Source organism: Hippopotamus amphibius, chromosome 6 (genome assembly GCF_030028045.1).
Source record: "Hippopotamus amphibius kiboko isolate mHipAmp2 chromosome 6, mHipAmp2.hap2, whole genome shotgun sequence".
NCBI classification, from domain to species: Eukaryota; Metazoa; Chordata; class Mammalia; order Artiodactyla; family Hippopotamidae; genus Hippopotamus; species Hippopotamus amphibius.
The window spans coordinates 12,230,074-12,351,969 of record NC_080191.1 but is presented as its reverse complement, the minus strand read 5'-3'; the positions used below and the strand labels follow the sequence as shown (position 1 = coordinate 12,351,969).

At 34.7% G+C, this 121,896-nt stretch overlaps 1 protein-coding gene across 4 annotated transcripts; it reads left to right on the top strand.

The window, feature by feature from the left end:
• The first annotated feature begins 6,951 nt into the window (after positions 1-6,951).
• LIN28B (lin-28 homolog B) lies at positions 6,952-116,750 on the top strand. 4 transcript variants are annotated; one of them, XM_057739742.1, is made up of 5 exons: positions 14,276-14,325; positions 14,633-14,820; positions 73,355-73,539; positions 99,105-99,146; positions 116,214-116,750. In XM_057739742.1, the coding sequence occupies exons 1-5, from the start codon at positions 14,295-14,297 to the stop codon at positions 116,581-116,583; spliced, it is 816 nt and encodes a 271-aa protein (XP_057595725.1). In that variant the 5' UTR covers positions 14,276-14,294; the 3' UTR covers positions 116,584-116,750. The 4 variants fall into 4 exon arrangements, with proteins under 4 accessions (XP_057595726.1, XP_057595728.1, XP_057595725.1 ...); XM_057739743.1 differs by lacking the exons at positions 14,276-14,325; positions 99,105-99,146 and adding an exon at positions 6,952-6,985 and having other exon boundaries at positions 116,214-116,583; XM_057739745.1 differs by lacking the exons at positions 14,276-14,325; positions 99,105-99,146 and adding an exon at positions 13,793-13,802 and having other exon boundaries at positions 116,214-116,583.
• The last annotated feature ends 5,146 nt before the right edge of the window (positions 116,751-121,896 follow it).

Here is a 121,896-nt window from a genome sequence, read left to right as displayed (position 1 = left end):
GCTGGGAACCAAATGATTCAACAATCAAGCCTCATTAATCCTTGTCAGATTGTAGAGTGTCTTATTACATGTCTGTGCCAAATTTGTTTTTCAGAAGCATTGAAAAGTTTGTTGTGAAATTAATCAGGATTTAAATTAAAAATTTACTGTATAATGGGGAAAAAAGCAGTTAACTATACCTCTTTGTAAGTGAAGCAGATTAAGTTTTAATACGGTAGCACTCAAAGTTAATCTTCAGAATGACTTAAAGTGTGTTGTACGTGTAAATTAAAAAAAAACCACTAGAACTTTAATAAATATAGTGGATTTAAGGGTTTTTTTTTTCCCTGTTTACTGTGAACAAAAAGATTAAACAGATCTTACTTGTCTAATAGTTTGATAATGTTTGGTATCTGATCATGTACAATAACTTTTTTTTGTATTTGTAACACACGGCTATCATAATTTATAAACCATGATTAAGAGAAAAATAAGTTATTAAATAAAAGATATGCATGTTTTCAGTTAACGGTCTTCATAACAGTCTTCAGGTATAGAATTGATGTTTCTTTAAAATAACAGAAGTTCTCTTCAAAACTACCAAATTTGGGGACTGTATTAGAAAGCTCAGGTCAGGAAATGATCTCTTAACATTTTATCTTAATCCATAATGGAATTGATTGAAAAAAAAGAAAAATGGAGATTCAGAGATGAATCAGTTCAGAAGTAATTAAAGCTATTGATTATGAAAAGAACTATACAAAATTTTGGTCAACTAAAGAGTTTTCTTACTTGGTAATTTTTAGTAGAATGTTGCTTTCTCTTAAAATTCCATAGCCCATAAATACCCCTGAGTTTTTATGTTTAAATGTGTTAGAGCCTGTACTTGATTTTCTTGCCTTTTAAAGGGACTATATTTGCATTATAAATACAGACTGTTTTTGAAGAACCACATGGTAAAGAATTTCTAGTTTGCCAAGCACAACAATGAAATTCTTTACATTACAAAATTTAAGATTGAGTCATATGAACATATCTAGGAATATATGAAGTATGGAATCACATAGGTTTGAGAAACTTGCCCGGTATGTACATGTACAGTGTGTTGGAGTTCTCTGATACAATGACGCTCTATGAAGTCGCTGACCATAGTGCTGAACCAAGACAGCCATGTTGGCCACTGCTAAATCTGACTGAAAACTGTATACAGAAATTGTGTAGAGGTTCAAGTAGCATCATCACTGTAGGAAATATATACATATATTTCATATGTACTTTTTAATATATTATTTTTACACAGATGTGTTGAAATCAACCAAAAATTGTGATAGAGAAATTTTATCTCTGAAGTGTTTTAATATAACATTGATTTTGAGTAACATCAGTAAAATCAATGGGATCAGTGCTAGAGGTTTTCTCTTTCTTTGAAAGCTGCCACTTGCAGATGAAGACAAGATTTTAAAACCAATTTCAGTGACCAATGAGTTCTCTCAAAAACTGTACAATTTTAGGGGATACCACTGTAAGCTTGAGTATGAACTCGATATTTGCAATTTTTGATTCAGGTTTATATCACTGTCAAAGTGGCACTATCAAAACCAACATCAAAACATGTGGTTATTAAAAATAATAAAATTATATCACTCATGAAATAAGTTCTACTTAGAAACAATAATAATATAAGCATTTTTTTAAATAAAGAGAAAATATAAATTTTGAAATTATAGTAATCTTGACTTAGCACTTTGGGGAAATTTTCTATTGTTTGAAGCAGGATAAACACCAGGCTATCACTCCTAAGAATATGTTTGTGTTCTACACTGTGTGAAATGAACACTGGTATGAAACCATTGTAGAAATTACCTGAAAAGGAATGTTGTAATATGTTTAATATTTCAGTAAAAAGTACTATTTTAGGCATAGAACTTTGACATAATTTTCCTAAAAATAGAATGGGTTGACATGCAGGATCATCAAATTAAGGGTCAAAGGTGACAAACCAGGACAAAGGGGCGTGCAGCTCATTTTCAAGCAATCAGTTTCTAGTTTTTTCATGGCTGAACAAAAGCTTAATTATATAGGAGAAAGGACTTAGTATTGAATGACCAGTTCTATTGGTGGAAAAACATGTTTTAAATTTTTTAGATATTTTCAAATCAGTATTTCTTATGTGGAAGTGCAAGAGCCAAAATACTACTTTTATGTTTTTCAAACAATTCTTTTCTGTACCATTTCTTTCAGACACTACAAAAACATTTCAACTAAAATATTCTGTACTGTATAGTTTAAAAACAGACTTTACTTTTTTGTAGATTTGAAATTTTAGAAAATATGTGTAAATTATGTTTTGTCTCTTTTGCATTAGTTTCTTGGTATAATCTCCTTTGCTAGTTAAAATCCTGATTTTAAGAGAATATATTTATAACACCACTAGATCATTGGCAGTGATGTAAAAGTCAGCGGCCTCTAAAACATCTCTTGATCTTTATAAAATGTTTATTGAAGCTATTTCAAATGCACTAAAAATTCTCATTTAGTTGTTAATCTCTTGTGGTATGACTGTAACCATTAATGCTATATATCAAAACTTAAAATGTATATCAAATAAAATTTTCTTGTTTACATTGTACTTATATAGAACTGTTCAGGTTTACTTAGAATCATTTTTGTTTATCATATCAAGAAGCTACCTTAAAGTTTTTATCTTAAAGTTATGGTGGGCCTTCAAAATATATGTGATTAGCTTCTTTACAATAGGACTTTTGCCATTATCTTGACTCTTTAGTCTAAAACCACTATTTTTTTCTTCTATTCAGTATGACCTCAACAATGACTCAGCTATGAGCTTTATTATATAAAACTGTTGTTTGATATCATAGAAAATACAAACTATTTGTTTTAGCAAAACCAACTCTGCCATGGCTCAATTGTGTTACAACATTCACATTTAAACTAAAGAATTGTGTTTACCAATTAATATTTGTGCCATAGTCGGTACCTTTAAACAATTTTGACAGTATGCCAGTTGACTTAAATTATTACTCTGAAATTTTTTATTTTCTAGAATAAATTATCTTTTGCTACACTAGTTGAAGAGAATGCTAGGGCTGCCCATATCTTATGTGAAATCAATAAAATTTCAATTTGTAGAATGGTTGAGAAGGTTAAATTCATCTCTATGATTCAATAACAGTATGACAGATACTAACCTCTAAGACTAACTTTTTAAAATATGTTATGAATAACCATTTTTGCTTCATAAATATAAAAAAATGTAATTTTGAAATGTTTTTCCTACAGTAGGATAAATCTTTTCCATTCTCTAAAGATGATCAGAATAGTTCAGTAAATGCACGGTTTCCTGCTTTAGCACTCCTATCCATACCTGTGATTTTTCAGTTGCATAAAGTCACGTGTAAATATTTGTCTTAACTTTAGTTTTAAGTAGATTATTTTCTTTAAATTTTCTGTATCTGTATATAAATGAAGGTGCAGCATTTGCAGTTTTATCTAAAGCTACAGAAGGATGTTGAGGTAAATTACACAATAATTTGCCCTTTTTTTTGATTAGGCAGCATTTGAATTTAGTTTATTGACTAATTTGCAAAAAATAATTACAGTGAAACCTTTTACTACATCTTAAACATGGCTTTAGAGGACAGTGTAAGAAAACATTTTCATAAAGTACACACATTCGCTTCAGTGTTGAACTTCCACATCTAATGTTTTATTTCATATGTGTATGTGTTATATTTAAGTTATAGTAAAGGTAAATAAGTACTGTGCTTTATGTTTTACTCTGGTGTTTGTAGTATGTTTGTTGTATGATTTTAAGTAGTCATTTAAGAACTTTTCCCCCCCAACTATTCTTCTAAGAAAGGAAAGTCAAATTATTGCCTATTTTACTTTCCAAAGAATGTATTTAGTTTAATGATGGTTGAGACACATTGTAAATTGACTATCATTTTTGTTATAAACCATGAAGTGAATATTTAGTAAACTATAATGTGCTTTACTCTTACATTATTGTAGAAAATACTGATAGTAAGAAACAAAAATTTGTTGGCTTTTCTTTAAATGTTGAGAAATTGTAGTGATGAAAATAAATAATGGAATACTTTTATTATGGTGAATATTTTTGATTGCTAAATCATTTTTTGCCAACCTAAAGTAACTTTTGCATTTTATTAATACTAGAAGTAAAAGCTAACATGATGTCAATCGAATTTAAATAAACTTCTCAGTAATATGTAGCAGTATTTTATTTTATTTATTACTACTCAATTCTCTGGGCTTAACAGCTTGGCAATTTTTAAATAAATGATAGTGTATATTGCATAGTAGTAATCATTTTCCTTTACATTGAATAGTTACAGTGGTGGATTTACAACAATATGTACTTGAGAAGAATATTGTTACATATTTTACTAGGAGTGTTATGAAATCTTGGAGTGTTTGTAATGAATGGTGTTATGTTAGGCAGTTTTATAATAGTGCCTATAGTATATTTTAAACAAAATTATTGAAGTCACTCTGTACATATCTTATATTTGCAATACTCACATGATTAATTGCTGATAACATTCTGTTGGTGAAAAGATGAGTTTTAAGAAAAACTTGTTTATAAATCCATTTAATTCATAAAAGGCATCCTAGAGATAGTCAGCCCAGGTTCAGAAATTTGTTGTCATTGATTCATTAAAAAATATGTATTCAGCATTAAAGAATACTAAGGATTACATGATGAGCTAAACACACACTGTTCCTCCCACTACCGAGCGTCGAGTCACATTGGGAGAGAGAACATCACAGGCTATTACAGTCAATTACAGTACAGTGGCTGAATGGTAGAGGCATTGTACTCAGTATGCAACAATAAGAAAAAGAGGTCTAAGTGGAGATTTAAATGATGATTGGTGATTATTCTAGGGAAGGGGCAGATAAATGCATTATAGTATTAAAGATATCTGTGTATAAAATTTAAATAGCTGTTTTGGAGTGTTTCATGCATTTAAAGAATTATTTTCATTATTGTTATTATTTATTTTAAAAAAATAGTTTCCTTTCACCTATAGTAAGTTTAATAGTAATAGTAAGTAAGTAATAATAGTTCTTGTTATCTATAGTAAGAATATTAACATTTAATATTGTGAATATTTTATGTAACATTAACCTGTCTCATTCCTGGCATCCATAGTTGTTCATATGGATGGATATTTATATCCATATTTAAACTTAATTCTATTTTCCAACTCTTGTTTTTGAAAAATTTTGTCATTATATAACATCAGTGAACTATATTGATATCTGTGAAATAATTCCACCTTATTTTTCCTTTGAAAAGGATGATGATATTAAAAATATCAATAACCAAAACTATCATGTGTAAGTTTGGATAGTGAGAAGTCTGAATATCTTTGTCATTCAAATCGACTGGCTTTCTTTAAACCCAGAAAGCTCCTAGTTACAGCTCTTAAAATTAAATAGAGTTATTTAGCTAATTCTTGCACCATTTGACTTTCACTTTATTAGATCTATCATTTATAATAATTTATCATCTGACTTATTTGAGACAAAGCCAACACTTTGTGTTACTTTCACATCTTTAGAATATGTTATTTTGAACTCTTGTAAATATATAAGCAGAGAAGATCAAGGCTGGGCTGTGGGCTATTAGAAAAACATGAGCTAGATTTCACTGAAATTAATGTACAGTATTTAAATACACCCTCGCACAAACCAAATGTGCAAAATAAAATTTAACATAGGTTGAATGTAAAGGAAAACTATTTCAGTAAGTTTTAATAATGAATTTTGTTAACTTTAGGGTCATTATCTTTTTGTCTTTTGGTTGTAAACACAGGATAACTAAAGGATTTAATGTACAGAGGTTAATGTGCCTTTAGTTCGCATTCTTCCTCTATTCTTTTCAAATCTTACTCAGTGGGATTGTCATCCTTTGTAAGAAGAATCTTCGGTCAACATTCAGTAGAACTCTGCATTTGGAAAAGCCTCCATTTCGTTTTGAGAACAAAATTAGATCACAACTTAGAGAATTTACACATAATGATTTATTTTTTGTGAGTTGATATAGTAGATATAGAGTGTAAAACTTAGTTAAGGGAGGAGAGACAACCCTGGGTGGTAGCAGGTGAGTGGATGCATGTTCAAGCCAATCTATTTTCCAAGCCTTAATAACTTTGACCAGAGGATAAAAACAATAATTCAGTGGTCATCAAGAGTTTCTCTTCTAATTGCTATACTTCATTACTGGGTGACCTCTTTATTGCAGGTTTTATTGTGTTGTGACACCTGCCATTGGATATATTGGAAACATCAGTACTTACTCATATTTTTTTAAAGCAGAACTGTTTTTGCTTTATAAAATCTGGGTTAATGCATATTAGATACCTTTAATTAAATATACTCAATGATTAAATGTATTATTAATTTTTTTCTCAAAAAGTATTTGAATGTAATAGACCTAGTATCAGGAGTATAGTACCACAATTAGAGTGTCATGATTTATCTTCTAAAAGATATCTGAAGAGAATAGTAAAATAAGTTCAGCAAGCAACACAGTATTGTAGGTTAGGTTCATTTTTTTTTAACTGTGGTTAAAAAAAAAGAATGGGATTCTTGAGTTACAGTGTAAAATTAAATATTAAAAAATTTAAAAACTGCATTGTTCCTGAAATCTGGATCTTTGACTACACCTTAGTGGTCCTGTTTAGAATCTTTTTTAAACTACCACCTTTCAGTTGGAATGAAAGGCAAGTTTATGCCAATTGGTTATCTCATTTTGCTAGGTGAGTCTTAAATTGGAAAAAAAAGTTTACAGGTCACTTCACAGTCAAAACCTAAGCATTTTACTGCTTTCTAATGAGCCATTAAGCTGAAGAAGAGGCAATTAAATGAGCAATTAATGTAGTACTGACTTGAGCTCTCTGATTTTAGGTTCTTCAGAAGACAATGAGGTCATTCAACCAGGTTTCATCAGCCCCAGGTTAGTCTTTTTTTTTTTTTTTCAATTAAATTTTTACTTAACTAATACTTATTTAAAAAGATCATTGGAGACATATGAGAAAACGTGACAGCCCTCAGGAATTCTCCACTTTGGCAAGATGAGTACCATATCCTACTGTACTACAGATCACTTCATCTGTAAACTGATACTTCCAACCAGAACTGCATGGATGAAATCTAATTAACTCCTTTTCCTACTGATTTTGGCAATATGGGATTTTGTGATTCCCTTTTTCCATATCTCAGGCAAAACAGATAATGTTTAAGTGTTTATGGAGCTGAATGAAAATTATTTGTGGCTTTTTTATTTTTGTAAATCCTGTAGCAAAATAGGCACTCACAAGTATATGTTGAATTAATTTAAAAACTTGCTCCTGTTTTCAAATAATTTACCGTAACATAAATAGCACAATATATTAGCCATTTTTCAGGGAATTAGAGAACTTTCCTAATCTAGGAAAACTCCATTTTATTTTGCTTTTCATGAGCATGTATCAAATTTGTTCCTCATTATATTACAAAAATGAGTAATGCGAACTTGTTAGCATCTTAAACCTACACTTAAAGATACACATATATATTCTTTCATTTATTTAGGTGTACTGTGAACCTAGGCTTTTAATGTAGAAATATTCTCTTGTATTACTGAAACTAACTGAAAACTGACAACACTTTTTCAGTAACAATTTTATTTGGTAATAATGTATTATTCGGGCTTCTGCTGTCATGAATTTAATGTCTTGGCTCTACTCTTGACTGATACGACTTTAAAAGCTCTTAAGAGCTATAAGCATTTATAGAGTTTATGAGCATTTATAAGTACAAGTAAAAACATGTTGTTTTGTTCTATCATTAAGCTTATCAAATACAGGATTGTAGGTAGCAAGAGAAAGAGCAGTAGGTATCAAAAGGTTTAATGAGGAAACCACTGATAGGCATTGCCTTTTGACAAGCACTATACTTTTTTCTAGAGTGAATCCTTTGATGTAGAGATGATGCTTTAAAGAGTGCCATGGCAAAGAAGATGCTGAAAAGTTGCTACAATATTTTAATTTACCAACTAGTTTCCCCTTACTATGGATTGTGGTTTTCCTCCAGGGGCAAATTGGAGGCAGTCCAGAGGCCCTTTTCTCTTCTGTTGGGAAGTAATGTTAACACCAATGTGTTAAGTGACTGCAATAAAGTTTCATGTCTGTGTTTCCTTGTGATTAAACGGGGTTGGCTGGGAGAAGTTGCACTTTCACCAAAATAAATGTTATTGCCAGAGATTACATTTACACCAAAGAATTGAACATCAGCTGCTCCAGTGTCCTCACTTTGCAGGTGAGGAAACTGAGGCCCAAAGAAGCTTAATGATCCATGGTCACAAGGTCATTAAATGGGACCAGAACTATGGCCTCCAGTTTCTAGATGGATGTTTTTTCTCCACAGATTTGCCTCCCACACAGGCATCTTTCAAGCCTGAAGATTTCTTCTCATTTGCCTCATCTTTTACTCTTGTGCTATTTTTTCCCTTCCCATTTTCCATCAACCTTCCTCTTCTGCCAAATTAACCCAAAATGAAAATATTAAAAGAAATATCTAGGAAGTAGTCCATATTCTTATTCAAGTTCTTTGTTTTGGTGAGTTTAAGTTTTAAAGAATAAACTTTCACTCATTTAAACTTCCATTCATTGCTTTGCGAGAGAGGAAAAATTGTATGTTTACATTATTGTGTCATTTCTGCAGACTCAGAATATTTATTGCAAGAAGATCTTTAAATTATGAGGCATACCTGTTTCCCAGGTAGTACAGGTGAAAAATATGGACTCATTTTTTCAAATAAAACATGAAGAACCTTCATTTTGTGCTATTCTGGGCAAGGTAACAATGTTTATTACTAAATGATGTCTCTAAACTATTGCTTTCATAATTAAAATCATTTAGGAAAGTATTTGTTGAGCACAATTCAAAAAATACTTGGGAGGAGTAATAAAATTTTTATTTTTCATTTTAATTGAAGAAGTATATTAATAGAATATGATTTTTTGCTATTCCAGTTCTTTAAAAAAATTTTTCTACAAAATGATGCTGTTAAAATAATGCCCCTCTTCTGAATTAATTTTGTTGCTCTAAATACTTTGCTGAAACATAAGGGACCAAAAAGGAGACATTTGCAAATGCTTGTCTTTTGAAATATGAAGGCAATTTTATCTGGCACACTTAAAATTTATGCTAATTTTCCCCCTATTTCCATAATTTTATTTAGTTATACCTGGGGAAATATGTTAAGATACTTAAGGAAAAATTTTAAGAGATTTTTACAGCTGTGTAAAAATTACCAAATTGGAACAACTGTGTTAAGCTGGAGCATTTTGCTTTCAGATAAGGAAATTAAATGAGAACGGAATTTTGCTCTTTGGAAACAAAAACAAATAGCCCCCGTGTTGTAAAGTGCCTCTGCTCTAAGACCAACGCACCCAGCCGAGTACTTCTTTCAGTTGACTCCGTGTTGTAAGAATTTCAAGAAAGTCCTGTGCGGGTGAAGGAGTTTACTGAAACGCAGTGGGAGGGATCGGCAACAGTTTGCCCGACGTGCGGGTCCGCAGCCTTTGGGCGGGAAACCTCAAGCCGCCGCCCGAGAGCGGGTTCCCCCAAATCGCCCCCGGCCGCCCCCCACCCCCTTCCCAGCCGACGGCTCTTCCTGACCCTCCAAAGGCGCACGGCGACGTTTTCGTGGCTTCCCGAAAGGACGGCGCCAGGGGTCTGTCTGAAGACAGCTCCGTTTTAGGCATGGCCTGGTGGGGGAGTAAGGGGTGGGGTGGTCATTTTCTCGGAGTCTCCTGATAACCCCTCTCCCCCGTGACTTCACTTTTGTGTTTGCGGAGACTCTGACACCCCACAGATGAAGGGATCAGATCATAGATGATACATGTCTGGAAATGCAGTAAAGGTAGTAGATTGTGCCAAGCGTTGCCTTCGTCCTGGCGAAGGCAGAGGTTTCTTTTGTTTGGTGTTGAGTTTGTTGGGACGAAATGACCAATGTGAAAGTCCCCTAATTAGTGAGAAATCCTCAGCCTTCTTTGGAAGGGCTCGACTTGCAGAGAGGAGGTGGTGATGTGAATAAAGGGAAAGGTGACTGGAGAGAGAACGGGGAGAGGAAGTGGCAGGGGCGGGCGGTGGAGGGAAGGGGCAGATCCGCTGACCTGGGGGTCTCGGCGACCCCGGGGGCGCGAGCTGCTCGTGAAGTTCCGTGGCTGCGAGGGCAGCGCGGGGCTGCAGACCCCCGGCCTCATTTGCCGGGAGGAGAGCACGGGTGGAGCCGCGCGCCGCGGCGCTGCAGCCCCTCCTCCTAGTTTTAAGAAGAACCGAAGCATTGTTTCAGCTGTAATAGAAGTCACTCATTGCTTATAGTTGAAAACAACGACGGTGGGCTCTGGCACCTCTTTTGGCTCCTTGCATTGTACTGTTGGAATATATATATATATATATATATGAAAGAAAGAAAGAAAAAGAAAATGTGTACTTCGTTTTTTAAATGTAGAAATCTTAGATTGTGGTAACCAACGGGCGTATGATAGGTTATTTCCTTGATATTTTTACCCCTAGTGCGTTGGATTCTTTGTAGCTACTTGAACTCATTTTAAAGACATTTTGAAAGAAGTATGATAAATCAAGCTACTGAAACATTGGCTTCCACAAGTATAAAACATGCGTTTTGAGTCAAGCAGAGGTCTCTCTGGCACTAAAAACAAGTAGGAAATGAGAAAAAAATTAAAACCAGAAGACTTCAGGAAGGTGACAAATTGGAAAGCGTTCTAGGAGATTCATGGTACCATTTTAGGTGAAAGAAGAACTCTTATGAGCCTAAAAAGATTATGATTAGTTTTATAAAAGGATCTTAGGTTCAAAAGCTTGAGGGGGGAGCAGGAAAAGATGTCTATTTGAAAGACAGTGCCATATCCCTGAAATGGGGATTGATATTTTCTGTCACTGCCTCCTTCCTTCTCTTCCCTCCCTCCCAATTCCCCTGCCTCTACCCTCTCCTCTTCCCTTCTCTCCCCCATTCTTTTACCGTGCCCACTCGCCCCCTCCCCCAGGTATGTAAATGCATTTGCCTTAAATTCTTTGTGAATGAATGTTAGAGGATTTCTCAAAGTTCCCAGTTGGAAAAAGCTTTCTACACGACTTGAAAGGCCGATGTCCCTCTCAGGAAATGAATGAGTCGATAACCTCTGACACCAGTGACCAGTCCAGTGAACCCTACCTTAATTCCACTAATACTGGAGGCCCCCAATCAGGCAAAACTGAATCTCATAACCAAACCATCCAATGTGGTTCACTTACGGCATTTCACACTTTTCATTTATGTATTTGTAGGTTTGAATTTCATCAAATTTAACAAACAAGGATTCAGAACCCACCTACATATTTCTGATTTTATGATGATTAGACTATTTTCTAATTAAAAACAAGCTTACAGATAAAATATTGTTTATGATAAATGTGTGTCAGTGACAAAATGAAATTATACTGCCTGTGAATTATATGGTAATTTTACATAAGTAATGGCATTTCCTCAATTTGCATGTATACTTTTCATATTATTTCTGTTATCAAATGTTGATTTTTAAAAGTAATTTTCATTTAAAATATAAAAAACCGCACAACTTATTTAGTTTTTCTATTTCCTGTTATTCAAAATATTTAACCTGGAATACCATCGTTAAAGTTATTTCATTATAGGTCAGTGTAATCAGTTGATTTCTACTATTAATGCCTAGTAAATGTTTTGTTAGCAAAAAAATTTGAGAGCTTCAAGCTTTTGGGAGTCTTGCAAAATCATTTGCATTTTTACACTTTTTCTTTCTTCCCTACCAGCTGGCACATTGTAATCCCCCCCCCCAAAGTAAATAAAATGAGAAAGCTTTGCCCCTTTTCTTGAGAAACAACAAAAGAAATAAACTGACGAAAACTCTTTTCAAATTAATCAGTCTCGATTGAAACCTTTTACCACAAACAGCTGAAAATAACATTTATATACATCCATTTATTTCAGATCTGAACTAATTAGTATAAATATTTCATTGTTTAATATGGGGAGGAGGTGCAAATAGGTGCATTATGTGGGTTTTCAAAAGCTTTTAGATTCAGAATCCCTACGTTTTAGTTTGTGTGAAACTGTATTAGAGTTAGGAGTGTGTTTGGAGAGACGGGGAGGGGGATTGCGGGTATGGTGGGGGAGGGTAAACTCCGTAGCTTTGCCGAAGGGAAGTGGTATCTGTACAGTTTCTCGGTAAACTGCTTGTTTAAGAAAATGGGGGTGGGGTGGGGGAAAGAGTGGTGGTGCGTTTTAATGTTTCAAAGACGGGTGTTATTTTCTGTTGTAAAGGAAATCCAGCATTTCTAGTTGATCTATAATATTTACTGTAGCAGTCGATGAGGGAGGAAATATTGGTGTCAGCATCTAGTAATCAACAATCGTTTGAACCAATTTGAAAGGTAAAGGGTAAGCATTTTGAAACTGGGGGCTGGCCGGGGAGGGGACGGTAGGAGCCTAATCCGTTATTAAGTTTTCGTTTATGCAACTCTTCCATCCACTGGCAGTGGACTTTTCAAATGTCAGGGTCCAGTCAATAAGATATGAATTTACCTTTTTTCCCCCACTTGCCCCTCTTTTTCACCCCCTCCCCCCACCCGCGCCCGCGGTCCTCCCCCACCTCTTTCTCTGGCTCCGCAGCCGCCTGTGCTGGCGGCTCCTCTTCACCTCCCCTGCCTGGCGCTCCCCTCCCCCTCCCTGCCCTACGTCGCCTTGCTCTTGGGGAACAATCGCCACTGATTGAGGTTCACTCTATGTTAGGCTGGAAAACTGGGCTGTTATTTAGGAAGTCATTAATCACATCTCCTCCCCCGGAAAGAGATGGCGGAGAAACCTGTGAAGTACAATTCCTCACCAACCCCCTCCAAAATGTTCCGAAATGGTAAACCTAAACACAATTTGACTGCATGAAGGTGATAGCGATTTTTCCGGTAGGATTTTATTTTAAATTTGAAACAAATTTCAGGGCACAATTAGGTAATTGTGTGCATTTCTCTTATTGTAGGTGTAGGTTACCATTATCTAAAGTTTCATGGATGTGTAATTAGGTTCAATTAGATCTTTTGCAAATGACGTATATTTCTCTAAGAATTGAATTAAATATGAAATTTGCATCCCAAGCAGGTTTACTGTTACCGAGCAGCTTAATTCTTAGGGGGAAAAAGCGTAACATCGGTTGCTTTATGTAAATGGCTTTTTCCCCCTAAATGAGATTATTTAGACAGGCTTGTGTGTAAGGCACGCGTGTGCACATGTATGACTGTGCCGTTTTTCTAAATCGACGATTCACAAGGACCCTCCATTGTGTTTAGTAAAAGCACCAAATCGGCATTCTGATCTATCGTAAAGAAGCGTCCCAAATTGTCTTTAAGATAACATGTTTGAGTTTTTCGTGTTCATTCATAAATTATTTTGATGTCAGCATAGATGAAATGGCGATTGGTTATCTCTTCCTCTTGCCAGCCCCTTAAGGATCCGAGGTGAAATTAGTAGCAAGAAAGCATGTAATTGACAAAGTCACGTGTGCTCAGGGGGCCAGAAACTGGAGAGAGAAGAGAAAAAAATCAAAAGAGGGAAAGCACATTAGACCATGCGAGCTAAATTTGTGATCGCACAAAATCAAGATGTTAGATTGATGCAGAAGAGCACTCCGTTCCAAAGGGAAAGTTTTCATCTCACGAGTTTGGAGCAGAGGGCCCGTGGGGCAACATGGCCGAAGGTTAATTTTCTTTTCTATTGTTTTACTGTGATTTTCTCTCTTCCTTTCTCCCGCCCTCCCCCTCTCCCACCCTTCTTTGCCCGTCCCCCCTTCCCCTTTTACCCCAATACTGAGCAGTACCCCCACCCCCCATCGCGCTATGGGGCTTTCTGCAACCTATTGTTATAGATCTCCAAAAATGTTTTGTACCGCCCACACTGATTCACAACTTGAAAAGCTTTCAGGGGGCTATTGTTTGAATTGTTTGAGTGTGATTAAGCGCAGTTTCAGTTAGTGAGCCCAAGAAAACTTTTATACACCTGCCCCCTCCCCCATTCCACCCCAACTTTAATTGAGAGTTGTTGGGGGGGGGGAGGGGAATGCACATTGCAAATAACCCTGGATTCACTGCTGCCGCATGTGCATTAACTAGTTCTAACCATCTTCACGATTTCTCTTTCCTCCTCGGGCACGCCGGAGAGAATTAGTTTCGCTGAAAATTTCTCTATGTAAATGGGATCAGTGTTAAATCAGCAATGTGCAAGTAAAGTATCGCATGCTGTACTGTAATATGTGGCTGAAATACGAAGTTAAATGAAAAAGTACACGTATGTACAGAACCGTGGAAGTTGTGATCGATAGAGCAGTGTGGCTTCCTCCCTCCCCCGCTTTCCCTTTTAACCCTTTAATTTAAAATATTTTCTGCAGGAAAAAAGAAGGAATCAACCATTTAATAGCGTTTTTCCCCCCCCATTTCCTCTCCCCCACCCCCACTCCCAAGCAGTTTTTTTCTTTTCAATGAACTGTACGGGAATACTGACTAACTGACTTTTTTGTCCTGTTCTACTCAGGCGGGGCAAGCAAAGGTGGTGGAGAAGAGCCCGGGAAGTTGCCGGAGCAGGCAGAGGAGGAATCCCAGGTTTTGCACGGAACTGGCCACTGTAAGTGGTTCAACGTGCGAATGGGATTTGGATTCATCTCCATGATAAACCGAGAGGGAAGCCCCTTGGATATTCCAGTTGATGTATTTGTACACCAAGTAAGCCAAACTTTTTGTTTTGTTTTGTTGTTTTTTAAATTCTTCTCGTCTTCACCTTTTTCCACGTGGAGGAGGTGACCCGTAGCTTTGTCAATGGACTTACAATAATGTGCCCTTCGAAATCTTCCTTACCGTCACGAGTGAATACGATTTTTAGGGTATGTATGTGGACTCTTTCCTGGGTGTCTTTTCCTAAACAGAAAATGAAATCTTTGAAATTTCACTGCTGGGTGCTGGTAGTGTTGGTTAAGCAAGTTCCCCTCTTCTTTCGAGAGCGAAATTGCCGTGGTGTAGCTTCCGGTGTTATCGGTTGCAATACATTATGTGGCCTGTGCCTGGTGAATGAGTGGGAAATGAATGAGGAAACAGTGATCATATTAGTTGTTTTTGTTTTTGTTTTTCTTAAAGGCAGTTTGCTCTTATATGAAATCTATAGGTCCCCTTATTTTAGACACGTCTAATCATAGTAGCTTCCCCAGTTATTTTGTCTGCCTGTCTGGTAGTCATTTGTAGATTCAAATTAAAATAATTTGATTTCACAGTAAAATAAAGTAGAACATTGTTGGCCTAGTATGGATTTGAAGATATACAAGAGAGGATTCTTGGTAATCAAACATTTTAGAAATGTACTCCGTGTAGGGCACAGGTCCAAGGATACTGTCTCTTTAAGAGTCTGAACTCAAATAAACATGTGGCCAGAGGCGGCTCTAGTTTGTGTGTTTAAAATGTGCCAGTAGGCTACTTGGGGTAAATTTCCACCGTTGGTTATATTGTGTTGTAATTTTTTAAGATGCTTAAATACCAAATAGAATGCCATTTCTTCTCATTTTCGAAATTTTACCTAGAAACAAGGAAATTAATACCTCTCCCCCTTTCACTCCTCTCTTGTGCTTCATGTCTTCATAGTAAAAAAGGTATTTACAGTTTGCAAGCTTGGTTATTTCATCGAAAGAAGTTAGAGAAATATAAATTATCTGTAATGAATTCTTAGATAGGAGTAAAGGGGTGTAGGACTAAAGAGGTGTATTTTAGCTTACCATCTAAGTTAAAAAGAACTGAATGAATGGATATCAGTCCTTTAGGTTGACTGACGTAGATACATGCAAGAAATAAATACTTAGTATATTTGCATAAAATTTTTGTTTTGATAGTATGTAGTACATTGCATGTTCCCAGTAATAATTTACAACCTCCTTTTCCCCCTAAGGAATATCATCTTCAAATTAAGTATGTAAACAATAGAAACATATGAAACCATTCTGTTTTGATCTGTTGTCCTGTGTGCTTGGTAGCTTTCTGACCTTGCTGTGTGGTGTGTGTTTTCCTTTCCTAAAGGCCTGGCTGTCATTATTGGCTGTTTACATGTGAGAGGATCAGCATAATCTGTGAATTGAAACAGGCTTTATATACATAAATAGAAGTCCACAGAAGGCTACTGGATTTTATGCCTCTTACTTTATATGGCAAAATGAAGCCAGTTTCTGCTTTCCTCCTCCCTAGGCTGAATGACTGAAATCACTGACAAATCCATTTTCTCTCAGCCTCTGGCTTTCCCCGCTTTGAACCTTCTTTAGGTTGTTAAATTGCTCTTTACAATCTCATAAATTTGTTTTATAGATGAATGAAAAAAAATAGCCCCTTTCTTCTTTGTCTGATCACACCTTGTTGTAATTTGGTTTTTAATGTTTACCTTTTAATGTATTCAAATATTAGACATTTTATTAACTGATATTAATGTTTAGAACAATGAGACATCCAATTTTAAGCTATTTAATGGTTATATGTTGATAACCATATCCACTGAATTAAGAAATGCTATATTGCTGGGAAAGTTTATTTTATATAGATAGTGAACAGTTTCTAGAGTACAAACATTGATTATTCATGTTAGACTTACTTTAATCTTCTGTTAAACGTCATGTATTTACTAATAGAACAGTATTAAAATGATGTATGTGGTAAAAAATTCAAAAAATATATATTTGTATTTTTCATAAGAATATATCTGGATACATTCTTAGGAAGAAGTATGTAAAAAGTCAGTAGAACTCAAATATTAGTATTTTTGTGATGTAAAAAAACAGGGCAGTAATAATCTTTCAATTTAAAATTAGAAAGTGAGATTTTAGGGCATTTTTGATGGTTACAGTATTTATTTTTGGAAATATATCTCAGTTTTTTCCTAGGGAAAATTATTTAGAATCAGTTGCTTTGTTGTTGTTACTGTTTTTATTTGCTTCTTGATTTTGATGCCTAGGTAAAGGGGTTTCTCTCTTATATTGAAACTTACATAAGCTGCATATAAATCATATGAATAATTGTTGTGAAGAAGGTAGGATTCCACTGATTTTAGCCAGGCAACTACAAGTAACAATTTGATGGTCATAAATAATGTGTGCAGGTATCATGTGAGCATCACTTACACAATCAGGTTGCGATTCAGGGCCATTTTATAAAAGTTTTTAAGACATTAAAAAAAAAATTTTAACTGCCATTTTTACTGTATGAGCATTTTTGAAAGCATACTAGATTTTATGTATAATTATAAACTAGATTTTCCCCTATTATGTCTATAAGTTACTTTGTTATGAAAGACTAGGAATTTTAAATGTTCAACCAGAACAACATCTAATTATTATTTTAAATGTATGAAATAGTGCGTTTTTTTTTTTTTTTTTTGCGACTGTTTAGAAGTACATGTGTCATTGGGTTTTTAAAAAAGTATTCTGAAACGTGTTTTTGATAGTTTATGTTTGGGGGAAAAAAAGAAATGATTTTAGTTTATTTAAAATAATATTTAAAAATTCATGCCCACGCACCCAGGATATTTTTTCCTCCTTTAAAAATATTGAGTGCAAAGAACTGCACATCAAAAACAATCAGTTGCTGTGAAATGAAGAGAATATATGAGTGTGTTCTTAAAGTAGAGCTATACACTTATGATTACATAGTTCTATTTAAAATTTGTTGGCAACAATACAATCAAACTTTCTTTTAGTTTCTGTAATGTCACCAACTCCTCAAAAATAAACCCAAGACTTAGGTGCTGTCCTTTCTTTATCTTCAGACTTGTTGATAAATGTAGTAAGCCTCTGCTGTTTGAGGATGATGTGTTTAAAATGACTGTCTTCCTTGGACTTCCTAATGTTAACTGGTGATTTAAATGATCCTATTTTTATGGACTTGTAATGATTAGATGTATTCTGACACATGTTAATACAGACACATTGATAGCATTCAATATTTTTAAAAACAACAAAAATGTATAAATATTTGTGAATTTTGTCACAGCTCACAATTTTTGAGGTGTTCCTTAAAATTTTTAGTATTTAAAATTTTTGATGGTGATTTAGTTTGTAAATAGGATAAATTTGTGGGAATTTCTTAGTTAAGCATCCAATGCAAAACACAGTTTTGTCTCTCAATTAAAGTCAAAGTATAGATGATTAATACAGATTTATAAGTCTAGGTTCTTAGGTGATTTCATCAATTAGAATGCAAGTATTTTGTAAGCACTGATAGTTAATACTTTTATCACTTTATTGTTATTAGTAAGTTTTTTAAAATTTGCATCCATAGTTTGTGGGGTAACATGTTTAAATTGCCTGCAAAGGTCTCTGGCAGCTTTTTGAAATATAACCTTTAGTAGGACTCAAATATGTGATGATACTCTAAATGAATCACATGGTAAGTAAATACTAGATCTTTTATGAAGGGCAGTATTACTCTGTAACTACCTGTTGATGTTATTATGTAAGCTTTTCTTTATATAGATTTTGACATTTATTTTTAAAGTCATTATCTCAACTAATAAGATGAAAATGATTGTTTGAACTTTATTTTATCCAGAGGAGCAATGGAATCCATTCTCCTTATTACCCTCTCTACAGCTCATTTGCATAATAACATTTTCTTGTTGGGTTATATATTTCGGATTGTTTGCCATCAAATAGGATACAAAGAATTCTTAACATAAATGTATTTCATTTGTTTCACAATTTATGTAAGAATTTTTTTCCAAAGAGAGAGTAATTTAACAATGACTGCAATTTAGCTATTGTTACTCATTTGGCTTAAATATTTATTTTAATTTGGTTTTGAAGTCTTCATTTACCTTTCAAGTATTGATGTTTTCTTTTGCTCTTTATTTCTGATTTGCAGTTTGATCTTTACAAGAGTACAAATGCCTGTATTACAAAGATTTTGTATATTTTATGTTCCTTTTATTACTTTGCTCAGAAAACATTTCAAAGAATATGGAAATAGAAGAAATAAGGATGATTATTGTAAATGAGATGTTTAAAACATTTTTATTAACAGTATAGGCTATGAAAACATTTGGAGATGACTAATATTTAAATATATGAAAATTGAAGTGTTATACATAGTTCAATTAATGTAGCATGGAGTTCATTTCTCTGTTTTTAACATTAATTAGCTATACAATTATGAAAACTAATTTACTCCAATATGTTCATGTTTAAGGACTTTTCATAATATTTAATTACCAATTTATTAGCCATATTACTTTTGTCATAGTTTAGCATGAAAACATTTTTCACACTCAGAATAGACATGATTATATTTTTCTTGAGGCTGTTGAAAATGTCAGTATCAAAAAAAACCCCACATATATTTAGCTAGAGAAATCTTGGAAGTTTATAAATGTGATAATAAACAGTTCTAGCTCATTTGTTAGTGAGTTATGCATTTTAATATTTTGAAAATGATTCCTAAAGCTACCAAATTTTCAAGATGAATTGCCCAGTTAACCAGTTTGGAAGAATCCCAAATGAAATGCTTGGAAGCTATTCAATCATAAAATCACATTTAAAGGCATTTAAATAAAAATTTTATAAGACTTTAACTGTCTTAAAAGATATTGGATACCTTCCTTCTGGTTTTCAAATGCTGATCCATTTCAGGACCTTTTTGTATACTTCCAGAAAGATACCCTCCTTCAATTTAAACATGAAATGTGAATTGGGTACATAACTAAAACATTGTCTTCCCTCCTCATTTTAAAGAGTGTTGATGGAACTCTTAAATATTTTTCTCTTACTTATTTTTGATTCTCCTTTTTTTAAAAGACCATTCACAGCAAATGAAGGCAATAAATTCAAGAATTGTTTTTTAAACGAATATGTAACTGACAAGCTACTTAAAAGTATTTAGCATAACGTCTTTAACCTATCTTTAATTCATCTCAGAGTTCTCGGATTTCATAAGAAGTTAAAAACTTGTTTTGTTACCTGCACTCAACATGGTAGTCCTTCGCTGTAAATTTTGTTGCTTTTGGACAGCAAGGAACCCTAATAAGGGTTTGAATTTGGTTGAATTCATCTTCCTGTTCAGAAATTACATAATTATTGCAGATCTTTTGTGTATTATAACTGAGCAATTTTATTGGTATTGGGATGCAAAGATACTAGTTAAAAATATGGTGTACTGTATTTTTATTTCTAAACCAAGTATAACCTAAACAAGTAAGGATATTTCTGACTAATTAAAGTGGAAGTTTATTACTTTAAATATCACATTCTATAGACTTGATTTGGAACTAAATATTGAGATATTTTTCATTGAATTTCTCACTGGAACTTCAGCTTATTCAATATGTAGTTACTAAGGTTATGGTATTGTAACATATATAGTCCATAAGAAACTTAAATGATTTATATTCTTTTCTAAAATAATTTGATGACATTTTCTAATATCAATAAAATTGATAATAGTAATATGTTAAAAAATACATTACAGATCAGTGGGGTACATTTGGAAGTGATCTTTTAAAGAGTACTCTATCAAATGAGTAATAAAAGTGTGTATGTTGCATTTTGATACATCAAGATTAATTTTATCTTCTATCTGGCAACAAATTAGAAGATTATCTGATGATTGCCCCCCTTCCCACATCTAAATATTTGACAGTTTAGAAATGCTGTCTCAAATAAGATTTATAGATAATTGATAGCTTTAGTCTTATATTTCTTTCTGTAATCAGCTGCAAATTGAAATAATAATACCTAACTTGTTGGGTGTCGTGAAGACTAGAGATACTACTATATAAATTGCCTAGCAAGTATGTGTTGAGTAAATAAACTAAAATGTAAACTAGTCTTCGCCACAATAAAGTCATGGACAAGTTATTTTCAGTGGTATATATTCGTGGTTGAAAGTTAAATTGGTATCTTTTGTGTGCTCTCTTTAAAATTAGGCAAAATGTATAATATTAATCGCTTAACTTTACAGTGAACTGTAAGGCTTTTCATTATAATTTTATGCTATCGAGTATTCTTTAATATTGTGTAACACATCAGCATATACACTGAGACTTGGGCATAATTTTGTGATGCAAATCTTTTTGTTTTAATAGTTTGTTTTATTGTGAGATTTTACCTGTGTATTCAGGTATACGTTTTCAGTTTGTATATTCTTCAGTATAGGCTAAGGGAAAAATATCAAATATTGTCTTAAGTAGACCTGCTGTGATAATTTAATACCTATTGGTCTATTAATAATTATTTAATCCTTGTGAGATATGATACAGTGGTATAGAATCTGGTCAAGTAGATCAGTGTTCAAATCCCAGTTTATTATATGTCTGTAGGGGAAGTAAGTTACCTTGTTGGTGTTTCAGCATCTTACAAAGGAGGAGACAAAAAAGTACCCACTTTGTATGAGGTTATTATGAGGATTAAATGCTATTACACATGTAAAGCATTTAACACAGAGCTTGGCAGATAGTAAGGACTCAGCAATGTTTCGACATAGGTATTATTACAAAAGAGATGTCATGTGGTTAGAGTGAGGGAGAAAATAGCAGAAATGAAGGTTTGGGTTTGGCTGTGCCACTTGGTGGGTTTCTTACTTTTGGCTAGTTGCTTCCAGGGAGCTTCAGTATTCTCATGGTTAAAATGTGGCAATAATGTCTTCCACGCCTATTTTTGAGGGGTAGGGTAAGGGCCAATTGAGATATTATACATGAAAATAATCTAAGAATTCTAATGATCCAGGTTTAGTTTTAATCTTTACTTCAAGCACTATATTTTTATTAATCGTCAGATTTTTTAAAAGATAGTAAGCTCACGTCATTTATTTTTTTTGTCTTGTCAACTTAATTAGGTACAATTTATATAGAATACATTCCACCAAATTTAAGTATACAATGAGATGAGTTTTCACAGTTTGTGTAACCACCACCGCAATCATGGTACAGAACATTTCATCACCCCAAAAAAGTTCCCTTGTGCCCATTTGTAGTCACCCTTGAAGAGAGGCTCAGTTGTGCTATGTGATATTGATATGTCACATTAACTGGTTAACTGACCTGTTCTCTTTTAACTTTGTCTCTTTAGATATAAGCTACAATCCAGTATCCTTTATGAAATACAGTCCACACTTATTTTCATGTTTCTGGTTTGTTTCTCTTTAGTTATTTCTGCTTGGCAATGACCTTTTCACCAGTAGTTTCTGTGCTTGTGAAAGTGAGATTAATTAGCATACATTTCACTAATGTTCGATCATAATTTCACTTATCCTTATGGTACTTTTCCATGCAACATAAACTCACTGCTTACCTAAAGGGCATAATTAGGCTTACTGAGATTCATATTTCTGGTCAGAAATTTCTGTCTCAGCTGAGTTTTTGTATAAACATTCTCTGAGGTTTAAATCAGCAAGATGGCTTATTGCTGTATAAAAGTATCAACTTTTAAGAAAATAGTTACTGTAGAAAAACTTCTGTCTCAGTAATTTTTCTATTCAACTATTTTTTTAATTGATCACATACTCAGTATAAAGCATTGTTGGGTGATAGAGTTCTGCTCTCCAGATTGCTATATATTCTTTTCACTTCCTTTTAGCAAACTTTTTAGTAAGAATTTTCCAATTAATTCTCATTCTTTTCATACAAGGTATGAAACAAAGGCTCATTTTCCCCATGTACTAGTCACTTTCTTTTTACAAAGTTTAATTGTGCTCCTCTACCCATAATTTGGGGATAATTATGATGAAAAAATAAATGTTAGTTTTTAAACTTTTGAACTAAATACAATGATTTCTCATCAGTCCTATATAGATTTCATGCATAGAAACTAAACTATCTTTACCATTGCTGAGAATCATATTATTTTATTGTGCTATTAGTAGTATGCTTATTTTTTATCAGCTGCTCTTTTTGTTATGACACTTTAAAATCAAACCCCACTGAAGTTTATTACTTTTATTATTCTTAAAGTTAGCTTCTGTTTCAAAATCTTGTAAGTTTAATTTGCTAATAACTAAATTTTTTTCAGTTTTATTCTATATTAAATATTCTATGTAAATTTCAAATTAATTTTACTTTGTCCGTGATTTGTTCATTACCATTTGTTAGGCTTTGTGAGAAATTCCCTAGATCTTTACCAATAGTAGCCACAGTGTTCCTAGATGCTGTAATTCCTAAATTCTTTTATCTTAACATGTTTTCATTCAAATGAATTATCTTTATCCTTAGTTCGGTCCGTAACAGAAGTCTGACAACACAGGTTATGTCTATCACTTTTAATACTTAATAGATCATTGATGTGTTGTAAAGCTTGGAATGAATGAATTCTATCAGCTTTTTTCCCAAGCTAGGATTCTAATAATACATCATTTTGCTTGCAATATGGAAACACTGGGGCTTGGAAACTAATTCCACTTTTCAGCAGTTCCTTTAAATAGATGAAATGATAAGAGAGACGACGCACCTAACACAGTTCAGTGTAAGCCATACATTTAAAAGGATAAATGAATGAAGTTTTTTCAGTTTTAACAAGATAAAACAAAAAAGCTTCTCTTTTTAGGATTGGTTAAACTATGAGTCAGAAATTTATTCACAATCTTGACCTCATTTTTTTCTTTTTAGCTCTCTAATTAAAATTTTTAGTTGAATACTAAATCTGAGGGCAGTTGGATTTGCATGTTTGCCCCTTTCACTGTTTCCTCCCCCATGCCATTGAAGAATTTTGAATGGGGAGGAATTTGCGCCCTTTGGCTCAGGTTGCAGACCCACTTGATCAAGCCAGAGAAGCTGTGGTCAGAACTATTCATTGCTTATCTTTTCCTTGGGCCACTTGTAAATCCTGCCTTTCTGCTGTGCAAAAAAAAATCTCTTTATATTAGACTTATAATAAAGCATGGAGAATAAAAATGGGCATAATAGTTGATGCTTGATTGTGACTCCACATGGGTTAATTTCACTATTTTTGAAGTTTTTCATGCCATTGCAGCTTATTTGGTATATGTAATTTTGTTTAAATAATGATGTTTCATTAGATATTAGAAAAGCATCCTGTTGGTAGCGAAAGTATGGTGAGATGATATTCTGTCTCAGATTGAGATTTAACACCTTTGAAATGTAGTGATTTCTTTTAAGTAAATTGAATTAGTTAATTTGAATTAGATCTGTAAAAAGCCCCAAAGTATTTTGTTTTGATATGCTTAATTTCTAGCATTTATGCTGACACTTAAAAATTTCCCTGAATCAATTATAGCACAAGTTTATGAACTGTATCAATAATGGTGTAAAGACTTTAAATATAGACCCAGGTTTAAACAAACACAAAACACTTTGTTCTTATCTCAGCATCCCTTAAAATATACAGCTCTGGTTCAGGACCTCAGGACCACCCATCACCCTGGACATTGGATACTCCTATTTATTCAAGAAGCTTGTGAAGTATCTGTGTGCTAGTGGGGGGATGGTGTGTGTATCTGTGTAGGGAATCACATTTAGGTGATTTTACCCCAACAAAAGCAGCACCGTTGTTTATAAACTGAATTATGTCCCTGTAGAATTTTCTAGTTGTAAAACCTAATTTACATTAAATGTTTGTTATTTTATGCAAGCTCTGGTTGCAGTTTTCACATTTTTGATGCTTTCACAAGGTTAAAGTGGGTGTCCATTAAGATTAACCTCAATCCATTACAGCTTTTTGGCTTGCAGGCCCCACCCATTGGCCTTGGATAGCTAATACCGAGCTTTTGTTTCTTCCTGTAGAAAGGAAAGGAAAGAAAACTGTTCTTTCTTTCTCATTGTGTAAGTCATGTGACTTCCCTTTTAGTTAGTTACAGATAGGGTTGAAGTGAATCTCAAAATGCATAAGATATCAAATGCTGTGTTTATATGAAATATTTGTTGAAACGTGCCTCTTACTTAATGTGTTTTATGCATTAAAATAGTTGTTTTGAGCAACCATACCTTATTTTACATCCATGCAGTTTTTGAGTTACTAAATAGATTTAAAAAATAAAACTGATCTTTTTATCTATATCATGGTAGTTTCTTAGTGTACTTGTTTTTCTCTCAGTTATCTTGTAGCATCATTTGAGGTTTTTAAACTGTAGCTCATTTCTCAGAACTCACAGTGTAGAGAAAGGAGTGGTGTTTGGGATGATTTTAGCAAGGAAAATTTGCTGATAGGAAAAAAGAAATGTGTTACAGGACTGCATATACATATAAGAAGGAACTAATTGGATATATTTCTTTTTGCTCCTCTTCTCTCTCACCTCTCTATAACAGTAAGTGGTGTAGCTGGCTGTTCAGAGAAAATGCTATCTAGCTCTTAGAATATTTATGTTGAGGTTTAGTCCCAATTTGGTGATTTTGTCATGATGTTATAATTTGCTATTAAATATTTAATCTTTAAAATTATTTAAATTTGTTCTTAAGCTGTTTTCCCAAACCTTTAAATTGTTTTAGTAAATGGTATGGCTGTCCACAAATAATAAATAAAATATTTTAAAAAACAGTAGTTATTTCTAAAAGAAGTATCCTGTCAATGATTTTTAAAATACAGTGTTCTTTTGACACATGATATTTCCCTGCAAATAAGTACTTTTAAACGACTTCTAAGAAGAATCCTGCTGTGTTTTAAAATCCTGTATGCATTTTTATTTAAAATGTGTTTTAATAAAATAAATTCCTAATTTCTTAAATTTTCAGTCTTATACATCTTAAAAGTCAATAATATTTAATCCTATGATTTTGCTGTTATCCAAGATAACTTGGTTAGTTGTTTTTTAATATGAAAAATTTGTTGAGATATATAGAAAAGCTACTTAAGTTTAATATAGCACTGGGTTATCAGTTTTTCAACAACCAGGATCTCATTTGAAGTCTGTAATGTGCTCGTTCATGTTTTCATTGACATTAAAATTTATAGTAAGTGATTTTTTTTGCATGTGCTTTACAATTGAATATTTGAACTTCAGTTTATTTCATTAATTAACCTTTATATATCTATTGATATTTATTTAATGTTTAAACTGCCGCTAAAATTTTGCTTTGGGGAAAGGTTTAGGATACTAAATCTTTCAAATATGTGATGCTCCTTCATTTACCATTTGGATAGCAAGGTATTCATAAAACATAAACAATCTCTTATTAAGTATTTGAATTAGTACCGACATTTTCTGTTGAAATAAGCCATTTAGTATCTTAGTGTCACTCTGAGTTTAAAATAAAAAGATTAAGAAACAAAGTCTGATTTTAAAAAATTACTACCAGGTTTTTTGTGTACCGCATGCTTTTTTTTTCCGTAACAAAATTTGATATTAGAAAGTGAAAAGTTGAGTACTTTCCCTTTAGAACTCTGTTTCCTCCTGCAAAATTTTCTTTAACTTGCATGGAGAAGAGTAATTTTTAATGAATTTAAACGACTTTAAGTGTCTTCATGTTTAGTCAAAGTACAAGGTTCATTTTGGGGAGTAATACCAGTTGGGATATTGCCACTTGTTTTCATGAGGCTTATTGTAAATATATGACTGATGAATGATTTGATTTCTGGATTTTCTTTCCCCTAAAATAAACTTTATAATAAATGGGAAATAATTTTTAAAATTGTTGAAGTATCTGAAGGGCCAAGTAAATATGAACATTTGTTTCAGTATGTTCTTTAGTTTAGGGTTGGGTATTTTTTTTTAAGATATTCTAGTATAAAAAAGCTTAATAAGTAAATGTTTGGGAAGTTGTCTTGTTAGTTATTGACCACTTTTCCTTACTCTCTGCCTTTACTTTTAAAAGTATCTGGTCACTTTTAAATCATTAATACTCTTAAAGGTAAAATCCAGAATTTCTTACGAGGTTCAGTGTTCAACATATATTCAGTTATTCAGATTTACAAAATTCAAGTGATTTTTAGAAAATCTCAAAAGACATGGGATAATGTTTTCAGAGTAAGATTTTAACAGAATAGAATTTATTATATTTATATATACATATATATTCATTTTTAGCTGTAAATTGAAAAAAGAAATTATTCCAATTATTAAAGCATTATGTTGCCCCCAAATGATTCCCTGCTCTAACATTATCATTGGATCTGCCAACAGTAATTATTGCGGCCTTAAGTGGTCTCTCTCTTTAGTGTCCGCCGCCCCCTTTTCCCCTCCCCCTCTCCCCTTCGGGAAGGAAGCCTGGGGCCCTAGCTCTAGAGATACCAGGAAAAAGCAATCACTCAGCAGAAAGTGTCTGTCTTTAGCAGAAGTATCATCCCTTGGAGAAGAGTGAAGTTGAGAAGAGTTCAATAACATATTAGCGTTTATCAAGTTTACTTTACATTAATTTAGAATTCATTTTTGGTATAGCTGGATATTGTGGTGGTATGAAAAAGGAAGTCTACATTGTCTGTTTTAGGCATTAGCAAAGTCAAATCTAGTCCTTCACCACTTTTCTCTCTTTACTTAGCTTTGGTTAACTCTTTTATACATTTCTAAAGGCTGTTGCCAGTGATTTTCCTAACTTTGAACAGGAGAGTGAGTTCTGAAAAAAAAAAAGCCATGGATGGTTAGGTAAATTTAACATTTCTAAACACTTACTGGTTATTTGAAGTGTTTTCCTAAATTTCCAAAGAAAGTGTATATGAAAGATTTTACTTAGTATCATTTGTCATCTAAAGATAATATTTGTGTGGCTAGCATATTTTTGCCTAGAAGCCTTTTTAAACCACAAACTGACTCATAAAATAGGCTAACAATGAAAATAAATTGATATTGGTAGATCTAGAAATGTTTTAATTATTTACTTCCTTAGATTGTTCATAAATTCCTTTTTTTGTTTGTTTCAGGATGAGTAAGGAAATTGCAGATTCAGTGAGGTAAACACTGTAAACTGTAGTGTAAGATTGCAGAAGGGCCCGAGTGTCTTTGTGCTGTTGATATTTGCGCTAGCATTTCTTCATCTTAAAGGGCAATCCCTTTACTTAGCTCCTATGTGTTTAAGTCTCTCATACTTGTTGACCCTAGTTTGAAAAACTTAAGCAGAATGGTCATGGAATCTCACAATTAGCTTAAAGAGGATTTTAGAAGTTACAATTTATGTCTGAAAGATAATAAAAAGAATATTTTGTAGTACTTATGTTTGATGGAATAAACCAGAGATATTTCGAAATTTCCAAATGTTATTTACTAAAAGGACAAGAACAAAAATATAACATAATTGCAGGCATATTTAAAGTAATATAAAAATAAGTGTAAGCAATCTTTTGATAGAATAACTTGAAAAAGACACAGTGTAATCATATATTCCTTTCTATTCGCCTAACCCCTCTCCAAATCAACTAACATTTATATTTGTTTTGTTTCAGCCACTTGCTAATGCTAAGTTTCTGCTACTACCATTCCCTGGGGATAGACCCCAGTTTGCCATCCTAAATCCTACCACCCTATCATCCAAAGGCTCTGGTGTAACTCCCCTGTATCAAGGCCTCTGTTCTGCCAACACAAGAGAACCCTTCTGCTATAGCCAATCACTATTGTAGCAGTGATAGTGATCATGGCGTTATAACAGAATGATGATAATAGTATCATGTAAGTTTTATAGAGTGTTTGCATGTGCCAAGTACTCTGCTAAGCATTTTACATCCATTAAGTTTTCACAACTCTGAAAGATAGTTGCTATTATTGTCTCATTAAAAATATTTTTAGATTTTATTTATTTATTTATTATTTATTTTCTGGCTGCATTGGGTCTTCGTTGCTGCATGTGGGCTTTCTTTAGTTGTGGCGAGCGGGGCTACTCTTGGTTGTAGTGTGCAGGCTTCTCATTGCAGTGGCTTCTCTAGTTGTGGAGTATAGGTTCTAGGCACGTGGACTTCAGTAGTTGCAGCATGCAGGCTCAGTAGTTGTGGCACCCGGGCTTAGTTGCACCATGGCATCTTCCTGGACCAGGGATTGAACCTGTGTCCCCAGCGTTGGCAGGTGGATTCTTAACCTGGGAAGTCCCTGGGGTAATCCCTATTGTCTCATTTTTGATGAAAAAAATGATCGTAGAATGGTGAATTGCCTAATTTCACACAATTGAGCCAACAGTATGACTCCAGAGAAGTGCTCTTGAATCTCTGGGTTCCAGCCACATTTTTAGCTGTTTTAATTTTATATTAATGTGCTTATCTTATGCGAAGTGCTTGAGATTCAGTTGTGAGCCAAAATCAGACAGGGATTCTGATTCTGACTTTACGGAGTTTAAGGAACACTAGGGAAGACAATCAGATCACATAAATGAAAGTAGAATAAAAACCATGATGAGTGCCATGAAGAAAAGGTATATGATGCTGTGAGTACATAACCGTGAGGGTGCTGACTTAGTTTCGGGGTCAGGAAGGCTTCTTTGGGGCAGTAAATTTGTGATGAGCGTTGAAGAATAAGTAGGAAAAGAATATTCCAACAGAGGAAGGGGGAATGTACAGAAGCAGTAGGGAAAATGAACATTAGGTTTACGATGTGTTAGGATTACAAAGTTCAGTAATGTCCAGTCCCTGTCTTTAAGAAGCTTGCAGTTGGGGGTGTGTGTGTGTGTGTGTGTGTGTGTGTGTGTGTGTGTGTGTGTGTGTGTGTGTGTGTGTGTGTGTGTGCGCGCGCGCGCAACAGTTACCCAGTTACCACAGGGTGATAAGTGCTAGGATAAGAGCATTAAGGCAGGAATTGCCTGTGCTTTTTGCAGTGAGGAAGGCTTTGTAAAAGAAGAAACCATTTGGGAATGCCCTTGAAAACACCTAGAAGCTTGGCAGCCTGAGAGGGCATTTCACGTTATACTTATGCAGAGATGAGGAGAGGTGAAAGAGCCTCTAAAGGCCAATGTGTAGGTAGGATGCCAGGTGTTTGCTGGGTGGAAGGAGCAGGCAAAGGAGCAGGCAAAGGGCATGGTGGACCAAGGCTGGAAGATGAAACTCAAGCCAGGGCTGGGCCAGCTTGAAATCAGGCAGGTTTATCCTTTGGTCCTCACTCTAAATATTGCTATTTATGAATTTCTTTAAAGTACTCCCTCCCCCAGAAGATTCATTGCCTGTTTGTTTTCAAATAGAATTTAGACTTTTTAGCTAGGCGTCCCATCTCTTCATGACCTGATTCAATCTACTTTTCCAGTCTTTTTTCTCATACTTATTTAAGTTGTTTGCTTTGTCAAGTCACAATGTACCCTACACTTCTTTGCCTCTTCCCCTTTGCACAGATAATATTGTCTTTCCCCTAAGTTTCTTCCTACATTCACTTTTGGAAATCCTTGGCATCTTTCAGAATCCAGCCCCAAATTCAGATCCTTCTTTCCCTGAGGCCTTTCCTCATCATTCTAGCTAGAACTGCTTGCTTGCTTCTTATAAACTCCAAAACTGTCTTTTTATAGATTGTCTTCTGTTACATTTTGTTATCTTGGGTCCAACTAAATTGTAAACTCTAAGTGGAATTGTCTTCAAATGTTGTATTTTGTGATTATATCAGAGCATGCTTTTCATAATTCATATTCAAAAACATTTCTTGAACATTCCAAAAAACGTATAATACATTAGGAACATTTCCCCCTATCTTCCATTGGATAAAAAGATATGGATGTTATCCAAGAGAGCATATGTAAACTCTTCTTTAAAAAACACAGTGTTCAGTGTATATTCACTTGCCTTTTAATATCACTCTTTCATGTTCATTATGCATTGAGTTATGCATGGTAACCTCTGCTTTTGTGGGCCCATAATGCTTTGGGGCTTCTGCCCCCTCCCTTTTTTCTTAGCAGAAAAGATGGTGGCTTCTGTGCTGTATTTATTACCACAGTTTGTTGCTAAGTCTAAAATGTCTGCAGTGTATTGGAGGAGAACGACTTATGTGTTTGTTTAATTCTCTTTTTAAGTTCTCGTGTTTGTTTAATTCTCTTTTTAAGTCCAGAGAACTTGAACTTTATTTTCTTTCCTTGGGTGGAGCTTCCACCAGTGACAGTTTCTTTCATATATACTGATTTTCAGTTTGGAGGACACGCCTCTCACCCATCCCCTTCTCAAACTTTCACCAAATTCATTTACTTGGATATGAAAAGTTAGTGTCATTTCTGACTCATGACTCTTCTTTATCTCTCATGTCCAACCAATAATTGTTGTTGCTTTTTTTTGTAATCTCAAAATGTTGCACAGCTTCCTATCATTTGTGCTTGAGATCTTAATGATCAGAGCCCAGTCTTGATTAGCTGCCGAGGGTCCATACCTAAAACAACAAAGACCTGGAAGTTAGGCCAATCAGATAAAGGAGCTTTGGAATTAAAGACAGGTATATGATATGATTTGATGTCGAGGTCTTTCTCCCAGTGATGAACTTTTGCAGGTAGATCACTTTCCAGAACGGATCTGGTGGTAGGCAGTCTCCATCAGGACTTAGCTCCATCAGTTCATTCAACAAATAATTATTGAACACCTAATAAGTGAGATACAGCAATGAGCAGAAGAAGATGAATGAAATATTTTTTTCATGCACTAACTCCCATTCCCCTATCTCTTTTTTATGTTCTATCTTCACTTTGAAAAATAGGAACATAGACTAACAATACTCAATACAAAATACAGTATCTTTAAAGAAATCTCATAGTAATATTTGCACTCTGGAAATCAATCTCAGAATTGGCACATGTGCATTAAAAAAAAGAAAGTGTTTTATTTTGGGGGAAAGGAAAAAATAATGAGATGATGACAGTCTGAATTCTAGAGCGTTCTAAAAATTATACTTCGAGGTTCATATAGTAGTATTGTTAATAAAGAGAGGTAGAGGTTAATGATTCACAGCAGAATTTCTCAGCCTCAGCACTCTGGGCCAGGTTGGAACTTTTGGGCCAAATAATTCTTTATTGTGAGGGGCTATCCTGTGCTTTATATGACATGTAGCAATATCTCTGACCTCTATCCACTAAGTGCCAGGAGCACACCTCCCTAGATGTGATAACCCAGAATATCTCCCAGTGTTGCTAAATGTCCCCTGGAGGACAAAATTGCCCCTATTTGAGAACCTCTGATTTTAATGACTTTGATAAGTGCTTTACCAAACACATAGTGCTTCATAATTCATATCTATAATCTTTTGTTTGGACAGAAATATAATCTAAAATGATTTTAGAGGGTCTGAACATTTGAGATAAGAAATTACCAATAAGTTCATATTTAAGTAACAATATGGACTGGCTGCTAAATATGAAACATTTCAACACTTTTATTTTCAGAATGTTACATATTGTGTTATTCTGATGATAAATGTAGTACAGGTTGATTATGGGAAATTTAGACAGAAAAATTTAAAGATGATAATAAAAATCACCCATTATCCCACCATCCAGAGCTAACCACTGCTTATCTTTCAGTGTATTTTTTTTTTACTCTTTTTCTAACTTAAAAACAAATACTATTTTTGAATCTTTTTTTTTATGCTGTTTGCCTTTTTTTTTTTTTACAAATGGGGAAAATAACTTTCATTTCCCTTTGTCAAATTACTACCAATTATAAATTAGAGAAGTTTAATACTAATCAAATTATAATAGGAAAATAAATTTAGAAATTAATTTGGAAAATTTTGTCATCTGGGAAAATTCTGGGAAAAAACAACAGAATTATGTTACTATGTCTTTATTTTCACATGCTAAATATAGAAAGGATTGGTGTGTTGTATTTATTTGTATAAAAATTTACAAGGTCATTATTAAATGTTTGGCTAGTTTCAGTTTTATAGGTAAGTTAATATGTTTTTTCTCCCAGCTGATATGGAATTCAATTCTGCTAACTATATTTAGAGATGATCTTCACTTTTAAAATATCTTATTTAAAATTCTGTAACTTAGTTTCTTAAATTTAATAAAATGCCATGAAATAATTGTTAGAAAATTTATCACATAAAGTTTGTACACATTTTGATGAATCTTTGTATATAACCAAAGCATATTAAGTGTCTGTCAGTGTTATTCGCAGTTGAGAGAAAGTGAGTTTTTATTTGTTTTAGAAGGGAAGATGTTTGGCCACAGAGAAAGGAATAAAAAAGTGTTCTGGGCAGGGAAAATGACGTAGATATTAAAAGGTATAAACAGTCCTTTTTTGGAGTTTGAAAATTTTATATGGCATACAGAGTTACCAGGAGCCCCTCCTGACTTGAAATTGCCAAACTGGTTTCAGAGATACACAAAGGTATATATTCCTTTCTTAGACTCAGAAGATTATGTGCTGACTTAATTTTAAGTAGCAAATACACTTCCGGTCTGTCTGGCATTATAGGAATTAGAAACCTATATCAAAGGAACAATTTTCATTTCACATGAAAGGAAACAGCCTTTATTATACCCTCTTTAAATGTTCCCTTCTCAACAGTGATTGATTCATTATCTGCTCATCCACATGTTTATTAGTTGTTACTGATGTATCTTTAAACACTGAGGTTCCCCCTCTGTACTCAAATTGAATTAACCTTTTCATGTCATGTCCACTCAAATTGTGGGCCACCTTTCTCGTTTTCTTAACACAACGAGGAGGAACAGCTTATCCCTAATATGATGTTATTAATTTTATTCCTGCCGTATATTCAAAAGTATGCCTATTGCTGTCAGTTTCTGCTATGGATTTCAAGCTATACATTTTCTCTTGGCTGTTTGGCCCATTCTTAAGATAATGCTAATCAGAAGTGAGGTTGGATGCCACAATAGGTTCTGGAACATCTTATTTTAGCTAGCAAAAATAAAGCATCACAAAGGATGGTGGGACATATTCTTCCACATTATAAATTCACCTTAGCCTTTGCTTTCTTTGTGCTATTATTTTCCCATCTTTTGTAAAACACTGCTATTTTAAAATCTTTCAGTCATTTTGTTCTTTTCACTACTTTGTGTGTGTGTGTGTGTGTGTGTGTGTGTGTGTGTTTCTCCTCTTGCTCAACTTCCACCCCCACTCCCTCTTCCTGGTATAAAGAGCTTCTGTAGGAAATTGATAATCTGTGTCTTTCTGCTTCAAAGTCTTTAACACATGGAGCTGGCTGCTAAGAGAAATTGACCAGGTTCCTGTGATCTTTGTCAGTTTCTCTGATTAATCAATTTTTCTTTACTGGAGAAGCTGCTTTTAACAAAAGAAAACTAGCTTGAAAATTCAATCATTTGCCCATTGCTGCCTGGCTTGTATCTGCTCTTGTTCTGTTCGTATCTATCACTTTACCTTTTTATTATAAACTTTTAATTCTTGGCTTTCAGTTACCTCATTTATACTGAAGCGTGAAGAGCCAGTTTCATTTAATGTACATATCCTCCACGATTACAGCTAATTCTAATACTTGCACAGTTTTGCAAATCAAAATGAGTGCATTTCTTTCCTAACACTTGTTGACTTTCCTACAAAAACCAAGGCAGAGCAATTCCAAAGCACTTAAAAGGAAATCATGCTGTCATAGAAACTAATGCAGTGAGATCTAGAAAAACCAGGGAGAGTGACTATATTGCTTCTTTTATAGGGATATTTCTTTAAACATGTCCAGTACTTTTATACTTAGATACAGAGTTAAAAGAATTTGTCTTTAGGTCATGGACAAGTTTGAGCAGCTAGTTAGCCTGATAATAAGGTTATAAGATCTGATGAGAAAATTTACAAAATGGCCAAAATGTATTTGGACTATTCCCTAGTCATTATATAAAGGCATTTGCACATAGTGATATTAGATATAGACAGGACTATCATAGGACCTAGTTAGTTTGAATGGCCTCAGCCTCACTGGCGAGATTGAACGATGGCTAATGCTCTAAAGCATGTTTTGCAAAGAAGTCATTTTATGGTATTTTAGGAAGTGTTCCCTGAAAGGGAAAAGAAGCCATTATTCAGTAAGTTTGGGAAATTCTTGGTTATACAAAGTTTAGCCTGTTTCTTCATTTAATATATGACTTTTCAATGCCTTATTATACTAAAGTATGCTATCAGCCTCCAAGATAAGGATGTCAAACATGGTACTTTACATACTTGTTGAACGTTGGCACTTGGTACCTCTTTTTTTTTGGTTTGTTTTTTTAAAGAGTCATCTCATAGGACATAGTTCCATGGACACAAGCTCTGAGAAATTCTTGGATTGTGATCAAAAATTAATTAATATTAGCTAATTATATAATTATTATTGCATAATACTGTGTATCAATAAATAGTAATATATTTACTCTTTAGCTCATAGCTTATCCTTAAGTTGAAAGAAGTTAAAGGTCTTTTAAACATATTCTAAACATTTTTAATGATATATTTTCATTTTACAAAACCAGAGATATAAATAATATTTAAGACATCCAGAAAAAGCTGGGAGAGGGGGGTGGTGCATCATAAAAATAGCCTAACAGAGGAACTAAAAATCAGGTAAGTATTAGAAAACGTTAGCCATGCATCTGGGCATTTAAAGGAGAGTGAAGATAGCTTCCGCTTGGTAAAGGGTGTTGGTGGTGATGGTGAAATTTGGCCGGGGAATGTTCTGTGTCAGGTAGAATAAAAAGAAATGATGAGCGGTACACATTTTGTCTTTAACAGACAGCTTCTGGGAATGGCCTCTGGTCTGTGGCACCTGGCTTTCCCCCACTTTTTTGTCTTTACTTTTTAAAACTTGAGCTATAGGGCTTCCTAGGTGGCGCAGTGGTTGGGAGTCTGCCTGCCAGTGCAGGGGTCACGGGTTTGATCCTAGCTCCGGGAGGATCCCACGTGCCGTGGAGCAACTAAGCCCGTGTGCCAAAAAAAAAAAAAAAAAATTGAGCTATAGTTGATATACAATATTATATGTTAACAGGTGTACAACATAGCAATTCACAATTTTTAAAGGTGATACTCCATTTATAATTATTATAAAATATTGGCTATATTCCTTGTGGTATATATTGGGTTGGCCAAAGTGTTCGTTTTGGGGTTTTTCCATAACATCTTATGTTTTTCATTCTTTTTTATGGCTGGCTCCCTTTTTTTGAGTAGCAGTAGAGTTTGCTTGAAGGCAGCTACCCTCGTTACTCAACAGGATTATATCAGGTGTACTCTCCTGGCAAACTTTGGTGTCCTAGTGTAGTGATGCCAGGGTTTTTTTTTTTTTTTTAATTTTAAAAATTTCTGATCTATTGCAGACCAAGTAGCTTTGTACAAATGCTTTTCTTAGTTTGTATACATACTACTTGTCATGGTCCAGTAATGAACAGCTTCCTTACCAGCACTGATCCTCAGACTGCACCAGCACTGTTAGATTATCGCCACCTCTACCCTGCTCTCAATTTGAAGATGTCTCACCACTTACAATTTGAAAATATCTCACCACTTAAAAAACTGCCAAAAATTCTTCCTACTGAGAACTAAACCTTTTATCCAACAACTAGAGAAAAAAGTGATTTAAAAGTATAAATGCTGTTTCTGTATCAGAGATTGTAATTTTGGTGATTCATGCACCAGTAAACTTTTTTTTGTTTTCTTTTTGGCTGCGCTGGGACTTCGTCACAGCATGCAGGCTCTTCCTTGCGGGCTTCTCTAGTTATCAATGTAATATCAATGATGTGGAGTTGGGAAGAAATGCACAGTGACAAAGCATTATGTGGTAGTTCCACTGTACAGGTTCGGAAGATGTAAATAACCTCACAATGTAGGTAATAGTAAAATGTAGTAAGATAATTAGGGAGTAATAACTTTTGAGTATTTTTTACCATTTTTTTCATATAATTTATTTGATTTTATCTTTATACTTTAATAGTGGCGGTATTTTAACAGCTATCTCATGGAATTTGTACAAATTTGGCAATAAGGTATCTTGAGCTGATACGAGCCTGCTCCAGTACACTGCTCCATTTGCCTGTTTCTTATTTTGCCATGTAAGAACATTTGTAATTACTGTCAGTTCATGAAGGATATCATCTCTGAACAAAGGAAAAACCCTAAGAAAGATAACTTGCAAGCAGTGATATTGGTCTTATGTTTTACGTTTCTGCAATGAAGTATTTAAAATGTCATCTGAGTTCCCACACAGCTATATGGGAACCACTATCCTGGATAGTATAGTAACATTCAAAGGAAGCTAATTCTTATTTAAGTGTAGTGAATACATAGCAGGGGTCATTCAGATACATTTCTGTTTTGGTAGAGATAGTGAGTTACTGTTTGGTTTCAGAATTTTGTAATCTGAATGGATAAAGAGAGGCACTCACAGATAAGAAAGAACATAGAAAACAAACCCCAAAGACTTTAAAATCTCGTGTAGGCTTTTATTTTATTTTTTTAACCATCCCCATTGCACTGATAGGTAGATACTGTGTTAAGAGCTATTATTACGCTAGGGTTGTTATTTTTGAGCTGTAGGACAGTCCTTGAGCACTACTTTGTGCACTACTTCCTGCAGTTTATGAGGTATACATTTTTTTACATTTCTCTTCCCCCTCTTTTCCTTCCTCCCACTTCAATACTGAATTAGCTTTCTATTACCACAAACTTAGTGGCTTTAAAACAATACCCATTTATCAGTTCACAGTCCATAGGTCGGAAGTCTGGTGCAGTGCGGCTGGGTTCTCTGGTGCTGGGTGCTCAGATTATCACAAGGCTGAAATCAAGATGTCAGCCAACTTGTTCTCACCTCTAGCTCAGGGCTCTCTTTCTAGCTCATTCCTATTGCTGGTACAAATTAATTCCTTGTGGTTATAGAACTGAAGTCTCCATTTTCTCTTCGGCTGTGAGCCAGGTACCACTCTCAGCTCCTAGATGCCATATTTACATCCTTGCCTTGTGGATCCAACATCCTCATGTCATCAATGGTGGGTCAGATTCTTTGCCTGCTTCCAGTCTCTCTGACTTCCCCTTTGTCATCAGCCAGTGAAGATTTTTTGCTTTAAAAAAACTTATGTGATTATATAGAGCCCAAAACACACCCCATAAACTCCCTTTTGATTACTCAAAGTCACCTGTTTAATAACTGTAATTATATCGGTGTAACACAATCACAGGAGCGATATCCCATCATCTTCATTTAAGGATTAGGGATGATTGGAGTGATAGAATTCTGTTTACCACAAATATTAAATATATCATATTTTATTTAAACATAATGATGGCTATGTTAAAACTTTCCATATAGTGATAAAACTAAAAAATTTATCTGAATCCTCTAGCCATTTCCTTTCAGAATAGAAATTAATTTTTAGTATATATAAAATTTAATCTCTTGAATTAGTAAAATAATGGAGTGAAGGTATTAATGTTTATAAAATAGTGAAGACAAGATCGTATTGTATTTAATTCTTAAGTCTAAGGAGTAATTATTTACTTAAAATATATTAATTAACTAGACAACTTATTTTGAACATTATCTAAATTTTGGTTCAGAAAATCAGTTCAAAGATATTTAAACATTATCTAAAAATGAAGTGCCTAATACAAGTGTAGAAAATACAGAGCCTTGTGCCTGAACAGGTAGTCCAACTAATAGGCTTACTCAAGAAGAGGGAGTTGCACCTAGGTAGAGGGAAAAAGGTTGAAACTCATAGTAAATAAAAATTATTCTTTATTGAAAAACATGGTTTATAAGGAAATCGTTAAGGAAATGCTTATGGCAAAATTTATCGCATTATTGATAATAATGCAAATATTGACATGAAGAAAAATGTACAAAAATCAGCCTGTGGTTGAATTATGATATGTCCATACAGTTGAAAAACGGATGTATTCATTCATCCAATATTTATTGAATACCTACTGCGTGCCAAACATTTTGCTCAGCTCTGAGTAAAATAATATATTAGCCATTGAAAAATAATTTGAAGAATAACTAATGACTTAGAATATGTTCATTATGAGGTGTTAAGTGCTATAAAGCTAAATTTATTAAATACGATCCTAATTCTATTACTGATGTGCATAGAAAAAATTGAAAATAAATGCATTTTAAAAAGATAAACTTTGATTGTTCCTTCCTTTTTATTTTTTCTTAATCATGATTATAAAGAGGTTGTACCCCTTTCTTTCTTACCTGTTCCCAACATTTACACTCTGGTGATTTATAAAACATTGCTGAGTTCATGTAACAGCTGTGTTACATGTCTGTTACGACTTATTGACATATAAATTGTTTTGACTTTTTTTAATATTGTAAACTGCTGTGTATTAAAACTTAGTGTAATCTATAGCATGGAATACTTTTCTGATGCCATCGAGTTTAATATTATGTTTTTTTCTAAGTTATTTGGAAAACAAATCTCTCAATAGAAAAAAATTAAGAGGAAAGTGTCTTTTTACTCAAAAGGGAAAAATGGCATGGTTTGATTATTTCTAAGAGAGCAAAAGCCCTATATTCAGGGGGAAGGAAAAGGAGAGGAAGTGGGAAAGGCAGATCACAATTAGGAAATTTCTAATAAGGGTCAGACTCTGTATAATGCAAATTTATTATTTCATTTTAAAATTAGAAGATTGAAACTCAGGTTAAATAAACTTGACTGACATCATAGAATTAGTAAGTGCCAGGCTGGTATTCTCATCTGTGACCACAGAGCCTTTCTTATTATATTTTTGGTGGGAGAATGGAAATGTAATTTAATTGTATGCTTTCAGTAGTTATATAGTTTCAGTGCAGATTTTAGATGTGAAAGGACCCAGATAAATACTTAAAGTGTCTTTTTTGTAACAAAAGCATCTTTCCCTCCAACATCTGAGATTTGATTTAGTGGTGAGAGTTGAAAAGCAAAGAACATTATAAATTAATATAGCCTTATTATTAAGGAAAATCAACAACTTATTAAGATGCCAAAACTAGGTATTTTAGGTTATGCATTGCATAATTATTCTTCTAGGTTATGTTTCTATGAAGGAAATAGGGCTATGCTGTTCAGTATGATAATCACTTATAAAATATAGCTCTTTAAATTCAACTTTAATTAAAATTAAAATTTTAGTTTCTCTGTTGCAATAGCCACATTTCAAGTGCTCAGTAGCTACATATGTCTAATAGCTATCATATTGCAGAGTACAAATACAGGAAATTCCCATCATCATAGAAAGTTCTGTTGGACAGTGCTGACTTAGATTATTCATTTTTATTTTAAAGGAAATAATTTGTTTACTGGTTGTCAGCTTAAATTTTAATTAAAAATTTTTTTTACCTGTCTAATAAGAGTAGTCATACCATAGTTTTCCCATTTCTCTGGGATTAGAAGAAAATTAGAAATTGATCAAGACATTGTTTATTATGGCTTTTTAAAAACTATTTTAAAATTGATTTTGTGCTTAATATTTAAAGACATGTTATTATAGATAGCTGTAGTTAATCCATATTCATATATGGAGTTATTTTCCTTCATTTTGTTTTTAAACCTTTCAAATATTTTTTTCACATTTATATCCCTGGCTTTATGTGTTTATATTAATTAGCTTTATTAAGATTATTTTTACTGTTGAGTAAATGGCCAGTGTTTAATTTGTTCGTTTCAGGATTTGAAAGGTAGGATCTTAAATCTTGTTTATTTCTTGTGAGCATCAGTACAACTAGCAATTCTGAAAGTAGTAAACTGATCATCTTGTAAAGTGTCTTTTTCTTTTAGCATTTTGCAAAAAACCTACTTATCTCTAAAGACGTCATTAAAGTACGCCAGAACTTGATAGAACATCCTTTAACTTTTAGCATTACTCTTTTTTTTTTATAAATTAAAATTTTTTTAACAGTATAGAGAGGTCCTGTATACTTTTCACCCAGTCTCCCCAAGTGGTTACGTCTTACATAACTGTAGTACAATATGAAAACATTAAAACAATATCAAAAGATTGGCATTGGTACAATGTGTGTAAAGCTCTGTGAAATCTTATCATATATGTAGCTTCATGTAACCACCATCAGAATCAGAATACAGAACTATGTGAAATGGAGTAGCACCAGGAAGATTCTTTTGTGGTGATAGGCTTACTCTTAAGATTCATGGAACAATACATTATTTCCTATGCTGTGAATTAGCAAATCAATTATTTAACTTATTTATATAGTTCTGTTTTGTGTCAGGCATGGTGTTAAATGCTCAGGATATGAAGCTGAATTAAGTCATGTCATGGACTCTGTCTTCAAGGAGCTTGCAGTTCAGAATAGGAGAAAAAGGTGTAAATACAGAGGTGCTTTAAAGTGATATAGATGCTGTCAGAAATTACATTGGAATTCAGAAGGAGAATATATGCTTGATTTGTCAGGGTGTTAAAAATATTTTATCTGAGGTGATTATCAAGCTGAGTCTTGTGAGATGAGGGTAGTTATCAGACAGACACTTAGAACGCTCTCAGCAGTGGGAGTGTTACACCCAAAGCCTAGCATTTTTAGGACATTTCACATAGTTGAATATGGCTGAAGGGTGAGGGGTCAGTACAAGAGAGCAGTTGAAGAGGTGGGAGAGGTGGGAGGTTTCGCTTTCAACTTAGTGACACTGGGGAGCCATGGAAGGATTTTAAGCAAGGGACTAATTTGAGCAGGTTTTCAGTCTAGGTGGTTTTGTGCAGTATTACATTGAGGATGGATTTTGAGGGAGGTTAAGAGAGAACTGTCGTTTAAGGGGGAGGGTGGTGAGGACCTTGACTAACGTAGTAATACTGGGTATAAACAGAAAGATGAGAAATGTTAAGAAAACATAAAAAAATACTCAAGATTTGGTAACCTGTTAGTTGTAGAGGATAAAATCTAAATTTCTTACTTGGGTGAGTGGATGGGACAGACACAGGTTTTGGGGGCCAGATAGAGAGTTCTGTTTTAGAAACGTGAGCGTGAGGACCTTGTAACCATCCGGTTGGATAGCTCTATGTGGATCTTAGGTCTGGATTATAGTTATCAATTTAGAAGTCATCAGATTTAGGGGGTAGTGAACATGAGGTGGATAGCATCACACAAGAAGAAAATGTGACTGGCAAGCAAAGGATCCAGGAACAGAATTTGGGGATGGACCAGTAAATAAAAGGGATTGATGACATATCTGTGCCTTTCTTCTTTATAGTGAAATAAAGATACAAATGTTTGGATCCACGAGGAGCGTATCTTTTTTTTTAATGGAATTAAGGAGCAAATGTATATTTGCTTTGGTGGAAACACATTTATTTAATGTATAAGTAAGTGCATAAAATATAATATGAACTGTAAAAGTATATCCTAAAACTAAAATTAGCTTGGATTCAAAAAACAGACTTTTTAGTTAATGTGATTTGAACAGGATTGAAAAATAAAAATCATTATATAATTTTATATATATATATACATATATATATATATATATATATATATATATATATATATATATATAAATGCCATCAGGAACACACTTGAACCAAAAAAAAAATTGGATATATGATCTTGAGGCAGTAAGGGACATGACACATCATGTGGAACCTCGAGCATCTCAGTAAGGGGGTGTTAGAAAAGATTTATAGGCTTTGGGTTTATGTTAGGTGATATGGGAAAAGAGTCAAGGAAGCTGGGGTTTGCTCTGGAATGGATGCTGTGAGAAGAAAGGACTGTCTGTGATTGGGTGTCTTAATAATACTCCTAGAAGGCAGGAAGAACACGGTGGGGCTGTGACTGGAATTGGTAAGGAAGCAGGCAAATTAGCCAGAAAAGGGGAGTGTTTGACCATTTTTTTGCTTTGGACAGTGTTTTTGTTTCTTGTTTTTGTTTCTGTTCAAAGTCACAGAGTGGCCTTGCGTGGTGTTGATGTTCTGAAATCGTTTGTGTTGAGAATAAGTGTTCTGCTCAGCACACCCCAGCGTAGCTCTGAGTGCAAGCTAGCATCCCAGCGCCTGACTCATAGTGACAGGCCAGCCCCCAGCTGTCGGGGGCTGCTCTTGTCTTCCTCAGTCTATAGCAGTGATAAGGGAAGAGGATAATTTAGCAAAGGCGTGATGGCAAAGATAAATATTGGGTGTCGTTAGGAATTACTCTAGTGAGTTTGTAGTTGGAGTACAATAAGGATAGTAAGTAAGGGAGGTCAGTAGCAGTGGAAGGGTAAAGAGAGACCATTGCTGAATGGTTTTACGTGATCAACTTAGAATATATATGGTTCAGGTAGATTCCTAAATGAGGCTGTAGTGTGATGAAATGAATGTTTGTGGATGATCAACTGCTTTTAAAATTATTAAATATCTGAAAATGATTTTAATGAACATTTCACCTTGCCTGTAACTTAAAATAACTTTTTCTTAAAAATACTTGTCCATATACTTTCTTACATTGTTATAATTTTATATTCTGAGCTTTAAAAAGTTTTTGCTCAGTGTGCCATCAAACACTTTGTTCAGTGTCTTTTACCTTGTTTAAAGGAGATCATTCCAGTAGTTGTATGTGAGGCTTATTAGTTTTCTCAGAAAGGGAAAGACAATAAAAACAGTGATATAAAGGAGATGGCAAACATTTTGGAGAATTAACAAGCTTCTATTACTGATAAATGTAGTAAAGGAAGAGAAGAATAAAAAATTCTGAACCCTTGGCGGTGACAGAATTGAACTATACCTATACACATAGTTTCCTTGTTGGATAATAGAGTATCAACAAAAGTGTGTGATACCCACCAATGCTATTTCTGTAAGATATCCTGAAAGTTGCAAGCTATGCCAGATTATTAAAATGATAACGTTTTTAGGTTGAAAGATTTGATGTTTGGTGACAATGGTAGGAGATAACGATGGCTTTAGAATTTGCTAGTGGTGGGAAGTTCGTACTTATTCCGAACTCAGAATTTGTAATCTGTGTGTGGCTGTGTTCACATCCCATAAAAACGAGCCTAAGAGCATTAGTGCAGGCTGACACTTCCGGGTTTCGACGCCTAGCATCCCCAGTAGCGTTGGTGGTATTCATTGGAAGGAGCACCAGCCCTTCATCCTTAATTTATTCCCTGGTGCCTTTTTGATAAGGTTGTCTTCTTTAGATGCCTTTGAAAACACTGCCTTATTTATACACGGTGATAAACTAAGGAGAGAAAGATTCCATTTATTGGAGGTCTGATTGTTCAAAGATTGATTTCAATATTTTTACACTGTAAAACATACGTACTTTTGTTATCTATCTGATTTGTTTTAATCATATATAGAATAGGTTTAGATACAATAATGTAATACAAATAAAACCATATTATAACAGAATATTAAAGTTAACATCCCTAATTCCCGGCTTGTAATTTTAAGAAGTGTTTCATGTTGTAAAAATTCATAAGGAAAAATTTAGAAGTGGTTGAAGTTCTTTGCAGTACAATTTATTGTGTAATTCAAGTCCTTAGACTACATTTCATTCACAAAACATAAAGTTGGAAAAAAGAAGGATGTAAAATTATTATCACTTTATTTTGATTTTTCAGTGTTAAACTTTAGCAAGAAACATACTTAACAATGAACAAATCCTAAAATAGTTTAGGATTAGATGATTTACTTCATCTAATTTTACTCTAGGTTATAATAGTTTAATTTATTGTTAAAATATAGACGATAATAACCAAGTAATTAATTGTGACTTAAAACTTTTTTGACCTTCACCATTTATATTTAGCTGCTTTTCTATCTCCAAACATGCAGCTGTGTCATGTTACAGCTGCATGTATAAAAATTTAATTTCTTCTTGTTCGTTCATTTCCTCTTAGAATCCAATATCATTAATCATTCACTGACATTGACACTTAAAGTCAGTTTTATATTTAGATGACCTATTGTTTATAAACGTAATGATGGCTGTTTGTTTAATAAGTGAAATCTTTTATTCCAAACATTTTAATTTCATAAACTACAATTTAGATACACATTGGAGTCTTATACTCACTTTAAGTAAAGTGAGTAAATTATGTATAAAATAATATTTATGTATCTGAAGGATAGGGTGAACTAGAATTTTTTTGTATTGTGCTTGACCATGGATCTTTTTCATATTAACTCTATTTTAATTTTTAATTAGACTTAAAAAGCTTGTAGAAACTTGTTAGGGAATTGAAAGGCAGACTGCAAAATAAGGAAATTATTTGCAGTGCAGAGGCAAAAGGTTACTATCCTTGCAGTATGAAGAAGTCTTGTGACTTAGTGAGAAAATACAAGCATCCTCGTAGAAAATGGGCAAAGGACAGGAACACAGAAATTCGTAAAAGGATAAATAGAAATGAAAGAAATGTAATTTTAAAACAGCATTTAATGGATTAAAGTTTGGCAAAGTTATTTTAATAATCATACCTGATGTTAGTAAAGTTGCAGAGAAATGGTCAGTTTTCTAGAGTATAATTTGGCAATATATGTCAAAAGCCTGTAAATAAGGATGGATGTACACAAAGTTTTTTATCATAGCACTTTTTTTTTTTCTTTGTGCATGTGGCACGCAGGATCTTAGTTCCCCTGCAGTGGAAGTGCGGAGTCTTAAACACCCGGCTGCCAAGGAAGTCCCTCATAGCACTTTTTATAATAACAAAGAATTAGAAGCAACTAGGTGTTCATCATTAGGTAATTAGTTAAATTACAAACATCCACATAATGTAATACTGTGTAGCCAGTTTTTTAAAATGATGTTTTCAAACTTGAGATTGTCAACCTATATTCAGATGTGCCCTGGATTTCTTTGGAGGAAGTGTGAGGGTGCTGGGGGAGGCTGAACACAACTTAATTCTGCTTCAACCACAGCAGCTTTGTCTCATTTATTTTTGGTTTTGTTTTTATTAAAATATAATTGACTTACAGTATTACCAGGTGTACAACATAGTGATTCAGTATTTTTATATACTACAAAATGATCACCACAATAAGTCTAGTAACTATCTGTCCCCGAAGTTATCACGATATGGTTGATTATATCCCTTTTACTGTATGTTACATCCCCTTGGCTTATTCATTTTATAAGTGGAAGTTTATACCTCTTAATCTCTCTCACCTATTTTACTCTTCCCCTCCCCTCTCTCATCTCTGGCAGCCATCAGTTTGTTCTCTGTATCTGTGAGTCTGTTTTTGTTTTGTTATCTTTGTTTGTTTTGTGTTTTAGATTCCACGTGTAAGTGGAATGATACTGTATTTGTCTTTCAGTGTCTGACTTACTTCACTTAGTATAATACTCTCTGGGTCCATCTAGGTTGTCACAGATGGCAAGATATACTTTATTAGGGCTAAGTAATCTTCCATTGTGTGTGTGTGTGTGTACCACATTTTCTTCATCCACTGATCTGATGAAGGACACTTAGGTTGCTTCCATATCTTGGCTATTATAAACAGTGCTGCAGTGTATGTAGGACTGCATATATTTTTACGAATTAGTGTTTTTGTTTTCGTTAGACATACGTAAAAGTGGAATTGCTGGATCATACGGTAGTCTGTTTTTTATATAGAAGTTTCAAATAAGACTCTGCCTGGAGAAAGGGTAAGAAACTGCACTTGCAGCTTTAAAATGTTCAGTGCAATGGGAAGTTCCTCATGGTACCGTGCTAAATGAAAAAGAGAGCATAAAACATGGGGTTATAGTAAGATCTCAGTGTTTGAAAAAAGTCAGATCTCTGTCTGTGCATATGAAAAAAATGGAAGTTTAATGGTAATAATGGTAACAAAGTGATTTAAAGAAATAATGACAGTGATATGATGGACTTTCAGGTTTGTTTTTACTCTTCTTATCTGTAGATTTTATGTTTTATAATTTTATAAAATTAATTTTATACTTTAATTAAATGTTATATTTTGTAACTATAAAATTAACAGGTACTATTTGTGATTAGAAAAAGACAATAGTGATTACCTATAAATACTTTAAAAATGTTATCAGATTTACATGCAAAGTTTCCTTTTAATGTGGATGTGGTCAGAACTAGTTTTGGCCTTATTGGCTAACTATTCATGAGACCTTTATTTATATAATAGAAGGTATGTTGTAACTGAGTTTCTCTTGCTCCAGTATTTTTAATTGGTAAAATCACTTAAATTTAAAGAATATGTAAAGAAAATAAGCAGAACTTGGGTTAAAATATTTATTAAATTAAAATACATAGAAAATGCTTCTTTACCCTAGAATAATAACAGCTAACCATAGGATTAACTACATGGCAGGTACTGTTCTAAGTACCTAAGTATATATATTAAGTACATATATTAACTCATCTAATTCTTATAACAACCCAGGTTAGGTACTGTTATCATATACAGAGAGCTTCAGTAATATAACCAAGGTCAGATTCAGACTACCTGGATCTATCTCTTGTTTTCAAAGAATTTCAGTTCCTTGAATCCCAGTTCATATTACTAATTGACTTAAATTTCAGGAATAGTTCACAGATGGTATATAAATATGTTGACATGTTTGTATATATTTTATATTTTGTTTAAATTTTCAGTTTTTTATCTCATCCTGTTAGAAGCCTTTGACCTGCTCCTCCTGTTGCTTCAGTCTTTGCCACCATCTTATGCGGAAAGGAAACAAGATCTTCTAAGTCGATACGATGTCCATTCTTACTAAAACATTTTAGAAGCTGTCTGTGGTAGCCTTGGCCCTGAGTTAACTGTGTTTGCTTTAAAGTAAGCTGAGCACCACACTTATATGGAAATGTACAGTGTCTACATTCTTTGTCTCTGAAACATATATAAATCATTTGCCCTTGGAACATACACAAATCACAGTTTTTTATACTTGAAGATGGCATTTCTTTTGGTATTATTTCCTGGTCCAGACTTCCCACTGTCAGCAAGATTTATGCTTGACTTATTTATGGTAGTAACTGATTGTCTTGTGCCATCCACCTACTCTCTTATTTGTGATCCCCTGGGCCTTCACAGAGCTAGGTGGAAAAGCTGGGAGAGAGGTCTGAGTGCATTTGGACACCAGTCATTTCTATGAATGTGCTTTTTTCCAAGAGGAGATAGTTCATTTCCAAAATGTTGTTTAAGTTTGATAAGTGTCAGGGAAAAAAAATTATTAAGATTTCTAAGGGAAAAATGGGACATGTGTAAGAGAAAGGAAGAATTATTAACTCGGACAATGAAGTATTAAGAACAATTGGATAGAGGAGACAGAATATAAATATTGAGTAAACATGCTAGTGAAAATATCATGGAAATTGAAACAGAATTGCTGTAAGATGATAAGATAATTAAAGAAATATTATATAACCTTATGAATAAAAGGGATATACAAGCCCTTCTCCAAGATTTTCTTTTTTAAGCCATATTCCTAGCTGGAAGTTTTTTTGCAAGCATTTAAACAATAGAGAAAGGGGAGGAAGGATAAAATGCATAGCACAGTCATAAAGTAATGAAGCCCTTGCTTAAAATTATATCTTTTTCTTCTCTGTCTGATTATTTGGAACAATTTATTGTAGTGTAGAAATTCTAATGTGGCGTAGCTGGGACGTTGCCTCACGTGTATCCAGTGATTTATCCAGTGAAAAAATTAGAGCAGAGTTGTGAAACTTGTTTCATGCCTGGGAAGATCCCCTGGGGCTTCGTGACCCTTCTGTGATCACTGGAATAGGCTGGGCCCTTGAAGAGATCCTCTGATTTGTTTTAGAAGGGGAGGGCTTGTTCATTTTTTTTGTCCAGTGTTGCACCAGCCATAAAGATTTTCTCCTACGACACATAATATTCTGCTCTCTGATACATGTATTGGAAAATGAAGGTGGTCATGCATTTGGATCTCATGATAAAACCTATGTTAACTCTTTTACTTTAATAGGGCTGAACAGTAAAGTGATTTAGGGAATTCTCTGGCTGTCCAGCGGTTAGAACTCTGTGCTCTTGCTGCCCCAGGGCCAGGGTTCAGTCCCTGGTCGGGGAACTAAGATCCCACAAGCCTTGCTGTGTGGCCAAAACAAAAACAAAACAAAGCAAAACACGCCCCCCTCCCCCCAAAAAACTGTATAGTGACCTGTTTTTAAACCTCCTTTGCAAAGTACCTCTCAGATCTCTGACATAACTCTAAAACTGCACTGTTTGAGATGGCAGTCACTAGCCTGAGTGACTGTTTAAATTTAAATTAATAAAAATTATAAAATATTTGGCTCCCCAGTTGCACTAAGAGTATTCAAGTGCTCAATACCCGCATGTGGCTAGTTGGTAGCTACCATTTTGGACAGCTCGATATAGAGCATTTCTGTCATTGCATAAAATTCTGTTGGTCAGCACTCCTCTATGGATACATCTTTTGAGGTGGTCTTTGATTTTGCCTTATCCATAGCTTTTTTTTTTTAAGAACTTTTATTGAGATACAGTTAACATACAATAAACTGCATATATTTAGAGTGTAAAATTTGGTATCCCAATCTCCCAATTCATTCCCCCCCAACCCTCCCCGCTTTCCCCACTTTATCCATAGCCTTTAAAGTGTAGTTTTATTGATGAGAAACCATGGTGTTTTTTCAAGTTCGGTGTTTTTTCAAATTTCAATTTCTTGTAACTTTGGTGGTATATTACAACGACAGTGGATTTGTGAGCTAAGTAACTGTACCATGAGGGGAGTTTCATTCAAGTTAATCAGTAATGGAGATTACTGTGTTAAGCTGTAAAATACTGTTAAGTTGGGCTTGTGGGAAACAGCATTATGTAGGTAGTGAAAAAGAACACTAACTTTGAAGAAAGGAAATGTGGCCTTGTCCCAGCTTTGCCACTAACTAGTTATAAGACTTTGGTCATTTAATTTTCCAAAGTTAATTTGGGATTTAATTTCTTTATCTCTAAATTGTAGGTTTAAATAAAATGTATCTTAACATCGCTTTTTTTTTTTTAAATGATGGAAGCTTTTAAACACTTCCCCTTTTTTATGTTTTTCTTTTTTTTTTTTAATTTTATTTATTTACTTATTTGGCTGTGTTGAGTCTTCGTTGCTGCACTTTCTCTAGTTGCAGTGAGTGGGGGCTACTCTTTGTTGCAGTGCGTGGGCTTCTCGTTGTGGCGGCTTCTCTTGTTGTGGAGCACGGGCTCTAGGTATGCAGGCTTCAGTAGTTGCGGCACATGGGCTCAGTAGTTGTGGTATGCAGGCTCAGTAGTTGTGGCGCACAGGCTTAGCTGCTCCACAGCATGTGGGATCTTCCCATATCAGGGATTGAACCCATGTCCCCTGCATTGGCAGGTGGGTTCTTAACCACTGCACCACCAGGTAAGTCCCAACATCTCTTTCCTTATAATATTTATTTCTGGGCCCTTTGTTCCCTCGGATGTAACTTTTTTCAAAGACCTACTCTTCTGAATAGAAGAGAAAATACAAAGAGAAAGAGAAGGTGTTGATGAAGCTGCTTAGAGAACCCTGCCCTTATTCACAATTATTTTAAGGTAGAGCAGTTAGCTATAGAAACCACTAAACTGCTGCTCAGAAATATGAGGATTCTTTTGATCCTAAATTATAGCAGCTTATCCAAAAATACTGTTGCTTTCATTGTGTTCACTCCTTCTGCCTAAAAACCTTCTTTAGCTTTGGACTCATGCAGATCTGGATTTAGACAGCATTTCCCCTGATTGCTAGCTGTGTGACCTTGAGCAAGTTACAAAACCTACCTGTCTCCATTTCCTGTTGGTTGAATGAAATGAAGTGCTATCTCTTTGGGCTTATAGTCAATTCAGAGGGAAAGACATGTTACTACAATAATAGATGGAAAAGTCTGTTACAGATGTGTAGCAGGTATTTATAAAAACAGAAAGGAAGGTTGTCTACCTGAGACTAGGCCAAGGTAGAAAGGAGAGTACTAGAAGGGTATTCGAGGCAGAGTGGCGTGCACGGAGACACCGGTATGAGAGGTAAACAGGTAAAGCATTGAGAAGGAATGGAAGACAATGGTAAGAGTTAAGCCTAGGAACTTAAGCAGAGGCTAGAAATGAAAGAACTAAGAAGTTTAAACTTCATGCTGAACACTGTGGGGATACACTGAAAGTTTAAGCCTGGATATATGAGCAGGGTAGTGTGAAGGTCTGGGGAGAGAAAGAGCAAATGTGTGCCTCAGGATGTTCACTCTAGAAGCAACGTGGAGAATGGGTTAAAAGCAGAGAGACCAGTAGGAAGCTGTTATTACAGTTAATGTGAGATATGATGAAGACTTGTATTAGGAAAATGGGAGGAAGGGAGCAGATGCTACAGGTGCTAAGTAAAATCAGTATGAATTGAACATGGTGACTGGTTGATGTGGGGTTGAGGGGGATCGATGTCTCTGTGTCAGTCAACTAGATGGATGATGACCACTTTTCACTGAATAAGGAAAGCAGAGGCCTGACTGGTGAGTTAACGTAGTGTGTGTCTCAGAGGCTGTACCTCGGAGCCAGACCTTGGATTTTAGGTCTAACATCCCAGCTTTGCCGTTTATTAGCCTGGTGGCTCTGGGCTGGTTACTTGGTCTGTTTTTGCCTTTATTTCCTTCCTTAGATTCATTTACACATACGTCAGTGTGTTAAAATGCTTAGAATAGTTCCTGACAGGTAAGCACCATATGTGTTTGCTGTTATTGTTTATGGAGGATATGACCTAGTTAAATTTTAGACGTAATGGAGGAGAGTCACATGCAAATACGTAGTGAGCAGTTGGATATATGAGTCTGGACGGAGCGCAGTAGAGCAGTCTGTGGTGGGAATACTACAGTGGGAGTTATTATGCAAGTAGTAGTTGAAGTTAAGGGAATATAGAAACGATCCCAGGGAAAGCAGATACAGTGAGTGGAAGGCCAAGGTGGAGTTCCAAGGAGCAACGCTAATTTAGAAGTCAGGGAAAACGGGCTTATGGGTGTCACTGAGGCGGAGTGACTAGGGACATAAGAAAATTAGGCCTTAGGATCTTGGATATTAAGGGCAGTGAGGGAGTGATAAATGTCAAATTCTGTAAAGCTGACAAATAAAGACTAAACATTGAAGAGTCCATTGGATTCACAGAGTATTTTTGTAGAATTGAGGGCAGAGGTCACTTTACCAAGGCCTGAGGAGTAAATGGATGAGGAGGCAATGGAGATGGTGAGTTTCAGTCTTTCTCCCCCTCATTTTCACTGATTTTTAAAAAATTAATTTCATCAAAGCAATAGTTAAAAAAATCAAATAGTTAAAACAATGAAATAGTTCTATAAGGCTTAGAAGGAAAAAAGGAAAAGCAATCCTGTGCTCCATGCCTCCCCACCCCATTTCCTTTTTTGTAGAGGAAACCAAAATAAAGTTGTACAGCTGTTTCTTCTGGAATTTACTGCCCTGTTTCATACTGCTATTTCTTTTGCTCCTTAGATATTCTCTATAAACTTCCTGCTGCATAAGATGATTACCTTTACCTCCCCCATTCTTCAAAAAAAAAAAAAAAGTTTAGTACAATTGTTGATTGAATAAATGTTTAGTATTACTTTATTGTAGCTACATAAAAGTTTTTAACTCAGGAATCACAGTGTGCTGTGATTTTTTTCCCTTTTTTAAAACAGTTTTTAGAGTTAATAATTGCCTTTTTCTTAATTTTTTATGTATGTATCATTACTGTGTCTCCAAAATATTCAGTAGAGCTGGAAAGCTACTCCCTAGCTTCAAACATCTCAGATCATCTGCCAGTTTCATTTCTTTTTTTCTTAGAGCTTCCCTCCTAGAGTTGACCACATTCTTGCTTCATGCTTCAGTCTAAACTCTGTTCTGTTCCAGCCTGCTGGATAGCTCTTGTCCCATGCTTTTTTTTAACTCTCATTTTGCGAATTTTTTTGCCTCTTTACTATTTCTGGATCTCATGTCTTCATATTTCTTGGTTTTATTCCATATTTGGATGGGACACATCCTTAAACTGCTTCCTATTAAAGAGTACTAAGAAGGTAAAGTTTTCAAGACTCCATGTATCTATTAGTTTGGCTAGGTATAAAATTCACATGGAACTATTTTCCCCTCACATTTGAAAATATTTTTCTGTCATCTTCTAGTGTTTATTATTGCTGTTGAAAAGTCAGATACCATTCTGATTCTTATTCCTTTTAATAAGACTCCACCTTTCCTTGCTTTCCCCCTAGAAACTTTTAGGCCACTCCCCTTGCAACCAGCCTGGGTTGTTCTGAGGTTTCACAGTGATATGTCAGGTTTTTTAATTAATTTTTTACATGACTTGATCCTTTCAGTGTGAAAACTCATGTCTTTCTGTTATTGGAACTATTCTCAAATTTCTTGCCTCCTTTCTTATTTCTTTCTGTAACTTCTATGGGTGGATGGTATATTTTAAATTTTTCACTCTTTATGCTCATCACTTTTGTATTTGTGCCCTTTTGGAGTATTTAATCAATTTTCTAACACTTATGTTGAATTTTCAGTGTCTCTAGTCATATATTCAATTTCCAAGAGCTCTTTCTTGTTTTCAGGAGAACCCTGACATGTTTCATGAATGCAGTATAATCTTTCATCTGCCTGAGGATGTTAATTGCAGTTTTCTAAGCTTTAGTCTCCTTACTTGTCCTATTTCCTCCAGACTTTTTTTTTTTCCTATTTGCTTACGTTGGCTCCTTTCTCCTATGTTGAAAGAAAGAAAGTCTCCTATGCTGCCCATTTTTAAGAGTAACCAAGATGTTTTGTTATGGGACAGTTTTACTAAATGCTTTGACACCACATAGCATGGATTGCCTTCTAGTATAACTTTGTCTCACACTTGCCAGTCCATAAGATAATGGCAGGGCTTCCCTGGTGGCACAGTGGTTGGGAATCCACCTTTCAATGTAGGGAACATGGGTTCAAGCCCTGCGTCGGGAAGATCCCACATGCCATGAAGCAACTAAACCTGTGTGCCACAACTACTGAGCCTGCGCTCTAGAGCCCGCCAGCCACAACTATTGAGCCCACGTGCCACAGCTACTGAGCCTGCATGCCTAGAGCCCATGCTCTGCAACAAGAGAAGCCACAGCAATGAGAAGCCTGCGCACCGCAACAAAGACTAGCCTCCACTCTCTGCAGCTAGAGAAAGCCCATGCGCAGCAACTAAGACCCAACACAGCCAATAAATAAATAAATAAATAAGTAAATAAGTAAGTAAATAAATAAAATTTTAAAAAAAGATAATGGCAGACATTTTAGGTTTTGGGTATGGCCACAACTCACTTTTAGATTCTTTTTTCTGTACCACACAGGACAATCCAAGTTATGTTTTGATAACAAACAACCTCAAATTTTCAGTGGTATACACGAAGTTTTCTCTCTCTCACATGTGCAGTGTGGTCTGCAGGACCCTGTACTCATGGTCCTCACTTCAGGACTGAAGCTAATGGAGACTCTGTCATGAAACTTCCTTCTGTAATTGTTGAGGCAGGAATAGGTAATATGGCAGATTGTGTACTAGCTCTTAGAACTTCTACCCAAAAGTATGTAAGCCACTTCTACTCACATTTCATTGGCCAAAGCAAGTCACATGGCCATTCCTAATTTAAAACAGTGGTGAAGTGCAAGCCTACCATTTTCCCTGAGGGAGAGAGCAACCAGAATGTTTGTAAGAGCTATAATAGATACCCCAGTGGTATTCCACTTGTGCATATTCTGTAATTTCTTTATGTTCTTGCTATTTTATAATAGATGTATCTTTCAAGAGTGAGATGTCTAAGTTCTCTTCCAGCTTCAAAGTTTATGGATGTATGACTCAAGAACTGCCACTCACCCCTGACAACTTCTTGAAAATTACTGTGTTCAGTAAACGTAGTAAAAATAAAACCACTAATATTCTATCAAAGATGGGAACTATTTTCCTCAATAGCAGTTAATTTTTTTCAAAAAAGAAACAGATTCGAAAACTTGACAGACTTGTAGGACATTTTTGTTTCTGGCTTGAATCACTGGCAGTATTTAACAATTGCTTTGATTCTTGAATTATAAACATCTAATCCAGATTCCTCAGTTAACGTAAATGGTCTTTCTTGGTTGAAAATAAATGTGTATATTTTTAAATATATCTTCTTAAAAATTGTAAGTTATTCTATGTTTTCATATAAAAAATACCGCAAATATCTTACTATCCTTCAGCCAGATAAAATGTCACTCGCATTTATTTTATTTTGTGCTTTATGTTCAAACTTTGTTTTCATTTTATTGCTGATGTTAGCTTTGTAAGCCCAGTGACATTGTAACACCACATTGCTAAATCAGTAAGCTTCTTCCCTCTCCGTGAGTGTTTTCCGCAAATTTTCAATTCAGGAGTTTTTTAAAATAATTTTGTTTTCCAAACTACTAAGTTGTTCAGTTTACTCTGAAAATAAACAGCTTTATTTTTATTCTATATTTGAAAGTGACATTGTCTCTTGACAGTGACCATACAAACACTTTGCTCAATTTCATTATTTGAAATACATGTATGTTTGGACAAGTTTTATTTTCAGAAAGGAGTACCCAGCATCAAGTAATATTATAATATTTGCTTGCCTTAGAATAATGATTTTATACAAAAGTTTTGAGCACTCTTCATAGTGGAAACAACTGAACAATTTGTTATTAGCATAATGAAACTTGTTTTGCCTTGAGTCTAAAGACTTGACACATTTTTTAAATCATTATTTTTTATTCAAGTTGATTTACAATGTGTTAGTTTCAGGTATACAGCAGAGTGATTCAGCTATATTTTATATATATATATTCTTTTTCAACACATTTATTTTTAAATGTCCTACTTTTAGGCAAGAAATAGAAAATCCTTTTCAGCTTTAAAAGTAGTTATTTTCACATCACACACACATTGATATTCAGCTAAGAGGAACTCAGGATATTATAACAAAGCATTTTATGTGTTCATGTGTTAATAAACAGCTGACAATTACATTATATGCCTGGGTCTTGCCACATTTGTGTATATCACATGCTCTAGTAGTAACTGCACTTGTTTGCTTTTTTTTGTGAGTGGCTTTGAGCAAGCCAGAAGGTTTAATGAAAGAGCAATACAGGGCTATACAATTTTAAATCAAAAGTGCAAGTTTTAATATATGCACTGAAAGATACCAGTTGAAACTTCTAAAATCTGCACCAAAAAAATGTGTAAACCTATTGGTACCAAGAAACATGTTAGGCATTCTACTAACTTAATTTTGAGTGCCTAATAGATTGTTGTATATTATAAATCTTAAGGTACTTAAAAATAGATTTAAAAATAGAAATTCAAATCAATTACTGTAGAATCACTGAAGCATTTCTCTGAACTCCAGAGATTTTTAAGTAGCAAGGTTTAAGGGTCATTCTTTCAAAGGGCCCCAGATGGGCGTGAGCAAGGGAAGCTGTGGAAAGCTGAGTTACTGATATTTTTCTGCATTGGATAAACCCAAAAAGATAAGTTTGGAGTTTTTGTCATCATCTGTGCGGCTTGAGAAGTTCCTAATATTTTCCTTAGCTCTAAAGGAAAAGTGGATGCACTTCCCATTGATTCATCTTCTCTGTTATCCATCGCCATCAACAATCATGGTAGTGAAGGGTGAATAGCATACTGTTCTCAAAGCCAAATCAGCTCTGTGCAGAGGGCAGAAACTGCCTTGCAGGAAGGGATGAAGTGTAACTCCTCTCAGAATGCAGAAATGAAGAGCAGGATCCCTCTGTCAGTTGTTCTCTTTAGGTTCAAGATCTTTGCTCTCCTGTGCTGTTGTCTGAATCACCTTCCTGCTGCCTTTCAAATTCAGGCATCTGCCCAGCTGCACAGAATGCAGAGTCTGAAAATAATTCTGCAAATTCATTCCAAAGTTCTTATATCCATTTATTCTCTGTTTGATTCATGGTTACATTCATTATTTCTTATTTGTCTCTATCTCTTTCCCCACCATCCACCTTCTCTCCTTTTCCAATTACAAGTAATATAAAATGTCAGATTGTTTAAGTCACTGGAATACTTACTTTTCTAAAATTTGTTGGTAATGTCCAGTATACTGCCATATACAAACTGATCTTATTAATTACCTTATAAATATAATTATAACTTTAATTTCAAGTTAATACTTAAAATTTTTTTAAAGTATGGCAATATATCTCTCAAAGTATCTTTATCAAAGATGTATTTTTACAGTATTTTTAAATGAAAAATTTGAAACAAAGAAGTTGAAAGAATTTTAACAATAAACCATTATAGGCAACATCTGATTGTATAGTTAACATTTTCCTGTATGTTTTTTCCCACATAATTCTACATATATTTATGTGGATCCATTAATCTGTCTTTTTAATTCATTTCAAAAGAAGTTGCAAACATCAATGCACCCCTCCCCAGATCCTTCATCATGCATATCAACTAGAGTTCAATATCTTTTTTGAGGTAAAATTGATACACAGTGAAGTACACAAACTGTGAGTGCACCCTTCAGTAACTTTGACAAATGACTACACTTTTGTAACCTGAGCCACTCAAGACATCGAACTTTATCACTACTGCAGAAGGATCCCTTATGTACTTCCTAGTCAATTTTGTACTCTTATATAGAGCTGCTTTCAATCAGTATTGTTGGAAGACAATTTTCCCTGGGTCTCCCAGATTGCTGTGTGTTTTATGGGTGAGACACTCACTGTCCTTTGTTCTAGGCTATATTTTCAAGGATATTTATGTAGCAAACAGCCTTGGAATATAGAGACAGTGTTTCCTTCCAGTGTAAAAGGCAGTGCTTACTGCCCATTATAAAAATTCAGGTTCCCTAAGGTCAGTGTTCCTCTCTTATAATGCAGCCCCACTGTGCATACGTTTTATTTCACCTTCACGTCACCCGGTGAGAGTAGGGGCTTCTAGAACCAGCATAAAGAAGCTGATACTCTGGTTACTACTATTGCTCTGAATAATAAACTGTCCTTTGTTCTGAATCTGTAGTACTGTTTCTTCTACCAGCAGATGTGAAATTTTAGCAGGCTAATTTTTTTAACTTGCACTTGAGGTAAGATCAAAGACCCTTTACAGTTCTTGACAAGTGTTGTGATGTATATACCAGTAATTCATTCCTTTTTATTTCTCAGTATTCTGTTGTATGTACATGGTACGATTTATTTACCTGTTCTTTTATTGAAGGATGTCTACACTGTTCCTGGGTTTTAGCTGTTATGGATAAACTTATTATAAACATTTGCATACCAGTCTTTGGTTGGACATGTGTTTTCATTTTTCTTGGAAATACTGGGCCAGAAGACAGGTACATATTTAAGTCTATTAGAAATTGCAGAACTTTCCCCAAAGTAGATATACCATTTTAGACTCCTACCAGCAATTTATGAGAGTTCTAACTCTTCCATAAGATTCTGGCTCTAATTCAGATCTGTGGATTATTTGACCACACCACCAAGCAATTCTACGACATCAGCTGGGTGTACTACATTCAACTCAATTTTGACACAGTCTACCTGGAGATAGCATCATATCCCATAGGTTAAAGGCTCAGTTCCACAAGACTGCACCCCTCCTTCAGATACCAATTGCAAGTCCACCTTGTCGCCTGTGCTTCTGACTGAATGGCTGTTATATTAGCCGCTCCTGTGACCCTTCTTTGATTTTGCTTAATTTGCTAGAGCAGCTCACAGAGCTCAGAGAAACATTTTACTTACTAGGTTACCGTTTTATTGTAAAAGGATATCACTAAGGAACAACTAGATGGAAGAGATTCATAGGGCAAGGTATGTGGGAAAAGGGACAGATTTTCTCTGCCCTCTTTAGGCACACCACTCTCCTAGCACCTCCACATGTTCACCAAGCCAGAAGCTATCAGAACTCAACCTTTTGGTTTTTATGGAGGCTCAATACAAAGGCATGATTGATTAAACCATTGGCCATAGGCGATTGAACTCAACCTCTAGCCCTTCTGCCATCCCCAGAGGTTGATGGGGGCGGGGGGGGGGGGGAGTGAAAGTTCCAACCCTCTAATCACAAGGTTGGTTTCCCTGGCAATCAGCCTCCCTCCAAGGATGCTATCCCAAAGTCATCTTATCAATATAACAAAAGACACCTTAAGGAAATTCCAAGGGTTTTAGGAGCTCTGTATCAGAAACTGGGATGAAGACCAAATATATTTCTGCCTCCCCCCACCCCCCTTACTGCAGTAGCTAGGACCCCCAGCACAATGTTGAATAAAGGTGATGAGAGTGGTCATCCTTGCTTATTCCCAATCTGAGGAGGAAAGTGTTTAATACTTAATTATGAAGCTTAATTTAGTGTTAGGGTTTTTTGGTTTTGGTTTTTTAAACGAACACTCTATTTATTTTTTGTATGTGCCACGCAGCATGTGGGGTCTTAGTTCCCCAACCTGGGTTCAAACCCGTGACCCTGCATTGGCAGCACGGAGTCTTAACCACTGGACCACCAGGGAAGTCCCTAGCTTTAGGTTTTTCATACACATCATTTAGTAGTTTGGGTTGTTTCCTTCTGTTCCTAGTTTGCTGAGAGTTTTTGCTGAATTTTATTTTATTTTCAGTTATTATTTTCCTTTCGATCGTTAAGTCCTATTTTTCAAAGAATTGTCCGTTTCTTCTAGGTTGTCAATTTTATTGGAATGATTTACTCATAATATTCCTTTATTAGCATTTCAGTGTAAGGTTGCTAGACCCTCTTTGGGTAATTGGTGTTCTTATTTTTCTTATTAGTCTACCTACAGGTTTATCAGTTTTGGTGAAAGTCCTGACTTTTGGGTTTCTTGGTTTTCTCTATTTTCCCCTATTTTATTGATTTATGCTCTTATTATTTTTTCCGTTTACTAACTTGGGATTTTCTTTTTTTCCTCACTTAAGGTGAAACTGTATGACACTGATTAGAGACCTCTCTTTTCTTAAATTTAATTTTATTATTATTAATTTTTTTTGGCTGCACTGGGTCTTCATTGCTGTGCACGGGCTTTAGTGTGGAGAGCGGGGTCCACTCTTCATTGTGGTGTGCAGGCTTCTCTTTGCGATGGCTTCTCTTGTTGTGGAGCACGGACTCTAGATGCGTGGGCTTCAGTAGTTGCGGCATGTGGGCTCAGTAGTTGTGGCTCTCAGGCTATAGAGCGCAGGCTCAGTAGTTGTAGTACACGGGCTTAGTTGCTCTGAGGCATGTGGGATCTTCCCAGCCCAGGGCTCGAACCTGTGTCCCCTGCATTGGCAGGAGGATTCTTGACTACTGTGCCAGCAGGTAAGTCCCTGAGACCGTTCTTTTATTTCTAATATAAGCATTTAAATCTGTAGGTTTTCCTTTATGGATGGTTTTAATCACATTCCACAAATTTTGATATGTTGTATTTTTCATTATTATTCATATAAAATATTCAAATTTTTTGTGATTTCTTATAATCTGTCAGGTTAATCAAAAATATCTTTACTTACAAATATTTACATTTATTTACCTTTCTATTTCTTAATTAGTATTGTTTTCTGTTTCAGTTCTGTTTTGACCTGAGAGTATACTCTGTAAGATGATCTGAAATATATTGAGACTCTTTTTTTATGGCCCACCTTATGGTCTGTTTTGGTGAATGGGCCATGTGGAATTGCAAAGAATTGTATCTTGCAGTTGATGGGTGTAGTTTATGTGTGTGTGTGATCTATATCTATTTATATCTGTATATCCATACCTATATCTGTGTCTGTTAGGGCAAAATGTTAATTGTGTTTTTTGAGATTTTCTTTTTAAAAGTCCTAAGGGATTTTTTTTTTCTAAATCTATCAACTGCTGAGAATAGCATATTAAAAAACCTCCAACTATGATTGGGTTTTGTCTTTTTCTCATTATAATTCTGTCAATGTTTGATCTATACATTTCAGAGTTCTGTTACCAGGTACATACATATTTATGATTATTATGATTTCTTAGCAAGTTGTGTTTTATTTCATTTTGAAATGTCCGTCTTTATTTCTGGTAGTACTCTGTCTTAAAGTCACCTTTACTGTTATTAACATAGCTGTAGCCTTCTTATTGCTTATTGTTTTCATGTTATGTTTTTTCCATCTTCTATTTTTTTAAAGTGTGCTGTATCTTTGTATTAAGGTAGTTCTTTTGCACACAGCACATAGTCAGATCTTGCCCTTTTTATCCATTCTGTCAATTGTTGTGTTTTAAGTTCATGTACACATAATGTATTTATTTATATACTTTGATTTAGATCTACCACATTGCTATTTTTTGTTTATCCCGTCTGGATTTTTGTTTTTTTTTTCTTTTGGTACCTATTTTCTTCTGTTTCTGCCTTCTTCTGTGTTAGTATGATATTTTTAAAATTCCATTTTAATTCATCCATTGGCTTCTCAATTATACATTTTTGTATTATTTTGGGGAGTTGATCTAAGGCTTGCATTCTCAAAGAGGATGATATCACAAGAATGTGAAAATTGGTTTTAGGAATAAGGGCAAAAAACATCCTAGATGTTATAGTAGTTTGTGGCCCTTCAGAGAGCCACAGTACAGAAGTAAATATTTAGTATTTCTGTGTTATTAAAGTTTCATGGAGGAGGCAAATAAGAAAAAAATCTTCTTATGAAGGGATGATGAAAAACAGGTTGAGAAATATTTGTCTTGGTTTACAGTGTACATCCTTAAACTTTTCATAATATGCATAGACTTAGCATCCTACCACACTTAGAATAAAATCTGTGATATATTTTTTAGAAAATCATTTTTATTTCCATGACATCTTAAGTTATGCTCTTTAAGACTTTATTTTTTTAAAAGCAGTTTTAGGTTCATAGCAAAATTGAGATAAAAGTACAGAGATTTTCCATATACCCTCTGCTCCTACACATGCATAGCCTCACTGGTTATCAACATTTCCTTCCGGAGTGGTACATTTGTTATAGTTGTTGAACCTACGATGACATATTGTAATCACCCAAAGTCCATAATTTACTTTAGGATTCTCTCTTGATGTTGTATGTTCTATGGGTTTGATCAAATGTATAATGATATGTATCATTGTTATAATATCATAAGAATATTTTTACTGCTCTAAAAATCCTCTGTGTTCTACCCATTCATCAGCCATCCTTCCCCACATCCCTGGAAAACACTGATCTTTTTTTTTTTTACTGTTTCCATAGTTTTACCTTTTCCACAAAGTTATGTAATCGTAATCAGACAGTATGTAGCCTTTTTAGGTTGACATCTTTCACTTAATAATATGCATTTAAGGTTCCTCCATGTGTTGTCATGGCTTGATAGCTCATTTCTTTTCAGTGGTGAATAATATTCCGTTGTCCAAATGTACGGCAGTTTATTTATTGATTCACCTACTGAGGACATCTTTGTTGATTCCAGGTCTTGACAGTTATGAGTAAAGGTGCTTCAGACATTTGTATGCAGGTTATTGTGTGGACATAAGTTTTCAGCTTCTCTGAGTAAATACTAAGGAGTGACATGCAGTTGCTGGATTGTATGGTAGGAGTATGTTTAGTTTTGTTAAGTAATTGCTGAAACTGTCTTCCAGACTGATTGCACAGTGTTGCATTCCTACCAGCAATGAATGAGTTCTTGTTGCTAAATATCCTTGACAGCATTTGGTGTTCCAGATTTTGGCCATTCTAATAGGTATATAATCATATTTCATTTTAATTTACATTTACCTGATGACATATGATATAGAGCATCTTTTCATATGTTTGTTTGCCATCTTTATATCTTTTAGTGAGATGTTTGCTAAGATCTTTGGCCCATTTTTTAATCAGGTTGTTCATTTTCTTATTGTTGAGTTTTAAGAGTTCTTTGTATATTTAAATAACAATCCTTTATCAGATGTATCTTTTACTCATATTTTTCTGTCTGTGATTCATCTTCTCATTTTCTTGACATTGTCTTCTGCAGAGCAGAAGTTTTTAATTTTAATGCAGTCCAGGTTATCAATTATTTTTTTCATGGGTTGTGCCTTTGGTATTATATTTAAAAAGTCTTCCTCATACATAAGGTCATTAGGTTTTCTTCTATGGTATCTTCTGGGAGTTTTATAGTTTTGTGTTTTAAATTTAAATCTGTAATTCATGTTGAATTAATTTTTGTGAAAGATATAGGAACTGTATAGAATCTTTTTTTTTTTTTGACATGTAATTGTCCAGTTGGTCCAGCACCATTTGTTGAGAAGTGTTTTTTTATGAGTAAGATCTAATTATATATATGTAATTGTATATATTATAACTATATTATAAATACTTAATCTAAATATGTATTATAATATAAGAATTATTCATTAATATATAAAAGAAATATAGAATTGATGAAACATGAATATCATTGAAGGTTAGATTTGATTGGGAGTTTAAAATTTTTTTTATTTAGCCATCATGTATTAAGTACCTCTGATTTTCAAAGGGAGACAATAAAAATAAGATATCCTACAATAAAAGGGTCCAGTTCTTACAATTTAATGTATCAGCTAAGTTTTACAGAAAATTTTTAAAAAGCATTAAGTGAAACAATTAAGGGATAAAAGATGAACGTGCGTTGAGAGGCCTGCCAGAGGCCTGCAGCTTCGAGATTCTAAACTTAATGCTGCGACCTTGGTGTTGAAGGACAGCTGAAATATTCTGGAGAATGTTACACTAGGCATCATGGTATACAAGGGCTTTTGGTGTGCTTTGAGTCCTGGCTGTACCATTCATCAGATTTGACCTCTCAATGTCCTCATCTAAAAGAAACAAAGTCACAGCTACTTTGTCCTTCTTCTCTCCCACTTTGCTTTGCTTCTCACCACTCTGATTCTCTTCCTCTGCCTTGTATATATATTGAGTACCTGCTGTGTTTCAGGGATGGTTTTAGGCATGGGGATTAAATGAAAAATAATGGTATTTCTTTTTTAAAAAATATTTATTTATTTATATTGACTGCGCTGGGTCTTAGTTGTGGCACACGGAATCTTTAGTTGTGGCATGTGTGATCTTTTAGTTGCAGCATGCAGATCTTAGTTGCAGCATGAGGACTCTTAGTTGCAGTATGCATGCAGGATCTAGTTCCCTGACCAGGGATGGAACCCAGGTCCTCTGCATTGGGAGTGCAGAGTCTTACCCACTGGACCATCAGGGAAGTCCCTGTGGTATTTCTTTTTGGGAAATTTGTAGCCTTAGAAGAAGACAGACACATGATAATGCAGTATGGTAGTATTATGGTGACGTATGCTATATATAATTAAAAAGAAGTACCTGTATTTGCTCAAGGATGTCACAAAAAAGTTTGAAGATGAGATCATGATTAAACTGAAACTCAGTAATGTGCAGACATTTGCCAAGTGAGGTTAAGGAGTAAGGGTTGGATCAAATGAAAGCATTCAGACAGTGCCTGTGTTTTTTGTTTTTTCCCATTATGATTTATTATAGGATATTGAATACAGTTCCCTGTGCTATACAATACAACCTTGTTGTTCATCTGTTTTATATATAGCAGTTTGTGTCTGCTAATCCCAAACTCCTAATTTATCCCTCCCTCAACCCCGTTCCCCTTCGGTAACCATCAATTTGTTTTCTCTGTCTGTGAGTCTGTTTCTGTTTTGCAGATAGGTTCATTTGTGTCATATTTCAGGTTGCACATGTAAGTGGTATCATATGGTATTTGTGTTTGTCTGACTTACTTCACTTAGTATAATAACCTCTAGGTCCATCCATGTTGCTGCAGATGGCATTATTTCATTCTTTTTTATGGATGAGTAGTATTCCATGTATACCACATCTTCTGTATCTGTTTATCTGTTATGGACATATAGGTTGCTTCCATGTCTTGGCTATTATAAACAGTGCTGCTATGAACATAGGGGTGCATGTATCTTTTCAAATTAGAGTTTTCTCCTGATATATGCCCAGGAGTGGGGTTGCTAGGTCATATGGCAACTCTGTTTTTAGTTTTTTAAGGTACCTCCAGTTTTCCATAGTGGCTACACCAATTTACATTCCCACCAACAGGGTAGGAGAGTTTCCTTTTCTCCACACCCTCTCTAGCATTTATTCTTTGTGGACTTTTTAATGATGGCCATTCTGATTGGTGTGAGGTGGTACCTCACTGTAGTTTTGATTTGCACTTCTCTAATAGTAATGTTGAGTATTTTTAATTTTTTTAATTTTTTTATTTTTTTATTTTTTTTTATTATTTTTTGGGGGTACACCAAGTTCAATCATCTGTTTTTATACACATATCCCCGTATTCCCTCCCTTCCTTGACTCCCCCCCCACCTTGTTGAGTATCTTTTAATGTGCCTGTTGGTCATCTGTGTGTCTTCTTTGGAGAAATGTCGCTTTAGGTCTTCTGTCCATTTTTTGATTGGGTTGTTCGGGGTTTTTGTTGTTGTTATTGAGTTGTATGAGCTACTTGTATGTTTTGGAAATTAAGCCCTTGTTGCTTGCATTGTTTGCAAATATTTTCTTCCAGTCCGTAGGTTGTCTTTTCATTTTGTTTATGATTTCTTTTGCTGTGCAAAAGCTTGTAAGTTTGACTAGGTCCCATTTGTTTATTTTTGTTTTTATTTCTAGTACCTTGGGAGACTGACCTAAGAAAACATTGGTATGATTTATGTCAGAGAATGTTTTGCCTATGTCCTCTTCTAGGAGTTTTGTGGTGTCGTGTCTTATATTTAAGTCTTCAAGCCATTTTGAGTTTATTTTTGTGAGGTTCTAATCTTACTGATTTACATCGGCTGTCCAGCTCTCCCAACACCAGTTGCTGAAGAGACTGTATATTCTTGCTTTCTTTGTCGATGATTAATTGACCATAGGTGTGTGGGTTTATTTCTGGGTTCTCTATTCTGTTCCATTGATTGGTGTCTGTTTTTGTGCCAGTACCATGCTGTTTTACTGTAGTATACACAGTGCCTGCTTTTGAATAAGTTCTTGAACCTGTTTGTTTTCTCTTACCTCTCTCCCATATGCAGACTGGATACTTACAAAAATAGTATAAACCCCCATTTATTGAGCGGCTTTTCAGTCTGCTAAGCACTGTTCTAGGCATTTCACATTAATTATTTAGAATCTAACAATAACCATAGTAGATATTTTTTATTCCTTGAAGATATTATTATCCCCAGTAGACAGATAAGGAAACTGGAGCACAGGGTTTTTTAACATGTCTCTGGTCATGGAGTTTGAAGTTGTAAGTAGTAGGATTAGGATTCAAACCAGTATTCAAATCCAACTTTAATCCCTGCCTACTGTCCATTATGTCTCTTTATTTTTTTTTCATTATGTCTCTTTAAATACCATTCTAGCAGTGTTGCCAGTTTTAGTGTATCCTTCTCAGTTTTGAAGTACAGGCCAGATGAAGGGACTTAATTAAGATTTACTTTAATATCAAGAGAACTATAAAATCTCATTATTTTTAATCCTATTTATGTGAAATTTAGTAATTTGACTGGGGCTAAACTGGATTTTATCTATTTAGATAAAGCTCAGTAAACATTGACTTCCACATGGCTGCCATATTTCTTTTAGCTTCTGTTTTCTTAAGGGATTTTAGTTAAGTAAGAACTAAAATCTTGAGAATGCATAAAGGGAAATTTCAGCATTGACTGAAAAATAGTTACTTGTTCATTTCGATCTGTGTCTGCATAGACAGAGTGAAGTCATAGAATTAAAAATATATATTTTATAGTCAGTGGGAAGTTGTTGCATAACAAAGGGAGTCCAACTCGAGGATGGAAGATGCCTTAGAGGACTGGGGCAGGGAGGGTGGGTGGACTCGAGGGGGGGGGCGTCAAGGAAGAGAGGGAATATGGGGATATGTGTATAAAAACAGTTGATTGAACCTGGTGTACCCCCCAAAAAAAATAAAATAAAATAATAAAAAAAAAAATTAAAAAAAAAAAATATATATATTTTAACAAAGGATAGAGACCTGTGTTCTGTAACAGAAAGAAAAGGAGACCCACCCAATGGTAAGCAGTTTGTCCATTGTTATGCAACACATTAATTGTTGGAGCCAAGGCTAGATCCCAGATCTCCTAATACTTAGTCCAGTGATATTTTTGTTGTGTTCTTGTGCATACCTCAGGCTTAATGATTCCTGGAGTGTTTTGACATGTAGATTAAAAGTGTATAGTCCTTAAGAGTCTTGGCCATTACTCATGCTTATTGTGGACTATCTACTGTAAATTGTGTAATAATTAATTGCCCTTCACTAATTATATATTTTTCCAGATACCTTAGAAAAAAATTTTGTTTTATAAATATATATATATAAATATTGAAGAGATATATTTGACTTTTCAGCTCTTTAGCTTCCTAATATTATCTGATAGTCCAGAAATTTTTTCTTTTTTTTAAAAATAAATTTATTTATTTATTTATTTTTAATTTATGGGCTGCATTGGGTCTTCATTGCTTCGAATGGGCTTTCTCTAGCTGCAGAGAGTGGGGGCTAGTCTTTGTTGTGGTGCGCAGGCTTCTCATTGCGATGGCTTCTCTTGCTGCAGAGCACGGGCTCTAGGCACGTGGGCTTCAATAGTTGCAGAGTGTAGGCTCATTACTTGTGGCTTGTGGGCTCTAGAGCACAGGCTCAGTAGTTTTGGCGCATGGGCTTAGTTGCTCTGCGGTTATGTGGGATCTTCCCGGACCAGGACTCGAACCCGTGTCCCCTGCATTGGCAGGTGGATTCTTATCCACTGTGCTGCCAGGCAAGCCCAGAAATTTTTTTTTCTAGCATATATATATCACCCAGATTTACTGGACTGAAATTCTTCTACAACTTAACTTTTAATTATATTCTTATTATACTGCCTAACAATGAAGTGAATCACTTAAGTCTGTTGTTATAATTAGAGTAAGGCAAATATCAAGAAGGTATTAATTGGCCTGTTCAAGAGTGGTTGTTTTAAAAATGCCAGATTTTGGTATTTAGAGTTGTCTTCCAGCGGACAGTGTTAGATAATCTTTCCTGTGATGAAGCACTTAGAGCAGAGTCTTGCAAAGATGTTTGTGTTACTAGTATAGCATCACTATCTATTTACAAATAAATTGTTACATGAGGCAAGTAATAATTCATAGCAGGTCATATGTATGGCTCAGAATGTGCTTTGCAAAACCAGGTTCTCTTTTCATGTTTTAGTTTAGTTGTAACCATCTCTTGCTAAGACTATGACCATTACCTTGTAACAAGCACCCCCTGTAACAAGCATCCCCTTGTAACAGACATACATTCCTCATGTCTGCACACATCCATGGTATTGCCAAAAAAGTTATATTTATATGTGTGTGAGTATATATATATTTCTTTTCTTTTTTTTTGAGGAAACCAAACAAAAACAAACATGTGGATACAGAGAACAGGGCAGTGGTTACCAGAGGGGTAGGGGTGGGAGGGAGGGTGAAATGGGTAAAAGGGATCAACTGTATGGTGATAGGTGGAAACTAAATTTTTGGTGGTAAGCACATTGTAGAGTATACAGAAGTAGAAATATAAGGTTGTACGCGTGAACATATGTTATAAGCAAATGTTACCTCAATAAAAAATAAATTAAAAAACAACCTCCCCCAGAACCTTACACAGTTTCAATGACAGTGGTCTGACATTAGAACACCATTAATCTCTGGGAGCAGAGCTCAAAAAGTTATATTTTTTAAAACAGATTTGATCTTGTAACTCATGAAAGGAAAAAAGTATCAGTAGGTGTTTATTTTATATGGAGTAAAATAGTTTGTCAGTCAAAAATTTCCATTTTCTGGTTCTAATTTGCATTTTCCAGCCTCATTTGTGGTCACCCTCTTCGAACTAATGCACTTAAAGTAAGCTTCTTGCCTTCCCCAAATATCTATTAACTATCCTGCTGTACAAGCATATGGTTAAACCATTAGCTCAGTTTGAATTACTGTCTTTGCTCTCCATTGAAATCTCACTCTCTCTTCATGCACGCAAAAATGTACCTCATGTGTAAAAGGTTCCGCAATATGTAGTCCATAAAATATACTCCACCCACTATAGGCCTCTCCTTAGCATCCACTTTAGCTCTGGGAAATTTTCTCATAATTTTATCTATTTATCAAATTTCTCATAATTTATTTATCAGTTTTCATTTCATAATTTATCTGTCTCCATCTTCTGTATTCTCTTTCCCAGGACCTCTAGTCCAAGGTGTGGACATTTGCCCCTTTGGATTCATCTTCTATTTCTCCTTTCTGTCATATATTTCATTTTGGGGGATCCGTTTATCCTATGTGTCAAGAGATTTTCTAAACTTTTGTTTCCAACTCAATTTTTTTAACTGAGAGTATTTTTTAAATTCTCTGATTGTTTTTGTTGTTGTATTACTGATACTATATTATCTCAAATATCTGTGGAGATATTAACTAGATGCTGGATAAAATTTCTTTTGTTCCCTCATTTATCTTGGCTTTTCTTCATTATGCTGCATATTTTGTGATTCTTGGTTGACCCTTCATATATGTATGAATGAGGGGTAAGAATGAGAGACAGGAATGGTTTAAGGTTAAGTGGGTAGGGAGACAGCTTTTGCACCAGCGGCTTCCAGATTGTCAGAAGGAATAGAGGTTTGTGTGTAGGGTCCAATATTTCACAAGTTATCCAGATATTTCATTCAGCCTCTTAAGAAGAGGGCCTCACATTATTTGCAGCTGGGGTATCGTTTGCCTCTTTTCACATGTGTAGGTGGGGAATAGGGGTGGGAGAAATGAAATGGGCATCTAGTCCATATACAAACTTCCCATTAATCCTTATGTTTTCATTGTACGCGTAGTGTCTCAGCAGTCTCTCTGAGTTCTGTGAGGAATGCTGATTCCTCCTTCTATTGCAGCTCCCTTTTGTTAGTTTTCCTAGGATGTGGCTCCTTCAGCGTGGTTGATCAGTCCGCGGTCTTTCCAGCTTCCAGAAATTTCCTTAAGCGCTTCTACATTCCTTTGTTCATTTATTCATTCAATAATTGCGATTCTCTCCTATAGAAAATAAATGTCTATTTTGTCCAAACAAATGTTGCAGATGACATTGTAAGCCCAAACACCAAATGTCTCGCCTTATGCAAGTCTTACATGTAGATTGAACAAAAATCTGTGTGTCTGCATTCTTGAGTTTCATAGACAGAATATCATGAATTGTGAGGCATATCAATAAGAGTGATTAGAGAATATTGGAAGAAGGAAGAACAAGAAAAAAAATAGATCCATATTAACTTCTGAATGGAGTCAGAGAATAACGTTATTACCATGAACCATTATAATCCTATGAGCATTTTATTCCAAAGGTACCATGCACAGTATCACATTGACACTAAAAAATAGGAGAAAGTATTTTATGTAGCTGGGAAATTTGACGTAGCATGAACAATTCATTTAACCCTTTAGAATTCAGTCCACCTTTTTTTTCAAATGAGAGTTGGACTGAATAATCATTAATGATCTTACTGATCCTAAATCTACAATTCTTTTAAGTACTTATTGAGGGATAGTTGTTTGCAGACGTTAGGTTAAGTCTTTTGGGAAATACTAAGATATATATCACAATCCGTGTTCTTCGGGAGAAGATAAATCCAAAAGAGCAAATAAAAGTAAGGCATACACAAATATCTGCATCACACAGCAGTGTATTATAAAAACTATGTAGAAGAATCAGTTAAGTGAAAGAGGAGAAAATTTCCAGCTTGGGCAATTGAGGATGGTTGCAAAAAGAATCATATGAATTATGCCTTGAATGTTGAGTAAGATTTTGATTAACAGCTATGACTAAGAGAATTATGCATCCTCACCAGTATAAGTTGGAGTACAGAGATGAGAAAACAGTTTTGTTTAGGGAAGTACAAGTCAGCCAGCTTGATTAGAGTAATGGGAAAGGAAGTGGAAAATATGCCTAGAAGTAACATCATGAGTAGTCTTACCTACAATTTAAGAGAAGTAGTGTAAATTTTTTGAGACAGGAGACAGGCTGAGATTTATTCAGAGAAGATATGTAGATATGGAAGATGCAAAGGAGTAGGGAGGAGACTTGATGCTGAAGCAGCAATGAAGAAACTATTACACTCATCCAGGTAGGAGGTGGTTACGGCCAGAAGTAGGGCAGTGGCAATCCGATGGCATGCTTGGGGCAGGTGAAAGTAAGAATGCACATGATTCAAGAAATGGTTGGGTAAAACTAAGGATTGAAACCAGTGTTACTGGAAAAATGGAGGCACCTTTAATAAGGGGAGAAGTTGATTTTTGTGAAGAAATAAAATGAGCTAATTCCCCATCTTTCAACAAATGTTTCCCACTTACGTAGCAGCAATTTTGGTGTAATAGCAAAGACAGAACATTCTCTGTGAATTCTTGTCCTTTTCTTGCACAGCCATTGTATTTTCTTAAGGATATTATTATTATTATTTTTGTCAATTTTTGTGAATCTAAATTGCCTTATGTACTCATTTGGGGAAGGAAGGGAGTCTATGATAGAATAAAAAAAAAAAAGTTTTCTTTTAGAATATCATGAAGAATAGCCAAAAGTTAGTAAGAGCAGGATTTTACTTTAGATTCAGAAAAGCACTTCACTTACAAATGATACATATCAAGAATTGTAATAATAGAAAATGAAATCAAATTAAGCGTACCCATACACTAGGAACCATGAGGAAATAAGTGACAGAATTGTGATTACACAAAGCATGAACATATGATAGCTCTAATTAAGACTGCCATCCCTCTCTTCTCTTAATTAAAGTAGTTGACCTGTGCTCCACTTCATCTGATTTGATAATCTGCACTTTCTAGAGTGGAGCGTGAGAAGGGAAATGAAAGCAAAGGACTATTTATAATTAGTGAGGAGAGAGCTTAGGAGAAAAAAAATAGAAGATTTGGAAATATTATATAAAGTTTTAAAAACAGTAATTTAAAAAAAGTTTACAGTGTGTAGGCAGTTGTGATGATTTTTTTCCTTCTGATTCCTGCATAGCATCGGAGAGCAGAAAAGGTGCTGCTGAGTTATACTTTGATGTGAAGGATTTCTCAGTGTCAGATGACCTGCACTAGAAACTGGTGAAAAATCCTGTTATCATGTGTTGTATTACTTTCACAATGAATAGTCTCCTTTTGCGTTGAAATTTGAAGTGCTGTTTTTATCTTTTCCATGTAATTATTTGGTTATATGTAATTATTTAGCTGCCTTTAGAGACATGGACTTGGGAAGGGTGAAGATTTTTCTGGTCCAGCATTTCCTAAGTATGTTAGTCATCTGTAGTTATAAAAAAAAAAAAGGTCTCTGGGATCAATTAGGTTGGGAAACTGCTGGGTTAAACACAGTTAAACAAGATTTTTATTTCTGTGGAGTTGGGGGGATGGTGTGAAATCTCAGAGACTCCAATATGTTAATATAATTCAACTAAGAAGAAACTACGTTTAGCAATTCACAAACTTATTTGACCACCAGATCCTTTTTTCATGGAATCTTTTTCAGAACCATTGTTCCTCTAAACACATGTGGGGAAACTCAAATCCCTTAATTTTACAGATAAACAGAAAAGAGATAAACGACTCATTCAAAGCTGCATGCCTGTTTTCTTAAAGAACTGGACTTGAACCAGAGTCTCCTACCTACTATATTCAGATTTGCTTCCTTTTGCCCCCAAATTCAGAAAAGTCTTTAAGAACTACATCGTACTTGAAATTAGATCTGTGAAATGTATACAAGGAGATTTGAAGAAATAACTAAATTAGAATTATTTAATTATTTTAGTATAGTTTGAATTGTCATGTTGACTTTGATGGTTAGATTTAAAGAGCCAATTATTTGTAACCAAAGTTACACTTCTGCAATCGGGAAACTTTTTTTGGTAAAAACCAAGTATCTTTGAAATTACAAAAAAGCTCAAACAGCACGATAATGTGTGTATCCAAAAGCTTCCCTGCTTTCCCAAAAAAGAACTAGAGAAAAATGACTTTATGATTTGCTCTGGGTTGTTCCAGACCCCGCTGCCACATAAGTAAACGTGTCTTTTAAAAACTTCTCTACATGGATGGTATTATGGTAGACACACTGTTCTTTACCCTTATTTTTTTTACTCAGCAGAATTACATGTTTATATTCCCCACATTAATTCATATAGATCTTTTAAGGGCTAAATAGTGTTACATTATATACCTCTGCTATAATTTATTTAATGAGTTTCCCATTGATGGACATTAGGGTAGCTGTAATTTTTCTACCAGACAGCAGTGCTGTAGTGAATTTTGATATAGGTTTATGTGTGTTATGCGGGTGGAGGGACCTTTTTGTGAATACATCTATAAGAGAGTCCTTGAGGTGGAATTGCTGGGTCAAAAAGTATTGCCAAATTCCTTTAAAAATGGTATTATTCTCCCACTGCTAGCATTATAACAGGAAACTTTTGAAAAGGTATGCCTTTCACTGAACTTTAAAAAAAAAAGAGATTTTACACTTAGTAATGAATAACTGGGGATATCTTGCTACGTTCATCTTAAAATCACAGAGATAATTTATAAAGCATTAATAATCATGATCTCTCTTTCTCTCTCCCTCCCTCCCCTGCTCTTCGCAGAGCAAATTATTCATGGAAGGATTTAGAAGCCTAAAAGAAGGAGAACCAGTGGAATTCACATTTAAAAAATCTTCCAAAGGCCTTGAATCAATACGGGTAACAGGACCTGGTGGGAGCCCCTGTTTAGGAAGCGAAAGAAGACCCAAAGGGAAGACACTACAAAAAAGAAAACCAAAGGGAGACAGGTAATCATTTTACTTTGTTAGCCTGTGAGTTTATTGTATTTGGAAAAGATTTCTGAAATTTTAATTTATATTTTTATTATGCTGTTAAATCTAGCCACAATAAAATAAAATGCCACCACTGAGTATTTGAATAGAATTTATCAGAAATATAGGCTGTCTTGCAATTTGAACTCTTTGCAAAATATTCTTAACTGAGCCTTCAGCATTGAGCACTAGACAGTCCCCCAGCTATAGTTTCTACCAGACCGTTCAGAGACCGCAAATGGGGAGTTGAAGTTCCCGATAGATAGAGGTGCCCCTCTACATCGTAACACCTCATCTGTTTTTCAAATGAAAATACATTTATTGTTTTGTCTGTTTTGAAAAGATAAGTCTCACCGAAAGTCTTAATGACAGGTGAGAATTATAACATATATGCAGTATTTTTGAAACTCGCATTTTTTTTCACTTAGTGTGTTGTGGGACATGTCAGTCTTCAGCACCTGCATAAATTACCACCGTGGGAATGTATCAAAATTTAAACAAAGCTATGTTAATTTAATTGTTAAATTTAGGCTATTTACCATATTTTTAATTTGTGGATACTACCACAGTAAGAATCCTTATGTATACATTTAAAAAAAATGTCTGATTATATCATAAGGGATAAATACCTAATACTGAAAAAATCTGGATCAAAAACTATACACTTAAAAAATGTTGATATCTATTTCCAATCTGCTCTGCAGAAATGGTTAGGGCCAATGTACAACCCCTTTAAAAGTGAGACTGCTTATTAAATAAAGTGTCTTTTAATCTTTTCCAATTACATAGATTAAGAAATGCGACTCACTTTTTTTCTTTGCATCCTTTGATTAAGGTTAAATATATTTTTATATGTTAATTTTCATTTTTATTTTTTTTCTTCCATGAATTGCATGTTTCTTGTCCTTTGCTTATGTTTTTACTGAGACTTTAGTTTGATTGATTTCTAAGTTCTTTCCTATGCCAGGAAAAACTCAGTTCTTCCTTATTGTATTTCTGTCCTTTGTGTTTCCATTGCTTTTACACAGAATACTTCACTTTTGGTCACCAAATGTGTGGAAGTTTTTCCCCACACCAAGCAATTCTCCACAATGCCAGCTTGGTGTCCTGTAGTTTAACTCAATTCTGACACTGTCTACCTTCAGATAGTGTCAGGTCCCACAGGTTAAGGGCTCAGTCCCACAAGACTGTGCTACCACACTTCAGATGCCAGTTGCAAGTAACCCAGGGTACCCGCAACTTCTCTCTGAGTTGGCTACAAATCAGAGGTGTCCACAACCCCCTCCTCAAATTTAATTAATTTGCTAGAGCAACTCACAGAACTCAGGGAAATGCTTACATTTACCAGTTATGATAACAGCCCATAAAGGATACGGTTGAACAGACAGATAAAGAGATACACAGGGCGAGGTCTAGGAGGGTCCCGAGCACAGGAGCGTCTGTTCCCAGGGGGTTGGAGTGCATCACCCTCCCAGTGTGGATGTGTTCGCCCACCTGGAAGCTCTCTGGATTTCGTTCTTTTGGGATTTTACGGAGGTTTCATCACATAGGCTTGATTTTCAGCCCCTTCCCCTTCTCTAAGAAAATTGGGGGTGTGGCTGAAAATCCCAAGCTTCTAATCTTAGCTTGGTCTTTCCAGTGACCAGCCCTCACTCACGAGCCATCCAAGAGCTCACCCAGTGTCACCTCATTAGAACAGAAGACCCTCCTATCACCCAGGAAATTACAAGGGTTTCAGTAGCCCTGTGTCAGGAACAGAGGTCAAAGACTTCAACTAGAAACAGAGGTGCTCCTAGTGTTCTTATCAGTTAGGAAATTACAAGGGTTTTAGGAGCTCTGTGCCAGGAACCAGGGGCAGAGACCAATATACATTTCCTGTTATTTCACATTCTCTTTGTATACTTACCATGTTAATCTTTTGTGTCAGATAGGAAACATCTTTTTCAGCTTGTAAAATATATATATATACACACACACATACATATGTACACACACAAACACACACACACACACAATGGACTGTTTGTTCAGCCGTAAAAAAGAGTGAAATCTTGCCATTTGTGGCAACATGGATGAACCTCAATGGCATTACTCTAAGTAAAATACTATATGTTCAAATACCATATCACAAAAATATGGTATGATCTCCCTTACAACTACTATATGATGTCCCTTATATGTAGAATCTAAAAACAAAAACCAAGCTCTTATATACAGAGAACAGATTGGTGGCTGCCAGGGGAAACCTGGGGAAGCTTTAATATGGACCGGTATTGGATTCCTATTAAGGGAGTATTATTTATTTTGATAGGAAAGATAAAGCATGATATTACAGTGTTATGCATCTGTAATATATTTTAAAACTTTAAACAGTTTCCACAAAAGTGTGAGGTAACATCTCATGGTGGTTTTGATTTGCATATCTCTAATGATTAGCAATGGTGAGTCTGTATGCCTTCTTCGGAAAAATGTCTGTTAAGGTATTTTGCTCACTTTCAGTGGGTTGTTTGTTTTTGTTTTTTGATGTGGAGTTGTATGAGCTATTTATATATTTTGGATATTAACACCTTATTGATAATATCATGTGCAAATATTTTCTCCCATTCAGTAGGTTGTCTTTTCATTTGTCAGTGGTATCCTTTGTTGTGCAAAAGCTTCTAAGTTTCATTAGGTCCCATTTGTTTATTTTTGCTTTTGTTTCCTTTGCCTTAGGAGACAGATCCAAAAAATTATTGCTGTAGTTTATGTCAAAGGCATAAACTTTGTTCTCCCTTTGTTTTCTTCTGAGAGTTTTATAGCTTCCAGTCTTACATTTAGGTCTTTAATGCATTTTGAGTTTATTTTTGTATATGATGTTAGAAAATGTTCTAATTTAATTGTTTTACATGCTGCTGTCCAGTTTTCCCAGCACCACTTACTGAAGACTGTCTTGTCCCCATTGTATATTTTTACCTCCTTTGTCATAGATTAATTGACAATAAGTGTGTGGGTTTATTTCTGGACTTTCTATCCTGTTCCATTGATCTATGTGTCTGGTTTTGTGCCAGTACCATGCTCTTTTGATTACTGTAGGTTTGTAGTATAGTCTCAAATCAGGGAGCATGATTCCTCTAGCTCCGTTCTTCTTTCTCAAGATTGTTTTGGCTATTCAGGGCCTTTTGTGTTTCCATCCAAATTTTAAAATTATTTGTTCTAGTTCTGTGAAAAATGCTGTTGGCATTTTGATAGAGATTGTATTGATTCTGTAGATTCTTGGGTACTATGGTCATTTTAACAATATTAATTCTTCCAGTCCATGGACACGGTATATCTTTCCCTTTGTTTGTGTCCTCTTCAGTTCCCTTCATCAGTGTCTTATAGTTTTCTGAGTACAGATCTTTTACCTCCTTAGTTAGATTTATGCTTAGGTACTTTATTCTTTTTTATGTGATTGTAAATGGCCTCTGCCTATTTTTAAATTGGATTGCTTGTTTGCTATTAACAGGTATAAATCCTTTGTATTCTTTGGATATTAACCCCTTATCAGATAGATGATTTGCAGATATTTTCTCCCATTCTATAGGTTTTCTTTTTTGTTAATTGTTTCCTTTGCTGTGCAGAAGCTTTTTAGTTTGATGTAGTTCCATTTGTTTATTTTTGCTTTTGTTGCCTTTGCTTTTGGTATCGAATATAAGAAATCATTGCCAAGACTGTTGTCAAAGAGCTTAGGCCTTATATTTTCTACTAGGAGTTTTATTTTTCAGGTCTTATGTTCAAGTTTTTAATCTGTTTTGAATTCGTTTTCATGTATGGAGTAAGGTAGTAATGCAATTTCATTCCTTTGCATGTGGCTCTCCAGTTTTCCCAATACCATTTATTGAAGAGACTGTCCTTTCCCCATTGTATATTCGTGGTTCCTTTGTTGTCAATTAATTGCCCATATATGTGTGCGTTTCTGTCTTAAATATCTATTTTGTTCCATTGATCTATGTTTCTGTTTTTATGCCAAATGCCATACTGCTTGAATACTGTTGTTTTGTGATGCAGTTTGAAATCAGAGAGTGTGATGCCTCCAGATTTTTGCACTTTCTCAAGATTTTTTTGGCTCTTCAGGGTCTTTTGTGGTTCCATATGACTTTTAGGATTGTTTGTACTATTTCTGTGCAAAATTCCATTGTAACTTTAGTAAGAGTTGCATTGAATCTGTAGATTACTTTGGGTGGAATGGACTTTTTAATAGTATTAATTCTTCTAATCCATGAGCACAGAAATCTTTCCATTTATTTGTGTTTTATTCAGTTTCTTTCATCAGTGTCTTGTAGGTGACATATATACATATTTCACTTCTTTGGTTGCATTTATTCCTAGGTATTTTCATTCTTTTCATGCAATTGTAAATGGGGTTGTTTTCTTAATTTTCCATTCTGATAGTTTGTTGTTAGTGTATAAAAATCAACTGATTTTTGTATATTGAGTTTTTATCCTGCAAATTTATTTAATTCATTTTTTAGTTCTAACAGTGTTTTGGTGTAGTCTTTGAAGTTTTCTATGTGTAATACCTTGTTATCTGCAAGTAGAGACAGTTTTACTTTTTCTTTCCAATTTGGAATGCTTTTCTTTCTTTTTCTTACATAACTTCTCTGTCTAGGACTTCTGGTACTATGTGAATCAGGTGGCAAGAATGGGTGTTTTTGTCTTGTTCCTGATCTTAGAGGAAAGCTTTTGGCTTTTCACCATTGTATAATGTTAGCTGTGTATGTCATATATGGCCCTTATTATGTTGAGGTACATTCTCTACACATACTTTATTGAAAGTTCTTACCATGAATAGATGTTGAATTCTGTCAAATGCTTTTTCTTCATCTATTGAGATAATCATATGGCTTTTATCCTTCATTTTGTTAATGTGTCATACCACATTGATTGATCTACAGATGTTGAATCATCCTTGTATTTCTGGAATAAATCCCACTTGATTGTGATGTAGGACCTTTTTAACCTATTGTTGAACTTTGGTTTTCTAATATTTTGTTGAGGATTTTGCATCTGTGTTCATCAGGGATATTGACCTGTAATTTTCTTTTCTCGTAGTATTCATGTCTGGTTTTGGTATCAGGGTAATGCTGGTCTCATAAGATGAGTTTGGAAGTGTTCCCTCCCCTTTGATTTTCGGGAAGAGTTTAAGGATTGATAATTCTTTTGTTTTTAATTTATTCCTTTTTTTTTCTTCCAATTTATTGGCTATGTTGAGTCTTCATTACTGCACGTGGGCTTTCTCTAGTTGCGGAGAGTGGGGGCCACTCTTCGTTGTGGTACACAGGCTTCTCATTGCAGTGGCTTCTCTTGTTGCGGAGCACAGGCTCTAGGCATGCAGGCTTCAGCAGTTGTGGCATGTGGTCTCATTACTTATGGCTCATGGGCTCTAGAGCGCAGTCTCAGTAATTGTGGCACACAGGCTTAGTTGCTCCGCAGCATGTGGAATCTTCCCGGACCAGGGATTGAACCTGTGTCCCCTGCGTTGGCAGGCAGATTCTTAACCACTGGGCTACCAGGGAAGCCCCTAAGCATCGATATTAATTATTCTTTAAATGTTTAGTAGAATTCATCAATGAAGCCACGTGGTAGCAGACTTTTTGTTGTTGTTGGGATGTTTTTGATTACTGATTCAGTGTGCTTACTAGTAATTGATATGTTCAGATGTTCTATTTCTTCATGATTCAGGCTTGATAGGTTATATGTTTCTTGGAATTTACCTATTTCTTTTAGTTTGTTCAATTTGTTGGTTTATAATTGCTCATGGTAGTCTTTTATAATCCTTTGTATTTCTGTCGTATCAGTTGTAATGTCTTCTCTTTCATTTCCAACTTTATTTATTTGGGTTCTCTCGTAAGTTTAGCTCAAGCTTTGTCTATTTTGTTTATCTTTTCAAAATATCCGTTCTTAATTTCATTTATCTTTTTTATTGTCTTTTTAGTCTATTTCATTTATTTCCACTGTGGTCTTTATTTTCTTCCTTCTACTAACTTGGACTTAGTTCATTTGTAACATTTTGAAATTAGATTTTTTTACTCTGCATAATAGCTTTGAAATTCATCCAATACTGTATCAATACAGTATTCCCCCACCTTATCCTCAGTTTTGCTTTCTGGAGTTTCAGTTATCCATGGTCAACGCTGTCAAAAATGTTAAATGGAAAATTCCAGATATAAAGCATTCATAAGTTTTAAACTGTCCACTGTTCTGAGTAGTGTGATGAAATCGTGCACCATTTGGTTTGTTCCACCCGGGACCTGAATCATCCCTTTGTCCAGCATATACTGTCCATTAGTCACTTAGTAGCCATCTTGGATATCAGATTGACTGTCATGATTTTGAAGTGCTTATGCTGAAATAACCCTTTTTCTTTTACTTAGTAATGGCTCCAAAGCACAGGGGTAGTGATGCTGGCAATTTGGATATGCTAAATAATAGCCACAGAGTACTTCTTTTAAGTGAAAAGTAGAAAGTTGTTGACTTAATGAGGAAGAAAAAAATCATGTGCTGAGGTTGCTAAGATGTGATATGAAGGAATCTTCAATCCGTGAAATTGTGAAGAAGGAAAAAGAAATTTGTGATAGTTTTGCTGTTGTACCCCAAACTGTAAAAGTTACGGCCACAGTGCATGATAAGTGCATAGTTAAAACGGGAAAGGCATTAAATTTATACAGTAAGATGTTTTGAGAGACATTCATATAACTTTTATTATAGTGTAGTTATAATGTTTCTATCTTATTATTAGTTATTATTGTATCTCTTCTTGTGCCCACTCTATAAGTTAAACTTTATCATAGGTATCTGTGTATAGGAAAAAACATCTCATATATAGGGGTTGGTACTGTCCGTGGTTTCAGGCATTCACTTGGGGGTCCTTCAGTGTATCCCTCACAGATAAGGGGGACTACTATTGGTTCATTCCTTTTTATTGCTTAGTAGTATTCTGTTGTATGGATATAGCACTGTTTTTCCATTCATCTGTTGAAGGGCATTAAGGTAGTTTCCAGTTTGGCAGTTATGACTAGAGCTGCTGCAGACATTTATGTACAGGTTTTTGTGTGAACATAAGTTTTCATTTATCTAGGAGTGAGATTGTTGGATAATCTGGTTGTAGGTGTATGTTTAACTTTATAAGAAACTACCAGATTTTTGTTCAGATTTGTTGTACTATTTTGAATTCCCACCAACAAACATGAGCGTTCCAGTTGCTCTGCATCTTGACCAGCATTTGGTTATTATCAGTAGTTTTTAAAGAATTTTAAACATTCTAATCATGCAGTGATATCTCATGGTTTTAGTTTCTATTTCCCGAGTAGCTAGCTACTGATGTTTAGCTCCATTTTATGTGTGTGTCATCCTTATAGCCTCATCAGTGAGTGTCTCTTCATATATCTTGCCCATTTTTTACTGGACTGTTTTCTTATTGCTGCATTTTGAGAGCTCTTTATAATAATTGTGGGTACAAGTCCTGAGATATGTGATTTGCAAACATTTTTTCTGAGTTTGTGGTTTATCTTTCCAATCTCTTAAGTATCTCTCACAGAGCAAAAGTTTTAAATTTTGATAGATGTTTTTCAGTCTTTTATTTTTTTTGTCATTGTTTAAAAAATCTTTGATTAACACCAGATTTAATTAACCACAAGGTTTCTTCCCCTGTGTGAGGTGTGAGGTTGAGGTCTAGGCTCATTTGCCTGTGAATAATATGAATTGTTCAAACACCGTCTGTTGAAAACTATATCTTTTCTCTTGAAATGTTTTTAAATTAGGAAGAGAAATTTCTGTCATTTCAGGTTAAAAATTTTAAACTTTAAAGTGTTTATTACATGGAATTAATATATTTAACAGATTCAAAATTTGGTTTCGTCACTTAAGAGAACTTATTTGTTCTCTATTCTCTATGTATATACAGTCACAGTTGGTGAAGATTTATGTTTCTGTGGCAAGAAATAAAAAATAATTTTAAAGATTCTATCTTAATTTTAAGTAAAGTATTTACAAAAGAAAGTGGTTTTATTTTTTTATTCTGTCTTAATTCTGCTGAATTTTACATGCTGTTACTAGTGTTAAGCTATGTAATAGCAGTAAATGTTAACTTGTTTTATTTTCCATTTAAAATATTTTCTTAAAATTTTAAATGAAATAATTTTTGATTTATATTTGCTGTTTACTTTTTCTTATGTTCATTATCAGAAGAGTAAAAAGATTTAATGATCTTATAAAAGCTCTCCTTGTACTAACATGAGGTTGTTAATAAAAGATTTTAAAACTTATTCTCAAAAAGTGGCTTATATTTTGGTATCTTTTTATTCTTTAAAGAGCTACAATTTACTATGAGAAAAAAGAGGTAACTTCTAATAGAATGAAATTGTAGGGGAAGATAGTAGAATGATGATTTTATTTATTTGTCACTATATTTCCTATTTATATGAAATAATCATGTCAACCTATAATATAGAATTAAATATTTTATGTAATAAAATTTCAGTTCATATTAATGAATGTATTACATTAGTAAAAAGGATGTGAACTGAAACAAATGGTCTGGAAATGTTTCTATATAGGGTAAATCATTTTGATCCTCAATAATTAAAGAATAAAAGTATGTGTGATTAAAAATATTTGAAATGCATATATACATAATAGATATATATATATTGGGTGTATAAATGTAACTTTGTGTTTTTTTATTTATGGGTTTTTTTAACCTCCTTTTTTATTCTCATTTTTTTCTAGCATAGTGACTGTCTTCTTTGTTCTACTTAACCTTCCACATCTTTTGACCCAACCACACAGTCCAAGAAGTGCTATTCATAATAATGCAAGTTCCCTTTCAACAATGTTGACTTGAGATTTTTAAAATAACTTAGAAAATCATACCAACGTTCCATTGCTTTCATTCCATTTCAGGCAATAATACGTTTGCATCACTGCATTAGCACATAAGTAAGCGTCTTGATTTTCTACGTGAGTTGAAGTTTTAATGTATTTTGTTTAGAAAGAAAGTTAATTGTTATGATGCTCAGTATTACTGCTTTTGGCATGGAAGTGTAGGAAATTCCTTTCATTTGTTCGTGTTAGAAAAACTTGTTAATTTATCATTTTTAAGATGCTTTTCATTTAAACTTAAAAATTGATATTGAAATTTGACGTTGCTTATAAGCCCAGTATTAAAATGGTGTTAGAATGGTACATTATGTTGTATTTACCATTTATGGCCAGAAAGACGAAAGTGAATGTAAATAAAAACTCATTATAAATGTCTAAATTATTCTCAGCTCAGAAGAGCTAACTTGCCTTCAAAAAAAAATAAAGATGTATGATAGAAGAGTTATTTTTACAGGGTCCTTGTTTTGTGCTTTCAAATTCTTTAAATTTGCAAAAAGATTTGAAAGCCATAAGATTTTTTTGCTTTTGTTTTTATCTATTTAGTCTGTCCTCATTGAAGGACTGTATTTTTTTCACTTGTTTATTAAAAAGAAAAAATATGTATTTAATGCCCTCATTCACCTTTAGAGCAAGTGAGCTCAAAACTAACTAGTGGTAACCCTCCTCCACTCCCCTTCCCACCCTCCTCTAGGGCAGTATAATCTCTTCCACTCATTATCTCTGTGTTATAATTTGAAGTTTTCCAGGTACTTAGGAATCCAGTTAGGAATTCTAGTTCTGTATTTTTTTTGAAATCCACATAGCATTTCTGAAAATAATAAAGCTATACTTAGGTTTAATGGTGCCATTTTATTAAGGATATCTGTTTTTATATTAAAAGTTCTTTCAGTGATTTTATTTTCATATTTATTATGTCCCAGAACCTGCTCCCAAAAGAAAAAGAAAAATGCTCTTTAGGTGCTGGCGTTGTTTGAAAAATGTAAATCAACAAATTCCAATAAATAACTGTTTCGCCCTGATACTTGTGTGATTAGATTTAGGAATTTGCTGTTTAGTAGGTTCCTGTTGTGGAGGAGGGATCTCTCAGGCATGAATTGATAGTCCAGATCCTTTGAGGTCTGTCTAGTCTGACCTGTGACCCCTATTCTTACAAGGTCAACATCTGAGGGCAGGAGATTAAGGCAGTTTAAAGACCGGAATGGTCAATGGAATGGAAAAATTAGCCAGCACATTTTGGGTGCAAAACATCAAAGTCATCAAATAGTTTGCTTATTTTAAACCTGGCTTGTGGTTGTAACAAGCTAATTTTACTGTGTTTGTTAGAATCAGAAGAATTTAATAATCATAATTCACTTGGAGATTCTGTTTATACAATGTTAACAGTATAATACAAATTAAGTTAATAAAGCTTAATTTCAAAATATGAAATGCAAAAGTGATTTGTCACAGTTGCCATACATTTTAGTTTTTCATCCAGCTTAGATGCTTAATTTAAATTAAAATTGGGAAAATATTTACCTTGGCTTTCTACTATGAAATAATTTTATCAGTATGTTGAATAAAATATATATTCAATTATATATAATTTAAAGTGACTGAGGATTTAGTTATAATTATATATTATTGACTTTTAAGAAAAATCGATTTTTAAGAGGTAGAGATAGAAAATAGAAGAAAGTAAATGGTTAAGCAGAGACAATTTCCTTTTCCCCCCTTTTTTCCCCTTTTTTCCCTCCTATTCTTAGACTTAGCTCTTTTATATTTTACCTCTTTTCCTCTTATGTCTTTAATTGTATGCTCTTCATTGTAATTTAAAAATAGACTTTAAATCTTAGTTCCTAAGTTTGGGTCCCTTGTAAGCAATTCCCTACCACCCTTTATTTTACATTTGTTTGTATCCTGGACAGCTGTGAATTTGCATCTTTTGCTTCTTACTAATGACTGGCAAGGGCTGGAGTTGAATAACTGAACTGTTGCATCCACATTTCCATTCATTCTTATAGTGACTTAAGGAAATTAGTAAAACCAGTAGAATACCCACATCTCCTTAATTCTGCATTTTTTAAATTCTACCCCAAATTTTCCTTCTTATATACTTAATTTTAGGTTTCCTTTCTTCTTTTGGTTATTTGGCCAGAGATCTCTTAATGAGGCAATTATGGTTGTTTCCTTCATTCACATTATCTTAGCAGATGCTCTCCCTGCTGTGACCTCTGTTCAGACTGGGCAGACAATGTGCCATTCTCATCACCCTCCACAAGACATTGTGTGGGCTGAGCTTCATTTGGCGCTGCATAGGTCTCCTAAGATGCCTGATGAGAATGGTCAGAAGCCAAGTGGCAAATAATCACAATTTTAGGTTGATTTTCTGATTGCTGTTTTATTCTAAGCAAAATAAACAGTAAAATAATGCCTATAGAAAAAAAATGGTCCAGAAGCAACTCAGAATATAACAAGTAGAGATTGAGGGTTTAAGAAATAACTTTACGTAGCTTTTTTCCTTTAGACTGTGGTCTTGGTGAAGATAAGATTAAATATTTATTGTATGGTTTTAATACAAGGGATTATGAAAATTGGGTAGCATTTTTAAACTTGGAGATCCTTTCAAAAAAGGAAATTAATTTAGCCTTTAATACTAAGTATGTACATTTTTAATGAACACATGACATTGTTTGGAATGTTACTTTTGTAAACTTTAAAAATGTAAATTCTCTTGCTTATATCTACTATGAGATCCAGTCTGTTCCTGTAAGAACAATAAGAGCTGATTAAGATGAAGACTAATCAACAGAAAATTTCCATACTTTATACTGCCAAATCCCTCCACTGAAATACTAGTCCTTTGCCCCAAGCTCAAGTACCATTTTCAAAGAATTACAAAGTCGTTAGCAGCCTTCAGCTAGCCTTCCTTTATTCTCCATTAATAAGGAAGTATAAGTCAAATTCAGTTCTTATAAACTTGAAGAACCTTTTGCGAAGCTCCTTTTAAATTTACATTGGAATTTTAATTTTTTGAAATTTGGTTAAAATAAACATATTAAGAGCTACGACTTGTATTCTCATGTGATAAAGAGATTGTTCTTTTTGTTGGTGTAGATAGGATCAGCAAATTTTAATAAATAGATTTTAATCTGCTTGTGCTTATTAGTAAGAAGTAAAACAGGTTCTTTTTTTGTAAAATCAGTTTCATAATAAATTTCCAAATAAAGTAAAAATTTTAATATGTGCATTTTCATATAATGAAGGACTACCTGTAAAGTGTAGATCCTTTGGATATAAGCAGAGAACAAATACTAAATTTAGAAAATGTTTTGTAAAGGGAAAAATATTCTCTTAAAAGAAAATCTAGAACAAGTCAAGCAAGAATTCAAGAATTTTGACCTCTAAAAATTTTCTTTAAGTTTAAAATTTTTCTTTAAGTCACGTCTGTTGTATGATTATCTTAAATATATGGGCTAATAAGGATCAAAGTCAAATGTTTCCTTTCCTTTTGGGATAGAGAGTTATTTGTTTACTCCTAGTTGCTACAGAAAATGTTTAGAATCTCTAGAAATGCTAAAAATGTACTTATGCTCATCCATGAAGGCTAAAAATATTATGTATACTTTTTATAATTATTTTTAAAACTCAATTTTTCAAGAATCTTCTACTGAAGACAGGTGAATTTCATAGATATCCTAATTAGTTGGGAAAGCAGGCATATGATCATAGTTAGAGGAGCTCAGTTGTGTGTGTTAAATATGAACCAGGGTCTCTTTATACTTAGCCTGCTTCCTTACTAGTCATTCTATACTGTCACACATAAAAGCCTCTGGGAACAGTGATATTTTTTATAGGATCATTGTATGGAACTGATATTAAGTCAATTCTTTCTTTTTCCTACTTGGCTGACTTGAGATTCTGTTCTCTGATTTAAGCAATTGCTTTTCATCCTCTCAGTTTTAATAGTCCATCTAGAGTCCCCTCTTGGGTTTGTTATCAATAGTACTGGAGGTGCTACCAATGCAATAAGAGAAGAAAATTAAAGATCTAAGGATTGGAAAAGAAGAAAGCAAATGCTTTGTTATTCACATCAATGTGATTTTATATCCATGGTTATCTACAGGTAAATTTTTGGAATAATTGGAATAAAGAAAAGAATTTAACAAGATTGCTAGCTGTAAGTTCAATACACAAAAGTCAAACTAGGAACAAATGAATATCTGGAACGTAAGGACAAATCTATATCCTAGGAATCTACAATTAGAAACTGTAAAGAGTTTGTTTCACAAGTGGAACATAAACTATACTATACTATACCTAGGAATAAATCTAACAAAACTATGAAAGACTTTTATGGAGAAAATGATAAACTTATACTGAGATATATAAAAGCAAACCTACATAAATGGAGAAAGGTATTTTATTAATAAATGACAAGACAATATTTTAAAGAGGGTAATTTTCTATAAATTAATCTACATATTCAATGTAATTTCATTCAAGATTTCAATATGGTTGATTTTAAATTGGTTTGGAAGTTAATAGGACCATTAATAACCTCACAATTTTGTAGATGAAAATGGAAGTATGAAGGCTCTCCCTACCAGATATTTATATTTATTATACAACTATGTAAGGGTATGTAAGTAAGTGAGGTGATGGCCCAGTGAAAGACAAATAGACCATTGGAAATGAGAATATATACAAATCTTGATATATGGCAGAGGTGCATTTCAGATCTTGGAAAATAATGAAAAGATTATAAATGGTCCTGGGATTATATCTGACTATAGAGAAAAAGTAAAATTGGACCCCGATCTCATACCATATTTAAAGATCTAAAAGTGTAAAGCAAAACTTTCAGCTCTTAAGTTTGGGAAAGATTTTTTTTTTTTAAACAAGACACAAAAAACAGAAACTGTAAGCAATAAGATTAAATTGACTATTTCAGAATTTAAAACTTCTACTTGATAAAGGTTTCAGTGAGGAAGATAGAGCCACTTTAAGTGTTATGAAAATTGAAGATTTAGATCTTACACAAATGTGGGAGTTGCTGGGGAAGGAAAGAGTCAGTACATTAGAGGAATATTCACTAAGCAGCCTTCAAGCCCTGGACTAGATAGATCAGAGTTTGCAGGGAAATGCAAAAAGCCAAGCGTATCTGGTATTGTGGAGGAATTGGGAGGAGGGAGCCCCTGCAGAGAACTATGGAAACTGCTGCCTCTGTGTTGAGATAACCTCTCTGGGTTTGCAGACAAGGGATGGTGTCAGGCTGCTGGTCAGCAGACCAACATTGGGAAGACAGGCTGGGCACAGAGCACCAGAGAGGACAAGCTGGAACCTGCTGGGCGGATCTGTGTGTGTTACCGTGTCTGACCGTGATCACCCTCTAAGAATAATGGCTTCTGCTTTATTTTTGCTCTCTATGTCTTGTATATGAATTTCTCCTTTGGCTGACTCTGACCCAGAACCATCCAGAAAGAAGACTCTGGGAAACATAGTTTCTAGGCAGCACCAACAATATAAACAAAGTTAGAAAATATGATGCAGAGTGGTAAAAGATATTTGCAATGCATGTAGTTGATAAAGAATTAACATCCATAATACATAAAGGACTACAAATCAAAGAGAAGTAAAAGCCCAACAGAAAAATGAACAAACAGTAATTTATAAAAGAAAAAAAATTCAATAAGCAAAAAAGATACTCAGCATTACTGATTTAAATGAGATACCATTTCACTCCCATAAAATTAGCAGAAATTTTAAGATCTGACCATACTAAGTAGTGTAAAGAGTGTCACACAGTCCTGATGGGACACATAATTGATGAATCCACTTAAGAGAGCAATCTGGCAATATCTGGTGGAGTCAAAATTTTTCATATACTTTGATTCCACTTCTAGGTGGATTTCCCAGAGGAGTGTTTTTCAAAATGTGGATTGGTACACACTAGTGGCTTTTGATATTAATTTGGTAGATATGACAAGTATTATTGCTATTTTTTAATGAAATAGAATAAAAGTCATTAGAGTGCAGTGCATGTAGTAAGGGTAACTATTGTTTCATATACTTTTGGGTTGTGCTGTGTGTTTTTGTGTATGTGAGTGCTGAATTGTGATGCAAAATGTTTTCTCTGTGGGTCATGGTCACATGTACACAAAGAGAATTGTGCAAAAAAATATTACAGCATTGTTTGTAATTGCAAGAAAAAAACAAACAACCTAAATGTCTATTAACAAGGAGATGATTAAATTATATTCTCAAAATGAAATTGAGTTAAAATGAACAGATTACAGCTACCTTTATCAATCTGGATTACTTTTTTAAAAATCTCACTATAATGTTGAATAATAAGTCAAGTTGCAGAATGATCCATGCACCATTATTCATCTTTATTAATTGTTTAAAACCATCAAGTAGTAGTATGTATTGTCTGTGAATATTTACATGTGTGGTAAAGATATAAAACCATGATTAACCCTGAGTTCATGATAATGCTACTCAGACACAGAGACGACAATGGGATTGAAGGAGAGTATAGGTTATGTTGACCCATTTTTTCAAGTTATTTTCGTGTCCTTTAATAAGTTACTTGTATAGATTTCTTATGATGATTATTCTTACGTATTTTTGATGCTATTGTAAATGATTTTTTTTTCTTTTAACTGGCTATTGCTACTATAGAGAAAAAGTAGTTTAATCTCTTCTCAAATAGTCCTACCTGTTACTTCATTTTCTTTTCTTATGGAATGGACTAGAATTTCCTAAACAGTGTTGAAAATGCTGCTGACAGCAGGCATCCTATCTTCTAACTTAATGAAAATGGCTTTAATATTTCAAATTTAATCTGTTATTTTCAGTTAATAATCATCATATTTAATTGCTTCCCTTCTCTTTATTATGAATAGCTATTGGATTATATCAAAAGACTTTTCAGCATCTATTGACATAATTATGTAATTTTTGACTTCAAGTTATCGATAAAATGAATTACATCTATAGATTCTATGAAGTTGAATAATTCTTATATTTCTGGGGGAGGGGGCCCTTCTGAGTCATAATATGCTGATATATTCAGTTTCATGATATTTATTGGTCTTCATGACCTTGAATTCTTTAATGTGTTTTCCTCATCAAGTCTTATTAAGATTATTTTATTTCATGTTTTAGGGAGTTTTCTGTCTATTTCTATGTTGTTGGGTAATTTAATATACATAAGAACTTAAGAACTGGTCTCCAAAGTGGAAAATCTACACTCCAATAGATAGACAAGATAAATAGATTCATTTTCTTCATATGTGAAAAAATATCATGACATGTTTATATTTACTTATTTTATTTTCTGTTTTATAATGTATACTAGTATGCATCTACTTTATAAATACAAACAAATATACATATATTGGGATGGATGTTCAAAAATATTTTACTGATAAGTGTGTGTGATCAAAATGATTTAGAACCCACAGCTTAAAATATGATAGAATTGAGCTGCAAAACATCTAAGCCCTTTCTTTGCCTCTTGTAGTTTAAAAAATTATATTTTCAGAGTCTTAATTTATTAGGTATTTCTGCTTCCTATTGGTCAAATTTATTATATGTTGCTGGGAAATTCTTTGCATCATTTATATTTTCTGTTGTATTACTGTAAAGTTGCAGTGAGATTCTCTTAAGTCTTAGTCTCTTCTATTATACAGTTGGATTTTAACAATCCCTAGCATTTTACATTTTTATTTTCTCTCTTTCCTCCTATTTAGGCATCTCATGGATTTACCTTTTCAATTAATTAGCTTTTGTCTTATCTATATTTCCCCCTGCTTTTGTTGGTTTTCTCTGTTTCTTTACTTTCAAATTTTACAGTAAAAAGTCTTCAATTTTTGTTAATTTGTTGTATTTTTTCTGTTTTTTTGAAGTTGAATATTTAGCTTATTTTCAGTCTTTATTTTATTAAAACAAGGATTTCAGACAATAAGTGTTCCTTTAAGAAAAGCTTCACTGTGTGTTGCATAGTTTTTGGTATGAGTTTCTACTTATTTTCATTATTTTCGAGATAGTTAAAATTTTTCATTTTAATGTTCACTTTGCTTCAAGGGTTATTTCATTGTTTTTCATCTGCTTAGAGATATGTTGGTTACTAATCTTTCTGGTGTAAGTAATATGAACCAGCTCATATTGGCATGAGGCAATCATTCACAATTGTGGTCCCTGGACCAGCATCTGCGTCACAGAGGAATTTTGGTAGAAATGCAGATTCTCAGGCCTCATCAAGACTTACCCCAAGATGTGGATCTCAGCAATTTGTCTTTTATTTTGTTTTGTTTTGTTTTGTTTTAACAAAACCTCCAGGTAATTTTGATGTGCTCTGAAATTTGAGAACCACTGGCTTAAGAAGGAAAGGGGGGAATGTATTTACTCACATACTTCATAATTCCAAGAATTAGAATAGTTTCAGATACATCTGGATTGAACTGCTCAGTCGACGTGCCAAGAGGGATAGAATTACCAGTAATTCTAGCCAAAGCCTAGGATTGATTCTATTGCTCTAACCTGTAACGTGGCTCTCTGATTCACTAGACAGGAGTCATTTGCCCACCCCTTGAGCTGAAGAGTGAGGTGAGCCCCTTCCAAACCACCAGGATTTAAAGTAGAGGAAGGAAGACTCTCCAAAAGAAAACCAGTGGGGCACTATGAAAAGGGATGTTAGAGGAGTTAGGCAAAAGCAATTGATGTCCATTAAACAGTGCTATTCAAAGTAGAGGGTCTACAAACTGTTTCCATTCTTCAACCACACTAGGAACTTGTGCCACAATGTGAAACATGCTACTTCACTGAGAAAGTCTTAGTACAAAAACAGTCATTTCCCCATGTGTTTAGAAATTTTCTTCTGTAATTTGTTTACATATTTCTTTACTTGTTTCCTTTTCTCCTTTTAGAACCCCTCTTATTCAACTGTTAGTTCCAAATTGATCTTTAAAGTTTTTTATCTTTTTTTCTTAGCATTTCTGTCTCCTGTCTTACTTTTTGTGACAAGATTGTTCCTTTTGAACTTCCAGAATATTGAATTCTCAGGTGTGACTCTCTCCTTTCACTGTTGTGTTTAATTTTAAAATTTCAAATCATGTTTTTAGCTCCAGACAACCTTCTTTCCCTGTTCTAAACTAACTGGTTTAGGTTAAAATTTTCTTCAGAGAATTTCAGTGGGAGCATTTTCTAAAGGTGCATCTTTCTTCATGAGATTACATTGTCCCTACTGTTTTTCCTCTACTGTTTATTTCTCTGGTCATGGTTTTTCTTCTCTAAACAAGAGTACAGGGCTGGCTTTTAGCATTTCTTGAGCAGAGGCAAATCACTGAGCTGTGAAAGGTATAGTTTCTGCTCTTCTGAACTGTCAGTAAACAAACTATCAAACAGAGACCCTTCTGCTAAGGGAGAGAGGAGGATGGAGGGCAGAGGAGAGAAACTCTGTATCTTCCTCTGCTCACTGAAGAATGTGTTTCATTTACCAAAAGAACAAAAAATGAAAACACTTAGGAATAAAGTTTATTAAGAGATATGCAGGACCTAAATAGTGAAAATGAAAAAAAACCCCACTATACTTTGTTAGCATAAAAGTTAAGTAATCTAAACACATCTAAAATCTATCCTGGAGTATATTATCAGTGTGTGTGCGTGTGTGTGTGCTTCTGTACTGTTAAAATTGGCATTTTTCTCTTCTTTTATTTTTGTAATCTTTTTTTCTAAATAGAATTGATTTTGTATAATATTTTTTTAACAAGCCACCTTATTAACTTCTTATTGGTTTTAATAATTTTTCAATGTATTTATGGTTTTCCAGGTATGAAATATTTTCACCTACAAATAATAATTTTGCCTCATCTATGATCATTTTTGGCATATCCAATTTTATTGCTCTTTTCATTTGGTGGGTTCTTGCATTTTGTTTCTGCCTTTGTTTCTTATAGATCAGATAAATACTGATCTATATTTTTCTGGTTTATTTCTTTTAACTCTTAAATGCATCTAAAATTTAATTTGTAATTTTATATAAAATAAAGCTTTATGCTAAATTTTCCCATACTCAGCATCTCATTTTCACTCTTTGAGTTAATTTGTGAAGCCTCTTTTGTTATATAATGATTTCTTCTATATATTATTTCTGATTTGTATGTTTCAGGACTCTCTAATTTCGTATTGTTTGTCTTGATTTTTCTTCAACCAGTTGTCTTTATTTCTCTGTATTTGTAATACCTTTCAGTACGTAGAAAGCCAGTCTCCCTTTATTACTGTTCTAAAATATGCTTGTAGCTCCTGGATGAACTTTAAAATCACTTTGTCAAGTCTTCTTGTCACTCCCAAGAGAATCCCATTGGTATTTTGCCAGGAATTCAAGTTATTTTATTCATGAAATTCCTGAGGTACAGGAATCCCAGTTTTACAGTTGATAAAATCTGAGGAACAATGCTATAAATAGAAATATAAATTTCCACAGTGAAGCCATAAATCCAATCACAACTTTAAACTATTGCTTCATATACCTTCATCTATTTTTCTTCATGCTGTAAGAATTGAATTAATATAGTCATTGGATGTTACTTTAATATCTTCATATTTATTAAAAATAATTTTCCTCTGAAGTTTAATATCTACAGCTGTGTAATAAGTAAACTTGGATCTCTGTTGTATTAGAAAGATGTTAAGGACAGAAGAGAAGAGTAATGCTATAGGTATCTGCATTACAAACAGTCTAGCAGTTCAGCTGTTGAGTAGTAGTAGAAAAAGCAGAGAATCTCATCACAGACTGAAAGTTGTAGGAGTACCTGAATACATTTGTTTATCTCTTTGTCTATTCAATGTGTATTTTATATAGGTAGGCCTGTTTAATTAAATTCTGGGTGACTCTTTATCCACTCATTTTAAATTATATTTTATTTAAAAATTTAAAAGCTATCATGTCTGCAAACACTTGAACCATGCTAAAAAAACAAATCACTCGTAATTTGGCTCAGGAAGGAAGTCTGATGTCCTGTAGTGCATAGCCAGGCTGCTTTTCAAAGTCCAGTTGGTGGGATGCTGAGCAACACCTGGCCAGAACTCATAACTGTTAACTTGAGCACGTGCTTCTGCCAATGATCAAAATATGATATGCTTGCTAATACTACTTTTTTAAAAATCTGAAGCTTAAGTATTCTTTCATTCATGTACCATTTTCCTTCTGTTTTCTGAAATGGCATTTTTTATAGTTAGTAATTTTAATTAATACTAAATAGATTTTTAATGTTTTAAAATCACTGTTTTTTATATTATCAGCTCAATTATAAGCCTCATTAATTTCCTTAAAATTTTTAAAAATTTTTTTCTTAAGTCAGATATAGATCACCAAAATATCTGAGAAATATTGATTTAGCCACTTTGTTTTATTAGAAAATTCAGTACATGGTATAAAATGTAAGACTGTTTTACAAATGAAGTAAAAGGTATATAGGACTCATCGAGGCTAAGTAGATATATCTAAAAGAGAAAAAGTGCAGTTATACTGGAAAGTTGCTAAGAGAGTAAATCTTAAAAGTTCTCATCACAAGAAAAAAATTTTTTTTGCAACTGCGTAATGGATATTAACTAGACTTGTGGTTATCATTTCACAAAATATAAAATACTGAATCATTATGTTACATACCTGAAACTAATGTTCTATTTCAATTATAACTCAACTTTAAAAAAAAAGAAAAAAATGCAGTTTTTAATGAATAAAAGAAATAGACAACCTGGGAACACCTAGTTGTAACTGAATTGCTAAGGAATGTTGTATTCTAGCTTTGTGTTCGGTCCTCTCAAAGGACTTTTTTTAAAGCTTCAAAGAAGTGTGTGTCATAGAAAGAGCAGAAGGCCATGAGACCTACAATCTGAGTTGCTTTGACATATCAAGTCCATGAGGATAGGATCTGATCTTCTTTATTTATCATTGTCTGTCTAGCTCCAAGCACCTAGTATGGTATATAATTAGTCATTGGTAAGTATTTCCAACGTGTGTGTGTGTGTTTATCTACATATGTATGTATTTGCTTAAATATATGGCTCTTTCATAACCTGATGATTTTTTAGTCAGTAATCTCTTTTCCATTGCTATATATTTTCATCTTATCTAAAACCCATACTGTATTCAAATTTCCTCCAAATAATTGCAAAATGTCCTCTTCAGCTGGTTTGCATAATCAGTATGCAAAATATCAGGCTGATATTCATCAGTAACACGCTGATATAGCCATACTATTTATTTTACTGATCATTCTGATTGGCTGGTATCCCTGATGTAATAGTTGCTAAATATTTTTAGTATTACTTCTGCTCTTGATTCCTTTCCATCAAACAGTAATACTAGAGTACTTTAAGGCCTAGGAACCTCCTCCAAATCTTTAGGCTATGTTTAAATTTTTGTTTTTTAACCTTATAAATTATTATTAATTATTATTATTATTATATTATATCACTCATTGTTACCTACATGCTTAATGAATTGTATACTTATTATTCTTCCAACTCTGACCTTCCTTTTGAGATCATTTGCCTTTTCCCCACTATATATCTTTCAGAATTTTCTATAGGAACATCTGTTTGTAGTAAACTCTATTGTTTTTATCTCAGTATATCTTTATTTTACTCTGGTTCCCAAAAGCTAGTTCCACAGGGTGTGTATTTCTAGCTAACAGATTTTTTCTTTCAGCATTTTAAAGATATTACGATACTGATTCTTGTTTTCCGTTGATGTAGTTAAGATTTCTGCCATTGGGGACTTCCTTGGTGGTCCAGTGGTGAAGACTTTGCCTTCCAGTGCAGGGGGTGAGGGTCAGGGAGCTAAGATCCCACAGGCCTCATGGCCAAAAAACCAAAACATAAAACAGAAGCAATATTGTAACAAATTCAATAAAGACTTTAAAAATAGTCCACATCAAAAAAAAAAAATCTTAAAAATAAAAAAAAGATACATGCCATCAGTCTAATTGCTATTTGTTTGCAGATAATCTTTCTTTTCTGTCTAGCTGCTTATAAAATCTTTTTATCCTAGGTTTTTATAGTTTCATTATATGGTGAACTAGATGTGGATTCATTTCTATTTTTCCTGCTTGGAATATGTAATTGTCCCTCTATCTATATGTTCAAGTCTTTCATCCCTTCTGGAAAAGTTTCAGCCATTATCTTTTCAAATATTTCTCTCATTTATTTTCTCTATTCTCTCTCTCTCTTTCTCTCTCTCTCTCTCTCATACACACACACGTATATAATGTACTTTAGACTTTCTTATTCTATTTTCAATATCTTTTAAACTCTCTTTTAAATTTCCAATCTTATCTCTCTATGCTGTGTTCCATGTAATTTCTTCATATTTATTTTCCAGTTTACTAATGTAACCTTTAGCTGTGTCTAAGTGCTGTTTAATAATTCCATTGAGTTTGAAATGTCAGCAGTATTGTTTTGATATCTAATAGTTCTATTGAGTTTGATATTTTCAAATATACCTGGTTGTTTTTGCTAGTCTCTTGATTGTTCAGTTTTGTAACGTCATCTTTTATTTCTTTAAAAACTTTATCCCTAGGTATTTTATAGGCTGGTTTTGACAATTCCAATAAAGTTCTTAGAAATCTAACTTGGAAGTTTGTTGTTTATGCTGACCCTTACCTATGGTGGTTTATTTCTTGGTGTCTCATTATCTTTGATTATGAGTTCGTTACATGTTTGATTATAATCTATGGAAATAGTGCAGGCTTAGACTGAGAAAACTTTCCTCTAGAAGGAATTGTGTTTGCTTCTGCCTGAAACTAGGGGTTTTTGTAGCCTTGATCATTATAACTAATTTCAAAAATCCCTACCTTGGTGTGGAAGAGAGTTTAGGTGCTGCCGGCCCCATGACTCTGTCTAGTCACCTGTTACAGCACTAATATTATTATTCATCCTCAGAGAAGCCTTACCTTTTCTGTTTGCTTATAGTTAGTTCACTGCTCCTTGCTCTAACTTTCCTTTAGAGCTATTTGGGGAGGCTATTACCTTTATTTTCTGCAAACCCAGTAATGCATGCAAATGTGTGTTTTATCCATGCATTCTTTAGAGAACCTGGTTGGTCATATTGCTGAAAGCAGAAGTTCTTAATGTTCTCTTTAGCTGTTTCTGATCTACTTTTTAAGACATCTATTGAGTTTTTAGTTGCAAATTTTAAAAAATTTCTAGATATTCTGTTTATTTTTTCAAATTTGCTTGTCTTTTGCTCCTGATCATATTTTCAATCCCTTGTTATTTCTTTAGTTTAGTGGTTCTTAATGAGCATGGTCCTATCACACAGAAGGTGTTTGGAAATTTGTGGGGGATATTTTGGTTATTTTTCCTACAAATGGTAGTCATTGATGGGAGGGGATATTTTGGTCATCTCCTCCACTTTTGTCAATAATGGGAAGGGGTAGTTACTGTTGCATAGGAATGTTAGGTGATTTCAGTGTGTGAGACAGTCTCACAGGACACACACATTGTCATACGTACATTTTACTAACGCCTTTTTGATAAAGACCTTCATTGTTTCATTGAGCTAATTTCAACTTTAATTTTTGTTGAAAATCAACTGGCTGCACAAAGGAAACATGTTTGTGGATTCTTTTTTTCTTATATTTAACCTATTTGTCTATCTTGTACCACCCTATCTTGTTTATTGTATGAGAGTTGGGGTTGATTTTGCCCTGGAAGGGACATTTGGCAGTGCCTGGAGACATCTTTGGTTGTTACAATTGAGAAGCGGAGTTGCTACTGGCATCTAGTGGTTAGAGGCTAGAGATACTGATAAAAATGTTATGGTGCATAGGACAGTCCCCACAACAGGAATTGTCTGGCCTAATGTCATAGTGCCGAGATTGAAGACCCCTACTCTATCTTTACAATAACTCTTGAAATCAGGTATCAGTCCTCCAACCTTGTTTATCTTTTTCAAAATTGCCTTGGAAAAAAAAAATAATAAAAAAAAAAAAAAAAAAAATTGCCTTGGATATTCAAGATCCTTTGCATTTTTATATGTATTACAAATGAACTTGTAAACTGGAAATTTAATTGTAATTGCATTTAATCTGTAGATTAATTGGGTGAGAATTTACATCTGAACCATTTTGAGTCTTTGGATTCATTAACCTGATATATAACCATTTATTTAAGTTTTATTTCTCTCAGTAATGTTTTACAGTTTTAGCAATATTAAAAGCTTTCCATATCTTTTGTTAAATTTATTCTTGAGTATTTTATGTTTTTGGATGCTAATATATATAATTTCCTTAAGTTTTGTTTACTGTTTGCTGCTAGTATGTAACAATACAATTGATTTTTTATCCTTTAATTCTATTATCTTTTGTAGATACCTTAGGATTTTATGTAACAGTCATGTTGTCTGCAAATGAAGATAATTCATTTTCCATCTTTATGACTTTTCTTTTCTTTTTTTGTTTTGTGTGTGTGTGTTTCTCCTTTTTTTCCCCCTCCTTATTGCACTAGCTAAGTACTTCAGTAAAATTTTATTTAGAAGTGATCGACATCCTTGCCTTCTGATTCTTTGGAGGAAAGTGTTCAGTATTTCAGTATTATTTTGTGATAGTCCTTTGTCAGGTTGAGGAAGTTTTCTTCTGTTTCTAATTTCTGAAAATTTTTAATCATGAATGAATGTTGGATTTTCTCAAATGCTTCTCTGTGAATATACTGAAATGATCAGGTGTTTTATCTCTTTATTGGTATGATTTTTAAGTCAGTTAATTGACTTTTCAATGATAGTACCAATGGATACGTATTTCTGGGATAAACTCCACAGTTAGTCATGATACATAATCTTTTTTTATATATTGTGGACTCTTTTAGCTAATATTTTGCTGATGATTTGTGTGTTCATGAAGGATAGGGGTATACAATTTTATTTGCCTGTAATGTATTTGTCAGGTTTTGGTATTAGGATTATTTAGATCTTATAAACAATTTCCCTCCTTATAATGAAAAAGGTTTTGTAATATTGTATAATTTATTTAAAAATGTTTTCTTTAAATGTTTGATAGAATTCACTAGTAAAACCATCTAGACTTGGAGCTTTCTTTGTGGGAATTTTTTTTTTTAATTATAAATTCAATTTCTTCAATAGATAGAAGGTATAAAAGTCAAAGATCTCCAACGAAACAGAACCAGATTTTTTAAATCAAAAATTGACTTTAAAAACTTGGTTTTTATTCAACCTGACAATGTCTGCTTTTTAATCAGAGAATTGAGACTATTTGTATTTAGTTATTGATATAGATATGTCTATAACTTTGCTGTTTTTCTCTATTCATTCCATCTTCTTTTTGCTTAATATTGTTTCATGTATAAAATGTAAGCACTTACAAAAGGATAATTTCATTCACCCATGTCATCATTTGTGATACTGTCATATATGTACTTTGACATAACTTGTAAATTCCACAGTTCTGTTATTACTTTTGCTTTAGATTGATATTTATATTAGAAGTAAATAAGTGTAGAAAATATATAGCATTTTATGTTTATGTACACATTGTCCATTTCTAGTTCTCTTCATTTCTTTGTGTAGATTGAAAGTTTTCATGTGGTAGCATTTCCCTTGAGCCTGAAGAAATGTTTTTTCCTTTTTTTTTTTTTAGCATTTCTTCTTGTGGAAGTCTGCTGGCCACAAGTTCTCTCAGGTATCTTTATTTTATCCTCATTTGTGAAGGATATTTTTAATAGATTCAGAATACTGAATTGAAGGTATTTTTCTTTTACTGCTTTGAAGATGTTTGTTATCTGGCCTCTATTAGTTCTGAGAAGACGTTAAATGTCATTGATTTCTCTGTTCCATGGTGTGAAATGTGTCCCTTTGTTCCCCTTGCTCTTTTATTTGGGTTTTTAATAGTAAGTATCATGTGCCAAGGTGTGTTTTCTTTGCATTTATCGTGTTTGGGATTCTCTGAGCATTTTTGATCTGTTGATTCAAGATGTTTTTCATAAAATTTAGGAAATTTTTAGGCATTATTTATTCAAGTATTTTTTTTCTGCTCCAGTCTCTCCTTTTATTCTGGAACCAATTACATATATAACACACTTTCATATTTCCCCATCTGTCACAGACACTCTGTTCATATTTTTTAGTCCTTTATTTTATCTGACGTCAGTTCATATTATTTATTTTGTAGTCTGCCTTTAAATTCACTGCTTCTTTTTCTGCAATTTCTAGTCAGTAAACTTTTTGTTTTAGATATAGCTTTCCGTTCTAGAATTTCCAGTTGGTTTATTTTGTCTGTTTTCTTTTTTTTTTTTCTGCCAAGATTCCCCATGTTTTTAATTCAGCATGTCTTTCTTTTCCTTTATGTTGTTGAACATTTTCGTCATAGCTGTTTTGAGGTCTTTCATTTCCAACATTTGGGTCTTTTCGGGGTCTTTTCTCTTGTCTGCTTTTTTTCCTGCTTCTTTACATGTCTAGTAATTTTTTTTTTTTTTTTTGTATGCAGAATGTTGCTGCTGATGGTTATAGGGAGTCTGGGTTTTTATCTTCTTTACAAGGCAGTTGAATTACTGTTAGTTTTTTTATTCTGCCAGCCTTGTTTTTATTCTAAGTTAGTGTAGATCTGTTTTGGTTTAGTGTTTAGTCCTAGGGTCCAGCTCTTCGTCTGGGGTGTGGTCCTTATTCCTAAGGTATGAGTTACTGGGATCTCCACTAAATGCCCAGGGTGCTAGATTAAGAATCCAGTGTGGTCTTACCACTTTGCCTGGGTAGAAATCCTGTATCTTCCAACACTGTGTGACCTTGGATGTCTGCTTATCTCTCCACCAAACAACAGCAGCCTCTTTCTCCTGTGCTTAGCAGTCTCACTCTGTATATGGGGTGGGGGTGCTCTTTTGCACAGATTTCGTCTGTTCAGTAGTCTGTTCCACAATTTTAACTGCTTCATAAACCTTCAGCTCAAATCTTTAATTCTTCCGCTCATTGACATCACTGTGCTATGCCTGGGTTTTCTCTCTCTTTGACCCTTAGTTCCAAAGTCTACTCAGGAAGCCAGATGACCCATGGTGCTTACTTTGAATGTTTCCCTTCCATAAAGCATGTTTTTCACTACCTTTTGTCCCATCCAGTGTCTGTAAACAATTACCTTATATATCTTTTTCAGTTGTTTAGTTTACTGAAGAAGAGCTAGTCTCGTAACAGTGAGTCTGTCATGTCCAGAAGCCCGACTGAACCTATGTATTCTTATTTTTTTTGTAACATAGAGATTTAAAAATCCCGTGTAGAAATTATTTATTTTGGGGTTGCAGGTTGTTTTTCAGCCCTACTATGGTAGTGTCTCCAGAAACAATTTTTCTATAAGCTCTTGTATTACTGTTTTTTTTTCCAATCCATCAGCTATTCCTTGTCACCTGTTAAAGGGTGTGGTTCCAAGGTCTTTTCATATACTTGACTCTGAATTTATCTCAGCATGAGGTAGAGTTAAAAGATATATGGTATGTTTTCTGCTGTACTGCATCACTATTGTCTACCGTGTTACAACATGGGGAATTGGATACTGCACTTTTAAATAAGGTCTAGCTCATTTGGAGAGTGCTGTATTTTCTCATACTTTATATATTGATTTTTTTTAAGTTAGCCTTGACATATTATGCTGCTTCAATTAAGGTCATTCCCTTTCTTGTTGTATATGGTACATTCGCACTAATTCTTATTCTAGTATTCCCCTATACTTCTTCTTTTTTATTTTCCTGTTCTTGTATGGAATGGCTTCTCTTAAGTCCAGATTTATTTATCATAGGCAAGTACCAAGCACTGACAATTTTATAATGTCATCTGGTGTGGTTTTGTTACTGCATTTTTTTATTGAAATATGCATAATTTTACTATTAATTACTTTTTTCTCCTATATTTTGTACTTAAGGGATACATATATATAAAAATATATATGTGTGTGTTTATATAATGTATATATATAGGTTATATTATTTTAAGTTTCTTTCATGATAAGAATAGGGGCATTACAAAAATATTTATTATAAAAAGTAGACATGGGCCTGATAATGTTAAGAACCATTGCTTTAAACATATCAGAATGTATTTATTTTACAATTTGAATCTAATCAACCCAATATCTCAAGTCTTTGGGTCTGATTCTACTGGCTATAGTTCATGGTTCCCTGTTTTTCTTTTGCTTTTTATTATCTTTTTTTTTAACCAGTCATATTTCTTGGACTTTTACCTATAGGAATTCTTTGACTCCTGGCTTGAAAAATACATTTTTTTTTAAGGGATTTTTTTGTGTTTGTCTGGAGACGTTTGTACCAACTGGGAACCATTTTATGAGAAATGCTCCACTTACGACATCCCCACATGAGCTGCAGTCTGGCTTGTGGTTATCACTTCTCAGGGGAGACTCGTTTTCTCTTCCTCCCAGCACCATGTTGGGGGTGGGAAGTTTCCATGCCATCCCCTTCTTCAGGGCAAAATTATTTTTCATGTATCCTTACATTGTGGGTGCAGTTTTTGGGGGGTTCCGGCTCTATGGGACAGGATCTCCTATGACACCCCCAACTTCCGGGCAGATCCTAGACTTTGTTTCCTGCTGCTTCTGCTTCAGCATCCCCATTACAAGGTCAGAGCTTAAGGTTGGCAGTGTTATGTGGATGCCTCCAGGGTGAGAGTCTGTTTCAATGCTCCACTTAACTGCCTGCCCTGATTTCCTGCTTTCACTTCCTTTTTAACTTCTAAGCATTCCTTACTTTCTTGCCTGATCAGTAATGCATTTCAAAAGATGTTTTTAAAATATTTTGTCTAGTATTCTTAGTTGTTTTCAGTGGTATGGTCAGAGTATTTTTATATGCTACTTTGAAGGGAATGTAATTCATTACTTTTTTGGAGGGGGATGGTTGACTTAAAATTTTTTTTAATTTTTGCTAGTGTGAGTATTTAAAAAATATTTGTGTCATTTTTCTTTCTCTTTTTGTGGGAATATCCTGTTTGTGTCTGTTCTGTTTTTCTATTTGACTCCAGTGATTTTTCTACAAAAATGTACAGTATACAGCTTTGGAAGGGGCTTATTCTCTGCTTTCTGAGGGACTCCTATTTCCTAAGATATGCATGTTTGACTCTGAGGAAGTTAAGTTTGATACTGACACTGCAGTTCAATTTTAGCTCCTTAATTCTTTTGTATTCATTGTATGTTCTATCTGAGGCTTCTTCCTGCCGCCTGCTTGCTAAATCCATCAACCTATTTTAATACCTCATCTTATTAGCCACTTTCTCCACTACTAAACTATTTTCTTTTTTAACTGGGGAAACCCCTCTTTTCTTGCCTTCCTCCTGTCGACTGAAAAAAATTGCACATAACTCTCAACTTTCAGGTTGTGCAATTTTTTTTCAGTTGACACTACTACCCCTGACTCTTCCTTCTTAGATAGCTCACTGATTCTTCCATCTGAAAATTGTTAGATAGAAATATTTCTGAAAACTTTGCCCTCAGGTCTCTTCTCACTCTTCACATTTTGCTGGTTGGCCTCTGTCCCATGGCTTTAACTACTGCCTGTCCTTTCAGTGATGTCTCCTAAATCTGTGACTTCAACCTTAGCATCTCCTCAAGCTTCAGACTAGCAGTATCTCCAAAGATGCATGCCAACACGGAGTTAACTTTTAGTTCTCCCATTACAACTTCTTTGAGAACTCCTTATATAATGATTACTGAAGCTTAGCCAAAAGTCCAAAAGGCTTATCAAAAGATGACTAGATAAAGGGAAATTGAACCGAATTTGGTAGTTTTTGCCCAGGAGATGAGGCTGCTGCCAGAGGGTTGTATGATAGCCTAGTGGGTACCTGTTAATCTGCAATATTGTCTAGAACACAGGACAGTAATATTAGTACAAAAAGTATGGTGGGGGGAATGCATGTCTGTTTCTTTTTGACATTTGTTACTGTGTACCTCACCCACTCTCATGATGACGCCCTTTTGGTACTAAATTCTCTCTTTTCCACCTTCAGATTTCAGCAGCTCATAGTAATTTTCCTTTTCATTGTTTTTATTTTGTTACACTACTAAAAAGTAATACAGTATGACTAATTTAATAAATTTTTGTATGTTTCATTTATGTTATCTAAGATAATACTAATATGGTCATCACTGTTGGTATTTAAGTGGACCAGGTGGGTTGATAGATGTACCTGGAGTATCCAAATGACCAGTCTTTGATATGGCATCAAGCTGGAGACAGGAATCTATCCCCAAATGGACAAGATACTGAGAAAACTGTGTATAGGTTTAGGAAAGTTGACCCAAGGGTAAGCTTTATGTTGCCATTTTGCTTTTTTTAATATTTATTTATTTATTGGCTTTATTGGGTCTTTGTTGCTGCACATGGGCTTTCTCTAGTTGCAGTGAGCAGGGGCTACTCTACATTGTGGTGAGCAGGCTCCTCATTGCAGTGGCTTCTCTTGTTGTGGAGCACGGGCTCTAGGCACCGTGGGCTTCGGTAGTTGTAGCACATGGGCTCAATAGTTGTGGCTCACGGGCTCTAGAGCACAGGCTCAGTAGTTGTGGCACATGGGCCTATTTGCTCCACTGCGTGGGGATCTTCCTGGAGCGGGGATTGAACCCGGGTCCTCTGCATTGGCAGGTGGATTCTTAACCACTGCGCCACCTAGGAAGCCCTCCATTTTGCTTTTAAAGGACAAGAAGATAGTGAAGATTTTCATAGGACCTTTTCCTTTGCTTTGAGGCAACGAAGTAATATAACAGTAGGCACTATGAATGCAGTGATGAATGATGGAACTTACAGGAAGATTAATCAGTATTGGAAGACATCTGGAAACAAGGAGTCAGAATGGCCTCAAGGAGATGAATTGAGTTTGAAATTACAGAAAGACCTCAAAGTGGGAATAATTTGTGAGTGATCAGCATAAATAAAGTTGTTTGTTTAAGGAAATGGATCAGTTTTTCAAAGGAGAGATGATAGATAAGCATACGTTTAGATTTTGGTGAATCCAGAAAGATACTGAGAATAAAATAGGAAAACAATGTCAGAAAGGTAGAAAGAAAAGCAATATAATAGAGTGTCCTAAGAGCTAGATGAAAGAATACCTTCCAGAATATAGGAATTGTGAGCAAATTTCCCACACATAAAACTGTATTATACACAGATTAATATTGTTATAATTTTCTTCATCTACAAAATTTTCTGATAGAATTTATTAAAACAGTAGATTTACTGTATGAAAATTATAGGATAGTTTTCAAAAAAGGTGATGTCATGACTCTCATACAGATATAAAACAAGCAAGTGTAAAGATTTTATTTAACTCAAGTGAGGGAAATAAGCAGATGTTAAAACCTTTTCAAAGGAGATTCCAAAAGACAGACACATTCATAGATGAGGAATATTGAAATTGTTTTTAAATAAATTTATTTTTATTTATTTTATTTTTGGCTGCATTAGGTCTTCGTTGCTGCGCGTCCGCTTTCTCTAGCTGTGGAGAGTGGGGGCTACTCTTCGTTGCGGTGCGCGTGCTTCTCAGTGAAGTGGCTTCTGTTGTTGCGGAGCATGGGCTCTAGGCACACAGGCTTCAGTAGTTGTGGCTCACAGGCTCTGGAGTGCAGGCTCAGTAGTTGTGGTGCTCGGGCTTAGTTGCTCCGAGGCATGTGGGATCTTCCCGGCCCAGGGCTGGAACCTGTGTCCCCCTGCATTGGCAGGTGGATTCTTAACCACTGTGCACCAGGGAAGGCCAGGAATATTGAAATTAACATGCAAGTGGAAGCAACACTAGCTTTTTCCACATGAGAAAGGGAAGTAAATTGAACCTGACAGGGCAGAATTTGCTACTCTGTGGGCAGGAATAACTTCATGTAGTTATTGGCGATTTAAAGAACTGTAAAATAACTCCCAAAGAATCAGAATTAGATAATCTGTAATTGTGAGTCCTAGGTCTAGACAATGCACAGCTTTCCACTGAAGCGCACCTTTTTCCTTACACATGTTGCATTCAATTAAATTATAAAAATAAAACATAAAAAGAGAACTTCACACTCAGTGTGATAAATAGCACTTTGCCACTTTCAGCTGTCATGTTTTTAAATGTTTATTTCTGAAATACATGCATTTTTTTAAAAAGATCGGGTATCATCCAAAGAAGGTAATCTCCTTTCACCACACCTGCCTGGATATTTTCTTTTAAGAATTTTTTTGTTAGGGAGTTCCTTGGTGGCTTAGTGGTTAGGATTCTGGGCTTTCACTGCTGTGCCCCAGGTTCAATCCCTGGTCGGGAAACTGAGACCCCCAGAAGCCACGTGGTGTGGCAAAAAAAAAAAAAAGATTTTTTTTTGTTAGAGAAAGATAGAAAAATTCTTCAGTGGCTTTGTTTCTTTTGTCCCACTAAGAGAATAAACCAAATTTTTCAAGTAAACTTTACCAGCCAAATTTAAAAGATGACCAAAGGAGTTGAAAACTCCATTGTTCAAATGCTAAAGGAATTGTTTTCAAGGCAAGCCATAGTTTGGTTTATGGAATACACACACATAAATTTGTTAATGTGTAGACTCTAATCCTAATGGTTTGCACTTATTAAGAATATTTGGACATGGGTAAACAGTCCTTGCTTGTCTCTGTCCAAGGACCTATCTGCTTTTCTGATACTACCTTCACTTTTTACGTCCATCCTTGGCTCAACAGCTGTCTCTTTTTATACCAGTGGCTGTGTGTTCACAAAGTCACAGCCTTAAAATGTTCAGATAGGGAAACAAGATTCCATAAGGGATCAATGATCAGAGAAAAGATCTGTAAGGATGCCTTAGGAGCTTGACCATCAATCTTTAGTCATGTGAAAAGCTGGGATAACATGAAGGGCAGCTGTGACCAGTGAGGATGAAAAAAAAAGTTAGCCATGAGGCTAAGAATACCTTACATGGCTTTACCTTAAGCTTTAACTTTCAAGATGAGACCTACACAGAGAGCAGATAATATCACAGTTTATGGAGGTTATCTGAACATAGTAGCAATTTTCCTTGTTCAGTTTTCACCTACCTACATACCTACGTGGTAAAGGATTTAAGAATTGCTGATTCTTGGCAAAGGGCAATATATAGCAAGTCACAGGAAGACCAGTTGGGCTAGAGGGGAAAGGGGACAGAGGTCATTTACATCTCATCTGTACTTCATCATTTTCCTCAGCAGTAGCTGGTGCTGGAATGGGAGATCAAACTTATTGATCGTTTCCTTGGTGATTTCAGCAGAATAGTTTTAACTCCTTCTGATTCCTGAGTAGCTGTAGCAATGGGAGATGGTTTGGCACAATCTTCTTTTGCATCTTGCACATGAATTAATCCTGAGGGTACATTTTAGGTAGGTCACCTTAAGCAACTTGCTCTAGGACAACAGGTCCTCTATAAATATATTTTAATGCTACTCATATAAACATTGTCAAAGTGCAAAGTTTACATAAGAGTTCTTACTAATTCAGGAATATAGCAACAATTCAGTGTTAATATTAAAAATATTAGTTCAGTAATACAACAATAGGGAGTTAACACTATCTTCGTAGAAACTCAAATACTACCAACATTATTACTGGCATCAAAAGTAATTAAGCCATGATAACTTCAGAGTTTTCAAATAACCCACATTTGGCCTAAGTAATAACAGCAGTAACTGATTTGGCTAAAACTAGGATTGCATCTTTTAATCCAGCCCTCTTTTTGCTTCCAGCTTGCAGATAACCAGCATAAATCTGGAACTGTTATCTAACCTTCTTCTGTGCAGTTCATCAGTCATGCCACTAAAATTGATTCTTGACCTCTGTACATCATTCTTTCCTTTGAAATTTCTCATGCTGTCTCTTCCTTCTATGCTGTAACGGATGAGGTGTGTGTGACAAAATAGGAGCTAGTCACTTTTTAATTTTGTAGTCCTTGTTTAAATACCTAAGGTTTTTTTTTTAAATCCTTAAGTATTTTTATTGTGTTTAAATTCTCTCATATATTGTTTTGATCTTTACGTCTACTTCTCTAGATAACAAATTATTGTTTCACCTATCAAGTAATCATAATGAAATTCCTTTTTTGATTTCTTGTGCCTCTAATCAATCAAACGTTTAATAATAAAAAAATTCAGTGTACACATAAAGAGAAAGATATCACTTGAGAATTTGTGAAATAATGTCAATCATCAAAATAAGACTGGTTTTCTGAGCTAAAGCCCAAAAGAAATCATGTGATGAGCAAGAAAAACATTTATAAAAGTCGACACAAAAGCAGTAGTGGAATTGCCTTTCTTCAGGCCATAGCAGTGCTTATTTACAGCAGGTGTCACACCTCTGACACTGGTGAATGTGAAATGGCCTGGTGGAAAGCAAACAGCCCTGGGGTTTTAAGTTTTCAGCAAGGCTGCTGGAATAGATAAATGAAACAACAGTTTCAGACTGCTGTAGTCAGATTATTAGAATCTGATTCTTCCATCTAGGTAAATACCTAATTTTAACCATCTCAAGATAAGTTAAATATTGAATGTCTTTCCTTCATATTTAATACCTGTACTAACCTTCTAAAAACACTCTATACCTAAAGGTCAGTGTGAACAAACATGGTAGATAAATTGACCTTGGTTCCAACAAGAACGAATTTAAACCAGCAGTTTGGATAGTTGCAACACTGCCACTTCAAAAATACATGTGGCTTGTGAGTGTGTGTGTGTGTCAGTGTGTGTGTGTGTGTGTGTGTGTGTGTGTGTTGTCCTGACCTGGACACTCCTCCTCAGCTGTGTTGGGATTGTGAGAGCCGTGCTGGCAGAGTGCCTGCTGCATGTGAGATTGGGTCCTATTTTATAACAGACTGCTTTTACTGCCAAGAAATTGGAAGGCATTAAGTTATCTGTGTTTGAGTCCATCTTTCTCCTTGTTTTTTCAACTTTTCCATTAGCCACAAGAGATTACCTGTGTGGGATGTTGTTTGTCACCTAAAAGAAAGATAACATTTCTATTTCAAATACAGATTTAATTTATGACCTAGAATTTATTATTACGCTCCCTCTCAAGTTATGGTACAAAGCAGCAAATTCTCAACAAACGATTATTGTTCCATGGAATTGCTGCATAACCTCTAAGTACTTTTAAACATATGGAATGAAATACAGAAACGCCTGGCTTACAGTTATACGTGATGGAAGGGCCCTTCCATGAAAAAGGCTCCCTTTGCCCCAGTTTCTCCAGTGGTTTCCCTCCCCTTTCATGTCCTCTGCTCTTTAAAATCTGCTGTATGTTCCATCCCTACTTCTCTTGACCCTGCACCACTATTCATCACATCTGTCGCCCGCATTTTCCATCTTATCTTCTTGTTTTTATAAGATGATGAAAGGTTTGCGAATAGAGCTATTACTATATTTTAGCTGGTTGTCAAGATACTGTGGTACATTTTTAGCTGGTGTTATGATACAGACGACAGACCATGGCATTAATCAGAGAGAATGTCCAAAAACTAATAAACATAAGACAATCCAAAAAGCAGTCAGGCGAAGACATCAAACAAGATTATTTATATATATATCAATATATATGTATATATTATCCTCCAGCTAATTATTCACATATATTTCATTAGTGTTAAGTACAAAGTCGTACTCATTGTAGATATTCTTAAGTGTTTTTTTTTCTATTTTTCATTTGAATTTATGAAAATGGTTGCATGGGTCTTATAAGCAGTTGAATCCACTGATAGGCAAGATATCTAGATAATTGCACATCGTAGAACCAGTTGGTAAAAGAGGTTATTAGTTGGTAAGTAAAAAATACCCTTTGAACTCAGTGCAGACCCCAGATCTGTTTAGTAAATGGTCTGAGCACAGGTTTGGAGGAGGCAGAGAGCGTTCATTTCCTCTGCCAGCAGTTGTAGAGTTTTGAATTCACATCAGTTCCATCCACATTAGACTGACCCTTGCTTCCTGGGACTAACATTAGGCCGTAGAGAGCCATCCAGACATCTAGCATTTATTCACCAGAGAGAACTGAATGACAGTTATACTGATGAAATTTTGTTTTTAAAAAAAACACTGAAAACAATCCTCAGCGTGGTCTAACTAATAATAAGCAGGTTTTAAAGTATGCACTTTATTTTTCTCTAAGTTTAAAAAAACAGAGTGGGCAGTAGTAACTTTATCAGTGGCACTCTTTTAGGTGAAATGTAGTTTAAATATTAGAGATTTTAAAAATTCCATGGCTAACAGATTTTATAAAAAGCAGAGATCTTTTTCTTATGTTTATATTCATTTTGTATGTAATAGCCAACAGAATTTGGCCATTAGAAATGTTCGTTGGGAGTATCTCTATAGGAAACAAGTTTATATGGTTTTGAGAATTATTGTAGATGGAGACAACAGAAGATGGAGAATTAAAAGAGTTATTATGGGAAATCAGTAAATGTTAATTGGTAATGATGGTGAAGTTTAGAGAATGGAGCAATTGATTCAAGCGCTGTAAATTATCACCTGTTTTGGTGACATGGGTGATCCCATACCTTGAACCCATCCTTGATTGATGAACTAAGAACTGAGTAATGGTTTCAGAAACAGAGAAACTACTTCTGAAGCTAAACTCAGCAGATTTTTGCAATGTTTTCCTTAGAAAAGAAGCAGGAATCAGTGATCGTAAAAAGTTGTGGGCTTTTGTGCTGTTACAGCCAGAAGTTTCAGGGAATCATTTTTAGTTCAAAGTAAAGAAACAAGATCTAGACACACCTTTTTCCCCCCTCCCGCCCCCTTCTCTCCCTTCCTTCCTTCTTCCTTTCAAGGCATCGATGAACTGTTGAAACAGTGTTTGGGGAGTATTCAGTATTCTGTTTTGAACCACGTTCCTTGCGGTTGGGGTTATGGAGTGCTCTCTCTTGGTTAAGGTTGTCAGTAAACTCAGGTTTGTATGCAGCTGTGGTTCTCCAGTAGCTGTTCACTATCACCTGGGAAGCTTTTTTAAAAGTATTGATGCCTGGGGGGTCTGCCCTCAAAGATTCCGATTTAATGGTCTGGAGTAGGGCTCAGGTATAAGTATTTATTAAAAAGCTTCCAAGATGATTCTAGAATTGCTGGTGTACACATTAACTGTTAGATGACTAACGATAATAATGGTCAGATTATAAAACGGAAATGCAGCCTTATAATTGCTCTTTTCTCTTTTTCAATTACACAAATAATCTAAATTTTCTGGTTATTTTAAAAAAGAAATTATACAAGAACTTATGGAGCAAAAGTGAAAGTTCACCTTCGCCTTGACCTGTATTCTCTCCAGATTTAACCACTGTTAATGTACTGTCTATCCTTCCAGTGGTTTTCCGTGCATTTAAAAATGCATACACTTACTTATAATCATATATAGTGTTTTTGAAACATAAATGAGATTATACCATCTTTTATGTATTATTCTGTGGTTTGCTTTTTTCACTTAATTTGTCTTGGAGATCTTTCCATGTCAGTACATACAGATCTACCTCATTTTAAAAAATATTCTTTTGCTTCATTCCTTTCAGTATCTGTAGAGTGTTTGTTTTTTTTTGTTTTTTGTTTTTTTTTGTAGCTTGGTGGTAAAGAGCAAAGACTCTATAGCCAGACTACCTGGTTTTGACTATAAGTATTTATTTGTCTTTAATTTTTCTACTTTTTACCAATATGGACAACACTCTAGTTAATATTTTAGTACCCAAGTCACTGTGCTTCTCCGTGAATATACCTGGAGGGCAAATTCCTAGAGTTAGAGTTGCTGGCTCAGAGAATATGCATATTAATATTTTGAAATATGCTGTCAAATTTCCCTCTAAGAGCAATTTACATTTGCTCCAGCCAGTTAGAATCTCATCGCAGTATTTATTTCAAGGCCTAAATATTATTCACATCACAGTGTGGCTTCATGGGCTAAACTACAATGACTGGAATTTATTTTCTTTATTTTGGCTGGGATTTCACGGAGTCAGTTTGATAGCTCCGATTATAGCATATCAACCTGAAGTTCCAGTTTATGGTCTTAAACATATGATTAAGGAGAATGGAAAAATTATTAACTGATTATTATTAATATTTTTTTAGACAAAAGCTTTCAAGATAGAAAGTACAAGAGGGTTGGGAAAAAACTGGGCGTTGGCAGTGAAAAGTCTGGCCTAGACACGTTGCAGCCTTTAGATGGAACAGCTCAGAGGAACAAGCTCACGTCCCCACACCCTAGTGACAGAATGGTAACCCAAGTCTCAAGAAAAATCCACTTCAAATCTGTGTGTTTGTTGGTGTTTTAAATTCAGGACCCTTATTTTTTTTAGACTTTCACATAATAAAATTTACATCAACATTGTTGGGTATAATGTTTTTATGTAATTAAAATGCAAGTGAAATTTATTATTTTCAATTAAAGTTTCCTTCTCTGTATACTCTTTGAGCCTTTTCTCATCAGTACAGTGCTGATATTGTAGTACCTACTTCACAGGATTTGGAGGAGGATTCGGTTTTATATTACATATGAAAAACCTTTTGCACCGTGTCTGGAATATAGTAAATACTTAATAAGTTGAACCTCAGTATTATTCCTATTATTATCATTTTAATTCTGTTAATAGTATGTTCAGCCCTGATGTGTAGAGATTATTTTATTTTTAGCATGAGTTCAGGTAATTGAGGGAGGAGGATATTGGCTTTTGTATTTCAAAAGATGCACGTAAAAATTTTTCTGGTGTTAAAAATTTTTTTCTGGTGTTAAATATGTATTTTTTCCGTGAGAACCCTTTTTAATAAACAGAAGTCACCACTAACCAATACTTTTGAAAACTCAGTAGTTTCACCATTGTACTTAGGAAAAATATATAGAAATTAACATTATTAACTTTTTTTATTGTTTAATTGGCTTACAGTCTTAGGAGTTTGGATATAAGAATAATAAAAGAAACAAATTTGCATGAAGAATAGGTTGCTTTGATAAAAGTCAGAAGATGTGTGCGCTGTTACTGTTTCCATCTCTGTGGTTCATGTTCATCAATGTTTTCTAACTCCTCTGGTATTTTGGGGCAGATCCTATGGAGTGAATAAGCTACACTCAGAGGTGAATTTAGGTTGTTTGGAAGCTCTCAGAACAGAATAGGGCCTTCTGGAAGGTCGGCTTAAGAATCTGTCTCTCTTGCCCTCAGGAGGTACAGGGTGGGCATGTGGCTTCCATCACCCTGGATCCTTTGCTCTCCTGGGGGCTGGGATGGCATTTCTGCCCATCCCCCTCCATCCCACCTTCAGACTGGGGTCCAGCACTCCAGGTCTTGGGTTGATTGACACACAATTGATTTCAATAACAAGTGTTCGGACATAGTAAAATCGAAAACTGTAGCCTTGACGAGTGTCGTTAGTATCATCTCTGGATTTAGTTGGATTGTATCAGGGTTAACAACGATAATCTCTTCAAAGAGTTGGTTATGGGTTCTCCAGGTTAGGTTCTGAAACTCTTTCTGATCTGTGACTTTTCCCTACCCCTCTGGCCTCCCATTTGAAACTGTATTGATCCGTCTTTCATCTCTCTTTCCCAGGGTTTTTTATGTGCTCCTTTCCTACATCGTCTCTCCTTCCTGCCCCATCGCTTGCACTTTCCCACTCTGTTCTCTCTCCCTGATGCTCTTTACTTACTGTTCTTTTTTTTTTTTTTTTTTTTTTTACTGGCTGTGTTGGGTCTTCGTTGCTGCACATGGGCTTTCTCTAGTTGCGTTGAGCAGGGGCTGCTCTTCATTGTGGTGTGCAGGCTCCTCATTGCGGTGGCCTCTCTTGTTGCAGAGCACAGGCTCTAGGCGTGTGGGCTTCAGTAGTTGTGGCTCACAGGCTCTAGAGCGCAGACTCAATAGTTGTGACGCACAGGCTTAGTTGCTCCGCGGCATGTGGTATCTTCCTGGGGCAGGGATCGAACCCATGTCCATTGCGTTGGCAGGTGGTTTCTTAACCACTGTGCAACCTAGGAAGGCCTTACTGTTCTTTCAACGTTTCCTTCCTCTTTAGAAGCTTACAGATCACTGTATCCTTATCCTTAATGCCCTCCCTCTAACCCCCCAGAATATGGATTTGTTTCCATATATATTCTTAATAAGTTAACACTTTCAAGTACTTAGAAGCGCCTGTGTTGTATTTTGTTGTTATTACACTTTCAGACAAGCAAAACTGGCTTTCTATCTGTATGCAGTGTCACCTCTCATTTTTTTTAAAATCACTCTTGGGACCTGTTTTAATGCTCCCATCACAGCATAAAATTCATTCAAATTAACAAAAGCAAGCTGATTTGGAGGGGTGTGGAGAGTGAACAAAGGAGACTAGTGCCATGCAGAGCTTTGTATGGAGGATGTGGTGTGATATTATTTGTGAGCTGTTCCATTTTGGTGTTAGTCCCTTGGGAAGGAAGGGGTTTCATAATTGGGTGTGATCTGTACTCCTAGTAAGAGTGATTGGCATTGGATGTTTAAATGGAAGAGAAGAATACACACCACTCCTCCCCTTTAAGGCTAATAAGCACATATATACTGAATGCAAATCTTTTTCAGTGTGGAAGGCAGTCTAGCCTGATGATAGCATGAATCTGAAAAGCTAAGGGAGTGAATTAACTGTGCAGATCAAAATGCAAGGAAAGCAAAATTCCATAGTATCCTTAAAAGTTACTTTTAAAACCCAAATGTAATGTTAAATGCACATACAGAATATGATGGAAGACCCCATTTGAAAAAATGGCATCCTGACATCAGGCCCTTGGTAAATGAGGGGGCAAATTGTTCCCTGAATTGGATAACAGTGCACATACCACAATGACTGACGAAACTGATGTGTCCGTGGGAGAGCCGGCTCTATTACTCAAGCCTTTAACCTATTTTCTCTCTCTTCAAAAATGAGCTCCTGAGTGGATGTTATCCTCAAGGAAGTGAATTATTTTTTTTTTTAAGGAAGTGAATTATTTAATTTTGAATTTAATTCAAAAGAAGATATTTTATAGATGGGCAAATTTAAGAATTCACTTTTCCATTGTAGAAGAGAAGTATGTGGAAAAACATTATTATAAGTAGTATGCTTTTACTGCTCAAAGATGCCATTTTTGACTGTATTTTGGGGACCTGAATTTGAAGCATCAGTCAGTAATTTTTATTCTTTAATTTTGCATTATCTCTTAGAACACATAGCTAAAACAATATTGAATCTGCATTGTAATAATTTTATTAATTTATTTTATTAAGGCATGTAATTACACAATAAATTATTTAATCATAAAAAGTGTTTTCTTGGTTTTTCCCTTTAATTTTTGGAAATATGCTTTCTTTTTTTCCCTGACATAAAATACTTGTTAATTACTGCAAAGAGTAAAAGCCCGTATTGTGAATCCATTATTCTAAAATTTACAAGATCATATCGATAACTGGAGAAGAAGGCTGTTAGTTATCCTAGTTTTTGCCAAGTAAAAAAAAAAATTCAGTCTATAACTTATCTCGGAAGGTAAAATACATACCCATAACTATCCTATGTATACTTCCCAGGAGGTTAACAGTAGCTTGTCTTGGAAGTATATGGTAATATAAGTTATTAAGCTTGCTAGTCTCACACACACAAATCTAATTAATCATAATTAACCATTTTGTCATTATGATCTTAAGTCGATTCTCAACAGTTACCAGCCATTTTGCTATCATTTTTTTTAAAACGTGACCTGTTGTGTATATTTCATAATGAGAAGTATGGAGTCATAAATGTATTCAGAAAATAAATTTAAAATGGAAAGCCCTTAAAGCATTTCAATTTGGAGACAAATCAGTAAGCAAATTTTGTACTCAACAAGTAGATTACAAACCTTCATAAATGTAAAACTTTATTTTCTCCACTTGATATTTGATTGTTTTTAATATAAAATTTTAAAAGAACAAAAATCTGATTGAAATTAAGCAATATATCTTCCAAATAATTTCTCAGCTTTTGGAAGCTACGTCCGAATTTCAAACATATAGTATAAGCTGTGCCCCCAGTGTGCACTCAGGGATTAATTAAAGATGGATTTATATTTGTTTCAATTTAGGGAATTTACCCTGAAGGAAAACTAACTTCTTACAGAATGTTTTTCCCATCCATGAACTAGCATCAACCTTTCTTAATCTGATAAGTATCAAGAAGCTTTCTTTTATAGCATTCTTCTGATTCAGACACTTTCTATCTTGCTCTCATAGTACTTGGTAATTCCCCAGATATCATTCATCATAGATGTCTGACTTTTTTTTTTTTTTAATTCAACATATGACTTTCTTATTTATTAAATTTCACTGCACTAATTTGTGCAGTGGGAAAAAATTCTTCCAGTTCAGCTGGTTTCCACAGCCAAAATTATTAACACCCAAAGAAATGTTAAAAACATAAAATTTAATTTGATCTATAATTTTCCCAATTGCTGATTGAATTGGTGTTCAGCATATTAAGGCAACAGCTGTGTTTTTTAACTGTCGTTTTCAAGCTAGCTGGTTTTTTTGTTGGACGTGGCTGCCCTCTAGTGGACTAAATTTCCCTTCCAATAACCTAACTAAAGGAGTTGTTTATATGTGGACGTGATTAAATAGTCTTTTATGCTTTCCGACTCTTGTTTTTCATTGACTTTTGCGTTTAATACAACACGTTTGTCAAGAAGGCATATTCAAAGAAGCTGATCTCTTTGACAGTCTGTATTTGAGTATAGTTTTGATTTCTGACGTCTTTTTTGATATATGCTCCTTCTTAAGATGTTTTCACTATTCTTGCAGATGCTACAATTGTGGTGGCCTTGATCATCATGCTAAGGAATGTAGTCTACCTCCTCAGCCAAAGAAGTGCCATTGCTGTCAGAGCATCACGCACATGGTGGCGAACTGCCCTCACAAAACTGTGGTGCAGCCGCCCACCAGTTCTCAGGGAAGACAGGAAGCCGAGCCCCAGCCGTGCACTTCGACTTTCCCTCGAGAGGTGGGCGGAGGGCATGGCTATACGTCATCACCGTTTCCTCAGGAGGTGAGGTCCGAGATCTCAGAGTGGCCAGGCAGGTCACCTCCAGAAGCTTCCTCCACGAAGTCGTCTGCAGCACCAGAAGAACAAAGCAAAAAGGGGCCTTCTGTTCAAAAAAGGAAAAAGACATAACCCTTCTTAACGTATCATTTTCTTTCCCCGGTTGGGAAGTCTACCTCATGCAAGTACAGGGGAACCGTATTTCACAAACAGCCGCTGACCTGGGGTTTTTAACTACTGTTGAGGAACTGTGAATTTTTTTAAACAGACAAATCACTCTAAGCAAATTACCTTTGAGCAGGGTGTCATGTGTCATGTGACTCAGAGGATGCGATGCTGTATGTACCTACATGAGCACGTGTGAGAGGGAGAGAGCCTGAGTCTGTGTGTGTGTGGGGGAGGATTTTCTATAGAATGCAGACGTATATATAAAGAGGCTTTGTCTTTATATGTGTGTGTATAGAGATACAAGCACACACCCTCCCTCGCAGAATTGGACATCCCCAAGAATTAAAAACCCATGTGAAGCATTTCAGATGGTTTTGAAAATAACCCCTGGAGTTTTTCTTGAAATACCATTCCCTTTATATTACATTAGGGGAAAAAAAAAAAATGACTGTTACCTTTTGTGTGAACCAAAGGATACTTCAGATCTCAGAGCTGCCAATCATATGGTACTAAAGGTTTTTAAGACATCAGTTCTCCCGAATTTGGGATTGCCTCTTTTTCTTGATATCTATAGAGTGTGTCTCCCACCCTACCCCCTTTGAAGGCAGTACCTTAACTCCATATGCCTCCGACTGCCATAAGCTTTTCTGAATCTGGGATACATAACTCCAGAAAAGACAATGAATGTGTAATTTCTGTGCCCATATTTCAGTGTTTTTAATTCATATGTTTTGATTGTAAATTAGATGCCTATTCAGAGAAATGAAGGGGAGGGCAATGTATAAACGTAGTGACTGGATTGTTTCCAATGGTATTTTGATACCAGCGCATTATAATCTCTTACCTGTTGTGAGGTTTTCGAGGGACTGTAGCAACAGCAGCTTCCCTTGACAGAGTCAGTCCTTCTAACCATCGCTTCAAGCAGGGGCCTCCTTGCTGACTACTGAAGACCTTGGAGGAAAACTCCAATCATGTGGTGTATGTTTTCGGTGGCTGTTTTTATTCCCCCTGGAGAGTTACCTAACTTGTTTTCTAAAACAAACAAACCAACCCACACAGATATGAATAAAATGCCAGGGTTGAGAATGAACATTAAGTGAATGCTCACAATTGCCCAATATGTATGACCTTGAATAATACTAAAAAAACGCCGTGTTTGGTGGCAGATGACTAGAGTGATGAGCCTGGGGCAGGAGGTTCCCAAACCTCTTCTACCAGAGAGCCAGAAGTATTTTATACAATACAGTTGATCTTAGGGGAATTCCCTCATGACTGCTACTGAAGGGACCTACGTGGGAGATTCAGGATGAACACTCGATGATGGGGACAGAGATGCTTCTCGGGTTGGTCCTCGCATATATTAGTAAACTGGCTGGGGGTCGATTATAGTATTGGTCCCTTCAGGCTTCAGTCATGAAAAACATTCATTCTGGTGTCATCCTGGTTCTAGATGTAATGGATCAATTTCAGAAACATCTCGAAGAAGGTACCAGTTAGTGGTAATGCTTTACATTGGCAATAAACATAGTCTTGTGTGAGCCTGTTGGTGTAAGCTCAGATAATCAGAAACAGAAAATAGCATGATTCAAATGAGACACGTTCTGCTGAACGGTGTCTGCTCTCTCCCCCACTTGTGCTGCTGAGGGAGACTTGTAAGGTTGATGCCGTTTCAGCAAGCCACGCGGAAGGAGAGCGAGCCTCGGGCTGGGCCGCCAGCCCTTTCCAACTCAGCTTGAGTTGACAGTGTTTGTGAGAATCTCCATGGGATATGCTGAAATATCAGTGCTGTGATGCAAAGCTTACCTTTGACGATATTGAATGTGATAAATAGCTATAGAGAAGTTCTTCCTTGCCTTATGTGAGGATTGTAAGCTTATTTAAATTATGTAGACAAATCAAAGTGGCATTGCTTAATTTTTAGCAGGTATAATAAGCAGGTTAACAGTAAAAATGCAGAACATAATAAGTCACTTTGAAAATTCAAACCAAAGTTCCTTGACCTTATTAGAAATAGGAAATTATGGACTTGAGAATTGGACATTCCCTGTTTACATATAAAGAGTTCAGAGCTGAGATCATGGTTTAAAAAAAAGACAGACAGAAAGAAACATTTTATAACTGTGGACCTTATGGGTGCAATTTGAAATCATTTTTCAGCATCTCACCAGACTGAACTAAGCACATACCAAACCTATCTTATTATAAAAAGTTGGGGTTTATTTTTTATATGAGAATATTATCATTATTACATAACATACTCAGGACAAAGACCTTTGCTCAGGGAACATACCATATAATATTGTTGTTTCTTTACAGAATAGTCTACAGTCCTGCTTACTCAAAACAAACCAAATAACTTAGACCTTTATGTAAGTATTATGTACTGACGTTAGGAATAACTACCTCTGAGTTTGACATAGATCAAAATTTCTGAACGTCGGATATCAGGTCTCCTATTTTTAGTTCATGTGAAAAGTACTCTAAAGGAGACTTCCTCAACTCCTTGCATATGTGAATATCACTGATGTAAGCACAGTGTCCACTTACAGGGGTGAAATATTATTCTGTTTACAGCAAAAGGCTACCTCATAGTTGATGCATAGCACACCTTTATGCTGCTGCAGCCGTACAGTGGCTGAGAATTCTCTGGTACAGAACCTTTTTATCTGTAGTATAGATCGTAATTCACAATTGCATGTTTCTGACGAACACTTGTGAGTAATGAAGCATCTCATCTAGTTAGCAACATCTCCGAGCATTTCCCTCAAGGTATCGTGTATTTTGGTTAAAGACTTATAGGGACTCTTCCACTGACGCAAAACAAAACACACAAGCAATCTTGGATATCGCTGCTCTGCCCAGAGGTCGGTAGCAGGAAGAGGTTGGTTATGTGAGTGTATTTGTGTTGGGCAGAAGTATCAGAGATGCCAGTCTCCTTCATGGATGTCTGTGCTGCCCTGAGGCCAAGTGTATTGCAGCATTATTGCCCAGGCACATAAGTAACTAGCACTGGCTGCCAAGGAGTGAACGTAGAGTGGACGTGCAATGCCACTCCTAGCTACTGAGGGGTAGGGTCTGTGTGAAGCATCACTTTACAGGAGTTGCTAATGGGTTGGGCAAGAGGTCTGCGAATTAGTTGCCCCTTGACCTCACCCCCCCACGTCAACACAAATGTAATTCCTAAGAAAGATGCACCCCCGGTCTCTTCGCCCTGTGAGCTACTCGTTGCTAATGGCAGATTGTAGTAGAAACATTTTTATACTTGCATTTCTAGTCTTTACTAGAAGCCTTTGGATGTATTTTTACAACTGAAAGATTTAGAAAGATTTTTACCTGCTCATAACTTGGAAGTTTGGCGTGCAATGTAGGGGAAAAGATCAGGAAACATCATGTTCTTAGCATTGCTCCATCTACAAATAAATATAGGGTGTTTTTTATTGCCAATTATTTTTTTCGTATTCTGGCCCAGTTTTATTTTGCACCAATGTGGCCCCACGTTACTGCTAGTTGTATTTACTTTGTGAATAGAAGCCCATAAGTGTTAATAGACTTTGTAACATTCACTGTAAGATGAATTATACAGAACATGGGAAATCTCATTAAGTCTTAAAGTTAATTTAAATTAATTTATCTGTTTTCTCTAAGAAATGTTTATCATAAAATATATATGTGTATTTCCCCTTTGGTTATAAAATTTGGGAAAGTATGTACAAGTGCAGCTGCACGGATTTTAATTTTCTAGATGTCTTAATGAGATTTATTTGTTTTAGGGAAGAACAACTTGTTAAAAGCATCAGATTCTGTCTTACATTGCTGTCAACAGCCTCTTTCAGATGTGGTGGTTGTGTGACCTGTGTCATAGTTGTTCAGTTAGAGTGAGAGGTTGACCTCTGAATCATTGTTAAATTATCTGTCTATCCAGTCTGTGAAAAGTTGCAAAGCTGCAAAGTTCTGGTAAAGTACTGTACTGTGAGAAACTATTACGACATTTAAAAAATACATCTGTGGCTTCACATGTGTGAGAGTTACCAGCTTGAAAATGATGGTGTTGACTACCTCTTGAATTACTTACAGCTACCAACCACTGGCACCCACCACCAGCTGACTTTAATTAGTATGTGTTGCTTTTTGGTATTAACAACTTTAACCATAATAGAGACCAAAGTGAACACTGATTTCTATATGTCTTTAATATGGTGTTTTATCTAGTGTTTTAAAATTATCTTGTGTAGTATTTAGATGACCTCATTGTCCATTTTGGCTCATGTTGTTTACAAGTGAAAATAAAAAACACTTGAACTATATGTTTTTAAAGGACAAAAAGGAGTAGATGGTCGGAATGGCATTTCACTCGTGTACAGTCATCTTGATGGACTAAATGTACTGTTTGCCTTTCTGCAGACCATGGATTTTATATTCTCATCTCATGCCTATTGTCTTATTCTGTCAATTATGGATATTTTGAGGTTTAAAGAAATTACTTGATTAAAAATAAAACATATAACGTTGGCATTTATGATGAGTTTTGGAGATTTTCTGATTTGTGTGATGGCTACGTTAAATGAATGGGTAAAAGACTACGTAGGCAGTATTTACACCAATATGAGCATAAGTTAAATAGTTTTAACATATCTTTAGATAGGAGTGATTATAAATATAAAATTTAACTTAGGACAATACAGACGGTGAATAAATTCTGTCTGAATGAAGAAGGGAAAGTGGCTCTTGTCATCATTAGGAATCATCCTTGATTAGGAATCAAGTTGGAGCATAGACTCTGCAAGCTTGTGAATCAAGACACATACTTTGTGGGGTCAGGAAAAGTAACCTGAAACAAGTGTTCAAACCCTTTTGGAGAAACCATTTTAGAATCTTCCTACAATCTTTTCCCTAAGTATTTAAGTATTTGATAAGAACAATCAAGGCCAGGTGACACCAGGACCAAATATCTAAACTGTGGATATAGATTTACCAGCTTTGCATGCAGCCTTGATATACTATACAACCAGCTTGATAAAACCGCTGAGCTCTATAAATTGACCAGTCCCGCAATTCCACCGATTCTCGTTTCTGCTCTATACCTGGATGATTCACTTTTTTTCCCTTGTGGTCTACTATGACTTTTCCTTTCAATTATGGTTAAAAAAAAAACCCACATAACATCATTTACCATCTTAATCATTTTTAAGAGTACAGTTCAGTAGCGTGAAGTATATTCACTTTCTTGTGCCACAGTGAGTGACTAACTGATGTGAAGGGCTCGATCGTGAGTGCTCA

Coding starts and splice junctions, on each gene's coding strand:
- LIN28B (XM_057739742.1), top strand. CDS start 14,295: ATGGGATCAGTGTTAAATCAGCAATGTGCAA. Junction 14,821..73,354: donor TTGATGTATTTGTACACCAA/GTAAGCCAAACT, acceptor TGCTCTTCGCAG/AGCAAATTATTCATGGAAGG. Junction 99,147..116,213: donor CTGGCCACAAGTTCTCTCAG/GTATCTTTATTT, acceptor CTATTCTTGCAG/ATGCTACAATTGTGGTGGCC.